The 144,179-nt window shown below is 41.6% G+C and overlaps 1 protein-coding gene across 2 annotated transcripts; it reads left to right on the top strand.

The window, feature by feature from the left end:
- The first annotated feature begins 30,861 nt into the window (after positions 1-30,861).
- Positions 30,862-141,777, top strand: sr (zinc finger domain-containg protein striped). 2 transcript variants are annotated; one of them, XM_072299508.1, is made up of 2 exons: positions 30,862-31,568; positions 133,361-141,777. In XM_072299508.1, exons 1-2 carry the CDS (start codon positions 31,355-31,357, stop codon positions 134,605-134,607), a joined length of 1,461 nt encoding a protein of 486 aa, XP_072155609.1. In that variant the 5' UTR covers positions 30,862-31,354; the 3' UTR covers positions 134,608-141,777. The 2 variants fall into 2 exon arrangements, with proteins under 2 accessions (XP_072155609.1, XP_018907187.2); XM_019051642.2 differs by lacking the exon at positions 30,862-31,568 and adding an exon at positions 117,440-118,250.
- The last annotated feature ends 2,402 nt before the right edge of the window (positions 141,778-144,179 follow it).

Genomic DNA, 144,179 nt, shown 5'->3' with positions numbered 1-144,179 from the left:
AAAATTTAATGCTACGGAGCTGACTTAGGTTCAAAACAAACTAATTGTTCGAACGTTCTTGCTTTCAGGAAATGTAGTTTAAATTGGAACTTGATGGAGTATCAGTGACTTGTATCAATAAAAAGGGACTACGCCAGTGCGTCTGCTTCCTCGAGCGGCGATGACCTGTAATTGCTTTAACGTCTGTAGCTTTTAGAGGAGCTAATTGCCAACTGACCCAGTTAACGCAACATCCATCCCATCGGAGACAATAATCAATCGAACAATATGTGCCGATGAACCCACACCCGTAATTTTTCTCGGGAAAGGCCGCGCAAAAATACTCTGTAAATATACGTTTCACGCGCTGGAACGAGTTGTTTTTTATTCTCTCCGCGCGGATGAGCGTAGGCCGTGCGTCGGCAGAAAGTTACAGGAACATCTTGGGAAATGAGCTATTGTTTCAGCATCTTCAGAGATGCTCGAGATCTTGTTAAAAAGGGTGAAGTTCCTTCGATCAATAAGTTTCTTTAAATGATCCGGTCTAATCCACTCACGGAAAATCCGGTGATTTTGTCCAGGGTCAAATTTTCTGAACACGTCTATGATGAGTAAGGAATAAAGTGTATAATTATCATTTTTTAAAAAAACCGGCGCTCCGCTTCCTCCGCTCCTTCACCCCCCCCCAGGACGCGCGCTTCGCGCGCGCTTTTTAGTTTGAGTGTCCATTCCAGTTGTTCTGTCTTCTTAAGCGACCTGCGCGTCCACCGCGGGAAGAGTGTATTTTCCGAAGGGGGGGGGGGGGAATCAATCTGTAAGGGAATGAATGAATTTCTTGAGCACAAGATAGTAGTTGCGTACGTTGCCAGCGAACGCGCTGCGAAAGGTTGTGACGGTTAAATGGTGAGATTTTGTTCAAGAACAGATCATTTAACCTGACCCATTGTGCGACGAACAATTTGTCCAGAATCTTCCTTCCCCTGACCCACTGTGCGACGAAAAGTTTGTCCAAAAACTTCTCTCCCCTGACCCACTGTGCGACGATCAGCTTGTCCAAAAACTTTCTCCCCGACCCACTGTGCGGCCCTGCTCCGGCCGGCTCCCCTCATGCCGCGCACCCCTCGTCTAAAACTTTCAAAGCTCGCCATTTTTAAACGGCTCGACCGATTTAGCTCAAATTCAATACCAAACCAGTCCTAGGGGAGAACTACCACCCGTAAAAATTTCAGCTCAAAATATTCATTTTCGCTCGAGTTATCGAGTGGACAAGATTTGACCTCCCCCCACTTTCGAGCCCCACCCCTCAAAATCTATTGCCTCAAATTTCAATTTTTTTTCGCAGAATAGTAGTCCGAATGAGTCTCTACAAAATGCAAAAAAATTGGTCAAAATATCTTTCAACACTGTTAAAAATTATTCTGGCCTGAGTGGCCTGAGTGAAATATTATGGAGCTATCCTGCCTGGAGCATCGAGTGACAAAATTTTGCGGTGAGTTAGATAGCTCGCTCTGGCATGGGAAGCTCCTTGTAGCATGTGTCACTCCAGGAAAGACAGCTATATGCTCGGGAGAGATACTTTCCACTCAGATTTAAGATACTTAAGAAGAAACAGAGCTATAATTTTCTGCGCATCATCAACGCGCATTGACCGTTACAATCTTATTCTGGAATTCACGACTGCGACGGCGTCAGTCTCCAGCCAGTGGCTTTTGCGTGAACAGTGATTAGTTGCGACTCGTGAAGGTGTACAGCAAATTAAATTTTGTTTGAAGGCTTTCCAGGATAATACCCCATGGATCCCATACCAAAGTGTTCGCTGAGTTCCTAACACGACGGAAAATAAAAATTCGTCCTAGTAGAATAGCCTACCTCCAGGAATTTTGAAAACGCCGGTAAGGGCAGCAGTTTTATGAAACTAGGTTTAAGAGGAAAAATACATATTTCGTACCATTATACTGCAAAATTGTATCTCTTTCTCTTTTATCGCTTCATTCCTTATCGCTTGTTGATTTGCATGTGCATGGTAGTTTATTTAGATTATTCCCTATTTAAAACCATCATGTTGCTCCCGTGGATGTATTATTTGCTTTTAGTTGTACTTCCTTGTCAAGTATCTGTAGTTTCCTTGGTGAAGGTTCGTTATGCGTCTGGAGATGGCACTGTATGCCGAAAAACCTCAGGTGTATTGAATAAAATTTTGCAGTATAATTCTACGAAATTGTCATTTATTCTTTTTAGCTCGTATGATACTTTTGGGCATCAAAGCCTGATTATATGGGTATGGCGTGGCGTCCAGTAAAGTTAGAATTCTGTTATCGTGTATATTTATTTTTTAAGCTTACACTGAATTTATGTTCACAAAATACTTAATATCTATAAAACTTTTCTTTGTCTAAAAGCGTTTTCGAAATTACTGGAGACAGCTGTTCAGCTATGACAAATATTGATTTTCCGTCGCGTGTTTGCAACTCAAAAAACACTTTGGCTCCGAATTTGTGGGATATTGGCCCGAAAGTTCCTCAAACATGATTTGATTTGCAGTACAACTTCACATCTTTTCAAAAAAAAAAGAACATACATTGCAGTTACAGGTGGAAGGGAAAGGCAGAAGAGGGAGGGAGGAGAGGGAGGGAGGAGAGGGAGGGAGGAGGGGGGGAGGAGAGGGGGGAAACGGATCGGGGTATGAGACGGATGCCAGGGGTAAGGGGAGGGCAGTCGCCAGCGACGCAGCCCGTCCTTATGCCTGAGTTACTTTAGCTCAGCATTTCCATACTTACGTCGGAGGTTTTCAACTCCGTGGAAATTGGCCCTGAGCGATGAGTGACTTCCGAGCGACTTCCTTATATAGGTCGTGCTCTGAGCTAATTTTTTTTAACAGTGAACGTAAGAAAGATATAACCACTCAAAAATCGAAAAATCTTCAAAAGGCGGAAATACATACATACATACATACATACATACATACATACATATATATATACATACATATATAAATACACATGAATTTGAATAGCATATATTTTCGTGATCTACGACCCGTGATCGGTGCTCTTCACAATGTCTCAGGTCTGGGTCCGACATCATGGGAGAATGCAATAGTGTATTTCCTTCGGAAAATACACTAAAATGTTCACTCAAAACTAGAAACTCCTAAATGTGATATAGCACGAAACTGGTTTTTGATCTTTGACAGAGGAAAACAAATTGCACAACGTACGTTACAGATGTGTGAGTAGCATCATCAAAATTGGTGATATCTTCAACTTTACAGGATGTAAAAATGTCTTGCGATGTGAAGCTAGTAGTAAGTGAGCTTTAAGAATCATTATAATTTTGTAAACATTCTTTAACAGTTAGATTGCCGCCTCATTTTTGGTGTTAAATTCCTTAATTTTAAAACGGTTTTATTGCTATTCTCATCCATGCATTGCTAACATCGTATTGCATCTTCCTAATATTACCGTTACCCTACAAGTTAAACTTTCTTTAAATTTTAATTATTGAACATTTCTTTATTAAAATTCTTCATGAAAATTTAAACCACAAAATGGAATTATAAATATGAAAATTATTAGTTTAACTTAACTTAAAATTTTAATAAAATATAAATAAAATCAAATAAGATATTTTCTCTTCATGCAGTCAGGAAGTCTTTCTAACATATGCTATTATGCGTTGAAGCATTGACTTATTTCCTTAGTGAAGGTAGTCCGTTTCAACCATCGAACTTTCACCAGCATATAGGAACCAGCAATTTAGAACTTTTTCTATTTAGAATTTGGGACTGAACATTCCTTTTGGAAGGACCAAGGCTAGGAAAAACCTAATTTCTCTCAAAAAGAGAGACAAATTGTATCGAATCATAACGGAATTGCTCTTCAGTAACAGGCTCAAATTAATCTATGGAAACACTTTCCTAAGAACTCTGGGCTGATTGTGCAAAAAGATACACAAAGCTATAGATAAATAAGACAAAAAGGATAGAGAGGGATCCTGTTGATTGGAAGCGGGTTGTTGCAATAGACAAAGGAGATAGATGATAGACTAACTAACGGCAATCCACGAGAGACTCTGTAGTTAGTCCATCATTTCGTCGCCCTCCTGACATAAGGGCGTAACTACACCCTGCAATGAACCCTGCTGTCTATAGAAGTCAATCACTGGGGGAAAGAAAAACCCATTGAATCTAGAGTCCAGACTCTTAAAAACATCGACAAGAAAAAGTACTCTTGATTCAATCAGAAATCTAGACCAAGCCTCTTAATTTGAGCAGATTTCGTTTTGATTCAAGCAAAAATCCGATTGAATCAAGAGTATTTTTTCTTGTCAATGTTTTCAAGAGTCTGGACTCTAGATCCAACGTGTTTTTTTTTCCAGTGAATGTGTTTGCAGGCTCACCTCAATGTGTAGTTAAGCCCTTATAACAACCAAGCGACGATTTACTCCTCTAGTCAATAAAAAGCACCCATTTCAACCAATCGGATCGCTTCATACTCCCTATTTCTTCTTTGTCTATAGCTTCATCTATCAATTTCAACAGTCAGCCCGCTGCAACATTGCTTGGCGCAGCTGCTCCTAAAGAGCAGAAATCATGGCTACAATGAAAGAGCGAGCGGCACGAGCCAAGCCGGAGGGCCCCTCCAGGTCCATAGGAACCGATCAGACATTCATCGGAAACTCATTTCTGGGCCCTAAAATAAATAATACTCCGATTACGGCGAGTTAACTCCAAGAATGCGGAGTCAGGTGCGGTCCTATTAAGTTTCCCGCGGTTGGCCGCGCGGCCGGGAAAATCACCGGATTCCATCGGTGGACTCGGCGGTTTTCGGGGCTGATGGCAACGGTGGCGCGGCTAAGCGCTTTCGTACCCGCGGGTGAGCGTCGGTAGCGGGAATCCGGGAGATCTATTCCACGTCCAGGACGGACTTCTGGGGAGTGGATTGAGTTGCAGCCGCGGCCGCGGGGTGGCGCACGCCGCCGCGTCGTGATTGATGCTAAATGATCTTCGGCCCGTGAATAGGGCGACGGGCGAATTAAGAGGAATCCTATTCTCATCTGTTCCTTCATCGTGAACGGCATAGAATTATGGCAGCGATGAAAAACTTAGGTCAGCCTATTATGGTCTAGGCCGATGAGAATAAAGGTGTTGGACTCGGAAATGAATTTTAAATGTTCAGGTGCTTCGGGATCATTTAATTTCTTCAGGGACCCTACAAAAACCTCCTTAAGAAGGCTGCCGTTAAAGGTCAAGATCGGTTCTACCCGGGAATACTTCTAAATGTTCAGGTGCTTCGGGATCATTTAATTTCTTCAGGAAGGGGACTAAACCACTGAAAAAAAAAGAATGGTAGAGTTTACCATGTCTTCACGCTGTTATTCACACAGCGTTAATTCAGGGTCAATTCTGCCAGAAGAAAGGTACTGTATACTGGTACAGGTAACCATTCCTCTAGCAGAATCGACTTAAAGATTGGTAGAATTTACCATTCCTTCACGCTGTATGATATATAACGTGAAGGAATGGTAAATTCTACCAATCTTTTTGTTCAGTGACCTCACAAAGATCTCCTTAAGAAGGCTGCCGTTAAAGGTCAAAATCGGTTCTACTCGGTAATAATTCTAAATTTTTAGGTGCTTTGGGATCAATTAATTTCATTTTGGTTAGATATGAAGTGGGGTTACATGCGAATTCGCCCTAATGAACTCCCAGGATCAACTAAAAGTAAGGGGAATAAAATAAAAGGAATTATAGTATGTTGGAATTTTTTAGCCAACGTGCGTGAAAATCAGCATAATGCTCCCGCAAAAAGATACGCTGTTTGGTGGAATACTGGTAACGATCATTCGGGACGACAACTGCAGACGCGTATTGTGCTTGTGTGTGAGCTTTTTCCCGCAGCTGTATTGAGATTTTCAGCTTCATGCTGATTTTTAACGCACGTTGGCTAAAAAATCCCAGCATTCTGTCCACCGCAATCAGTTTGCTTCAAAAGTAATTAGTTCAAACAGATTCTCTAATCCATTCGGTAAGATATATTGTCATAATCAGGTGTAAGAACACCGATTAACTTGAAATAACATGAAAAAAGACCACTCATGGCGTATACCTTTAAAAATAAGTGTTCTTTACCACTGAGGATAGAACCTAGGACCTCAGTGCTAGCGGCGAACAGCACCGAGGCTAATGCTTTGATGGTTTTTGAGAGCCAATTTTCGAAAAAATGCGCCCTCTAAGAGAGATATAGACCAGGACCTCTTGACAGTGCGTGATTAGTAATCTAGTTTCTACGACTATCCGTGAAAAGGGCTTTACAGCTTTAAGTTTCTTAGAGCTCCAAATTCTAGCGAACTGCCATTGAATGCGCAGCTAGTTGAGCGATTCAATGGGCATATCCTTCAAATCTGGCGATGACTGGACTTCTGATTGTGCGGAGCGTGCCATCCTGCCACTCTCATCCCCTTGCAGACTCCGCGCCGACTGCCAAGCCAGGCTAAGGAGCAGCTGCCTCCAATTAGCTTTTTCTCGTGTCGTGCCGCTTCCTCAGTCATATGCTGCGTTGCCAAGGACTTAGGTACTGTCATATGAAGAGTTCCCTGTGACAGTTACATACGGTGCAAAGCAATATTTTTCGAAAGAGCTCATGTTTGCATTCCTTACGCTCTGAGATTGACATGGTTGTTTCATATGTGCTGATGATTTAAAAAAATCCAAAACTAGAACGTTTACAACGCAGAGATTATGATTGCGGCTACTAGTTCCTACAACGTCCGTTATGGTCAAAATTGAGTTAGGAGGAGATTCTTCATCAGCCAGTAGAGGAGAATTGGAAAATAATGTAATTGATTGTGTACCAAGACAGCCAAAATCCTTTTTAATTAACAGTATTTAAAAGGGAGGTCGCACCAAAACGCAGCAAACTCGAAACGGTTTGTTGGGTTTTTGTGACAAGCCACTTTTATGGACATTGCACACTTGGAACAAGTACACTGAAAAAAAAAAAAAGATTGGTAGAATTTACCATTCCAATGGTAAATTCTACCAATCTTCAAGTCGATTCTGTCAGAGGAATGGTTACCTGTACCAGTACATAGTAACGTTTACCCTTCTCCTAACAGAATGGACTCTAAATTGACGCTGTGTGAAATACAGCGTAAAGGAATGGTAAATTCTAGCAATCTTTTTTACAATGTAGCCTCAATCAATTCTTCGATTATCATGCATTTCTACTCTTTTGGCACCATTCATACCGTCATTCGTGAAGATACTTAGGAAAATGTCATCCCTACACCTGATTCTTCGATCTTCGACCCATCTCGACAAAATCACTGTGCGGAAAATTTTGCCTCCGCAGCAGCATGAGGTGGACGGTCACGTTTCGGCGGACATCTACTTCAGCCAGTATTTTGAGGACAGCAAAATGAATCTCGACATTTCTGAGAGGAGATTAACCCTGTAGCCATACAATGATCTCAGAAGTCAGAGGATCCCGCTAAATGCTTGCACACACTGGCAACTCTACTTGCAATTACTGACGACGACTCCCCCCTCCCCCCCCTCCATTTAGTCCTCGGACCATCCCAGGTTCCGGCGTCACGTTCGTGGCTGGATGCTTCTTGTAGCTACTTGCGCTCAAGTGAACTTAATTAGATCGTGGCTAAATTCGTTTTACATCGCTTTGTCTCTGTGATCAGAAGCTCGGGCCATTTGGTTTCGCTGCTGTGCGATCACCGCGTGCGCATGCGCTGGCCCTGTGTTTCCCGAGATTTTCCGGCACGCTCGAGTGATAGAACGCAATCCTGGCACCCCCCCCCCCCCCTCTCGCCAGTTTTCCCGCTTCCTAACGTTCCTTGTACTTCTATATCACTTTCGAGAACGATTTGAGAGTCGATAGATTATATAAGTTGAGAAATTCTAAAGTTTAGTGCCCCGCGTAAATATCGCTAAATAATTGGACTACATTTTGCAATTAGGAACTATAAATTCTAGCGCGGTTTAAAAACAACGTATGTGACATTAGTTTCCCTATGCACATAAGTATTTTTCCAGAGGAGCCAGAATTTATAATTCCAAATTGCAAAATGCAGTCCAATTGTTAGTCGAACAATTTTGTCTCTGAATTTCCAGTATTAAATCGGACGGGGTGTAATTTTGGCTTTATTTCAAAATGTTCCTCGGTCAAACGGCATGACGTGACGTTTGGAGATTTTTGAGAAACATCCCTGAAATGGAGAAATGATCAATTAATCTATTGACTATCGAGTCGTTGTCGGAAAAGCTAAAGATTCAATATCACCAATCCTGGAACTACCCTCCCTTGAGAAAAGAGCTCTTGCATGCCACAGATATTCGCGATTTTAGTACTTTTTCTTGGGTAAAATCGTGTGAGAAACACGGTGGTGCTACAGATTTTTTTTGAAGCAAATTCCTAAGCTCAAACAAGATCTCAAAATAGAATTCAAAATGGAGGAAATTTAGTTACCTTAAGAGTCCGGAGTCTACCTCTAAATCGAATCTACCTCTCCTAGCATACAGTGACGAATACATTAGCAAGTTGCCATTGTTGCAGCCTTGGAGTTTTCCAAAAAAGAAGAATACCAGCATCTGCGACATTTAAAGGACTAACAATCCTAACTTAACTTTTAAGAACTTGCCAAGCAAAGTTCTTACCCTGACATTCATTGGTCATCATTAGACATTTTTTTTAAAGTTTTGCTCAGTATGTTGCTTATCAACCATCATCCGTCGAAAAAGGAGTTGAACTTTGAATTCAACATATTATTCACTCGATTACATTACTTAAATACGCATTACATTTGCATTATTCTTCGCATTTCAACGTATTTGCGCCGATTCAAGGGCGTTCCTAAAATATGTTGTTTCGGGATAGAACTGCGGGCCGAGTATTGAAATTGATAGACAAAGCTATAGACAAAGAAGACAAAAGAGATAAAGAGATAGGGATCCCATTGGTGGAATCGGGTGGTTGCAATGTACAAATGAGGTAGGTCTGGTAGGTAATAGACTAACTAACGACAGCCCACGAGGAACTCGATAGTTACAGTCCATCATTTCCTCCCTTAGTCTATAGGAACCACCCATTTCAACCAATAGGATAGCTCCATACTCCCTATGTCTTCTTTGTCTATCCCCTTGTCTATCAATTTCAATAATCGGCCCGCTGATAGGATGTTGTTAGAAAGAGAGGATTTTGCGCACTCCACGATTTCCAAAGGGACTTAAATAAGGATTCGAGCGCTGAAGCAGCAACGCTGTCGGCCGGGGACCGGTGACCGGGCAGGAAATCACTCCCTGATATTTTCGCGCCATGCCACTGGGATCGGCCCGACTAAAGGTTAGCGGGTATAATTGCACCGATGATTTATCATTCGATGGATAAAAGGTAATTGTGCGGGGCATGTGCTCATCTGCGGAGCGACTTGTCCGCTTGTCTAGGCGCCGTTGCCGGCTAAAAATTAGCAAAGGCTACGAACGAGTTCTCAATCACATCGAGAACATGGGTCCGTGCCGCGCATAGGCAAACGAATGATCAATGTGAAAAAGGGCATGGCTTCAATCCAGTAACTTGGAGTAGCCTTGGGAATCTGCGATAATGGTTGGGAAGATACTGCAAGCTGATTGTTGAAATTGATAGACAAATCTATAGATAAAGAAGACGTAGGGAGTACGGAGCGATTCTATTGGTTGAAATAGTTGGTTTCCATAGACTAAGGGAGAAAATGATGAATTAACTAAAAGGTGTCTCGTGGTTTGCCGTTGGTTAGTCTATTATCTACCTTCTTTCTCCATTGCTACCATTCTCTTCAACCTAATAGGATCTCACCATACCCTTTTTGTCTTCTTTATCTATAGCTTTGTTTATCAATTTCAACAATCAGCCTGCTGGTTGAGTAATTTTCATCGATCATCATAATCGTAACTAGAAATATTTTGTTAACCGCCAGTTTAGACCTCACGAAAGTCTATTGAAATTGAGCGACCACCATAGGCAGATTCAAGGGAGGGGACGTAACCCCCATCCCCCCGTTCGCTTGCAAAAAGGAGAGAGGAATAGGGAATGGAAGAAAGAAGTGGGAAGGACGCTTGTATTTAGTAACTTTTCATGACAAAATTGACTCAAACTGCATCTGAGATGCTTAAAATTTCGAAAATTTTCAGAGGGAAAAATCCCCGGACCCCCCTCCCCAGTTTGAAGTGTCTGGGCCTGCATATCGCGACAAGTTTACGTACGAGGGAATGCACAGTCTTCTGGAGGGGAAGGCGAGGCAAATTAGCTCCCCTAGGACCTCCCTAGCTACGCGCTTGTAAATTGTATGCGTTAAGTAGTACAAAACGTCAAGGATCTCGTTGAATATCTTTGAAATTTCAAAAACTGCATTCAATATTAACCAAGATATCTCGCTTTGAAAAATTCAGTTTGTGACGTCATCCGCCACGGTAGTAACACCATTAGTTTCTTCCACTTCGATTTTATCCAAGTTTCACACTGAGTAACCAAAATGTGTGTCTCCCTTCACTGATGAAACCATGACGGACGAAACAAAAGGTGTGTCACTACCGTGGTGGATGAACTCATAAATAGAGTTTTTCAAAGCGCGATATCTCAGTTAATATTGAACGTAAAAAGCTGCTGTTTGGAAGGATCTTATTATTTTCAGCTAATCTGCAAGAATCAGGCATCAAAACACGATTCTGCTCCCAGCGGAACTGACCCATTCTCTCTCAATAATAATGTTAACTGTGTGGAGCTCTAAAATGAGGAACAAACTGTTTGAAGAGCAACTATGAATAAAACCGATGATTAAACTACGGCATCGTTAAAATTTGACCGGGTCAAATTTGATTTAGGGCCAAAATACAGATTTTTACTTCTACCTGATTATCATCATAGCATGGATTTCATATAAGCCTCGTGACTGCGATCTTCTTTTAAAAGGAGCGTCAGAAAATCGTTGGCTATTTCTAAATGCAGCGCGGCTTTCAAACGGTAAGGAGCGGCCCGAGGCTCGACTCTTGTCAGTGCAGTGCAGAGCCTTCGTGCCGCCGAATACTTAATTTTGCGAAGTAATAACTCTGAACAGAGATGAGGAACGCTTGAGGAATAATTTATAACTAAACGGTTTCAAATAGATCTCCGGATCCGGGGGCACATTCACATTTGGCACCACATGTTGTCAGTTGGGTCCGAAAATCACTTTTTGTTCATGATATGCCTCGTTTTACACCGAGGATCGCATTCGGAGTAGCACTTCAGACATCTAGCACATCCTTCAGGGGGCCCTTTTAGTTTAAGGTGATTCGATGGACGCCATATTTTGTGTCAGAACGGCATGGAATATTGCATCAATTAATTCCATGTTTTCAGCTACTTACCAGTTTTATCGAATTTCGAGATCGCAATTCTGTTGTCACGAGACTAAAGCATTCTCTTACTTTGAGAAACAAATTTAGCGTAATAAAGGCAGCATTTTTTTTACAGTAAAATATATCGCATTCGATGCTAATATCGAAACTGCTCTCCAATGCGGTATTTTTCCTCTAAAAATCACCCTCCCTTTACATACTGTTGTCCACCAAGACTCCCAATTACAAAGTGAACACTTAAAATGGTACTAAGGCCGCAAAAGTCAAAACACAAAAACTAGGACGTTTCGCAGCTGTTACAAGAGCATTTTCAACCGGGGAATGAAAATAAACTAAAATATACTGCAGAGCCTCACCGCTTTTATTGTGAGTTTCTGTTCAATTTTTCCTTTTCCTTCTGGTTGAAAATGCGCTTGTAATATCTGCGAAACATCCCGGTGTTTGTGTTTTATTTTTTGCGGTCACACAAAGATCCATTTTAAGTTGTTTATTTTGACAGTATGTTGGAGTTTTTTTTACCATCATGCGTTAAAATTCAACATAAAGCTGAAAATCTCAATACGGAGGGAAAAGCTTATACATATGAGCACAGTTTTCCCTCAAACAAGAGATATGCTGTTTGGTGCAACACTGCATGGTTACGTCCATTCAGGAAGGCGACTGCAGACGCATTTCGGCCTTGTTGGGCCAATCCTCAGTGCAGTGCAGCCTCCTAAATTGGACGTATTTCTATCAAACGGAACTAAGCGCCAATTTGAGTTCCTTTTGAGGAATTTAGAATGCCGGATAGCGCGTTCTGTCAAACGGACCTAAGCATCATGAAAAAGCATTGCGAGTGTAGGCCGGAATAAGCCGGACGCCCGATTCCGCTACCAATCCAAGCCTCCCTTTACCTTCCTCACCCAATGGCGCTTAGGTCCGTTTGATAGGAATACGTCCAATTATCGTTTATTGTTTATTTTACATTATCGTTTTGGGCCGATTAAGTTGTTTTTCACCCCTCATGGTAGTTCTTGGGTTCAAAAGGACTCAGTCCCTCGGAGTAGGGTTAACCAGCAATTTTGTTTAATTTTTCCCCATGAATACTCGGGGGCTGGGGTAGGTTGCACGATCTGGCAGCGGGGCGCTCGGACGGTGCGGAGTGGTCACTTGTGAGCCGGGATTGGGCCACAAATCACGGGCGATCCGATCGGATGCTCACGCTTGCGGGGATGCGGCGGAATCGAATTTTTCGAAAAACGAATTCTAACTTGTCGTAATAAACGCCACCGAAGAAATTCAGCCTGAAATATGATCCGCCGCCACTTTGCCCTCGCGCTCGCGTGCGTGACGCTCCCGCGGGCTCGCGCTTCTCGGACACGCGGCACGCCGCCCGGCCGCCCGACGCGGTTAACCCGACCGAACCACCCGAAGCCTGGGGTTCACCTGGAAAAGCTCGATTTCACTCAGTGAATGGAGCATAGAATCGTCTTCTGACTTTTGAAACCTAGGCCTGTGTAAATTAGGCCCATTCCAATTGAAGGGAATAGCACCCCCTTTCGCAGGGAATCATTACGCAAACCGTAGAAATGCCAAAATTTCTCACATTTATTTTATTCCTTGAATTTTGAAACGAGCCTCGTGTGTGCTTTTTTCATCTTCTTACTTCTTCTTCCCTTCTTCCTTTTTGTTCCCTCTTTACCACATTTGCGTGAGTGCATTGGGATTGGTCTTCACGATGGCCCTGAAACTGATTTAGCAAAAAATGGTGTACATCTTAATGTCAAGATTCTGCGTTCTATATAAAGTTAAAAATTTCCGCACTCAATGTTACATTTCGTTACTTTTTTGTGTCAGACCGACCCAAGGGACTTTACTGCTAAATAAAATTTTGTGTTTAATCGACCTACTCCGTAAGTTACTCTGAGACATCGAGACATGCAGAAAGTGTCTTTTGGAACTAACTTATGCACATACTCTTGTTATCTTATGTAAGGGACAATTACGTGGTCTTAGCTCTTTTTTCCCCCGAACTTTGGGCTTGCCCCCCCTCGTTCAATCCGCACACGACTAACGGCGCGGAATCTTTCCACAGTTACTTTAATGCCGAGTTTTATAGATCACATCCATGCATTCATACTGTAATCCGTGTTTTAATTGAAATTCAGGCGGAAACGAGAACAAAACTTGTGTCGATATCGCGAAATATGATCAACACTGTTAAGCCTGAAACCATTGACAGAATCAACCGTGCAATCGCAAGCTGGAACATTTACAACACAAGCCAAAAAGAATCCAAGGACCGTTTGAAATACCTAAAAGAAATGGGGTATCTTTATCAAGGGAAGAAAGAGAAAAAAGGTGGGAAAAAGTGAAATTAACTTAACTGACAATTTCAATTGTTTTGAATGTTTTTCTTATGTGTTGTTTACGGGAGGGAGTTGTTTAGATAGTTCCATGGCCCTCTATCCTGCGTAAGTCCTATCAACTGGCCGTGATAGGTGCAGCTCCCTATCCTGTGTTTTTCCTTTCCTATCTCAGGGGTCAGATATAGGAGTTTTTCCATTATTTATTGATACAGTACTTAGATTTGAAATGAATGACAAATTCCTCGGCTACATTTTGGAAGCAATTCATGTTATTAATCAGGGTTTGGGGGGGGGGGGAGGGAAGCTCCCAAATTCGGTTTCTTGAATCAGAAGCCGTGTTTGAGAACTTCCTGTCAACCAAACCCAAAAATCCATCGTACGTCTTCAAAATCTCCGTTTCAACCGGCGACTGGTGAGTTCACATCACAGTGTTGCTTTTTGTTTTACATTAATTACTTAATCGCTCAAAAAATCCGTTCTCATCCCCTTCCAAAAGACACCCATTTCCTCGCCCAAAACGCCCTCTTTTCAGTAGCACTCGCCCAAAACGTCGCCCCCCGGATAACCACCGATGCGATCCGGGTCCGATCCTGGTGGAATTTTTAACGCGGTAACAGCTTTTTAGCACACAGATTTGGGTACTTCAACCCAAAGATTTGGTCGATTTGACACATCAGGGAAATCTAACACCAAAAAAAAATTAACCAACAGCCTGTGATTTTGTGTGTTTCACTTCCACTCTAACACAGATGAACGACACTTTTTCTTACTATGTATGAAGGAAGATACTGTTCTTGCGCACGGTATTCAAGTGTGCTTAGATCTTAGTTTCAGTATAGCGAGTATCTAGTAAAGAATGGTTGCGTATTTCCTCACAAAAAAGTTAAAATCCGGAAAAAATAAGGAATTCCGCCATTACTTTACAGGCATTGATACTGTCATAGGTACCATCGTGGCTGAAAACAATAATTCGCATTGGAATTGGTATAAGCTACTTTCCAATAGACAATACTAGAGAGGGTTAGAACTAAGCGTTGCGAGACATGATATCTCATTAAAAGTTTGTGAAAATAGATTTAATGATATAAAAATTTTTATGATCAATGCATGTGCTTCTATCGAACGAACTGAAAACAAACTGATCGTTTAGAAAAAGGTCAGAGCTGGGTTCACAAAAATCCTCATATGCATATTTCTGAGGCTTAGAGGCGATGGTATTTGTTAAAATTAACACCATCGTTCAGCAATATTAAAAGTTCAACTTCGGATTTCGTAACATCTAGGGATGAATTGCCTTTAGAACAACACTGGTATGATAAGTATAGAAACCCGAATCTGTACTTTTTTTTAATATGAGAATAACTAATATCAAGTTGGAGATCAAGACTCGACACGACGGCTACTTCAATTGTTGAAAACGATAAATCGATTTCGATCGCAAGGCAAGAAGTTGCTTCCATCAAGTTTACTTGCCACGAAAAGTGGTTTCAATGACCTCAAATCGCATCACGTTGCCGCTCGCTGGCCAATCAGAGAGCCGGGAAAAGCGTCGATACCTCCATTTCCATCTCTCATTTGCAGCGTGTGAACTGGGCACAAGGTACAATCGAAACCAGAAACCCGCATTTGCATCATTCGGAGGGACCGCTTTGCCACGAAAAGTGATTTCAATGACCCCACCCCAAATCGCATCATCGTTGCTGCTCGCTGGCCAATCAGAGAGCCGGGAAAAGCGTCGATACCTCCATTTCCGTCTCCCATTCGCAGCATGTGAACTGGGCACAAGGTACAATCAAAACCAGAAACCCGCATTTGCATCATTCGTTTTTCCTTTTTTGGGCACAATTCATTCCGCCGGCCGCTTTTCGGGACCGGAACGAGAGAGCGCGCCCGTCGATTTCGGGCGCGGAGGCCCACGCACCCTCCGACGGGGACCCGGAGCGTCTCCGAAGAGGACCGCACACCAAAGTAGGGCCGGCGCGAGAAAGTTCGATCTGGAATTAATTTTACGATCCCCCGATCGTACGGCTTGGGCTCGACCGCCCGGGCTGCGGCGGTCCCCGAAAATCCTCCTCGGACGAGCCGAGCGTCGGGGCAAGTTTCCATAACGAGCGAACCCGCGATTAACATATAAATTTCAACATAAACGTTTTAACGTGTCAAATTGAATGATTCAGAGAGCGATTATCCGCCGGATCCGACTTATCCGCCCCGATCGGCGCGAGATTCTGCACTCGACCCCTGCCTCATTTCCTCGCCGCAAATCGCTCGAGTATCTCATTATTGAGTGGGGATCTTTCTCGTCAAACTGACAAATCTTCCCATTGAAAACTCACCGGAGTTCTCATGCCCGCCGCCGCCCCACAGTGGATCGAGTCGATAGGAGACGTCGGACAAAATTCGGAAACTTTAAACGCTGGAACTCAATTTATAGCAAACTTTAGAAGTTCTAAAAGTGGTTCCATCGGTTTTCCGTAAAATGTTCATCTTCAAGCACCCCTTATATGGATCGAGTCAATAGGAGACGTCGGAGAAAATTCGAAAACTTTAAACGCTGAGAACTCCATTTATACCAAACTTTGAGGTTATAAAAGTGGTTTAATTGGTTTCCTCGTAAAATTTTCATCTTCAAGCACTCCTTAAATGGATCGAGTCAATAGGAGACGTCCGACAAAATTCGAAAACTTTAAACACTAAGAACTCCATTTATACAAAATTTTGAGGTTCTAAAAATGGTCCCATTGGTTTCCTCGTAAAATTTTCATTCCAGAGCACCCCTCAAAATGTAAAATTTGACGAATTAAACATGAAAATTTGTAGTTTTAGTAAGAAATCCCATGTCCGACGTCTCTAATTGGCTCGATCCAGTGTGCGGCGCGGCAAACCGGGGAGTGACGTGCGCCCTCGGCCATCGGCTCCTTGAGACTCCGGTGGTCTCTTTAAGCTCGGTGAAAGCTTAAGCTAAGTCCTCGGCTTATTTTGATAAAGATCGGAATCCCTCGATCTTGGCATCTCTCTGCTCGATTATAAAATGAGAAGTTGTGGCCAAAAATAATGAGACTCTACATTCCTGCCTCTTAATTACGAGAATGGCCCATCAGGCAGGGTGAAAAATACGCCATAAGGTGATCTCAGGGTGAAAAGATTCGCACATCGCCACTACTTTGATGCGTGACATAATTATGAGTCTCCTCTGGTTTCTTTATTTTAAAAAATCGGATGGAAAAAGGTAGATTTATGCCGACGACGGTCTTACTATCGTCTCAATTTTTCTTTTTTTTTTTTTTTTTTAACACGCATCAGTCAGCGGCATACAATAAATGAAGAACTATAACTATACTATGTATTGAGGAATGAGAAGGGAAAAGCAGGGGTGAATTGGGGACGGGATTTACTGTGAAAATATGTATTTGAAAAGAACATACAAAAACCCCAAACACACAAAAACCCCAAACACACAGAAACACTAAATACACAAGAACAAAAAACACCCAAGAACACGAGACACACAAGAACGCGAAACACACAAGAACGCGAAACACACAAAAACGCGAAACACACAAAAACGCGAAACACACAAAAACGCGAAACACACAAAAACGCGAAACACACAAAAACACGAAACACACAAAAACACAACACTCTCTACGCTTGAATTGAATCAGTCATTGTGTAATTTCAACTTTTCTGGAGGACTGTGTCAGAAGCTGCTGTTATATGAATGCTGCATCACGCGGAGATAATGTATAAAAGCATGTCATGCATAGAATTTTATAACGCAGCTCATCTTCCATTATACTTAATTTTTAAGTCAAAAACCAAACGACGTAATCTATAGTATAAGCTCCGAGACCTCCTAAATTTGCGTAGCTGCAGGTAACGCTCAGTTCCAGCGTTCTACCGGGCCGACTTTTGTGATTTTTGCGGCTATCGACGGGCAATTGTCTCTAGATGAGCTCGCTTTATTCAGATTTTGATAATATGATCCAAGTTTTTTTACATTACGTGGTAAAGTTGCGAATTCTCCCATTTAAACAATGTAATTTTTTATTTTTTGTCAGAGTTCGTCTGAGCGTTCTACTAGGCCGTTTTCCATTATTTTTGCGTGTATCGACAGGTGATTGTCCCTAGATGAGCCCGCTGTAATCAGTATTTGAAAATAGGACCCAGTTTTTTTTATATTAGAAGAGATCAGAAAGCTTAGAAAGGGGGGCAAAATTGAAGTAAGCGGGAAATGTTGCATCTTGGTCTGATAGTAGGGTAAATGATCAAAGGTATGCACCTTCGCTGCAGACTATCCAAAAGCAACGAAACGCTCCGTTCCGTTTCGTTTCAGTCTTGGCGTAAAGTTTGAAATACATGCCAATTTTTTCGTTCGGTTCTTCTTGGTCCAATCGCTCCCGGCCAGAGGGAGATTGGATAAAGGAGAGTAGGGTATGAAAATATTTTCATTTTTTTGTGGTCGTTCTTTTGTCGACGCGGGCCTGAGATAACGCGAAGCGCCCTCTGGGGGTTGGGCCGCGTAGTGGCCAGGGGGCACAGCCCCCTAGTTTCTTACACATTTGTGTAAGTCTTCTCCTACAAATGAAAAATTTATTAAAAACATGATTCAGTTGATGCTTTGTCATAATAAATATCGGACACTGAAATGGTAGCAAACAAATTGAAACTTAATGGTGAAAATAAGTCTTCTTCATTTCTCTATCAACATATTTCCCATCAAAACCCAAAGTCTAAATCAACTTTGGATACTGTGGACTCTCGTTCAGCCTGGCAGCATCGCCTTCAATAAAGTTCAATTGATCCCGCGACATTTGACCCGCGGCGCGCGACCCCACGGGTGAAGTTGCCAGGTAACACAAAACCCTAAAAATATTCCCACACAAAGCGTCAAAATCATCGCGCAATATGGCATCCCCGCGACTGAGTAACGTGGCGGGTCCCATTGTCAACCTGGACTCGCAGACGCACCGAGATGGCACTTTGGCATCGTTGCCAAGCGGGGCGATTTTCGCTAAAATTAGGAGCTAGGCTAGTGAAATTATCCACGAAGAAAGGCAGAAGGGTTTCGTAAAAAGGCCCCCCTCCCGCCGTGTGAAAGGTGCCGGATTACAGCGCGATGTGCGGTCCGGCTCCCTTCCTTGTCCAATTTGACTGTTTAATCAATTAAATTGGTCCCGAGCCCCGGAGTTTGACTGCTATTAATTAATCTCCGGGCCTCGTAATTGTGATGTGATTATTGCCATTACTCTTGCTGACCTTGGTTTTTATGGCGTGACGGGTCATAAATAATCGCCGTCTTGCATGGGTGCAACGCTGGATCAGCCCGGGTCGGTGGAGCCTGCGGAAGCTTTCTACGCGACAGGACACTTGGTGGCTTTTGAAGATCGAGGAAAAGCTTAGAAGAAGCTACACAGATAACGAAAATGGAGCTTTTCGATTAAAAATCTGCGACTTAAGGGGGCAACGCTGGATCAGCCTGAGTCTGTGGTGCTCTCGGAAGCTTTCTGCACGGCAGGACACTTACAAAGTGACTTTTGAGGATGGGGGAAAAGCTGGAAAAAAGCTACACAGATGACGAAAATGGAGCTTTTCAATGAAAAATTTGCGATTTAAGTTTCGCCTTACATAGATTTTCCACAGGGAAAATAAGGTAGGGGTGGTTAAATGATATGAGCATTTCCAATAAATTGTGGTGGTACCGGTGATACCCAATTCATTGTGGAAGTATCCCAATAAATTAGGTTACTTACCCATTTGTTGCGGTACTATCCTAACTTGAGTTGCGGTACTACAACAATAATTAATTAGAAATGCCTAAATCATCCAACATGTTGGGGGTGATACAACAATTTTAGGGGGGAAACCGTTAACACGTTTTTTCCCGTGTCGAGGAACACGATAGAGCCACTGGTTTTCTCTAGAATGAACTTTCTAGCTCAAAGAATGCTTTCAAAGATGAGGCCGTAATGCACAGAGAAAAAAACCTCGTGCGTGGGACCCGAAGTTTAGGTCATATGGATCTCTGAAGTTTTCAGATTGAGCATCTGAACACTTTAGGTCTAGCTATCGAGGTTCGGATCACACATCTGAAACTTCAGTTCTTACGTCTGAAGTACTTCGGATGTGAAAACTGAAGTTTTTCAGATGTGAGAACCGAATGTGTGATCCAAACCTCAGCAGCTGGACCTTAAGTGTTTAGATGCTCGATCCGAAAACTTCAGAGATCCATATGACCTAAACTTCGGGTCCCACGCACGAAGTCTTTTTCTCCGTGTGGAAAGAATCCCTCACATACAGAATCCCAGAATATACCACACCTACGTCCACCACATCACACATACCGTCCGTTCCGGGCTTAGAGGCCGAAACTTCCGGGTGCTAGAGCCGATTCAATTGCTCCAGGTGCTAAGCTCGGAACTTTCAGCTTCTGAGCCCGGAACGCAGACGGTATGTCAGTATAACCCGTAGGTACGGTTTCCAGGCCGGAGTCTAATTTTTTCCAGTGTAAAATCGATATTTTTAATGGATTTAAATGGAGGAAAAACACTGTTACCGACTTGCAAAAGCGCTCTGCTGAGCCGGGGCCGGGCGAGGCTCTTGCAATTAGCGCTGGTCCGAGCGGGCTGCGGGAGCGGGCCGGATGAGCGTGTTGTCAATCGGACGGAAGCAACGACGGCGTGTTACTCTTCGCTCTTCGTATCCGAGCAGCCTCATTTGCATCTCCGGATTCGCCACGGTTATTGCACTCCATTTAGTTCCCACTTTTTTCTTCGCGCCGGCCGACGACGCCACGCCACGGACGCCGGTCTTCGTAAAGAGAAACGCTGTAACACAGAAACAAACCAACATTCAGCTCTTCTTTGGGGCTCGTTGGTCGTGAAAACGTCAAAATCCGGCAAGTCATACTGTCAAAAACTTTTGCAGTTTTACAAAAGCTCGCGAAAAAGCCTTCAGTATATGTGACACGAGAATATTAGATCAAATCAACCAAAGCTTCCGGTCAAAGAGACCGTAACTCTCAAATGGACCGTGTTTAGCTGAAAGGAACCAAGCCACATCAGCTATTGCCAAATTTCTGCGGATTTTTGCGCAAATTTCAATAAATTTTCTACATAGTACGAAGGTAATTCCTTAAAATTTTCAAAGGAATCTGCAAAAACGTTCTTTTGTGAAAAATTAAATTGCCCAGTTCAATTTGGCAATAGCTGATGTGGCTTAGTTTCTTTTTGCTAAGAGTTACGGTCTCCTTGACCGGAAACTTTGATTTGACCAAATATTCTCGTGTCACATAAATTGAAGGCTATTTCGCGAGCTTTTGCAAAACTGCAAACGTTTTTGACAGGATGACTTGCCAGATTTTGATGTTTTCACGATCAGCGAGCCCGGAAGAGGACCTGAAGATGAAATTCTGACGTAGCCGTCGTCACGTAGAAGTTAATAAATCTCAAGAAAATGAGATCGGTATACAAAGGCACACGTACGCTTTACAAAATACCGAAATTTTATCCTGTTTTATGTTGATTTCGCGAGCAACGCAAGCTTTGAATATCCATTAAAGCCTCGTATTGGAAATTCACGTCATTCTACGAATACAGACTAACAAGGTCGTCGATCATTTCTGATATTACGCTCATTTTGCGTTTAACTTGCGCTAAATATTATCAACGAAAAACAGTTTATAAGAACTGGTGGAATATCGAGGGGGAAAAAAAATTGAAGCAGTAGTATTCAGTGGCCTAATATTCTTCTTTTCTTGTTTTTGCAGGATACCGCAAAAAAGTGTGTGTGATAATGCTTTGGCCTGTCCAAACTTCCATTTGTGAGGCAGGTTGGAGAAACGGCAGGGACGATCCTAGGAGTGGAGGCCAACTGAACGGATTTCAGGATCGTGCCACCAACGGGAGTGGCTGCAGGAGGGGGAGGAGGGGTCTGCTTATGCCCTGAAGAATGGCTTCCGTGCTGATTCCATCCTGCGTCCGACTGCGGTTGCTCATTGTTCAGCGCTTAGACGGTGGCTAAGCCAAGATTACGGGCACAAGCACGCCACTGCCTGGCGCACTCCGGCCGCAATGGCACGAGACCCCTCTGATGCCACGCTCTCTACAGGTTAAGCCCATCGTTCTATAAAAATTGGATTTAATTCAACAGACAGGAACCAGCCTACATGAGGTCACTGAAAAAAAGTTCCGGCTCTGAACGGTGTTGTTATGGGCTAAATAGACATACCGTCCGTCGCGGAATCACATGACGAAAGTACTAGAGTACCTATATACGGGAGAGTATTGCCAACTCAATCCTTTCACTACAGAAAAAGTTTGCCGCTCTCTGATTGATCGGCTATCATGGAGCCCCAAGGTTGGACCACTGTAAAAAAGCCCAGTCCATCCTCTCCTAGTTTGACCCTATGTAAACAAACAAGATGGCGAAAAAGTTCTATAAAGTTCTAGGCGTCATTTTTTGTATGATAGACATTTTTTTATATCCAACTTCTGAATTGAGATCGGATCGAACTTTGATGAATATTTTTGCCGAAAATTAAGCTTTGAGTGTGAGTGTCACTCATTTCTCAGCCGATAATATGTGTTCCTCTGGGTCGAGTTTGTTTACACTGGGCCAATTTTGGAGCTCCGTGATAGCTCAAAATTGATGAACCAGTCAGAAAGCGGCACAGAGATGGCAATACTCTCCCGTATACAGGTATTCTAGAAAGTACCGGGTGTAGGAGCTGTAACTTAGACTGCTCCGGGTTTAGTTGCCATAGCAATAGCTCCTACACCTGGAATTTTCGGCCTCTGAGCCCGGAGGCGGGAAAGGAGAGGGGTTGGGCGAGAGATAACTTGTCCTTTTCCGGACGAAGAAATATAACTCTATTCTAAGGTTGCAAATTTCACTCTAACAATTCTTTTTTTTTTACAAAAATGTATCAATGCAGTTTTCGTCCACATTTTAGTCGATATTTGCATGATATCAGAGGAAAAGTCGGGGAAATTTTCATTTAGAAATGCCTCAGATTCTCCTTGTAAAGATAGAATTTTCGAGGGAAAGGGGTTGGCAACACAGAAATATAGTTACGTTCTTTGGCGAGGGAGACGACAAACTGACCCGTAGCTTAGAGGAAATAGTTTTCCATCATTTGGTTCCAAAATTCCAAACATTTGACCCTTCAGCAGCTGACAGTAGTCTTACAGAAGACCGACTGTAGAATCAATGACATTCTCTGAGCATGCGCACACTGTTAACGTACAGTCGAGAACTGTGCGTGTGATAGCAGCGTATGACAGGTAACCAAAGTTTCATAATTTGAAATGGAGAATTTGAGACAGTTTGCCCGCGCTTATCAGACACTCGCTTGAGACATAGACTCGCATTTCACACATGAAATAAATCAATGAATGAAAAAATAAACAATATATAATGGAATTTCTGCATTCTAAAATGAGTTCAGTGCAGGCTGCATACCCACCCCCTCAAAAATTTTAAAAAATTTCATGAAATATATTTCACGGGAATATCCAATCTTTCACACGCTGAAAAAAAAAGTTGCGTGCTATATAGACATACTGCCCGTTCCGAGCTCAGAGGCCGATAATTCCCTGTGCTGGAGTCAGAACTTCGAGTGCTCCGGGTGCTACGCCCGGAACTTTCAGTCTCTGAGCCCGGAACGCGGACGGTATGTCTATATAGCCCGTAAGTACGGCTTCCACGGCCGGAGTTTTTCCTCAGTGCAATTTTGTTCATTTCAAGCCACGTTGCGCGGCCCTCATCCGGCCGGCAGCTCCCTTAATTTTGGCATCAGCGAGGCATACATCACGGAAGATAAGCAGACACTAAGGAGACCGCTTAGCAGGTCGGGAACGGACTCCATTTAATATGGGCAACCGGTGGCAGGGAACACGGGCAGCAGGAAGCTGATCGGACCTTGCACGGGAACGGCCGAAGACAGCTCCGCAATTGATACCGATGTTCGTGCCCCGCCGAGCCTGCCTCTGCCGGCTCCATATTTGAAAACCCGCTTGTTTTTCGCCGTCCTCTCCCAAAGCGCATATCATCAGGAAAATTTCCCAGCGACTTAGGCGGTTTTTGCGCTTTGCAGGGCCTCATTCACAGCCAGTTAGTTCTGGATGTTTTGAGCTCGCCCCGGGGCGTATATTTATTCGATACCAGCAAGTTGATACAAGCCTCGAAACAAATGAAGAGCAGAAATCCGAAACCTGGTAAGCGCCGTCAGATGTTGCTAAGATTGTGCCCAATGATCCTCGCTGTATAATAACTTAAATGCCCTCACTTCCTGTACATTTTAATTGAGAATTTTATCGGAAATTCAGTTTTAATTTTATAACTAGAACTGTTACTTTTAGACCACTAGATTCCTATTTCCTTACGATAGACGGTCGCGCGATCGTAGCAACACCTAATAGCGCTTGCCAGATTTTGAATTTCTACTTTTTAAGTAGAAAAGTCGGGACACTTAAAGCATCTGGGAACATTTTGCAGTAATTTTTTTAGACTCAATTACTAAAATTTATTGCTCGAGCTCTCATGAGGTGGTATAAGATAAGTGGACGGCAGACTCTCAAGTTATGTTCGCCACTGGATCGGTTGAACTGTTTAGAATGATGATAAACTACGGATGATACGGACGATGATACATGACAATGATGCGCGGTGGTGAGAACGCCAATGCCACCGGTTCTATTTATTTGTTTTAATGTTCATGTGTTCTATCAATAGGTGTTATACTAGAAGTAATATATTGGAGGTATAGGTGTTATACTAGAAGTAATATATTGGAGATATACATACAAATTGTATGCTGGAGGGGTGAGGGGGTGTGCAGCAATAATTAAAAGAGAGCAAACTGAAATTACAAAAAATTCAATTGGAATTGTAAGTGCCTTAAACTTAAGCCAGGATCACCAGAGCTAGAGAGGGATTTGCCCAAAGAAGAAAGAGGGAAATAATTTTAAGTGGATAGGAAATATAGACAAAGTCCACTTCTCGAGTACACAAACGCAACTTATCACACATCCGAAATGCCTTTGCATTAACACATTTTTAACGGTTACAGGACGTTTGGTCCAATTTTTTTTGTCCAATAAACTTTTCGTCCCAATTTTAACAAAGTCCAGTTTTTTCTCTAAATAATACTTTCATGTGTACACATTGAGAAAAAAGTAGGACACCGGGGGAGACTTTCGGTAGGGAAACATATCGAAAATTATTCAGTGTGCAATTTATTCAAATTGAAGATTCCTTTTTTTGGCGGGCAGAACTTTTCCTGAATTGAACTTATTTGCGATTCTTTCTGAGAAAATCAGAAAAGGTAGGCGTTGATGTAAGCTATAGCAGCCTTCAACCACCAAGCAGCTTAGAATTATCGTAAAAGCTACTCACCAAGGCTGCCTCAAGACACCCCATGCTCCGTGATGCGTCAGCGCTACAATAAGTGTCAGAGATATATTATCTGTGTAACCAAAAAGTGGAATATCTTCGATATAAATTTTGGCATCTGTGTATAATTGGTAGACGCTGAGGATCAAAAATCAAACCCTGCAGCCATGGGTAACTGAAGAGCATCAATCAGCCTTGAAATAATTCACGAAAGCCCCCAGAGGAAAATACTGTTGATCGGGTGAAATACTCAACAGTTGAGGAGTTAAACACGGGTTAGGCCGATCAGAAAGTTGTGTATGTTCGCACTTATAACCCTGCCAAAATAACGATCAAATAATTTATGGCATTCTCTTTCCATTATAGGACGTTTTGCGAATTGGAAAATCAGCTTGCCTGTAAATATTAGAGGAGCCTTTGCTGTAGCTCATCGGTTCTGCTGCGCTAAAGCGTTAAAAAAAATCAATGATTATTAAATAAATATTTAATTGTACTTGAGAGTTAGATAAACTTTTCTGGGATGTTTTGTGCAGTGTGTTTTAATGAGAAACTACGACACTCGACGGCCGTTTTTAGTTCCGTGTGGAGTTGTGTGACCGACTTCACTGAATTACTGAATTGTGTCACACAAGACAAATTTTCGAGTGGAATTGGTTGACTTTTTAGACCAGGACCATGGCATAAAGATTATACAAAAATTAGCAGTTTTTCGTAATCTTTGATCGGCTCATTCTCAAATTCTTTCCTCCGTTCCTTCTCTCATTCAGTTTGTTCCTTGTCGAACCCGTTATTCCACGGTCCATTCTACATTATAATCTTTGCAATCGGTGAAAATGTAATCTTTTTTCCCATTTGTGCACACTGAAAAAAAATTCTCGGCGTTTTTACCAAGGTAGGTTGGTACCTTTACCATCTCACTTTTTTTTACCAATTATTGGTAATTTCACCAAGACAGACTGGTAAGCTTACCTTAAAACCGGTATTTTTACTGTTTTTTTCAGGTAAGAATACCACTTTCATTGGTAATCAACTCCCGGTAACTTTGTCATTTTATCTCGGTAATTCTACCACAGTCGATAAAAATATTGGCGTTTTTACGAAGGTCCAGTAAAATTACCGAGAACATTCAATAATTTTACCGAGATTTCTCGGTAAAATTACCAATTCCACAAATGGTAATTTTACCAAGAAAAAACTGGGATCAAATAGAACCCTGAATTCTTGGTAATTTTAACCTTTTCTTAGTAAATACACCGAGATTTTTTTTTTCAGTGTGGTTTGATGTATCGAGTACGATTCATTAGTTGAAAATTGGACAATTTAGGGAAAGAGCTAACACTTTCACGAACCACCCCATGTTTCATTTCACGGGAGCCGCCAACTCACACCTGAACCCCGGAGAGTAGGACAGCGGGCTCCAGGTATTTATAGGGCGCTCTCGCCGGGAGCCGGCCCGAGGAGAGGATGGCTCAAAAATAGCGACCCTGGGGACGGAGCTTGATGCGGCGGCGACGGGGGCGGATGTGATCGATCCGACATCGACGAGGGACGACAAATCGTGAGGTCAGATCCCGGCCCAGCTCCGCAGCGTGTCGGAGGCGGCACCGTTTTTAGAGCGCCCACTTAATAATTAATTGCACCCGTGATTAAATCATTTTCCCGAAAGGGAGACTTTTCGGCGAGGGCTGCCCCAACTTCCGAGTACCATGCGAGTAGGCGTCACTTCCAGCCAAATAAAAAAAGTGATGCGGGTGTTTGGAGACACCCCGGAAAAAGCGGGGTTTTTTCCCTTCTTCTCCGCTGAGGATTCGTTGACATTTATTATTGTTTGCTTTTCTTTGTTTGCCTTCTCACTCTCTTGAGTTTTCTCTTTGAGAGGTATGTGAACTTATTCATCATTTTTAGTGTCGTTCAAGTATTATGTCAACCAACGTTCAAGTATTACGCTTGAGCTTGCTTCACTGGGTCTCACAGGTGGGTGGGAGGAAGTCGAGCCGAATCTTACGTAAGCCTCCCCGACTAACGCGCGAATCGATGATAACGCCTGGATGCAGCTATTCGTGGTCGAGGGATGTCCGCGCTGCATACGCAAAAAAATGAAGGCGCGACGTGTTTTTCTTGGTTGCGCGTAGCCATTTTTCGCCATTAGAATGCTACTCAGATGGAAGAGCAAGTAACGCAGGAGAAAAGGGGAAAGGTTAGTACCCCACGGGAAAAAAGAGGTAGGGGTTGAATAACAACTGTTGGATGATATGGACATTCCCAATTAATTGTGGTAATACTCCGATTAATCGTGGTCTTACCCCAATAAATTAGGTTACTAACCCAAATGTTGCGGTGCTACCAAAATTAATGGGAAATGTCCATATCATCCAACAAATTTTGGTAGTACACCAATTTTGGGGGATAGTAACTTCTGTCACTTTTTTTCCGTGCCGAAACCACTACTGGTATAGTTTGATAAGTTAGTTAATTTTTTTATTTTATACTTAAGGTTCTTCCCCCACTTCTTTTTTAAATTCTAAAGAATTTAATATGCATTTGAGTTGATCTCGTCAGGAAACCTTACTGGCGTCCAAAATTTTCTTTCTTCCGTCCCTCCTTTCTTTCTTCTCTTTTTCTTTCTCCTATTTTTTGGGCGAAAGGGGGGAGGGGGTTCTTAGCCCCCTACGCACCTCCAACCTCCTTCCATCCGCCTATGGTGACGCTGGAACGCTCTCTTGTCTATATTTGTTTCAAGTAAAAGGTAAAAATCGATCGAGCACGTGTATTGAGACGCATTTAGAAGATCCGCTGAAACGCACCTTCGTTACTAGTGCCCTATATTAAGAATTTACCGACGCGTATAGAAGGAGGAGGAGGCGATGATCTTCGGATAAGTGCTTGCGAGGGTTAAAGCTCGACACGGGGACTAGTCACCGAATTTGAGGCTGAAAAGCTCAAAGCTCGGACGACCGTGACATTTAGCGCTCAAAATGCGCTTCCTCGACCTTGATGCTCTCAAGATGAAAGATTTCAGGGGTGGGAGGTGAGTTGGAAGAGGGGGTGGAAGAGCGGAGGGTCTTTATTTTGGGGCATGACACTTTATTTGATCATAATGCGCGGAGGTAAAGGGGTGAAAAACACCGGGACATTAGCGGGAGTGAAGCCTACGCTGAGAATGTATTTTTTAGTATGTTTATTCGTACACAATCGGGCGAGACCAACCCCGCCCCCGCCCGCCTAAGGCTCGCGCGCGCCACCCCGTTGAGCGCAGCCACCCCCACCATTGCTGCCGAACTTATCAATCACGACCTAATTTTCATTCTTGATTCGTCTTTCAACTTAGAAGGAAAAGACATCACTCTCTAAAGCTACTTGGTTGAAAAGTTGGTAACGCAACGACTGATTGACGTGCACGCAAAAAATGAATCTTAGCACTTACTGTGTGCATAGTGAAATCAGGGTCCTACCTACCTCTAGAGTCAACTGTGCAATTTCCTTTTAGTAGTAATAATTACTCGATCCCGAAAATAATGCAACATGTTATCTGTATGACCAGATAATTTTTACAAGGTCCGAACTACACCGGGTGATCCAGACCACCCATCCACTATCTCTATCCGGAGAACCACTGAAAATTGAGTCTTGAGAGCCAAGCCCGCCAAAAGGGTGGGGATACTCGGTCCATGGTACCGGAGCCCGGGCCTTTTTTGCGTCATATCTCCAAAAAAATGGTCAGAAATTTCTTGGGGGGGGGGGGGGGGGTTGAAAAATTAGAAATCTCGGTCAATGGCCATGAGCTTATCACATTGTTAGAAATCTTGAAGCGAAATCAGGAGTGCAATCCACTCCGGAGCATATTCTGCATATTAATCCCTTAGAAAACCCAGGTTTTATGCATGAAGAGTAAAGTCCGCTCCGTAAAAACGAAGTATACTTTGTACATAAAGAGTACATAAATTCCGCCCCGCAGTCGCGTGACACGCGAGATTTTTGGAGCAAATGGATTCTGGAATAAAACGCATTACAGGCCTCGCCCCAAGATTTTGAAAACAGTACCCACGAGGAAAGGGGTGAAAAATCGAAAATTGCGTCACGTAACACCCGAACGTCTCCCGGGGGTGCTCAAAAACTTTCACCGAACGCGTTTCCAAATGTCACTCTCATTCAAGCTTACTTTCAAGAAAGGGATGGCAGGCGATGAAGTGGAAGAGAATCCACCTGTGGCCTTACATTCACAACTTTTCTTGAACGGCGGAGCGGCCAGGGGGCGGGGGGCGGAAGGGGTTCCCACCTGTGGCGGCTCGGAGGGGCGCAAGCGTGGGTCCGGGGGTGGCGCATGAATGGAGGGGGTCAGGAGAGGTCAGGGGGTGGCGGCCGAAAGTGAAAAGTGCGTGCGCCTCGCGGCTCCCAGCCGGGGGAGCCGGGCTCCGGAGTGTGGGTGTCCTTTTTGGCGTAGGTATACAGCAGGTGTAAGCGCGGAGCGACCCGGTGGGCGACACGCCGCTCGACCCGGCTTCGGCTCCGATGCAAATCCTCACTCCGATTCCATGCCGGACGCCACGCGCTTACCCGCCGCTCTGCCTTCATAACCTCACTTTTCGACCCCGCCGCATCTACCTCGTTTTTTACACGTTTTTACCGCGTTTTTTTCCCTCGTCCTCCCCCCGCCCCCCACCCGTGCTCAAACACGCAACCCGTGGCTTTTCCGCTTGTTCGGAACACGCATCCGACCGTGATTTTGTGTTAGTGCGTAGTCAATTTTCTACGCTTTTTTGATTTCTCACGCACTGCGGTTTTTTATTTTTTTCTACGCGTTGTTCGAATACACCCCTCCGGCACCCGTGCTCAAGACACGCGACTTGTGTGTCCCGACCGGAGCTTTTCTACATTTTCCCGTGCGGTCTGATACCGGTCTTTTCCCGAATGCGCAAACACACTTCGAGTTGCTCAACACGGACGATTACCGTGATTTCGCGTGCGTTTTGCGTAGCATCATGTGTTTTTCGTCCTCGTTTCCTCTTTGACTAAGTCTACCCTCATTGAAGCTGTGTTTAAATCCCTTGAGATTGCATCAGTCGGTTTCGCCTGACTCTCGAACACGGAAAACACGCTTTAAGGGTCCTTCAACGTGATTTTCCGCGTTTTTTCGCGGAAACGGATGAGTTTTCCCACAATATACTTCAAGAGTACTTTAGCTTTTTCCGAATGCACTTTTCTTGCGCCTCAATCGAAAACGGAACGTGATTCGTCGAACGTGAGTCGTGTTTCGTACGACGCGTTGCCTACCGGGACAGGAGCCGTGTGAGTGTTCATTCACTCGAGGGTCGTTCATTCATTACTAAGTGCGACTGTGGTGGTGTGCGCAACACTCGCGTACGCGCGCGTATGTGTGTGTGAAAGTTCGACGCGCCGTCTCGTGGATTCCGTCGATTTTCGCCGAATCAAGGTCATTGCCACCCGGTAACAGACGTGTGTGCATGCGTGATCCCTCGGTCAAGTTTATGGATACAAACGAAGCCCAACTTGGACCATCGACCTCGCCGAAATCCATTGGAACCAAAAGAGCACCCTGTACAAATGACATGGACGTAGTGCATCCGCAAAATTTTGAAAAATTGAGCGTAAACGTATAAATTTGCTGAATTTTAGCCAGCTTTGTGAGGCAGTAGGATACCTCACTGGCTATAGATTTTTTTCTGTGTGTGGATACCTTCAGCTACCTGATATATTACGAGTGCGCGGACTCAACGGATTCTTTTGAGTTACACTCTTTAATAGTGTTCCATGCCAATATTTTTCCATAAACACTCTATTGAATCTGTCAGAAGGAATCAAGCTTTATGGTAATTCAAAGCATATAGTGTTTTTAGTAAAAATTCGGCATTAAAAGTGGATTTTAGTGCGAAACAACCCCAACGGAAAAAATCTTTTCCCTAGTGCGGAACGGATATAATTTAACATCGAAACTTTCGGGGAGCATCCTGATCCCGAGCATTTTGACAGTCCGCCGTGTTTGTGTGGTGCAAGTTTGAGGATAATTAACGCTCTTTGGAATTCGATCGAATACGGATCGTGATCTCCGCGTACGGATCTCAGTGCCGGAAGCTGCTCGTAGCGCGAGGAAGTGACTCCTGGAAAAGTGTTGTTCGGTGTGATTCGTGATGTGTGTCGGGGGTGTTTGCTGGTGAGCCTGTGAGTCTAGCAATGGGTTGTGTACGGAGGGGTGAGGCAGGTCAAAGGTCACGGCGAAGGGGCAGCGCTAAGGATGTTGAGAGTCGCTATGAGAGAAGACTCGACAAGTGAGGAGGAATACGTGGACGTGCTTCAGATCCAGCAGCTTCTTCTGGACCCGCACCAGCCGCCGCCAGACAGCGCCCCTTTCGCCGCGCCGACCCCCCGCTCCGTCGCCCTCTCCTACAATGTCCACCCTCCGCCCGACGACTGGCTTTCACTTTGGCTCAATCCTGCCAATAACTCAGGTATGTCTTCTGCCTCCTTTCTCCTGGCTCTTAAAGTCTTAGGAACCCAAAACTGGCTGCGAAGTCACAATGAAACAGGGATGCAAAAATTTCTAACCAGGGCCGGATTCACCTACTTGCCGTCCATATTTGGCCGCCCCCTTCTCATTCGTTTTGACTCATCAATAAAAACCATCAAGTGAACGTGCCGGAGGGTAAGGGGTGCATAAGACGCGTTTATTCGTGTTGGATACATTTTTTGCGAAAGCCCTATGTCAACACTACCAGCAAAATTTCGCGGAACTTTGCGCGAAAGTTAAGTTCCGTAAACCTAGCTCTGTGTGGACAAGGCCCTCCATTTATAAGAAATGAACGAAAAAATTATGAAAAAATATGTGGTTTAATAATTTTAACTTCCGCTGCCACGCCGCGCTGACCGCAATGTGTTTGGCGTCATGCGTGAAGTATTTCTACAGTCTTGTAGGCGCTATGCGTTTCACGTCGACCGCTGCTGACCGCACTGTTTTTGACGCAATGCGTGAAGTATTCCTACAGTCCTATAGGGGCTTTGCGTTTCACGTCGAGCGGTGCTGAACGTACTGTGTTTGAAGCAAAGCGAAATTACTGTACTCTCAGGAAATGAGAGATTTTGTCGCCTTTTCTCGTTTGTATTTTTTTCTAAATCCGATTTGCTTTATACCCTATTTTTAAAAAATCGCAAAATTTGCCGCCCCCTAAATTTGCCGCCATGGGCCGCTGCCCATGTGGCCACCCCCTTAATCCGGCCCTGTTTCTAACCCTTCTTTCTTCTCTTTTGAAATCGACCGCATTTTCATAAAAAAAAAAGGAGGGCAGATGAGTGCCATTTTTGAGCCTACCCTGAATTTCCTCAACACTAGGATTTCTTTGCTCATTGAAGGTCTATATTTTACGGAGTGTATCATGATTTGGTCATTTTCTTCTCTTATGGGGTCAAATATTGACCTGTACGTGGGTTTAAGGGCAGATTTTGACGAAAAATGTAAGTTTGCCGTTCAATGCCAAAAAATCCACATTTTTCGTCCAAATCGGCACTCAGATCCATTTGTAGACCAGTATCAAATTTGGAAAGAGACTGAAAATGACCGGATCTTGAGTCATTCCGTAAAATGTATACTGTCATAGGAGAAAATCGTAGAGATGAGAGAAGTTAGCCAGGGCGGGGCTAAAAACGGCCCTCGTCGATACCCCTCCTTTTTAAAAATGACCTCCTTCTGCTCTTTAGGCACGTTCAGCGTGCTACAAGTATCTCATTCGTACGCAACTTTCAATAAGTTGTTTTATTTTTTTTTTTTAAACATAAAAACATGCAATTTTCACCTTGAATTGCGGAATAAAAAACAATATTTCCCTTAGAGCACGCGGCTTTAACCCGTTTTTGGGACCTTTCCATTCCTTCAAACGACCAATTGCGACATGCCGCAGCCGGTCCGTGTGGTCAAGAAGTTTCTGCACCCCTGCAATGAAATACCTAACATCCGACTTAAGCTTCATGAGTAACATGCATAATAAGATTCTTTGGATTTCAAGTATAGTGAGGAAGGCGAGACGGAAACTGATTTTGATTAATGTTTTCTTTCACATCACGTAAAATTTGAGCGGTTACCGGCTTAAGGGGCGCGAATTTAAAACTTCGACGAAGTGCGGCAACCAAAATATGCATCGGCATCCTTTGAGCCTCTTATCTTCTTTTTTCTCTCTTTTTTATTAGAAAAAAAAAAAAAAACATTTTTCCAAGTATAGTTGTCTCGACTGCGGGAACCTTGAAATGCTTAAAAATTGTGAAATCTCAATTTCGAATTAAATTTCAATTTCTTTGGGATGACAATACTCCCTTCATCTGCGAAGGCAGCGAGAAAACAAAAATGTTAGATCCTGGTCAGTGTTTGTCGAGGGTTTAAAACGTGCCTAAGCGAATGAAAAAATTGCTTTTTACATCCTTTTTATCGCAAGAAATGTTAATAATTATTTTTCAGACAAGGAAGGGGAAAAGAAAGAAAATGTAAATTTGTTGTTCGGAAATCTGCTAAGAATCAAGGTGGATAATCCTTCTTTTCTTCTGCTTATTTGCATAAATAAATTTTACAATTTCTCGCCCCTGTGAGATTTAAGTTTTTCATTAGTATAAAACCACGAGTATAATTCATTTTCTTTGACAATAAGTCGGATGGCCGAAGCGGTTTTTTAAGTCTTGTTATGTTGGCACCAAGAAAGTTGTTGAACTACGCCCAAAAAGGCGGTGCTAACATAATATTGAAATGAGGCATCGGGTTTTTAATGCGTGTTATCTCAAATTCACTTTTTTTTTTATTTCTTCTTTTTTCTTTCCCCCATCTGAAAATTGATTGAATGACTAAAAATTGAAACACATACATGATATTATAAAGCCTTGAGCATCCGTAGCAAGAATAACTTCCATTCTTTATCGCCCAAAGCATGGATGAAAACACAACCGTGGGGAAACTTCATCATATTGGAAGAAAACTAATAACATAATTTTCATAGGTTTTTTTTGCCGAAACGTATGGTTTCAGTCAGAACCATAAGAGGGGGCGGAACATTTTCCTTCTCCGAAAAGAAATAAGAAGAAGAAAAATACTCTATTATTGGATCACTAGACGAAGTGTAAATTGAATTCCTGCGTTAGGTATAAAAGGTGCGTTAGGTGTGTTAAAATTCAAAAGTCCACGCAATTGAGCGACTCGTGTAACAAGGAGATTGCAAAATAATTGCGAATTTTCAGATGTGCACTTGACACAGAACAAATGAAACAGAAATCATCAATTTTTGGCATTTGACGAATTATATTTACCTCTTTTCGTTACTTATATCTTCATTGAGGGTTGATATCTGAACTTCCAGCTGTATGTAATATTTTCCGTGAAACATTTTGAATTACGAGAATACAACACCATTTGAAAATCATGAGAAAACAAAGGACATATTGCTGTGGTTTATACCGTGCCTGGTATCTCATTGGTTCAGCTGCTTTAGAGACTTACTCACTCTGTCTAAAAACGCGCTATATTAGATGTCTCATAGCTTGGTCAGCATGAGAGCTTTACTCCAAGTTTCTTAAAGTTCTAGTTGACTTGTAGTTGTTTACACATACTAGAGCTGATCCTGAAATGTACTTACGCCCTTTTTCGTAAAGAGCAAAAAGATAGGGGTCAGGTCTTCAGGTGGCAAAGGTCACGAGATCAGAGCGACAGGCTTTACTTCATTAAGAGCCTCCCAAGAATATCTAGGGAAAGAAAATTTGTTGATCGTATTAAGGAAATCCCGTGAGATGCTTTTAAAGGTTATTTCGTCTCTAAGCGCCATGTTATCCGCGAGTATTTCACGGAGGATCAATCATACGCGATATGGTGAATCGTGGTATAAATTTAGTAAACAATTAATGCATTAGAAATATGATGTGGCGCCGGTTTATTATTGGATTTGTTCGGCAGTCCTCATGGATTTGAAATATCAATGGAAACGTGATAATATCAGGGAAAAAACTGCTCCGGTTCTGAGAGTTGTAATTATCTCTTATATAATATATTTATATTTTAAGTGTTTATTTACACACAGGGGGCCATATACGGCCCGGACGAAAATAATCACACGTTTATAATACAAAGCAACGTCTCAAAGTAAGCTAAGGTTTGGGTTGATTTTAGGTACACAAAATTGTGTTGATTTAGGTACACAAAATTGTGTTGATTTAGGTACACAAAATTGTGTTGATTTAGGTACACAAAATTTTGTTGAGTTATCAAGTCTTTCGGGTTAACCTGACACAAAAAAACACCAAGTAACACTAAGTGGCATTAAACACGAGAATTTTTAACTGCGTATACTTTAAAAAACAAGGAGGAAAGTTCCAAGTGTATATTGCAGAGTAATGAAAATGAATTAGAAATATGATGAAAAGTTCCCGTGAAATTACATTTCAAGAAATGTAAGTGATGTCTAAAAATAATTTCGGGAGTGACAAACTCGATGGTGCCTCAAAATTAATCGGACCAAATTGTGTTGTAAAGTTGCATTATTAACTCCTCTATGTAAAAGTAAAGTAAGTATACTGGCGTTGATTCACGATCTCACGTAAAAGTAGGGTAATGTGATACTTAGCGTGAAATCATCGTGATATGTCTATTTAACCCTGAGTGTCTGAGGTAAAAATGAGCGGGAAAGCTGCCAGACTTGCGATGCTAGAATTTTTACTGGAAGGAGCGGGACAGGGTGTCACCGGTATTAGATGAACCGTGTTAGAAATAAACGTGTGGAAAATTTGTACCAGTTGACACACCATCCGGAGCTGCTGCACAAATTACATGCTCATGATAATAAACGTCAAGTATGGCCCATAGTGGGGTGGTGGTTTTAACGTAATATATTAGGAAAACATAGCCGCAAAAAAAATTTGAGAGTGCAGTATAAATTTCGTTCTATTAATAATCGTTGAAAAATGAATAGAAAATTAAAGCCCAGCATTTAAAGCCACCATGGGAGTTGACAATTATTTACTGCAAGGCAAGATTAGTAGACAAGTAATGAATCCTCGTATGGATAGTTGTTACTGCACAGAATATATTCCATGAACCACAATAATTGAAGTCGAAATGGCATATTCATCCAGCTATTTACCCCTTTACTGCTAATTTTGCATCCCTTTAATTTATCAGGCGAAAAAGCCTGAGGTAATACGGTAACTATACTGTACTACCTCAGGCATTTTCGTCGGTACACGGACTTTATGTCCACTTTTTTATGTCCACAGACTTTTCGTCCACAATTTTTACGTCCACAGTTCTAAAGCCCACACTTTTGTTAAGGCAATCACTTACTTAAACGTCCACTAAGTTAAGTCCACAAATGTAAAGTCCACTAAAATCAGATTCGAGCGTTATATTTTAGTCCGTGTGTAAATTATATTGACAATATCGAAATGAGAAAATTAAGAGAGAATGAGGTGTTTTTATCGTAACTCATATTTTAAATGAAATGTTAATTTCTTCTTTTGATTCATCTTTTCAAATTGTCTTTGGTAAATACTTGGTTTCATTGCTATCCTTGAAATTTCCAATATAAAATATGCCTTAAATGTAATTTTTTTTTTTTTTTTTTTTTTTTTTTTTTTTTTTTTTTTTTTAAATGAAATTGATTACTTCATTTTAAAAACATTTACATTTTCAAAACGTGGTAAATATTTGTAAAACCTTTTCCAACAATGGCATCGATATGAATCTCAATGAGCCGTAGTTGCGATGAAAGAAACTATACATAAATTAATAAAAGAGGAAAAAAACTAAAAAGCACGCAGTTTTTTGTTTTTAACTTATTTGTACATCGAGCTTCTTGAGTCAAATACGTCCAATTTTGAGCGTTTAGTTGCGCTTACACCACGCTGCAGCACGGTAGAAGCCCAAAACATAAAAGAATAAATTTGAATGCTTTGGGAATCATTAAATTTGACACGGAACCACTATTATATTTGCAAAAAACACATTATATTTTCCAGTAGTACATATTTCTTTTTCATCAGTTAAAAAGAGAATATTCAATGCAGAGAGTGCAAACACTTCAAAATCATGAGTTGAAAAACGCTGACTCCGCGAGTTTGAATATTAGAGCCTAACACAGAGCGGAGCGGCGTGTTAGCAGCGCAGAACGCGCACTGGCGCCTACAAACCTAACGGGATACTTCACGCATTGCGCAACGCGTGAAGTATCCCGTTAGGTTTGTAGGCGCCTGTGCGCGTGTCATGCTGGTTGCCTGCCGCGCCGCAAAGCTTTAAGCAACTATTTCGCGTCAGAGGCGTTGCACAGTATCCTACAAGATTTAAAGCGCACGAAATAACTAGTTAAAGAGGATTTTCAATTTTGACTGCATCTGTTACTGAAAAATGTTTAATTTGGTATTGGAGTGTTTCCTAGGCTCCCGCTTTGGTTTTCATCTTATCATATCCGTACATTGTACACATGAACATGTGTTTATCTGGTCTTAGAGTCTGTTTTCTTTCATGACTTGATTCATGAATGAAATGTTTTTAAGAATGAAGGTAGTAGTAGTATGCATTTATTTTTGAAGTGGTTCTTGTCATTTAAATGAGAAGAAAAAAATGTGGACATAACATGTCCACAAGTTGGACAATTGTGGACATATTCATGGTTGGACATTAAATCATGTGGACTTAATAAAGATTGGACTTAACGTTTAGTGGACATAAATAGCGGTGGACATTTATTCAATGGACGAAAGATAGGTGGACATAAAGTCCTGGAAGCTTTTCGTCCAACTAAAGTCCGTAACTTTCATAGTGAGTTTGGGATACAAAATTTTACTTTGAGGGTAATTCATACTTGAATGTACAACAAATCGACGATGTGAGTCCGCAACCACGTATCTCCATTTGCGACGCTGCAGACTTTTTATCACATACTTTATTTTTTAAATTCAAAACTACCCAACGCCAATTATTGAAAAAAACCTTAATTTTTCCTCTCTGTGCGAAGAAAGTTCAGCGAAAACTTAAAGGAATGATGTCCATTTGCTCTCCTTTGAAAAATGAAATAGGGGCGGAGATTTATAAACACAGTAAACAAGATACTTGGTTGCTTGCATACTCCGTCAAAGTTACCTTACCTTTTGATTTGTGATATTTACTTGCTTGGTTTGCCCTCTTAGAGTCTGTTAAAAGTTCAAACCTCATTTCTCAAGTTTATTTTTAAGAGACTTGATTTTTCTGTATAGAACTCATCCTCAATGGTCTTCTGTAATTATGACAGTTCGAGGGATCAAAATTCGGGAAGGAAAAGTCATCCGTCAGTATAACTACTTATTCCGCTGCATTATCGATTTTCCCACACGATCTCCGCGATAATAAAATTGAAGGTGTGTTAGTCTGCGTCTACGGCGCTAGTTCCACCTACTGCTATCATGTTAAGCAACTGGGCTACAACGAACATGAGGTTTCCCGCCCGTCCAATATGACACGTAGATCGAAACGGAAAACATCGGTTGAGTTCATTACTGATCGTTCGGTCGATGCGTCGGAAATGTAGTGAGTTGACTCCACGCCAAGCGACAATTGTCTCGTTAAATCGCCGCAGTAAAAAGAGCCGTGATGTCATGCGGGGCTCCGACGTTCCTCTCGAATCTTGACCCTTGCCAATTTTTCCCGTTGTCATTTTTTCGCCAACTTTATGTTACTCGAGGCATGGGGACGCGGTAAAAATTACACTGGCTGGTCAGCACTCTTCGAGTTATCTCTCGGAAAAATAAATTGAAGCAAAGTGCAAAGAATGATAGGTTCGGAAATCAAGTCCATGAGCGATTAAGGTATTTTAAAATTTGAACTAGTTCGGTATGCTTTAGCGAAAAAGCTACGGTAAGTTGTATTTAATGTGAACGAAGCTCTAGATATAGTGTCATATCCAAAAACATAATCATATCAAAATCACATTCGATATATAAAAAAATATCCTGCGTGCAACGATAACTATCTATTCACAGCGATGAGCAATACATATGCGTAGCTCCCTAAAAAAATCAAAATTTTCGATTAAATCATAATTCCATCTAGGGTTTTTTTTTTAAAAAAAATGTTCATAATGTTAAGATGATATCATTCGTAAGTGCCAGTAAAAAGTAATTAAAAGCAGTAGACCTACTGTACGCAAGAGCTATAATCATTCGTAAGTGCCAGTAAAAAGTAATTAAAAGCAGTAGACCTACTGCACGCAAGAGCTATAGAGGGTAAGTGAATACTCTTCCTACTGGTATAATTGCACGAAAATCACGATGAGCTGATCAAAGACATTTAAAAAACACTACATCTATATCAAACAATTTTCGCCACGGGAAAAAAGTGTCGGTGGTATCCTCTAAAATTGTGGAATTACCCAACCATAATTGGACGTATTTCTACCAAACGGAACTATGTGCATTAGGAAGTGAGCCCTGTTATGCATATATTCTTATGGATCTCAGGGCTCATGTCGTAATTTAGTTAGTTTTGTTCGGTAGAAATACGTCATATTAATTTGGAAACTACCAAAATTAATTGAGGTATACTACCACAAGAAATTGGGGAACTACCACAATCAATCGGAACTATCCATATCATCCAACGAATCTATACCCACTTTTTCCGTGTAGTTTGTGACACACTGGAAAAAAACACATTAGATCTAGAGTCCAGACTCTTGAAAACATCGACAAGAAAAAATACTCTTGATTCAATCAGATTTAAGCTTAAATCAAGAACCAAGCCTCTTAATTTGAGCGGATTTCCTTTTGACTTAAGCTTAAATATGCTTGAATCAAGAGTCCTGCTTTCTCTTGTTAATGTTTTCAAGAGTCTGGACTCTAGGTCCAATGTGTTTTTTTTTCCAGTGCACCTTTTTTTTAAAATTTCCGGCGTCCGTTAAGAGGTTTTTCTTTTCTTTTGGTGGCCGGAAACTAACTTTGCCCTACGATTAAGCCACTTGGGCTACCGCTAGGAGAATAAACGTCAGGTTTGCTCATCTTTCCACCCTTGCTTGGCGAGGAACGTTGAGAGAATATACCATCAGCGAAACAGTAAAGTTAAAAAATCTTAGGGCTAGTCAGACCAGAAAAATAAAAATTCGAATAAAAACGATCAAAATCCACTTAAAATGACAGACCCGACGCAAGGTAGCACAGGCTCAAATAAACATGTTTATCGGAATATTTATACACCGGGGCACCATAAATTCAGCCGTAAAGCGGGGACATTTAGTGGTTGGATTACCTTTCGGGAAAACTCACGCAGAGACCCAGCCTGTAAAGAGAATATTAAGCACAAAAAACGGAGTCCCCGCGTAGCGTCTTTGAGGCAGAGCCCGCTCTTTGAATTCGTCATCGTGGTGCTTTAGGCGGTTTCTTCTGTTTTGGATTCCCTCCTCCATTCTATTATTAGAGATCAATGCAGGATAGAAAACCGTTTTTCAAATATTGGACCATAGACAAGAAACATGGCACCGGAATTTTTCCTCATCTTGCTTGATATTTTTCCTCTTGCCTCGATCGGAGAAGAGGTTAGTGCTTATATTTGGATGCTGCAAGCCTGTTCGCGCATTTTTAGGTCACCTTTTTCACGATTTTACACCTCACGTCTGTTGAAAAATTTAACTTAAGAGTAAAATTTAGAATATGGCTATAAGAATTACAGGAATTTTTCTGTTTTCATAACGAAAAACTCGGAATGGCTATGGTCAAATAAAAAACAAAACAAATGCAAAAAAACGCGTCATGGGTGATTTCACGATAATAGGAATAGTCGTGTCGCCGTGGGTTATGAACGACATAGGGCAAAACGATTGAAAACCAAATTAATTAATCAATAGGAATGATGTCCCTGAACCTATCCATGCTAAAAAATATGATGAATTATTATTATATTTAATAATATGAGACTTTAAAGGCCGAAAATGTCCGGTCGGTTACGCGTCGCCAACCCCGATTTTGAAGCAAAAGAGCAATTTGCGGTAACATATCAGTACTGATCATGAACTCTTTGGCAATATTTGCTGAATAGAGACTCTAGTGTTCAAGAAAATTGCCAGTTTGAACTGAAATGTTTATTATTGAGCGAGAAAAGTCATAAGAAAGAGGTGTCGCCACATTTGGCAACACATTTTTGCAGTTGTATTAAGTGCAGTGTTTATCTCGCCAGATGGAGTCAGGAGTTTCAAAACTGCCATCAAATTGTTCGCTGAAGTCTTCTTGACAAAACCATTACTAATAAGTCAGTTTTTTTTATAATGAAAACTTAAATTATTATGAAAAACCAGTGATTTTTACGTGTGTAGCACTAATTCCTCACTCCGCAAAAACCTCAATTTAATAGTATTAAACTAAAACGAAGTCTCCAAAGTTTAGAAAACTTTTAAGGCAGCATTAATTCCACCTCATAACTCAAGAATTGCCAAGTTTCATCTTTTGTATCAGCTTTAATCTCACATTTTTGAGTGTCGGTTACGCTGTGTCTGTTACGTAACCGACACAATTTGGCAGGGCCGCCATGTTTGCGTGGACTCCAGCAGTCCCGCGGAAAGCGCTGATACCTGATTCAATGGCTTGTTTATCTATCACTTTAACTGTGCACTGAATCAAAATAGAGCGTGCCAAAGCTGGAAAAAGGAAGTTTAATACCTTTAAAATGAGGTAATGAAATCCTGTTAAAATTGGTGCACTTTTATTTCTCAGGTATTTCACATTTTAACTATTCCTGTTATCGTGAAATCACCCTCATGCAGAAGAGGGAAAAATAATAAACCCAACAAAATGCATCTATCTTCCAGGACTTTTTCTGAATGCCACTCCTTGAGCCTTTACTTCATTTCCTCGTTCCCAGCTCATAAACATGGGATTGGTTCAAAAATATTTGAATTTTGACGGAATTTCTATTTGAATCAGTTTCACGTTTACGTATGTGGATTGAAGGTGACCCAGCTAATAATACTGCCGTGCTAAGGAAGAACGCCGCATGAACCTTCAGGCGTTGCCAAATTTCCATTGATAAAACACAAATCTCCCGGTAAACTCATGAATATTTTTTTTTATAATTTCTCAGATGCTTTTGTTCGCAATTTCCATTTCATCGAAGAAAAATTTGGCAACCCTCGAATATTCGTACGGCGTTCTTCCTTAGCACGGCAGCATAGCTTTCTGCTTCAAGCATGTCAGAGCTAGAGTCCCTTTATACTGAGAGTCAAGACAACACCCCCTCGTGGAGTCACAAACGGGAATAAAGATTACAGAAATTGAACGTTTTTTGTAATCTTTGACCGGCCCATTCCCAAATTCCTTTCTCCGATCCTTTTCTCATTCCGTGTGTTCCTTGCCGAACCCGTAATTCCCTGGTCCATTCCAGATTATAATCTTTGCAATCGATGAAAACGTAATCTGTATTCCCGTTTGTGACACTGTGAAGGTCGAAAATACGGGAACCAATCAGGTATGGATTCACATTGTCTTGACTCTCAGCATAAAGGGACTCTAGTCAGAGCCCAAGACGGAATTTTCTTCCGGCAGCCCTTGTTGAAGAATCTACGAGTTTGAGCCCATCCGAGGAGCATCGCACACAGAACGAGGGAGCGGGGGGTGACAGGCGAGGAGCAGGGGGGGGGGCGCCGGGGGTAAGCGTGAGTTATCAAGTCCTGAGTATGTGGGCAGGAGGGGGGCGGCGGTGAACTTGAACCGCGGCGCTTAGGCGTGAAATTGGGGTCTCGAGGTTTTATTGATTTTAGAATTTTCCCGACCAATGGAGCCCCCGCAAAATCCGCCCCTTGCCTGGAAGTCACCTCAACCCCGGCTCTCTCTTGAAAGTGAGAGTCACCCCGACGCAAAGGTCAGCCGGGTTCTTCAATGAAAGTCCCGTGCACACCGGCCCGGTGCCGTTGCGCTCACGGCCTTGAGGTCCCGAAAGTTTTCCTCTTGCGCGCCCCGGCGCCCCTTCGTTGCCGCCGCTCGACTGGATTTTACCTGTTGCGCCCCTCCCCGAGGAAAATCTCAAGTCAACGGAGCGCCCGAATTACCCGCCTCGGTCACGTGGAAATCTGTTTCGTACCAGAAGCTATTCAAAAGAGGGAAAGTCTTCATCGTCACTCTAATTTTCCTGCTCACAAAAATACATTTCTTCCTAAAATACGAATAAAACGTGAAACTTCCACATTCGAATCAATATTGCAAAGCACGTGCCTCGGGAAGAAGCAGGGAGTCTGATATTGTGCGTCAGATGTTGATGATGTTGCGAGGTATAATTAGAGGGAAATAAATGAATAAAATAAAAATAGTATACTCGGAGATCCAGTTGGATGATTGTAAAACCCTCGCTTAAAAATGTTTAGGACTTAATTTGACTTATACGGATAGACTTCGGTGTCGAAACTATTTAATTGATGAACAGAGAATCTAAAATTTCTTCATAAGTTGATCTCGCATATTCGCAACACGTATGCGTGATGCGACAGTAAACATCTGATGAGTATGAGTAAACCAACGTCCATTTTATTAACGTTGACCTTTCGCAGAAAATAGAGTAGGTAATTTAAATTTTGAGTTTTACTCCGAATGAAAAGGAGATGATAAAGTTGCACCTGCCTATAAAGTTCTAACCCTGTTTAACGATCCATTAGACTGCCTGTTGTGCGATTCGTTGACCTTGTGAAGTTGTAAAGGAAAAACATTATTTTTTGTACTACTTGAACATTTTTTCCAAGTCGCGTATTGTAGTGCTTCAGTTCTAACCCTGTTTAGCGATCCATGTGCCGTAGCAGGGAAGAGCAAACTGCAAGCAAGACAGATGACTTACGACGAAGACAGGCTCGTGCTCCTGAATTGAAACTTTAATTGACCTAATCTTTGTTGTTGCCCGTCCCCTGCCCGCGGTCCTCCGGCCCATCCGTGCGCCAGTTAAAACACTGACGGTTTCACAGAGGTCATTCCGTCTTAAACAGTAAACTCTCTCGCTACTTCCGCCCCTGCGACCCTGTGTCCCTCCGGTGACCCCTCCACTGCTGCCATGTGACCGCTCCTTGCTTTCTGAATCCTTCAAGACAACAACGTAAAACAAATATACAGATGCGTTTCCTCACTGAAAATTGGGAGGAAATACATTCGATACGAGAAGAATACGATGGTTATACGTACTTCCACTACTTCAATCCGCGCGGCAAGTAAAAGTAAATCCTCCACGCATCGCGAGGAGACTAGGATAGGGCGCCTAAGTGAGGGTTTTTTTTTTGTTTTTTGTTTTTTTTTGCTGGCTTATTGGCTCTTGTTCCATCAGGGATGTACAGCCATCGAAAGGGTAGATTTTATCCGTAAACGACGGGGCGAAAGGGACCTCCAAGCTCCAGGCTTTTCAAATGTTTAAGGAGTGCGGCCGAGTAGAATCTGTTTCTGCAGATCCACTTTTCAGTTCCGTGAAAATTTGACGCTATACTACCGGGATTCAACTCAGAAATTATTGACCTAGAGTCAGAAGCGATGACCACTGAGCTGACCTGGCCGGCAAGTGCAGTTTTTGCTTCGAGAAATACATGTTTAAAGTTTCAAAATTAGTCTTTCCGCCATGTAAATGGCGGAGACACATTTCAAACTGATCTTGATGCTTCAAAATTGTATTATATCAGTAATTTTTTCACAGATTATATTTGAAGACTATTTTTTGGATAAGATATATGAAAACTGCCTAGTTCACGCATCGCGCAATTCCACAATCCGCGTGTAATATATTATTCAAGACACGTGTCGGCCGTGGATTGAGTGCATTATGCGAGGATCACACTTTTCTCTCTATTGTCGAACTCGTGACGTCATTGGAACATAATCCATTAATTCTCACTGTTTTGACGCATTCCCATTATCGTTGTTGAACGAAGCTGCAGATGACGACAGGTACTTAAAACAGATAGTAATCCTTTGGTCAAGTTTCGCGGAAACAGACTTGAACTGGTTGAAAAAGTGTGAAAGAGGAATCCTCGCGCTTTTGCACGATCTCCTATTTTCTCTTGGATAATTCCACTTAATCAAGTGACGATCAATGAAGAAAACATACTGGACGAGGCTAGTGGAGAAACAGATAATATCTGCTTTTATGTAGTTGTGTGAATATTGCCAAAACCTGTTACCCTTTAATTGCTAGATATAATAATGTCCAAAATCTGAGTTTTAGAACCCTCGGAACCTACGACTAGACCTCAAAACTGTCCAAATCTGGAAACTTCCAGGAAATTTTCTAATTTAATTTCAACAAATGATTAAAATGGGCAATAGCAGTTTTTGGACAAGTCAATTCAACTGTCAGCACGTATATTTATTATGAAAATCTATTAAGATGGTTTGATGGATATGACATGTAAAAATAATTATACAAATAAAAAACCAGAAAGAAACGTTAGTTTCTCCATTAGCACCTTGGCCATTATTGTTACGAGAGAAAATGAATGAAACTTATAAGGAAGTTCCTCAATTTTGTCTCAGAAACTTTCTCAATGAGCATAACATTTACTACTCAAAATGTAGAGTAACGTCCGAAGATGAAATATTTCAAAAATCCGGTTTAAAAAATTGAATGTGGACTGGAACAAAATAGGAGTTTTGGTGGCTTTCTTTTGGTACTTTTTAGTTCACTTACTCTGAAGTGCAGAGAAAATAATGAGTCATTAAGAATTACAGGGGGAGGGGGAAAATGTTGTCGGTTACTACATTCTTGATTTTATATGCGGTCCCTCGAACATCTAGTAGCTAATAGTAGTTCCTGACAGCGCTCTGCGCTCATCACGCAGACAGTAAGCGTTACCGGGTTCATGCTTAAAAATGACATAAATCTTACACTGGTTTGTAGATTTCCTGGGATCGTGTAAAATCAGAAAACTAGTAACATTAACATTATCTTTATCCATAAATACACTGGAAAAAAAAAACACATTGGATGTAAAGTCCAGACTCTTGAAAGCATTGACAAGAAAAAATACTATTGATTCAATCAGATTTTTGCTTAAATCAAAAGGAACTCCGCTCAAATTAAGAGGCTTGGTTCTTGATATAAGCAAAAATCCGATTGAGTCAAGAGTATTTTTTCCTGTCGATGTTTTTAAGAGTCTGGACTCTAGATCCAATGTGTTTTTTTTTTCCAGTGTGTGGCACGCACAGTAATAGAATATGACTCCCCAGACCATCGCTAAACACGCTCCTAATTTCACTGTGGGTTCATTAAACAAAATTCTGAAAGATTACGACCTGAAGAATACGACCTCTCAATAACTTGAGCGCGCACCGTGATATGCGCGCAATGAATGAAGTATCCGGCTGACTTGTAAGGCGCTATACTCTGCGTCGCCCGCACCGTGCGGTACGCGCAATGCATGAAGTATCTTGGGGTCTTATAAGGCGCTACTATGCGTGCCGCGCCGTGCGCGCCAGCCCCGCGCCGGACGCACTGTGTTTGACACGATTATTCAAAACTTGCGGCGTAAGCTGTTTTCATGCTTGTGTCATGTGTCAAGCTAGCCGAACGGATATGATCAAACAGGTACCAGCAACTATTACTGCTCTTTAGACGCTCAAATTGACTGTCGAATTTTTGAAGGCAAACCGGTCTGAGTAAGCGTAAAGGGTCTTATTCATTATGTTTCCATGTTTCTCTCATACCATCACTGGAAAAAAAAACACATTGAATCTAGAGTCCAGACTCTTAAAAACATCAACAAGAAAAAATACTCTTGATTCAATCAGATTTTTGTTTAAATCAAAAGGAAATCCGCTCAAATTAAGAGGCTTGGTTCTTGATTTAAGCAAAAATCCGATTGAATCAAGAGTTTTAATTCTTGTCGATGTTTTTAAGAGTCTGGACTCTAGATCCAATGTGTTTTCTTTCCAGTGTGTGGCAGGCACAGTAATAGAATATGACCCCCCATACCATTGCTAAACACGCTCCTAATTTCACTGTGGGATTTTATTTCATTAAACAAAATTCTGAAAGATGATTTACCTACTCTCTCTTCTTCCTTTTTTCCTTCCTTGCAATGGACCCCTCTTACTCACTGAGCGATTAAAATTTCTCTGAGTCGAAGTAAAGAGAAATCTACGATCCAATTTTCTTGAATGACCGACTGCTCACTCACCAATAGCTCGGTTTCAACGGTCCACTTCCAGGATCTATTAGGGTTCCGATTCCACATTCCAGAACCACACTAATTCTGCATTCCAAAACCACACTGTTGGTACGTATTCTTTGCCGAACGAAAAAAAAATGACGAATGGACACTGTGAAAGCAAAGATGAATGCTCGCTCATGCACCAAGGAAACTTCTGATGCAAAAGAAACGTGGAAAACCCGAACGTGTTGAATGTAACTTTAAGCGCGCCAAAATCTGTGGAGCTTCTGATCTGGCAGCACTGCAACAAACGCAGCGAGGGGATATGACATCGCGAAAGATTTTCTGGAAGATAGTCATTACTAGTGGAGCGGGAAAAGGCGAGTTTATTTTTTAAGATATATACATCGGCGATATATACAAACATATATAGCGCTCCATAAAGCACTCATCTCATCGCAGCCGGTTCGATACAGGGAAAATTTAATTCCTGTTTTGATGTGCGTTTACCGGGTGATGAATGCGCTAATCCCGATTTCCGCCCTTTACCCCCGCCGCGCCGCGCCGCGCTGAGCAGAAAAGACGTACCTGCAACGAGTTCTGTCGTGCTGTGTAAAAACACCGTATGAGCATTCGAATGTTGTCAAATTTCTTCTTTGGAAATATTAATTTTTGAAGAGAGTTATAAATATTTTTCCTTGATATTTTCAGAGTTTTTGGATCAAGATACGAGGAAAATCCTGTGGAAAATCGGAGGAAAATTGCGCACAAATCTGCCTAGAAATTCGTGATTTGTTGAAGAAAATTTGGAAACGGCTGCTGGCTCATACGGCGTTCCTATTTTGCAAGGCAGAGTTCCCATTGATGTTACACGAGCAGAACGCACTGCCGTACTAAGGAAGAACGCCGTATAAACATTCGAGAGTTGCCGAATTTCCCTTGATAAAACACTTTTTTTTACCACATTCATGCGCGTTTTTCTTTGAAATTTTCAGACAGTTTAGATTCAATTGCGTAGAAAATAGTCTGCAAATTTTGGAAAATAATACACTTAAAAAAAAACCTCGGTGTATTTCCTAAGAAAAGGGTAAAATTACCAAGCATTCAGGGTTCTATTTGATCCCACTTTCTTCTTGGTAAAATTACCATTTATGGAATTGGTAATTTTACCGAGACTCCTCGGTAAAATTATTGAACTTTCTCGGTAATTTTACTGGACCTTGGTAAAAACGCCAATACTTACCGAGATAAAGGCAAAGTTACCGGGAATTGATTACCAATAAAAGTGGTATTCTTACCTGCAAAAACAGTACAAATACCGGTTTTTAGGTAAGCTTACTAGTCTGTCTTGGTAAAATTACCAATAATTGGTAAAAAAAAGTGAGATGGTGAAGGTGCCGACGGACCTTGGTAAAAACGCTGAGAATTTTTTTTCAGTGTATTCGCAATTTTTCCAGTGAATTTGGTTTTTATCGGAGGAAATTTGGCAACGTCTGAAGGCTCATACGGCGTTTTTCCTTAGGATGGCAGCGCACCCCTTCGTCCCGCGCGGTACCCTTAGGATCCGCGGCTAATCTTTCGCCTGGCTCATTGAGACCTGGTTTTTTATGCGGGAGATTTTCATCGCTGCATATTTCACGTTTCTACGGTGGACCCATAAAGCGGTCATCGCATTTGAATATTGCCGCGCCGGCTCGGGCAGGGGCAGCCAGTGCCGGTCGTCCAGTAAATCACAATTTCCCCCCTGTTTTGAGTTTCCCTCCTCTGTTTCGGATTTATTCCCCGGGCCCGGGCCCAGCTCCGACCGGTCCTAATGAAACAACGCATTAATCAGATTTTGAATCAGGCATGGTCGTTGTTGAAAACGCTCCAGACCTGCTGCAGAAAAGTTTGTCAGAAGGATGCCACTCCTGATCACTATGGGTTCCCGCCGAGACTGTGTTTCCTATGAACTGCACTTCTTGCAATTTGCACCAGCGAAGCAACCGCAGACGGTATGATGATTTACTGACCTTAAGGAATTTATGAGGAATAAAACCTTAATGGAGAATTTATGAAAATTTTGAAGATTAAATTAAATATTTTATTTTATTTTTTATTTTTTTATTCAGTTTAATAAAAAATTGAAGCAGTAAGAGCGAAAATGCACCAACTCGGAAAAACGAAAGTAATCAGGACGCACCCAAAACTGTACAAGAGATAAAGAAATTAGTCTAAGAAACAGATTTTTGGTGCCGAAATGCAAGCAATTAAGGACAATTTAAAGGTTCAAGTTGGAACAGATGTTCTAACTTCAATGACCTTTATAAAAATTGACAGTCTTTAATGAAAATTGAACATTTTCGAGTTACCGAGTTGGTGCGTTTTCGAACTCACTGATTCAATTATAATACATGCAATAAAATGTGTAGACCAACATAGTGGTCTTTTTACAGTTTATTTTAATATTTAATGTTACTTAACGAGCACTTTTTTGGGAAGAGAAGAAAACTGTTAAAATACAGTAAGTAAAAATAAAAGTGATAGGAGGGGTGGGTGGGTCGAGGGCTCCTCACCAGACGACCGGCTCAACGGCTGCACAGAGATTGATTAGAGTAAATGAAATATCAACGAAAGTTTAGTCTTCGTAATAATAAACGTGAACGCCTCGACAGTCAATTGAGACGAATTTTTATACGAAACATTCGAAATTGTGTCGGCGCAGTAATGGCTGCGACCTACAAATGCATTTCGTAATTTTGCTCTGGTGACAGCATGATAAAATTACCGTGCAGATAATGAAATAACAGGAGCACGGTAATGTTATTGTGCTCATCAACATTACCAAAGTAAATCTTAGTCCCGTGTATTACCATGTGTCAATGTTCCATTACAATAGTGCTTCTGGTAGAAAACGCGTGTTTTTTTCACTCTCTATTCATGAGAATTTGTAGACAGAGTCCACACAAAAAGATTTTTCAAACAGATGACTACTGCTACACGCGTGATGTTTTCGCCTTGTGCTTCGATAATATCATTGGGATCGAAGAAGTAATGCGCGTCATTTCCGTAATAATTATTCGTACCCCTTTCCGTTCCCTCTAAATTTTCAATCATTTAATGCCGCTGGGTATCAAAAGAAAAACCCGTACATCATTAATACTGAAAATCATTGACCAATAAGCGATTAGTTCGTATCAATTAAGTAGTAGATCTGATTTTCAACTTCAGTATCCGAAATCACAGAAACTTCCTTGCAAATATGAAAAATTCCTTCGTATAACGGAGTGTCCGAGTATTTAACGAAAATTAGCTCGACTACATCTGAAGTTTGCTTAATTTTTTCTCATTTTTTGATTTCTTAACATAAAATAAAGCAACATTTTCAAGCAACTTTTTATTTAGCGAGTTTATTTTTTATGACCTAGGGGCATATCACAAAAAGTTTCACGGCGTTATATGGTCTAATTTTCTGCTAAAAAAATTAGACATGAACGGATTTTAAGAATGCGAAATGCGGTGGAGCTGCACTGAAAAAAAATTCTCGGCGTTTTTACCAAGGTCCGTTGGTACCTTTAACATCTCACTTTTTGTTACCAATTATTGGTAATTTTACCAAGACAGACTGGTAGCTTACCTAAAAACCGGTATTTTTACTGTTTTTTTTTTCAGGTAATACCGCTTTCAGAGAATTACGGTGACTATGATCTATTCTACAGCGGCGTGGCCAAAGATCAGCGTGCTTAGCAAGGAGTAGCAATACTCATGCGGAAAAGCCTACGTAAGTTTGTGGGCACCTGGGAGGCCGTCAACCAGCGACTTATCAGAATGAACCTCAACCTATACGGACATAAGATCACGCTGCTCGGAGTTTACGGTGTAAATGATGATGCCACTGTCGCGTGTAAGGACCAATTTTTTGAAGATCTGAATGATGAAATTCTGAACGTTGGTGCTGGCAGGGAGGTCATTCTTATGGGTGATTTGAACAGCAGAACGGGACGAAGAGTCAGCTGTAAAGTTGTCAGACCGTTCGGAGAGGATGCTGTTAATGATAACGGTGATCGGCTCATCTCAATTTGTACTCAAAGTGAGATGAGAATTTTGAATGGCTTTTTCCAACACTAAGACATCCATAAGTATACCTGGGTCCAGCCAACGCTAGGATTGAAATCCATCATCGATTATGTGATTGTAAAGCATTCTGCTAAGCTGAAATTGCAGCAAGTTAGAGTGTGCAGGGGACTGTCTTGTGGCAGTGACCATCATTTCCTCCGAGCAGATATAGCGTTTCCCGTTAAAGGAACTAAGGATGTAGAGCCAGTGCCTGAACAACAGCAGGGACAGGGGATGCAAGAGCAGCGTGAGGTAAGATACAACATCGAAAGTTTGGAGCACCCTAGTGTCAAGGCTCTGTATCGGAAACGCTTGGATGAGAAGTTGGGGGATGGGCTTTCGGGTACCACTGAAGAGCAATATCATTTCATTAAAGATTGTACCCACTCTGCAGCTAAAGAAGCCCTAGGTATTTGCAAAACTAGTAATAAAATCCAGCATCCTTACTGGTGGGATGAAGAAATTGAAGACGAGATAAATCTCAAGAGGCAAAAACATCTTATATTTCTATCGTCTAAAAAGGCTGAAGATAAAGTTGCTTACAGGAAAGCTCAGTCTAAAGTTAGGAGCCTCATAACACGGAAGAAGAATGAAGCTTTGGAAAGCAACTGTTCTAGAATTAACACCTACCTAGGGGGGAGAAAAAGTGCTGAGAGCTGGAAGTTAATTAAAGGTTTACGTAGAGACATGAAGCGCGACATCGTTTCTCCGATATCACTTAAAAAACTGGAGGATCATTTGGACTGCATTTTGAAATTTGGACCTATAAATTCTGGCTCATCTGAAAAAACACTTATGTGCATAGGGAAACTAATGGCACATACGTTGTTTTTAAACCGGGCCGGAATTTATAGGTCCGAATTGCAAAATGCAGTCCATTTTAAAGATCTTTTGACGGAAAGGCGCCCAGAGTTTCGAGACAGCAGCACGGACAACGGAAGAATGAACAACTTGGAGATTCACACTTGTGACATAATTAAAGCGGTTAAAGAGCTAATTAATGACAAGGCACCGGGTCCTGGTGGAATTCCTGTCGAGTTGGTCAAGTACGGGACTGCCAAGCTCTTTGAGTGCCTCAGGAAACTGATGCAACAATGCATCAGGGGTGACGAGGTACCAAGGGAGTGGAAGGAGTTCTGGATCAAGGCCATCTACAAAAAGAAGGGAAGGAAGGACGACTGCAACAACTACCGGGGGCTCTCAGTGACCGGGACAATAAGCAAAGTGTACGGGAAGATACTGAAAGCGAAGATCGAGGACGAATGGCAGGATCACGAAGCAGAGGAGCAGGCTGGTTTTAGAGCTGGCAGGTCTACGATAGATCACCTCTTTGTTTTTGTCCAGGTCATTGAGAAGAAAATGGCCGTAGCTCAGCTGCATTTAATTTTCGTGGATCTCTAGAAAGCGTGTGACAGTGTGCCGTTGGTGAAACTTTGGGAGGCCTTGGAAAAATCGAATTTTAACGGGGAGTTGATTGATGCTGTCAAGCGATTTTATAAAAGGAGTTTTACCACAATTAAGTATCATGGGGGGTTGTCAGCGGGATTTTATGTGACTAAGGGTTTAAAACAGGGATGCTGTTTGTCGCCAACATTATTTAAAATTTACCTCGAATGTGTGCTAAAGGAATGGAAAAGGAAATGTTCTGGTATGGGTGTCCCCTTGGGTGATTTTGAAACTCTGTTCACTCTGTGCTTTGCTGATGACCAGGTTGTGGTTGCTCAAGATCAAGATGACGCGGAGTACATGATGCGCAAGTTAGTAGAAGAATATCGGAAGTGGAGTTTGGAAGTCAGCATATCCAAATCTGAGAAGATGACTTTTGGCGGTGATCAGCAAAGCATTGAGTTGGAGGATGGGCAGCAGATCAAAGGCTGCGAGCACTTTAAGTACTTGGGAGTGCGGTTGACCCAGGATGGAAGGACAGATCAAGCTATCAGGGAAAGGAACACCTTAGCAAGGAATGCTATAGCAATGTTAAATGGAATCCTCTGGGATCAGCGGATTTCCAAAGATAACAAGACGAGGATATACAACGCTGTAGTCAAAAGTATATTAACATACGGATGTGAAATTTGGCAGCTGAAGAAACGGACACAGGATATGCTAAGAGCAACGGAGATGGATTTTTGGAGACGGTCGGCAGGAATTTCTAGGAGAGATCGGGTCCGTAATGATAGAGTGCGTCAGATAATGGAAGTCGAAAATGACATCGTGTTCGACGTCATGACCAGACAGCTTGTCTGGTATGGTCATGTCAATAGGATGACTGAAGAGAGGCTGCCAAAAAAGATGCTTGATTGGGTTCCTCCTGGGAGGAGACGTAGGGGAAGCCCAGTGAGAGGTTGGCGACAGGGGGTGTTGAGTGAGATGAGGGAGTGTCAACTCCCTGATGACCTGTGGGAAGACCGAGCTTTGTGGCGATTGGACGTCGTAGAGCGCCGAAGAGCGCTGTAAAAGCGACTCATATGTATGAATACCGCTTTTATTGGTAATCAATTCCCGGTAACTTTGCCATTTTATATCGGTAATTCTACCACAGTCGATAAAAAATATTGGCGTTTTTACCAAGGTCCAGTAAAATTACCAAGAAAGTTCAATAATTTTACCGAAATTTCTCGGTAAAATTACCAATTCCAGAAATGGTAATTTTACCAAGAAAAAACTGGGATCAAATAGAATCCTGAATTCTTGGTATTTTTACCTTTTTCTTAGTAAAAACACCGAGATTTTTTTTTCAGTGTGGTGCTAGATAAGTGCATCCAACCAACCACCGAAAACCGACAAACCTCAAACGTGAGGTTCGCCAATCCCATTCGAAGACGAAGGTATAATGAAGGCATTTCGTTGCATTCCGCAGCGCAGTTTTATCTCTTTCATCACGGAGTTCCTCTTATTCCACCAAATTGATGTTTCTTCGCACTTTTTCGCGATCGGGTGTCGGATAAAACCAGGAAAGCGCGAGAACCGCAAGCTCCTATGACATCTAGATCTTTTCTGCCACCTCCGTGACGTGTCCAGGATCCTGCTGCGCCGGGTCGAAAACCGTGTAAGCGACACGAAGGTTCGACTCGAGATACGCGGTTTCGCTTTGACCGGTGGTGGGACGCTGCACCTCATGCGTAACTGCATGAAACCCGCGGCTTCGACGCGCACTTTAATGCGAAAACTGAATTAAATCACGATAAATAACGACCCGGTTCCAGATCTCGGCAAATCCACCCAGAACGAGTATCTCTATCAACAACGACCGATTTGAGATTTCTCAGTCGCCGAGTTTCAGGGCATCTGATCGCCGTCATCGATCCAACCGTTGCCGATTCGATGCGAAGTCCACGCTGCTTTATGTGAAAACCTATTTAAAGACGGGGGAACTACATCCATTTTGATTTGGACTTAGAGATCCATAAGAGTACGTGCAAGACAGGGCTCCTGTCACAATGAATATAGTTCTTCTCCATTTAAATACGTCCGATGGAGAATTAGCAGGTGTCTGAAATTTTATGAATTTCATCTTTAAAATGATATTGCTAGGAAAACTGAGTACGCGGATATTATCGGTTTCTAATTTGGACAATTATTGGAGAAAATACGACGAAATAACTTAATCTGCTAAATTACAAGTGTTTGAATGGAAAATGCTGCCAGATGACGTCATGAGGCGGCACATTTTCTCACTTTAAATCTATTTTTCTCCAATTTCCCATGTCAGAAAAAAATTATGAAAAATACTGCGAACTCTGCTCACTAAGCACTCTCAGATGAAGCAATACGATTTTCATGTACAAATTCTCCCTTGTACAAGAGAAAAGCCAGTCTCTGTGAGAAAATCTCTATATTAATATTTCGAGGGGGAGTGGGAAAGGGGCTTGCATCTCCCCCCCCCCCCTGTCCCTTCCCTAATTCGAGGTCGAACCTCGATCAGCGGACGAGTCAGCTCTAAGTTCGACGTGATGGATGAGCGAATCAAAACTTTGAGGTAAAAACCACTAAAATAAAAAGGAGAAGAAGAAGAACTTTGAGGTTGAGCTGTTTTTATCCATCTTTGGGAAAGAGGACCCGAACTGGACTGCATTTTGCAATTTGGAAGTACTATATCTGGCTCAGTTCAGGAACAACGTATGGACCATTAGTTTCCCTATGCGAATGAGTGTTTTTACGGATGGGCTAGAAATTGTTGTTCCAATTGCAAAATGTAGTCTAACTGACGGTCATGAACTTGAACTATAAGGGAGGGTAAAGGCAAAGATCCTCGGGAGGCACTTGAAAAAAAGGCTCCGATTCTTTCCAAAAAAGCGGTCTTCCGGCAAAATACGGTGATTTTTTGGATACCATATTAACCCATATTAAATCTTTTAAATACACATTTACTGCGTATAAACTACAAAATATTCAGAAACCCGGAATTTTCTGTTTTTCAAAAATTGCAGGAGATATGGACAAGTCATTAAAATCCAAAGATTTTTTGACGCATTTAGCGATGTGCCTGACTTGACCATTTGGTTCTCAGTAAAAATGGTGGGTATGTCTGCTCGTTTTCAGCCAAAATGTATCGGTAGCAATTCTACGCACATCTCTGGGTAATCTAACTGATATCAGCAGAAAAATATACTTCTCATATGAATTTACTTTCCTTTTCCCAAAAAGCTATTTTTCATAATGTCAGTCAACAGTCTGATGGCTTTCAATTTATCCTACTCGGTTGATCTATTACTCTCGTCTGTTGATTAAAAATGAGTTTAGAGATTCTACTAATTTCACTAGAAGTTTTACTCGCATTGCACTAAGTAGAAAAAAAAGAAGTCTCTTGGTTCCAGAGTCCAGACTCTTAAAGATTTTACAAGAAAAAATACTTTTGATTCATCCAAAATTTGCTGGCATTGGGAGCCAAGCTTCTTAATAGCGGATTCCCTTTTCGTTCAGGAAAATATCCATTTGAATCATGAGTATTTTTACTTATCAAATTTTTTAAGAGTCAAGACTCAAGATTCAGAGAACTTTTTTCTGGTGTAGTGAAAGTAAAACGTATATTATCAGGGATGCAGCTGATATTAACAGAAATCCTAGTCGCATCAGAGAGATTCCGTACCTGTAATACTCGTCATTATTTTCAGCAAGGACCTGCTACACAAACACCGATATTCCTTAATTTAAAACACGGTTTAGCACAGTAGCACTTGATTGAGTAATCAGATCTAATTGCAGGATGCCGCCTCGCTAAGTAGCAAGTTAAATTGGGTTCGAGTTCGATGTCTCATTCGACGCGCAACGCGCTCTGGCGGCTACTAAACACGCCGATGACGCGATAGGTCGGAAGCGGGGAGCCGCGCGTTGCGCCGCTCCCGACAAGGTAGTTTAATTAGTTTTATGACGGTTCTCGGTTGTTTACGCACTGTTACACTGTATTTACCTTTTAACACTTTTGTCCGGCCGGAATGCGGCTTCCTTTGTGCGCCGCGCTCTTTTCATCGGCCCCTGTCCTGCAAAGGTGTTTGCATTTTTTATTGTCCGCCGGTCTACGATGACAGCCGATAGGAACTCTCTTATTTTCCACGATTTTGTGGCGGAGCGATTTCGCGCTGACAGACGTAGCGTAAACGGCCTCGCGGAGCAGAAACTTGGGAAGCGAGTCCGTCACAAATGACTTGATGCCCAGGGGCGTATCCATTACAGGGGTTTCACAGCTAACAACGCCTTTCCGAGCCTTTTAACCCTGATCTAACAGACTCTGACTCCGTCCTTAAAACGGGACTCTAGGCAAGGTCTGAACTAGAAAACATGTCTTCAAAAAACGATTCACGCAACGGCAAGTTTGGAAACCGACTCCAGAACAAGGACCGTAAGAGAGGCTTTTACAAAACGGAGCCTTAACAGAGTTACTACAAGGAGCCATAAACCGTCGTCGTCGTAAAGATTGCAGAGTTCTTTCGCTTTTTCAGTATCCTTTTGACTAACCCATTTCCGCATTTCTCCGTTAGCTCCTCCCTGAGAAAAAATAATCGTTGCTTTCAAATGGGATGCTCTAGTGGACTTCAGGTCCCTTACCTCGTCTACTTCTCTAGCCATACACGGTCGTGCTTTGGTGGCAACTAACAGTTTGGCTTCACTGACGATACTTTGGTTGGGAAACTATCTAACATCAGAGTTGCCTTGTTACCGGGATCAGTATGATTATGCCACAGAAGACATATTGTAAGTATGACTAGAAAATAGTTAAGACCTGAATCCCTCCAGGAGCATCTTTTGAGCAACGGTTTTTTTCTCTGTTTTTTTTTTTTTTTTTTTTTTTTTTTTTTTTTTTTGATGACCCAAATTTCTTTGATGTATCCTTTTTATGATATTTATGATTGCTGAGAATGTAATCTTTGCCACGGTTTGCGAGTCCATAGGCAATCAGCAATTAATACAACTTGCCTGAACTCTCCCTGCGTGAAGGAACTCCATGAACTTCAAGAAAATTTGATAACATGGAGCCGAATGTTTGCTGATCCGGCCCGAGGGACCATAAAATAGTGTTTGTTTATCCAGCCTGAGGGACCTCGAAGGAAAGGTTCCGGTCGGTGGGCTTTTCCGACGGATGCTACCAAATTCCGAGGGACAACTCACGCCGCATCAAGTTTAAAATTCCATAGGGCTGATTGTTGAAATTGGTAGACAAAGTGATAGTCAAAGAATACAGAAAGGGTGTGGAGAGATCTTAATGGTGGGTGTAAGTGGATGTAAGCAACAAACTATCTAACCCCTGGTAAAAATTGGCGATATGAGCTGCGTTTCAAAATACCATAGGAATTCTTATAGCCGGCTGAAGAAGGCAATAGAAAATCATATAGCTGGCTGTAGAATGCGGAGCAAATCATATAGCCGGGCCATACGAAGCGATAGAAAAGTATGCAGCTGGGCTATAGTTCCTATCGTCGGGCTTTACACTTTATAGCCATCGGCTATAAAAGGATATAAGAAATTGTGTAGAAATTCGTGTGCTTTGGAAATCATTAAGTTTGATACGGAGCCAACATAATATTCACAAAACACACATTATATTTTCCTTTAATACATATTTATTTTCATCCATTAAAAGAAGAATAATCCATACACGATTTGCAAACATTTCAAAATCATGAGTTGAAAAACACTGACTCCGCAAGATTATATTGGAGCATAACACAGAGCGGAGCGGCGTGCTGCCAGCGATAAGCGCGCACCAGCGCCTACAAACCTAACTGGGATACTTCACGCATGCCGCAATGCGTGAAGTATCCCTGTTAGGTTTGTAGGCGCTAAGGCGCTTTTCGCGCTGGCTGCCCGCCCGCCGCGCCGCAGCGTGCCACGGCGCTTGAAGCAACTATTTCACACCAGAGGTATTGCAAAGTATCATACGAAATTGAAGGCGCTCCAACATATTAGGAATGGCAGGCATCCTTCAGAGGTATGGAGCTTTCCGCGAAAAATAAATCAAGATGCTACGGCCCAAACATAGAGCGGTAGTCCAAAAACTTACTAAGTCCTAGCATCCGTAATTAGTAACATGTAGCATACACTATATCGCCTGGCTGTTGCTCAATCGCCATCGGCTATGAAAGGCTATAAGGAATTATGCAACCGGCTATAGAAGCTATTGAAAATCTTACAGCCGGCTTTAGGTCTATGATATTTTGGAGCACAGATTCTACTGCCAATTTTTACCAGGGACGGCAACCCACGAGAGGTCCCCTGGTGAGTCCATCATTTCCTTCCTTAGTCTATAAGAGTCACTCATTCCAACCGATAGGATCGCTCCATACTCCCGATGTCTTCTTCGTCTATCGCTTCAATGGACCAATAGACAAGGGACGAATTTAAGCATTCTAATACATGTTTCTTGACCAGAATTTCACGTAGAACACGATGCGCACAACGAAAATTACCGAAATCAACTCGTTATGAAGATTTTAATGATTCTTGATGCGTGAATTCAAACCACTCGCTCATGAAAACTCAATGCTCTACGTGACTCACATCGCGCGCTGAACGTTATCATGACAGTCTCTGCGACATAAAAATCTGGCAACCTTAATCTTGACGCTTTAGCTCAGCCATTGCAAGTTGTTCATAGTTTGAACAGCACATGGTGGGAAATGAACATCGCTTGATTGAGAAGTTTGCTGAAACCGTTCTAGTGCACGATTTGACTCACGTAGAGCTTTGAGTTTCTTGTGAGCGGGCAGTTCAAATTCCTCGTAACCAATGTGACATATAAACGTTAATATCTTCGTTAGGAGTTGATTTCGGTAATTTTCGTTGCGCGAATCGTGTTCTACGTTAAATTCTGGTCAAGAAACATGTATTAGAATGCTTAAATTCGTACCTTGTCTATTGGTCCATTTCAACAATCAGCACGCACGATTTTAACAGGAACGGAAAATGCTCGGGAAAATCAGGCAATTCGTCTGAATGAGTTGAAAATCAGGAAAATCCTCTCCTGTGATATCACATCTTACTCTATCATATAAAATCATAAAGGTAACGCCTTTCAACCAGTGGGATCGCTCCATACTCTCAGTGTCTCCTTTCTCTATCAATTTCAACAATCAACCCGCAGAAAGATATACTTTTCTCCATGGGTCAAACTGCTTGAATAGATAGTCGGAAATCTTTTGTCTCGAAGCGCATGAGCTGTCCTCCGTTTTGACAAAAAAACTCCATCCGAGCGAGGACCGACTGTTGGTCGAGTGGAGCCTCTCACGGGAAGGAATTCCAAGAGCGCGACGCAAGAGGTGTGAAGATGAATCGTCATTACTATTCATCTCCGACGAGAAAAAAGGAGCTGCCAGGGCTCCTGATTCCTCCGCGGAGCCGCAGCAAAAACCGCCGACGCGCCCGCGGTTCCCGTCGCACTTGAGCGGTTCTTGCCCGGCGCAGCGGCGCGACGGCGGTTTTAAATTACTCGCACGCCTGCTTGGGCAGCCCAGGTATGCGCCACCGTGAAAATCCGACTCTCGCCGGCGCGGGGGGAGGGCGGGGGGCTACTCGCATTGTCTTAATTTATTTGCCTCTGCGGTTATTTATCCGCGTATTTATGTATCCGGTCGGGCGGGCCAATCTGGTCGCGTGGCGGTCGCGAGTTTTCTCCAAATATGGCACCCGTCCGAATCTCGTCTCGTCCGACGCGGACGCGGAGTCGACGAACCGACGGACGCGACGTGGCGGACTCAGAGTCCGGGTTCTTCTTCCTCTTCTTTTGCCTCCTCAGCTTGCGATGCGGGTATGTCGAGACTAGAGTCCCTCATGGATGTCACAAACGGGGCTAAAGATTACACAAATTGGACGTTTTTTGTAATCTTAGATCGACCCATTCCCGAATTCCTACACGGAAAAAAAAAATTTCGGTGTATTTACTGAGAAAAGGGTAAAAATACCAAGAATTCAGGGTTCTATTTGATCCCAGTTTTTTCTTGGTAAAATTACCGTTTATGGAATTGGTAATTTTACCGAGAATCTCAGTAAAATTATTGAACTTTCTCGGTAATTTTACTGGACCTTGGTAAAAACGCCAATATTTTTTATCGACTGTGGTAGAATTACCGAAATAAAATGGCAAAGTTACCGGGAATTTATTACCAATAAAAGTGGTATTCTTACCTGAAAAAAAACATTAAAAAAACCGGTTTTTAGGTAAGCTTACCAGTCTGTCTTGGTAAAATTACCAATAATTGGTAAAAAAAATGAGACGGTAAAGGTACCAACGGACCTTGGTAAAAACGCCGAGAGTTTTTTTTCAGTGTATCTCCGTTCCTTCTCTCATTCCGTTTGTTCCTTGCCGTACCCCCAATCTCCCAGTCCATTCTAGTTTATAATCTTTGCAATTAGTGGAACTGTAATCTTCACTCCCGTTTGTGACACTGTGAAGGCCTAAACTACGAAAAACCAATCAGAAATGGATTCACATTGTCTTTACTCTCAGTACAAAGGGACTCTAGTCGAGACCAGTGGCGTGGCGTGCTTTGCGATATGTAGATTGATCTGCCATTTAAAGATACGGAAAAGTATCGTGAATAGGGTGTTCGCAGCGAACATCATAATAATCGATTATTTTTCACAGCTGCAAATGGGGAAATATCGATGGATTGCAAAGCACGCTACGCCACTGGTCGAGACCGGGCAGAGGAAGTTGCCGCAAAGAAATTAATTGGATACATCTCAACCGAGGTGGCATGACAAATAAGTGAGAAATGGAAGATTGGCAATTTTAGTGAATATTAGGCTATGAAATATTTCATATTTTCCGGAGGCTAAAGTATGCAACCCGCATTCAACACAAAAAAATGGAAGAAAGTAAAAATTTTTACACATTGCGAAACATGAAGAGGAACCAGTATTTGTCAATATCTTTCATGATTTCCTGAATTTCATGAAATATTTCGCGGGATATTTCGAGATTTTATTTTTCATGAAATTATGCCATCCTATACACGGAGAAAAAACTTCGGGCACGGGACCCGAAGTTGAGGTCATATGGATCTCTTAAATTCTCTGATCATGCATCCGAAAACTTGAGGTCAAGCTGCATATGTATCGAAGTACTTCAGATGTCTGACCCGAACTTCGGCAGCTGGGCCTCAAGTTTTTAGATAAGTGATCCGAAATCTTCAGAGATCCATGACTTCAACTTCGGGTCCCACGCACGAAGTTTTTTCCTCCGTGAATCTTAACACCATCGATTGATGCTGAAACCAGACTGGCTCAACAAATTGGATGATGAGTTAATTCATTCACAGCTGTGTCGGTTTAATACTTCATTCATACTGTTTCCAACTTGTTCGGACCAGTTTGCCTTCAATATCTCGATAGGCAATGTGAACGACTTAGGAGCAGTAATAGTTGCTCGCAGCATTTCGGTCACGTTCACTCGGTCTGTTTCCGTAATGTTTACTTGCTCTATTGTGATTTTCCTCATTACCTGCTACCCAAGCAGCACTGATTACAATTAAGAGCAATTGCATTCGAAACCATCGGAGCCAGTTCATCACTGGTAAAAAAAACCTCTTGGACCAACGCCGCGATGCATTGACTTAAGAGTGCAGTTTCTTGTCGCCGGATTTAAGAGTCATGAACTCTTGTTTGAAGCGGATTTTGCATTGAAACAAGAGTCCAGACTCTTAAATCCGGCGACAAGAAACTGCACTCTTGAACCAAGAGGTTTTTTTTACCAGTGTCTCTTTTTATGTCTCGCATGCCCCGTGGATACCTACGAATACCGAAATTCTGGTTCCTGGGAGGGCCCGTCCGTCGCTTTGGAGAATTCAGGCACCCCTCTGACACTATGTTTTAAATTTAAATCTTCTTTAAGGAACCCGCACATACCGCTGAATGTTTTCATTTTGAGACCGTGGCTCCGTTTATTCCATCACATGTCTCTCAGACAGCTTTGATAAAAGGTGCGTTGTCGAAGTAAACTTTCAGTTTGCGTTGGGTGCTCAACGCTAACGGATATCACGTGACCGTTGACATTCCCGTTGGGAAACGCGTTGGCGGTCGTCTCTGTTGACTAAAAACTGTTGTGTTTTGAGTGTGACACCGCGTGCACAATTACATTTATAGGTTAGCTCAACGCTCTCAACTACCTCCTGAGACCGATGCCTTGCTGACTTCCGTTTGGTAAACAGTCCAGGACTACGGGCAATCCAAACGGAGTCGAACAACGCCGAGCGTTTGAAATCGGGTAATTTCGTTGTCCAACGGTCCCAAACAGTTTACTTTACAGACAACGCAGCTGAATCTGGATGTTGTAATTCTGATAGGCCACTCCGTCGCTTGTGAGGCCCAAAGGATACAGCAGACATGACACTTCCAAACATTCTACTTCGTGCGGTCTCCGGGGGCTCCTTTCATCACTTCTGAGGCCCCAGGCACTCCCTGGTCGTCTTCCTCTTCTAAACTTGAGGCTTCTGAGACCCTGTTAGGTCTCTTGCATGCACATTCTAAGAAATTCGGGGTCTCTGAAAGACTAAAGCTGATTAAAAAATGATACAATATTGCTAGGAAATAAGTAATAATGTGGGGGAAATCGCCGCGTGGGCCCTTCGGGAGATTCTGAGGGGGCAATATCGTGTCCTAGCCTCCCTAGCCAGTTGACCCCTGAATAAAACTGCAAAATATTGTATATTTGTAATTTGACCTATTACATGTTTTGCCACGCAATAATTTCAGCTCTCCTGGCACAATATAAAGACTGAGATGGTATTTCTTCAGGAAAGAATTTAGAACAATTGACGATTTTTTCAATTTTGCGCAAAAATTGTAGGACCAAACATAAAAACCTCCAGTCTCCAAATTTCACAAACACGGCGCTTTTTGAACGGTTCCTTCTCTTCATGGGTAAATTTAAAATTATGGTGATCGCTCCTTTTTGACATTATAAATTCAACGGACAATTTGCATACAAATTTTTTATTGCTTCATCTGAGAGTGCTTAGTGAGCTGATTTCAAAGTATTTTTTGTAATTTTTTTTCTGATAGGGGAAATAGTATGAAAATAGATTTAAAAGTGAGAAAATGCACCGCCTAATGACGCCATCTGGCGGCATTCCCCCTTTAAACACACGTATTCCAGCAGATTAAATAATTTTGCCATATCTTCTACAATAATCGTTCAATTCATGAACCAAGGGTATCCTCGTGTTCAGCTCATTCAGTAAATTCCACAGAAACACGAAATTCATCAAATTTCAGGCACCTGCAAATTCTCTATTCAAAAATGAAACAGTAAATTTTGAAAAACTCAAGTAAGAGTGGGAATTTTGAAAGACTATGAAGATAAACGCTTTTTCCAGTTCAACAGTCGAGTTCCTTAGCTCCTCTCGTCGATGGCGGAAAAGGCCGAAGCTGTCTTGCCGGCGTCTTCGTCGGATGGGTGTATCCACATCCACTCGTGACGTCACGGCGCAAGCCGTGCCCTGCTCCATCCACCGGTCTATATATGGTGGAGCACGCACTTAGGACTTATTTTTTGCGCCCACATCCACATCAGCACCACCGGCTCACACCGCTGCCGAGCAGTCGGACGAATACCCGACTCTCCTATCGACGCGAAATTGATGTGGTGAAATTTGGCAACATTACCGCGAGCTTTCATTCGAGTCTCGCGTATTCGAATTTGGGGGAGTGGTCACGGGTTGCCCCGTGCCAGGGAGGGGGAAGGGAGGGCCTGGCCCCCCGCCGCGATTTTCGACTCTGAAAAACCCTGGTTTCCTCGTTTGGACTCTCTTCATTTGGAAACTCGCGGTTCCGGCTCTGCCTAATGTGGCCATGTTGTCAGGTATGGTCTCTGGTTTTGGAAAGTATTTTTGATGAGACGTTGTACGCTCCTCCTCTGCACGCGGGGTTATACCAGAGCACCATTGTAGGAGGAGTATGGTCACGAGAGGATCCCTTTCGTACAGGGTCAGACATCCTAAAACTCTATGATTCTGCGAGAGGGAAAAAATTTTGACTAAAACTGTGAGCGCAACTTATTAAATACTTCCATGAGGAGCAATAAAACCGTGCAAAATAAACATATTGAGTCTCGAGACAATATAAGTAGGGCTTCATTTCTCTATGACGATCATATTTCGAGTTACGATGAACCATTTATGCCACCAATAAGTGCTAATAGTAATTTAGGCTACCATTTTTAAGCAAGGTATCCTTTCGACGAAATAAAACGTTACATGCTTTTTTGGTGGATCATCAAGTTATGCGGAGAATTTCATGGTCCGCGTGTCAATTTAACCCTAGCGAGACTAGAAATATACGTGAGTTACACACTGGAAAAAAAAAAAGAATCTTAAATTTGCCGCCGAGGAAGTATTTCTTCTGAAATCAAGAATTTTGCTGGTCAGCTTAAAGCAAGATAAAGAAAATTCTTGGCGGCAAATTCAAGAATTATCATGCTTGATCCAAGCTACTTTTTTTTTCAGTGCATGCTCTTGGGAATCCCTGGCTAAAATCTACTTTCCTGAAAAAAAAATACACACACACATACACTAATAGGGATAGAGTGCGATTTTTATACATAAGTAGAAATCACTCACACCTAGTTAAGCCACCGGAACGTCCCTTAGAACATTCTCAAAAAGTTTCCCGAGATTCTTCCCCATAGCTTATAGCCACCGGAACGTCCCTAGGAACGTTCTCAAAAAGTTTCCCGAGATTCTTCTCTATAGCTTACAGCCACCGTACCGTCCCTAGAAACATTCTGAGGAAGTTTCCCAGGATTCTTCCCCATAGCCTACAGCCACCGGAACGTCCCTAGGAACATTCTCAGGAAGTTTCCCAGGATTCTTCCCTACAGCTTATTCGAAACTTTCCGGGAAATTCCCATTCTCGTTTCCTCGAACTTTTGAAACTGAGGGTCTTCACTTCTCAGATCCTTAACTGCCCATCTAATTCAAAGCGGGGGATAAATCTCAACCGGACTAAAACGGCAACATTGTAATGGAGTAATGATTGCGGCTGTATAAACATCAATAATCGTCGATAGAGCGAGTACGTTAAGGTTTTTATTATAAAACGCTGCGCGAGGGTCGCGCGTCGGTGACACCGGGCCGATCCGCGGCTGGCGCTGGCCACGCGCGCGTTTTATGGGGTCCGTCCAGCGTCCGTCGAGGGACCCGAGTCCCATGTTCGGAACAGGTATTTATCAGGCATCGCTCCGAACGCAGCGATCACGTAGACGTGTTTCTATCGAACGGAAATATGTGCATTAAGACAAAAACCTTTAGACCCATACGAATACATGCACAACAGGGCTCACGTCATAATGCACAAAGTTCCGTTTGGCAGAAATACGTCCAGACGTTTTATCCAAACGAGATTGACGCCGTGTCCCTGCCATGTCATCCGTCGATTGAGACGCAATGCGCTTCGTCCGCTCGAGCGTTAACCAATCGCGAGGCATGAATGATCGATTATCGATATTTCCTCATTTGAAGCTATGGCGAAGAATCGATAATAAGGTGTCCGTTGCGAACACCCTGTTCATCGATATTTTGCCATTGGTTTAAATGGCGTATCAATCGATTTATCGGAAAGCACGCCACGCCACTGCAACGAAGCCTCCATTTTCCTAGAGATCTTTTACAGAGAGAGTCAAACCAATAGAGGATCCTTCTAATTGGCTCAGTAAGGCTCAGTAAAAACCATAGGAAAAAAAGAAAAAAACAAGCGGGAAAGTTCTAATACTGTCGTATTAGAAAAGCGCTCAGGTGTTAGTAATGTATTTAGTGAAAAAAGGAAGTATAAACTCCGTCGACTTGGCTGGGAGATGGAAATAAAACATCAGCTGATAGCAAACAAAGGTTACCAAGGAAACCGTAAACGCGTATTTTTGTTTCCCGAAAATGAGCTCACCGTTGAGCTCATCAGGCGCGTTTTTTTAGGCTTCATTTGAGTTCATCGATCAATTTCGATAAGAATTACTCTACCGCTAAGAACTTTTCTTATAGACAAACGATCGGAACTACCTGCGCATTACGTTAAAAGCATAATATACAGTTTTCACAGCTTTATTTATTTTAAAAATGGACCCCCCCCCCCCCCCCCCAGAAAAGCCTACACATCGATGAGCTGGTGCGCCATTTAAACGCATTAGCACTAGTATACTAGTACTCAGAGGCAAGTCGAAATCAAAAAGCGCTGCCTATCGGCTGAGCGCTTAAAATGACGGACTCGTGCGGATGATTCTTTGCCTGCTTCCACGCGAACTTTACTCAACTAAAACACCAGCCGCGCTGAAAAAAAAAGTTCGGCCGTCAAAGCCGTGCTCACGGATTATACAGACATACCATCCGCCGTTCTGATATCCACTGTACACCGGGGAAGGTTCGACACCAAGAAAATACGACCTCTCAGAGCGCGCACCGGGATATGCGCGCAATGTATGAAGTATCCAGCTGACTTGTAAGGCGCTACACTCAGCGTCGCCCGCACCGTGCTCAACGCTCAATGCATGAAGTATCTTGCGGTCTTGCAAGGCGCGACTATGCGTTTTGCGCCGTGCGCGCTAGTCCCGCGCCGGACGCACTGTGTTTGACGCGATTATTCAAACTTGCGGCGTAAGCTGTTTTCATGCTAGAGTCATGTTTCAAGCTACACTGAAAAAAAAAAAAAAAAAACACACATTGGATCTAGAGTCCAGACTCTTAAAAACATCGACAAGAAAAAATACTCTTGATTCAATCAGATTTAAGCTTGAATCAAAAACCAAGCCTCTTGATTTGAGCGGATTTCCTTCTAATTTATTTTCTTGTCAATGTTTTCAAGAGTCTGGAATCTAGATCTATTGTGTTTTTTTCCAGTGAATTCAACCCAAGCCTCGGGCAAGGTTGATGACGAGTGCAGTAGGTGATAAACGTTCAAGGTTAGCAACAAACATTCTCACAGCCATTTTTATCCTAGGGGTGTTTTGGGGACCCAGTGTCCATACCCTCCCTACACAGGCACTCTATTTCTACAGAGAAGGACACAGGGCCTGTATAAACTCGGTGGCCATTTACTTACTTTAAAGGTGCTGTACATATTTCGAGTGTGATCTTCCATGAAAAAGGGATGGTAGTCCACAAGAACTCGGAATAAAGGCCGAGTAGAATCTGTTCCTGCGGATCCACTCGCTAGTATCGTGAAAATTTGACTCCACTACCGAGATTCGAACCCGGGGTTTATAGACCTAGAGTCAGACGTGCTGACCACTGGGCCAACCAACCTACACGACTTAGCCAAACGACTTCAGCTCATGGTTTTTCCTACAATCCTTAATTCTTCCCTCTGCACATACAACACCACATGAATTCTCCAAAAAATGCGCAAAACGACACCCTAGAAACAAGCCCTAGCTACATTTTCAGAAATAAACACTATGAGCAATTTCGAATAGATCTAGGAAGATAGAAGGCAGTGACTTACTCATTTTGGTCGTCAATCAACTATTCTGGCAAGTCTCCTATGTTTCGAATTGTCCCTTGCAAGGGAAAAGAATCTATTCTTTTCTTCAAGGACTTACATTTACAAGTCATCGTACTGAAGATGTTCACTGAACTAGCTGCGATCCAAGTTTTGTTTTTGGCCGTACACCTGAGATGGCAGGACAAGTGGATGAACAGCCAAGCTCAGGACATCGGCTGTCTAAACTCGTGCTTGACCAAAAAAGAAACAAAAATTAGAGAAAAAAACACGGTTGCCACGAGCCTCCTACCCACACCTTTGGCATGTTCCTCGTATTTATTGTCATACACATATAACTCCACTCAAAAAGGGGAGAGGTGAGACAGATAAAGTCGTTTACTGTCTCAGCGGTTGGATCTCCACATAAAAAATATCTATATATTAAGTTTTGGAGCGGCACGATGCCTGTATTTTTTAATTCTTTATACTCTCAGTCATCAAAGTATCGAATATTAATGGACTGTAAATGTATCTCTTCAAAGCAATTTAATTTTGGAACTGAAAAAATACAGTCGGATACCAGTTTTTCTTAGCGGCACATCGTTTCCTTTTAAGAAGAAGTATAAAAAAATATGTAGAGGTAGTTCTGGCCGTACTGAGAGTTTCAATGATAAATTAGGTTTTCTGAGTTGAGTAAAACTTTCAAAAATGTTAAAAATAAATTTTCCCTTTCTGTAAGCACATAACTCATACAATGTTTTTAACTATGAAATCTTCAAGAGTAACACAAAAATAGCTTATGATAAAATTTATCGGAATTGATCATTAAGTAAAAATATTAGTGGTAACTTTTTTAAAAGTTGGTAGGGATATTTGGCAACCTCACTTCTCTGCTACAGAAGTACACTTTAAAAAAAAAAACGGCAAGAACGGTGAATGCAGCAGAAAGATAAAAGAACGAAATAATTTCATGCCCCTAATTAAAATTAGAAAGAGAGTTAAAGTGTTTGCTTTCCTCTAATCTGTTATTATCATACTGGGTAGTGTCTTTTCATTTACAAGAATCGAATCGAAAATCTTCGACTTGCCATACATCCCAGCTATCGGCTTTAGATTAAAAATAGCAAATGATTACTATAAAACTATAGAACTATGAAGAGAAACTATAAAACTTTAACATGTATGTATGTTTTTTAAGATTCAATTAAATAGACGGTTAGATTTTTTTTTCATTAACAGCAATGCCATAGGAATGCGTGTCTAAGGGTCGTCGGGAAAAAATAGGACGGGGTTGTTAGATGATATGGACATTTCCAATTAATGTCGGTTTACCCCAATAAATTAAGTTGCTAACCCAAATGTTGCAGTACTGCCACAATTATTTGGAAATGTCCATATCATGCAACAAATTGGGGTAGCACACGATTTTAGGGGATAACCCCTGACAATTTTTTTCCGAGTCTATTTCCATCAATTTATGTACCATATCTTTTGAATTCGTAAATTTTTCAAAACTGCAAATCAAATTTTCTCCACTCCCAAGAAATAAAGTGTCCCTTTCTTACTAAGGCTTTTCAGAGCGATTTCAGTGCTGTTCTTGAGCCCCCAACATGCATACGACCATCAATAATATGAGAAATATAATTTCCCACGCCATGTATCGATTCTGTAATCATTGATGCAAACGCCGGCTTTGATCCCACGCCAATGATATGGATGAGCATTAAAATATTGTAAAACGCTGCCCAGGAGCCGCGGAGATTTCCAAGAAAAAGATGTCGGACAACAATCGACAGCTGACGAAGAAAACCTACCCTAGAGAAAGCGGCATTCCGTCTCAGATGGTCGATTGTTGAATCGTTATCGATCGATAGATATCATGGCTACGAGGGTTAATCTATCAGGGTCATTCGATAAAAATCCAACACTTTATCTTCTACGGCTTCCGCCAACCACCACTTGCTACCAGTCGCGTGGCATGCTTCGCGATATATCGTTTGATCTGCCCTTTAATACTATGGAAAAGGATCGATAAACAAGGTAACCTTGATAATCGATTCTTTACCACAACTTTAAGTGGGGAAATTCCGATAATCGATCATTCACGGCACGCCACTGCTTGCTACGGATGCTCACGCTCACGTGTGCGCGGGGACGGAACGGGCCTGGGTCGCCGTACATGACGCCTTTGACACTTTTGAATCGGATAGCGGTATTCGCGCTATGCACATCGCGATAAGCTGCAAGGTGGAGAGTATCGGTTCCAGCAGCTAATTCACTCGCGACGATGGAGCCATAAAAATAAGAAATGAAGCTTCTGTCCGAGGCGAGGCGCTGCTGACCCGGCACCTGATTAGGTGGTTTTATGTCCAACAGCCAACACAATCGATACATCGATGTGCCTATTGTTGACGGTGTTGCCGGATGTGTGCAGGGACGAAGCTTACTTCTAAAAGGGTTGCATTTTCAACTTCCCTTCAGCGACGTCAAAGGTATTTTAATGGGCCTTCTGCAACAAGGTAATTAACTTCGGCCACAGCAAAAGAGTTGTTCCTTATGGAGATGTCTCAAAATCACGATGAGAACATCGGGAAAGTCTGAAATACGCTCCTAACTTCACAACCTGCGTAAAAAATAAGTGTTTTTAAGCCTCCTGCGTTAAAAACGACACTACGGCACAGGTAAACATTTCGTAAGAAGAGTTGCTCCATCAAACCGCAATACTGAAAATGGCTGACGCTTCCGCGCGCAAAAATCTTATCATCGCATTGAAAATGTAAAAGTGAAATGCTGGTTGATAAAATCTCGTTTCGTCACTTCTGATTTGGCCAGTTGGCAAGGGTTGAATAGAATGACTCCTCTTGCGAATGATTTGCCTGTGCCGCAGTATCGTACTTGACGGAGGAAGTTAACAACGCTTATTTCTTACGCATATTGTGAAGTTAGAAGTGAACGAGTGCACTACTGGAAAAAAAACACATTTGATCTAGAGTTCAGACTCTCAAAGACCAAACCAAGCCTCTTAATTTGAGCGAATTTCCTTTTGATTTAAGCTTAAATCTGATAGAATCAAGAGTCCTTTTTCTTGTCTATGTTTTCATGAGTCTGGACTCTAGATCCAATGTGTTTTTTTTCCAGTGTGTATTTCAGACTTTTTCGATGCACTCATCGTGATTTTTGAGCCATTTTCTTTTATATGATATAACTCGATCACCCATTCTGCTCCATAGTTATTAAAGTTTGCAACACCTATTAGCTTCTCTACGCTTTAAGATTTCCCATGTGTAATTATGCTTTAGGCCAAAGCTCTTTTTACGAATGGACTTTCATATATTCATGCGCGCACCGTCGATGTGGTGGTGAACTGCCGGAACACAGAGCAGAAGTCGCAGAACCAATCTGAAACCTAAAAACGTGCAGTGCAGGGTTAATCCGCTTGCAGTCTCGTGGGAGATTCGGAGGCGAGTGACTTAAAAACTCGAACAATACAGTCTCGGGAAATCAATCAGTTTGCTTGATCTCATTCTCGAAATAGCTTCCCGGAACGTGAGGATCAAGCTCTTCGCGCTTACGATGAATTTGGTTCAGCAAAGGTGAAATTATTCACGGTCTAGCACTATTACAGTAAGGTTCCTGGAATTCTACGGACGTGCTTTCGTAAATAAGTTGACCTTTAATTTCAGAGGTGAGCACGGTTAATTTTAGAACCAAAGATAAAGTCGCATATACCCCGAGCGTATAATCCGAGAAGACAACAACGCGTGTTAATAAAATAATTTTAAAAGTGACTAATTATGGATGTGGCGTTACATAGATTCACTTTAATGCTACATATGATATGCACCCTATATCATCATATTTCGTGGGGAAAAAAATTGAAATTTATTTTCGTAGACACAAGTTTTAATCTTTCTGATAGTTTTCTTACCGCGCAGCGATAACAATAGAGGCAACGGATAGCAACAGTGATTGGTCAGTTACGCGAGTCACAGAATCGTGCTTTAATGATCGAATCCCCATGAATGCACAAAAAATAATAGTTAGCTAGTTGCAGCCCGTTATATGTCAGAAAATACAGAAACTTACTTGCATCCACCACCACCACTCTAAGCTGAACCTTAAAAATAAGATTTTCTTATATAAAACCATGATGAGGCCGGTGTGGGCGTATGCCTGTCAGCTGTATGGGCCTGTTCGGCAAACTCGGACATACGGGTGATAGAAAACATCCGAAGTATTGCGTTAAGGAACATAGTAAAAGCTGGCTGGTATGAGAGAAACGTGGAAACGTATTGAATAAAGCCATTGAAGCTTACTCTGACCGGTTTTCCTTCAAAAATTTGACTATCATTTTGAGCATCTAAGAAGCAATAATAGTTGCTGATACCAGTTTGATCATATTCATTCGGCTCTAGCTTAAAACATGACTCCAGCATGAAAACAGCTTACGCAGCAAGTTTGAATAATCGCGTCAAACACAGTGCGTCCGGCGCGGGGCTGGCGCGCAAGGCAAGGAACGCATGGTAGCGCCTTACAAGACCGCAAGATACTTCATGCATTGCGCTTACAGCACGGTGCGGGCGACGCAGAGTATAGCGCCTCACAAGTCAGCAGGATACTTCAGGCATTGCGCGCATTTCACGGTGCACGCTCAAGCCATTGAGACGTCGTATTTTCTTGGTGTCGAACCTACCCCGGTGTACAGTGGATATCAGAACGGAACTCGGAATAGAAAGCCTGGAGCTTTTTGCCTCTCGTATGTCCAAGAGATACGAGAAGCGTCTGGGGTCCTATACCCCAATCCTGGGGCAATTCAGCTTCTGGACTGGGCCGGGGAGACCAGACGTCTTAAACGCAGGAAGCCCCATGAGCTTCATACATCGGACTTTAAAAAAGTCTAACTGTGACAGATCATATTACTTAGGGACTCTGTTCCCCTCATGGGCACTGCTCCCCCTGTCTATGTCGACAAGGGAGCATCCCGCTGGTTGAATAAAAAAAAAAAACTGTGAAAACAGTTCTGTAGTATATAAAAGTTATACTATTAGGTAGACATTTTAAAACTTTTAGCCCCCTCTTCTCCCAAGTATGACTTTATCAATTTAATCTTCAATTCATACTCAGTTCTCAAACCTCCGTTTTAGTCATAACCCCCCCCCTTCATACCAGTCTGGTCACTCATTATCTTAATCACTTTTTTTTCGATCTCGAATCCATTTTACCTTTTATTTTTACCATTTTTTTTCATTGGCAGGTTTCTTTTTAACTAATAGCATACCTCCCCAAAAGTGTTTGTAGAATTCTAAGATTATGTTAAGAGTAATTGTAAAAAGACTAATATGTAGGACTAATCTATCCATTGTATATACTTTACCTGCATTGTACTAAATAAAAAAGGGGGGAAAACTTGCATCCTGGACTTATAGAGATGACGAGATAATGGCTCTTTTAAGCAACTATTATAAGAACTAAAACTATATACAGTAAAAGACGGCGTGACTCAATACAGTTATAGTTTAACACATTCTCCATAACCGTGATACTCGTTTTGTCTAAGTCTACTAAGTCCTGAATCTCTCATGCTCCTGCCAGGGTGTATCTATATAAAATCATAAGAGTGGTTCGTAACGCAAAACGCCTGAGCAGTCCGCTATTTGGACGGCATTTTGCAATTTGGACCTATAAATTCTGGCTCATCTGAAAAAAAAAACTTATGTGCATAGGGAAACTAATGGTACATACGTTGTTTTTCGCCCGGGCCGGAATTTATAGTTTCTAATTGCAAAATGCAGTCCATTTCTTCCACTCCGCACACTGAAAAAAAAATTTGCTAAAATACGGTGACAAATCACCAAATTAGTAAAATCGACCCGGTGTTCTTAATCTATTTTGATGAGTTGTCACCTTTTTTCACTATTTCATGTGTTGATTTTAGCAGTTTTTTTTTCAGTGCAGCATAAGCCCCACGCTCACCCTCCACCCCTCTAGCTTTCTAGATTCGTTTCATTATTTAATCTTTCAATTTTAACCTCTTACCAGGTACTCACTGCTGTGAATCCACCCACTAAAAGAGCGGGTATCTTGTTCGCGGTTGTGCGTAGTGATAACCGGATCCACGGGGGCGTAGGGGGCCTGCGCCCCCCGTTTGTCCCCCAAAAAGAATGAAGAAAAAGGGAAGAAAAGAAGAAGGCAGGTTTGAAGGAAGCGAAGCCCGTAGCGGCAAAGGCAGGGCAGCCCTAGTAATTGGAAAATGTCTTATTTTCCATATTCATTTACAGGAGATGAAGCCTAAGTTAGACAACTATGGATTCCGGTGCTTGTGCTGTACTATATCTCGAAACTAATCGAATGACTGGTGTGCGCGAGAATAGAGGAAGCTGTTGGTAATATTCGCGGCGATTGTTATACTTTACGAGCAAACGTTGCAGTGGGATCGTTCTTAGCGAAACCTGAAGCCATGCATTTCGCTATTTTAGTTTCTCTCCGCCACAACTTTGAAATATACCCAAGCTCCGGGTCGTATTCAGGCCTATGGCAAGGAGCTTAAACACCCGTTAATAGTCTGACGTCACATTCTCGAAGATACGGGCTTTTGGATATTGCGAAAAGAGCATGCTTATATCCTTCAAATCTTTCCTGTTTTCCTTCATTGGCAACAGAAGATATAGTAATGACGAGAGATTAATGTGCTTACAAAGCATTTTTTAGTGACGTATCTTCGTCGACGTGTATTGAATGAAAATGTGAAGAGTTTGGCAAACAGTAATCGAAAGGGCCGCAGTCTGATGAATTCCATCAAGAAACAATAACCTTATACAAAAACACCAATTTTTAGACGTGCGCCCTTTTTTAGTGATTGAGGGATTTCTAAAAAAAAAAAATTTTTTTTTTGTTTTCAAAATTATTCTTGATTTGGACATGTTGAAGCATATTATGATCAATTTTTTGCCTGAACTTATGTCAAATTTCAAAAGTAAGAAACGTCTTATCTGATGCGCTGCAGAGCACATTCGAAAATAAAACAGCCCTGCGAAACATCACCGCAAGTATAAACAAGCTCAACACTGGCCTCTTGTGAACATGGGCTAAGCAATCAAAGTTGATAGTTCAAACTTTTGGAGCGCAAAAACTTTCAAGTGGTCCTCTGACTGGCGCGCACTGTACTCTATAACCTTTGTAATCGCCTTTATTGAAAACGGGGCTTTCGCTACTCGATCTTTTTTCCTCGCGTGGACATCAGGCTTCCCGACGGAAGATTTCTCGAGCACAAATTAAATGATGACTGAAGAGGCTTTTTATCTTGGAGGTTCTGTGTACCCAAACAAAATCAAGGAATTAAATTTTCTGGATCCCTCTCGAAAACTTTCAAGGGCATCTAAGTCGATGAGTGTCCTCGATACTTTTGAGCATATTACAAGGAACGTTGTCAGACTTCAAAATGCCTAAAAAATTACAGAAGTGATCATAGGTACGGTAGTTTTCTCCTTAGAAAGGGATGGGTATGTGTTTACACTCTACTGATTAAAGTAATGGTAACGGCAATTACAATACGTCCTTTGCTTCTCGGACCAACATCTTGCTTGAAATGTGTGCTGGCATGGCCAGCACATTAGCCTGAGGCAAAGGAAAGAAATTTTATATACATTGAACCGCTTTCACAGCGCAGCCTCGCGCTCTGCGACGCCCAATCGCCACTGCCCCCTGACCTCCCAGAGGGCATCGGGCAATTAGTACCACCTGATCTTCTCGAGTTACTCCTTGTCGCCAACCTTACCAACCTTTCAACCTATCGCAAGGAAAGACATATTGCCTTTAATTATTTCTATGTGCAATATGCATATCTTCAGAGCAGGAACAGTTGCATCTCGGTTTTACCACCATTGAAGAGTAAACACAGAAGTTCTGATGCCAAAAAAATGTTCGAGGGTGCTTACAATTTTCCTGTTCATACTGGTTCATGGACTAATTAGGACCCATGTAAGCAGCAAAGGTCGAAAAATCAGAAGTTATTGATTTACTTCCGTCAGTAGCCCCTCAATTTCCACCGACATCTCGACAATGTAAAAAAAATCTAATGTAATTCTTGATTGGATTGTATTTTGCAAAACGGAACCAGAATTATTGCCATGATGCTAGTGCAAATTCATCCTTTGCAGTAAAATAACTGAAACCATGAAAAAATATGAAATTGTCATGGTAATTTTGTCTTAGATTCACAGTGTTCAGCGAGTAACATAGAAACTGTCAGTGGATAATTTTATTTTTTTCAAAAACAAAAGAAGCTGCACAATCTTAGCAACATTGCGCATTGCTCGTGGTTCCCTTTTGCAAAATGCAATCTAATTCTTCTAGTTTCATAATTAATATCTGCGTCCTAAATTTGACATGGTTCAATTTCATATCAGGAGTTTTTGCTATCCTTTCGTTAACCAGATACTCTATCGCAAATTTTCGACAAAGACGCTTCGAACAGAAAATGTATGACTATTATACTCGCTTCTTTTTGGATAATATAATTTAAACGCAATAGTCTTGTCGGTTAATCTCCTTTTTGCAAAATGCAATCCAATTCTTCTAGTTATATGATTAATATCTGCGTCCTAAAGACATGATACAATTTCACATCAGGAGCTTTAGCTATCCTTTCGTTAACCTGATACTCTATCGTAAATTTTCGACAAGGGCGCTCCGAACGGAAAATGTAGAACTATTATAAGCGCTTCTTCCTGGATGATATAATTTACACGCAATAGTCTTGTCGGATAATCTCCTCGAAGCCGCTGAGACCACTATAAGCGCGTACCTCAAAGCGTCACAGAAACGTCCATCTCAACGTCAAGCTGAGCGACAGACGTCGTGATGAGTCGCACGTCAAAACAGCGGCGCGGGGCCCCTCAAAAGCGCCTTCACGCGGACACCTGTGTGATTCACCGATGCGCGCGCAACCGACTCCCCACCCCCCTCCACCCTTCGCGCGTTGCCCGCGTCCGATATTAAAACGTTTACAAAATATATTAATACGCATCGAGCATTAAAGCGCTTTTGTCGGCACCGAGCGGCCTCGCATTTTAGGCCTAAACATTTCAATTTCAGCCTGATGGACGTTGAATTAATGAACTCTTAAGTACCTCTGACTCCGGTGCCGCCCGGTGTCCGCGCGAGGTACGGCGGCTCGCGTTCGTGGATGTGGAATTTCCTCCACGAAGCGGCAAGGTTGATTGGCGGCGGCGCAGAGGTGGAAGTTTAAGTGGAAATTGCGGGCTCGCCAACAGAGTCCGCTAGTGGTACTGATGAGAGGGGTTGATTTCATCCCCTGCGCACTTTGCGACTCGTGGATGCTTCGCCCTCCGGTGGAGAGAGGGCGCCAGCGGTTCTTCTATTCCTCTATATGAAAGCTACTTCGGGGTGGCGTTTTCCCGAGCGCTTTCGTTTTCGTATGATATTCCTGGGAATTAGCAACAAGTGCCTGACTCGCCATTTACTTGCAGCCGCAGTTTCGTACCACTGAACACTGGAGAAAAAACACATTGGATCTAGAGTCCAGACTCTTGAAAACATTGACAAGAAGAAGGACTCTTGATTCAATCAGATTTAAGCTTAAATCAAAAGGAGATCCTCTCAAATTAAGAGGCTTGGTTCTTGATTTAAGCTTAAATCTGGTTGAATCAAGAGAATTTTTTCTTGTCGATGTTTTTAAGAGTCTGGACTCTAGATCTAGTGTGTTCTTTTTTCCAGGGAGGGTTGTATCCCATAATGTTACCTTTCATACGGTTTTCTTTGTATTTTTAATATACATTCAAAATGCATGTCTGTCTGAAGACTTGGATTTGACGTGAAGACATTTTACGAAAGCGTGTTACTATGATTGCAAAGGGGTTGGAACTAGATGAGCGTCGTATTCCTTTAATTCTTCAGGTTCACCTCATAGAGGACCATCTTACAAATGCTTTTCCAAATGTATCGTATACTACAGTGCCGAGGCGTTTATAACCGGTTTTCGATATTTCTCCATTTGAAGCTGTGGTAAAAAATCGATTATTAAGGTGTTCGCTGCGAATACTCTTGCCAATTTTTTTCTGAAGGTTTAAAGACGGATCAATAGATATATCGCAAAGCACGACACGCCATTGGTATCTTGGTGGCTCCGGATACGTCGTCTGCTCGTGATGCTGCTGTGAAAGCTTAAAATTCGATGACAAATGGACGTATTCCTATCAAACAAAAATATGTGCATTAAGACATGAGCTATGAGACCCATAAGAATATATGTATTACAGGGCTCACGTCACAATGCACATGTTCTGTTTGATAGAAATACGTCCAAATCAGGGCGCCATTCTGTTTCTGCGGTTTGAGCATTGTACATTAAGATGGAAGTGATCTCGCTATCAGTCGTTTTTCTTACGAAGGATAACGTCACTGTAATCGAAGGTTTGCAATTTTGACTCGAACGATCCAATTTTTTACAGAAATGCACCCGGGAAATTTTTGTCCGGAATTTTCCTGATTTTGGCGTGAGATCAGCGGAAAAATCAGGGAAATTTCCTGTAAGAAATGTCGGACATATTCCTCGTTAAATGCAATATGCGAGAGGATTTTTGGCAAAATTGAAATTGAAATACGTTCTTACGTGAGAGGAACGACGTATTCAGGTACACTAATTAAGCACCATGAGAATGTAACCTTAAAATCGGTCAATTGTCGCTCGGCGAGGCAACGCAACGCCCGATGGAAACGGCCGGCAGATCCGAGCTCCTCATCGGCTCATTTACTCTTTGTTTCGAGCGGGAGTTGAACCAGAAACGTCGCATCAAAGTAACCGATCCCTATTGGGCCTAATCTAATTCTAATTTCTTCATTTCATTTTCTCCTTTTCACCCACTGCGCCGCCGCCGCCGCGGTGAGGTGTGAGCGGCACTTTGAGCACCAGCTGGACGCCTGCCGCACACTGGATCGAGTCAAAAGAAGAGGTCGGACAAAATGTGGAAACTTTAAATCCTTATAACTCCGTTCATACAAGCCTTTGAGGTTCTAAAAGTGGGTCCTTTAGTTTCGTCCCGGAATTTTCTTCAATAAACATCCCTTGCAATTTAAAATGTGACGAAATAAACTTTAAAATTTGCAGGTTTAGTAAAAAATGTTGTGTCCGAGCTCTCTAATTGACTGGATCCACCGTGCGCCGCCGACATGTTTATGATGGAAAAGTCGATTAGGGCGCGATCGGAATTTATCTGGATGCTCGCGGGTTTTACGGCGGGTTATTTGTTCTTAAGTGGTCTGTTTGTCCACGCTCCGCGGGCCGCGGAGGTCCCCGGTCTGATTGCTCAGATATTTATGTACTTGTACGAATCGACGGGCCCGATTGGTCGGAATACAAATTGTGCCTTTAGACGCGGGCCACAATGTACGAGACGTCTGTATTGATGAGAGCTCACGGGTCCTCAGGACTCCTCTCCTGTCTTAGGGGAAAAAAACATGTATCTACCGACTGCGAGTTGTCGATTATCGATTTTCCCGCATTTGGAGCTACGGCAAAGAATCGATTATTAAAGTGTTCGTTGCGACGACCCCGTACATTGATCCTTTTTCATGTGTTTAAACGTCAGATCAATCGATGTATCGCAATGCACTCCACGCCACTGGTAGAATATTCGTCCGAGTTAGGTGGTTTCCGTTTATCGGGTACGTGTTCTTTAGTCGCGCTGTGTGAGATCCTGCATGTCACAACATTCATGAGGTCCGGCGACTTTAATTCGAAATTTCGTTGATGTAAACCCGAATTCACTCATTAGATTTTAAAATGTATGCCTTTAGGTTGGTTTGTTCGATAGGACATTCATTGCGCTTCGATTACATTGGCCATTGATCGGGAACGTGTGGTTGAGGCTGATGGGGCTTGGAGGTTTAGACCCCCCATGATCTGAAGCGTAACCTAAAAATGCCTTTCACCCGCGATTTTCAAGAAATTTCTAGCTTCATAATTCTCATGAGAAACTAGTCGAAAAACCAACTTCCCCAAAGTTTCTGGCTTCACCGCATATTACTGCTACTGGTGCATAAAGATGGTGGAAGTCAAGAAGCGTGTATCGCAATTACGACAGTTAAAATCTCCATTCTTATTTTAGTCATTTTTTGGTTGGAGACAAACGAAGAGACTCTCAATCTCCTACGTGTATATTTCAGAAAGTAATTAAAATTGCACTTTAAAAAATTACCTGCAATCGATTCGATATACTATTGAAAATAGTGAGGTCGCGTACACTGAAAAAAATAATCATTTTGCCGCCAAGAAGTATTTCTTCTTAAATCAAGAATTTTTCTGGTTAAAATAAGCTACTTTTTTGCTTAACCCGAACATTATTTTTCTTGTATCAAGAAAAAGTCAACTTAAAGCAAGATGAAAAAAATTATTGGCGGCAAATTCAAGAATCATCATGCTTGATCCAAACTACTTTTATTTTCAGTGATACAGATTTGTGCACTTTTTGAGGCTTTATATGTACCACTTATCTTCATCTATCTTACTCAATATTTTTTAACTATTGACTGGTCTTTCTATTATTTGCGAATAAGTTACTAGTCTCATTATTTCACAGGGGATACAGTTGAGTTATGACCCTCTAAGTCTGAGGCACAGACATATTTTCGTCTTGGACAGCAGCTGGCAGCGCTGGGAGATAGGTGTGCCAACCCCAGCGATGACAGGAGTGCAGAGGTTGCAGAGAGCAGACACGAGTATCAATGGACCCCCCCCCCCCGCCCCCCTTCCCGGCCCCCTCCCCACGTCGTCGCAGCCCCGATCTAAATTATTGATTGTGTTCCTCTTGACACTTGTTCATTGTTTCCTCCAGCCTAATGGTCGCAAGAGATCCCTATCTACACGGCCGCGGTCGAACGAACTTCGATTGATCGATAATAGATTTTTCACTCGTATTTCGTGCGAGGTCGAAACGGAAAGGTGTGGCCAAGTCGATTCATCGTGTTCGAGCCGGTTCGGGATTAACATCTTTGCTTGTTATTAATCCTCTGAAAATAATTTTCAGCCACGGTGAGCACTACAGCACACAGTGAGTACATAACTGGAGAAAACCTGGAACTGAGTTGAACCTAGATTCTATTAGGGTTTCAACTGTAATCTCCTCAAACTGTTCCTTGACAGTAGGTTTCGGGAAAAGGGGTGGATCGAAAAATGACAGATATTTGTCCGGCCAACCTACGTTAAACTAATTTACGGGACAGAAGCTTTCTTCACTTTAAAATTAAGCGCACATGTAAGGCTGCGTAAAGCGCACACATAAGAAGTTCGTTTGCACATCAGAAATTAAAAGGACCAGGTTCATTCAGAAAATACGATGAGAGAAAGTGACGGAAAATACTGCTAACAAATTATTTTTTTTAGTAACCGGCCATTTTTATATTTGGTGTGTATGATTCCATTGCAAGATATGATCTTAATTGGTGTGGTGTAAAAGATTTTAAAATCAAGAGCACCGTAATGAGGAAACATAGTAAGTAAATTCCTCTCAACGTATTCTGCATCAAAAATCATTCAACGGAGAGCCCTTATAGAGCAAAGTTAGAATAAACTACTCAAATTTTTCAGGAATCTGGTGCACATACTAAATTAAATCCACTTTCCCTCAGAATCTTTGAATTTTCAGAGATACATGGCATCGTAACTACTTGAGAGCTGAAAAATGCATAAACGTTTTGCAGATTTAGATGGCCATATTGAAAGTTCTAAAAACAAAACTGAAAAAACATAGATCCCTTCCAATTCCCATGGTTGTGGATTGAGCTGAAATTGTTGAATGGATTGACCCACTGTGAGCCAATCGGCCGCACTGCCGTATCGACACGAAGATCGAGTGACCATCAGCGATAAGGGCCACATCCCAGAGTTTCGGGCCTAAATTAGATTCTTTTTTCTTTTCTTCTTTTTTTACCAGCACAGCATAAAGCAAAAACGGCCGACCCTAGTCTCATTAATGTCATCTCCCAAATGAAACCCGTTCTCGTGCGAGAGTTAGGGCTATTTCTAAATGGTCCTGAGCTTTCAACTATCCAACAATGCATGGGGATCATCGAGGCCATTATACTCCTCTGAACTCATCCATACGCGATCCATGCCGATAACGCACATGTTGCCTTAGGGTGCATGTGTATGTTTTCCTGAACGAAAATAGTCTCGGAATTGAATATTTATCCTCTCAAGAAATAAGGAGATTCATCCTGAGCCTAGATGATGTCGTGCTGGAATAACTCTCGTCACAGTAAACTTTCTTGCAGGCTAAGGTTTACGGTTTAGATACTTATCAGGAAAATCGGGGACTTTTTCCCCGAAATAGTGATAGAAAGGGAGCTAGTTAGGGCGTCAAAAGGCGGATTTTATACGCTAATTTTGCAAGTCATGTTGAACCGATATGGAAACACACAAAAAACCAAGCAACACTTCAGTTTTTTTTATTATTGGTTATACCGCGCCGCCGCGGCTGGCGGGAAAATTTGAAAATGCCGCTGTTTAGGACGATTTTTGTCATTTTTTGGGGACCTAAACAAGAAAATCGGGGACTTTCGGAAATATCAGGGACACCCTTCCAAAATCGGGGATAATCGGGGACCGGTAGACACCCTGATATTGCATACGCTGGAGAATGAAGGCGCAGGATGCGAGCGGCACAGCTGGATAGAACTTCCGCACACCTGCCATGCCCTATGCGGTTCGGTAAGGGCAAGTACAATACTTGCACCTCCGCACCTAACATTGACCGGCCGGCCGTAGCCGAACCCAAGCTCAGGAGTTTTCGGTGGGACGCTGGAGCAGCTGCAGTGGTAATGTCATAATAGACGCGAGAAAGGTCAAGAGCGCGGCGCCGCGACGCGCATGAACGTATCAATCAGAGGCTCCGCGATGCCCGGCCCGACGAACTTGGCCGAGCCGTTATGTCGCAAGCCAGGGATCCATCCCACATGACGTCCCAGCTGAGCCGAGTTGAATGAGACTTGCCCAATCCCACATCCGCAGCCCACGGCCGACACCGATGACGTGGTGACGACGTCGGACACCGGCCGGTCGCCGTCGTCAGCAGGATCGCGAGCCGCGGGAATTCATATCTGGGTCAAATGGACACGGCTCGGCTCGAAGGAACCATGGACATTGGTACCTCCGACAAATAACTTATCTTCGTATTTCTGTTTTTCTCACGAGAGGAAGTAACTACATTCCAATATTCGTCGCTCCTTTGACGTAAGGGCGTATCTCGATTTCAACGTGAGCCCTGTTCTCCATATTACTCCATGCTTTTCAGGTCTCATGAGGAAATTGAGATACGCCCTTACGTCATAAAAGCGACGTATTGTCAAATCCTCGAAAATCGCATTTTTACCGGTAGAATGTAGGGCTTTTTTAACTGAAAACATGGAATTTGTTGGATCAAGAGACAGTCCTCCTTAAACCCTCTGTTAAAGCTAGTTAAGCTTCAACCAGATATGTTTCCGTGGTCTATGAACGGTATGGAGGTACTAGACCACTTGCATAGGTAACCATGTTCATAGAAAATTATTGAACAATAAAATCATCACTCCGAAAATTCGAATTTTCACAAGAACTTTTTAGGTTAACTTCTTTCAGAACAAGTTTCAAGAAGATTTTTCATTGTTGTTTTAATCACGTCGGGGTCACCATTTTGTTGCTTACATTTAGCAACAATCAGGACTATTAAAAAACCATACAACTTTATAATAATAATATTCATAATAATGCTGTGGATATGACTTTATTCACAAGGGTTTGTAGCATTACAATGCGTATGTATATAGAACTCTGTTACCACGGAGACATATCTGGTTGAAGCTTAATTAGCTTTAACACCCTCAGATGGTCAAGCCAAGAAATGAATTCTCCGGTGTGTTCTCCGTTGAGACACTTAGGGTATACTTAAGGCACTTAAAGGTAGTCTCAAATGGTATCGTCCCTAGAAAAAGCGCAGTGAGTTGATTGCAGTGTATTGGATCCTCCTCGCATGCCAGTGGCATGGCGTGGCGTGCTTTGCGATACATCGATTGATGTGTCACATGGAAAAGGATCGATAAACAGGGTGTTCGCAACGAGCACCTTAATAATCGATTCTTCATCATACCTTCAAAGGGGAAATATCGACAATCGATCATTCATACTACGCCACTGATGCAGGGTAAGATAGGGCGGTGTGATGTGTCACTCGAATCGTGAGTGTGCAAAGCATCAAATTTTGACAGGTCTCACTTTAATTTTATAATTGAAAGTTTTGATGTAACATATGCACATCGCAGCGCTTGGGTGGAATACTCAAGTTGGCCCAGCCAGCTCATAGATTGCCTATAGAATGTCTATCTCATAAGTAAGTGTTTTGGCCATCCATCTAAATCCATCCATTGAAATCCATCCTCGTCCAGAAATGAAGGAGGCGAAAACCTTATGCATTTGTATAAAATCTCGCCATAAACATATTTAGTGACGAATTCAAATTTTGGTTTTCATTTGTGTTGTGTTTGTTCTGAAAATCTGATTGGTGACTTCATTCTGTTGCAGGTACTGCCATGGTCTTATCAGAAACGCACAATGAAAAGAAGATTACTCTTTTCCCTCCTCTTAATCCACCTTTCACGTTTGTATATTTGCACTGATCTTTTATCTATAGCTTATATAATATTTTCGAACTTTGGTGTAAAACATGAGCGCATGAGTGTCTTACGTTGAAAAGCAGTCTGTTTAAACTCTCCAATCACAGTAGGTATTGGAAGAGAAGGAGGGAAAAAATCCATGCAAATAAAATTGTATTGGGAGTGGAGCCACCCGTTATTCTGTTTCTTGACGAGACAAATTTCTGAGAAGTCCTTTAATCGTACAGATTAGAGTCTGCCGTTTACTCGGTTTCTGTTATTGATTCAGCCTATACTCCTTCAGTGAGTGGCACATTAACAAAAATAGCCATAGCAGAATTTGTTGTCTCCACTTGAACAATGTATATGTTCACTGAAAAAAGAGATTGGTAGAATTTACCATTTCTTCACGCTATATTTCACATAGCGTCAATTCAGCCAGAAGAAAGGTAAACGTTACTATACACTGGTACAGGTAACCATTGAATCGATTTGAAGATTGGTAGAATTTACCATTCCTTCACGCTGTGTGAAGTACAGCATGAAAGAATACTAAATTTTTCCAATCTTCTTTTTCAGTGACTAAATTCGTCTACCAGAGACGCAAATGGAAATTAGATGCGGAAAATCCTTTAAATAATTTCAAATCATTTTGGAGGATAATAATACGTCCATGCGGTAAACTCATAGGTATTAAGTACAAATTTCACACGGGAAAGTAGTGCTGTTCGGGGAGTCATCATCGCCTACGTTGATCCCCGTCGAAAATCCGGCTCGGAAAATCGAGACATGATGCAAATTGGCGAGCGTCAGTTTCCCCATCCCCGTAGTAAAGGGGCGTTTTGCGCATGCTGCATCCTAGCGGGAATTCATTCACAAGCGCCGGGGTCGGCCGGGATCCCTGCGGAGGCTATGACGTCACGTTCATTCATGGAACCCGGAGTATATCGATCCGCGCGGAGTCCCGCCATTGCCAAGGCCGCGCGCTGACCTTACACGTGCGAGGTCCCTCGTCCCTGCGCCCCTCCCGCAGCAACCCCCCCCCCCCGAATCGCCCGGTGCTCCTGAGCCCCCGGGAAGCTGGGCTGGAATCTCGGGACCTTTAGCGTGAACCTGAACTTGGCCACCCTTCAACCCTTCGCTCGACTCCATCCTGACTCGTATTTTTTTCGCCGCCTACGCCGGATTCACACCTGCCGGGGTAGGTTGGGTTTTCTGCGAACGGTGTTACTTGCCCCTTTAAAATTTTGTTTCACCCTCTTTACATCGTGCTTCGACAGCAAATGTTAGAAAGTTGACGACTTTTTGATGTTTAAAAAATCGGGCGAGTATTTAGTTCCCCCATTCGTCGTTTGATTTTTAACGGATACGGGGAAGGTTTAGTACCCCAATTTGTCGCTTGTCTTTTAACAGATCGGGTTAAGATTCAGTTCCCCGATTCGTTGGATTTTTAACGGATCGGGTGAAGATTTAGTTCCCCGATTCGTCGCTTGAATTTTAACAGATCGGGTTAAGATTCAGTTCTCCAATTCGTTGGATTTTGAACGGATCGAATGAAGATTTAGTTCTCTGATTTGTCGCTTGACTTTTGATAGATCGGGTTAAGATTCAGTTCTCCCATTCGTTGAATTTTGAACAGATCGGGTGAAGATTTAGTTCCCCGATTTGTCGCTTGACTTTTAACAGATAGGGTTAAGATTCAGTTCCCCGATTCGTTGGATTTTTGACGGATTTGGTGACGATTTAGTTCCCCGATTCGGAGTTTCCGAGACGAGAAAGCACTATCAAGAGACTGATAATTTTACTTAAACGCTCCAGTTTCTTTACGAGAAGATAACTGTGCGGTTTCTGTCCGAGATTTGGCTGATTTTTCGCGCCATTACACTGAAAAAATTGTTCTCTTCACAGGGCACCTGCACTTCTTTCGTATCAGTCACAGAAGCTTCCGATATGAGGACAGAGTACTCTGTTCCCACGACCGAACTTCTGTTCTCACAACAGAAAAATTATGTGAGTGTAACAAAGCAACTGCAGGTGCCCTGTGAACAGAAGTTTTTGTTATCAGTACCATCTATTTTTATCTGTGTAGAAGAAAAGTCAGTGCAATTTTTATTTGAAATTGCGCAAAAGTTTCCCAGTGAAAATTTGAGAGTGAAAATTTTGCAATTTCGAAATGAAGTCGAGTTATTTCATTGATGAAACAACGACTGACAGTTAGAACCACCATGAGGTAATGCTTGATTCTTGTAGCTTAACTAAAAATAATAAGTTCTGCCCAAACCGCAACTTTTTACGTTCAATATTACCCGGATTAACGCCATTTGAAAAGTCGGATTGTTGACGTCATCCACCGCGGTAGTGACACCCTTGGTTTCTTACACCTTGCTTTCATCCGAGTTTTATACGTTGAGTAACCAGTGACGTCAAAAACCCGACTTTTTTAAGGGCGATAACACGGTTAATGTTGAACGTAGAAAGTTGCGGTTTGGGCAGATATTATGTTTAGCTATACAAGAATCAAGCATCAAAACGTACTATTCTGTGACCAGCGCGTAAATGATCCATTTATTAATTCATCACGCAACAAATTATTTTGAAACTGCAATATTAGCCTTTAACACTTAAAAGGCTAATAGATCACAGAATATATGAAATATTTTGTCTCCGGGTAAGCAACTTAGGATATTTTTGTTTCATTGAATGATAAACGAATGCAAGAAAAACTTGAACTTTTTACCAGCGACTTCACTCAGAACGTCACAAACCTTCGGCATGAAAGGAAATTACCTCCAGACTGTTAGAATGATGGCGCTTCGAATTCCTCGCGAAAAAATTCGGCAGCAAGGAAACCTGGAAAGCAACGACTGAAACTTGGATCTATTTTGGTTGTGTTCACACGCGCAAAGTCTAAGAATAGCCCTGCAAACAGCCATAAATACCGCTCAGCTAGGTACATTACGTATATTGTTTGGGTCGGTTGATTCTTGACATAAGTCAGCGTTTAATTAAGCTGATGAGAGGAAATACCAGCACTTGGGTCGTAGCTCACAAACAGGCAAATCTTGGAGCCGTGAACTGGCGGAAAATTACAGAGCCGCTCTGGATTTTGAGGCGTTTGTTGCATGAGTCACGCATAGATGATGGGAATTGAGTCCTGGTAGCGCGCCAGAATGTACAACTGAATGTACAGAATGTACACAGAATTGTGCACAAGTGCCTCTCGAGCAACGAAATCAAACCGAAGAAAAGCCATGAACTTTCAACCATCGGATCGGAAAACTGGAGCTTCGGAGCGGAAATTGCGTTTAGAATGAGTGCACATTGCGCATTTCACGTCAAGAGATTTTTTTTTTTTAAATGTTACGAGTAGTTTTATACTTTTCTCCTTCAAAATTGTATGTTTTCACGCCTTTTTAATTATCTTATTGTGTTTTTCGGAATTTCATGGAAAATTTCTCAACATATTTTATATTTTGTCGGTCCATCACTTGACTTTATGTTACGCTGAAATGTTTACGAGACCCTTAATAATGACAAATGAAAAATACAGACATTTAAGCATGTGACGATAATCTTTGAAACATCGGCACAAATTTTGACAGAAGAACAGAAATGCTACTAAATTACTGATGTGTCGTTTGAGTATGTTTTCTTTAAAAATTACCTCAGTGATACTAAAGAGACGAAGCATGTTCCACAACCGATGACGGAAATAACGAATAGCCAGGGTGGAAGGTGGTTGTGACATTGGGGGAATGAGGTCGCAGATTACTGGTATACAATTTACTTTTTTTCAACGATTTATTAAATTTTGGGGGCAGTCTATTGTCCCAAATATTTGCATAAGGAGTGTATGCAGCAAAATCTAGCACTGGAGAAGAATAAATCTTGGACTTTCACACATTTTTATGAAGTCTCGGTGCTATTTACAGGTATACTGGAAATTCTCCACTCCTTCCCTAAAGTCTCTTAGAGCAGCATGTGTTGTACGTTAACGTAGCCATTATTGATTCGTACAATCCGTTTATAATTCGAGCTGTCACTCAAATGACCCTCACCCTTTACATTTGCTACACACCAATTTCGTTGATAGGTTTTGAATACTGTGATTTCTTTGTGAACGGTCGACAACATCAACAATAATTAACTCTAGAAATAAAATAATACAGTTGGAAAGGAGACATTCATATTATCTTTGCCCACATTAGAGCAAGTCCTGTTCATGTATTCATGCGTCATAGGTCACCTCAAAACATTTAGTGTTTCGATTGCCTCTCTTTTTTTATCTTTTTTTTCGGGAAAAAGGAGAGTGAGAATGAGGTAAACCACAAGATCGACATGGAGTTGCCTGGTTATTGCTTCCTCATATTAATCGGGGCGATGTTAATTATTTTTGATGGACGTAACAAGCTAAAACGTTACTTAATGTACGTATCTTCCACAGTCTCCGGAGATTTGGCAGCATAAAGCACTTGCAATTCAAAACTTAATTTTCTGCAGCTTATGTCATAGTCTGTAAATGAATCCCCTCGGTGGCGCTATTTACCCAAGTGCCAAAGTCTCTGAGTCGGAGTCAAAAAATTATTCATGCTCCATTGCTGCCGGTTTCCACGAGAAAATTTCTGTTCGTATATAAGTGGCGCCAACTTTTCCGCTTGAAAGAACAGACTCAACCAAATGTTTTACTTAAACTTAACATGAATAATTAAAAAATTGTTTTCTCTAAAATTTACGAATGCTCGAACAAACAGAGGATCAATAATAGGACGTATTTCTACCAAACGGAACTGTGTGCATTATGACGTGAGCCCTGTTATGCATATATTTTTATGGGTCTCAGGGCTCATGTTTAAATGCACAATGCACATACTTCCGTTTCGCAGAAATACGTCCAATGGTCAATCACACACAGTTTTGGGACACTTTGATTTGTTGAGGTTATTAACTTACTTATTTCACTTTCGTTTCATTGGTTTAGTTGCTTCCACGAGGAGTCAAAAATCCTTAAATTCGTCAGTACATTGCGATCAAAAATTTAAATGTCTCTGTCATCCTACTATCCCCAAAACTTGTGTTCCCTGATATTCCAAAATATACTTCTCTGTCTCCTTTCCCTCCCAATATTTATTTAAACTTTCCTTGACACCTACAAATGTTATGTCCAGACTCACTACAGGTGCTTCATAACCATTAGATGCTTTGGAGCCTATATTATTGATTATTACTTACTGCTAGTTGCTTGATTTGCTGAGACATATTTTATTTTTGGAATTATACTTCACTGCATGCAAAAACCTCGAAGACATGTGGATGATAAACTAATTTTTGGAATTGATGTGGTAGTAATTGAAATTTTTAAGGGTCTCTAAAGCAAATTTACGATTTAAAATTTTACTCGTTAAAATGTCTCATTACAACTAAAAAATCTTGGTCAATCAATTTCGCTGATCAATGATAAATATTTCGTCTGAAAGAATCATATCAAGCTAAATTGAAGAGAAATATATTTTGAGAAACAACAGAGGGAAGGAGTTTTTGATTTGTGCCACTGAACGTATGAAATTGGTAATTTTGCTACTTGATGTAATTGCTATTGACATAAGCAATTCCTTGAAAATTGTACTGCTGAAAGTACAAAATTTTCACAAGGGTTCGTTACTTTTTTTTGGTGACCTTAGTAAATGGGTTACTGGTTTCGCTGCCCACGTACGGGCAACCGTTTTAGCATTTTTTCTATTAATGAAGCCTAATTCAATCCATGCATGGAGTCATTCACCATTTAGTAAAAAACCCGAGATTTGGCGCAACCATAGACTCATTCTTCCTTTTACTTGATCCCTCTGAATTGGCAACCTCAGTGCCGGTTTATTTATTCTCGCCTAAAATTACTCTCGCCTATTTTTAGGAGTCCCATTTTCGTGGGCCGAACCATTCCTAGAACACCCCCCTCCCCGGACTTCGTCTTTTCCTGTTTTCAAATTTTACTCTCCCTTTCTTCCCCTCCCCCCTCCTCAACCTGCCTGCCAGCGGTCTCTGTTTTGCAAGTTTTACCTAAATCGTATGATTTGGCACGCGCATGGCTCCGCTAGTCGAAAACATCTCATCTAATTTCATTCATCTCTCACGGATGTTCTTCGTAATTTTAATCATGTTTCTTTCGAGTCCATGCGGTGTTTATGCCACCCATCGGTAATATTTGCAAAAAAAAATTATATGATCTGCCCGGTAGAAAACATGGAAGTTTTAGGTTTGCATTGATTTAAAATCAGCGAAGGAAAAAACTTCTCAAACACACATTTTCTTAATTCGGTTATTCTGTCGGATTACGTTGACATGTCGCATTAATGAAATTAATTAGGTACTTTAATTGCTAATCACAAGATAAACACGAACTCCTGGTGCAACAGCAAGTGCTTTTGATGATACGTTTACAAAAAAGCAATTACTTTTGCTCCTAAGTCAATCAAATTGCCTCAAACTTTGAATAGTTGAGAATGGATATGTTGCATGTGTGAGGGATTTGCGCTTTGACTGTTGATTCTTGTGTAAAAGTTCGCGAGAAACACGATGGTGCCACTGGTTTTTTCTGAAATTAACTCCCAGGCTCAAAAAAAGCTCTCAAGTTGAGGCCAAAATGGAGGGGATATCCCACCCTACCCTGAGAGTCCACGTCTACATCAAGACAAACTCTCCATGCAAAGATAGCAGGGAGCAAATACATTAGCAGGGTTGCCGTGTTTTCAGTTTTGGATTCCCCGAATAAAGTGGCAGCCCTATCAATGTATTTGCTCCCTATCTTTGCATGGAGAGTTTGTCTTGATGTAGATGTGGACTCTCAGGGTAGGGTGGGATATCCCCTCCATTTTGGCCTCAACTTGAGAGCTTCTTTTGAGCTTGGGAGTTGATTTCAGAGAAAACCAGTGGCACCATCGTACTTCTCGCAAATTTTTACAAAAGAATTAAGAGTCAAGTCGCAAAGTCCTCACAAATACAACATCTCCATTTCAAAGTAAAATGCCAAGTTTATTTTTGGTATTCATATACATCCGCTGTGAAGAAACACACTGGTAAAAAAAACCTCTTGGACCAATGCCGCGGTGCATTGACTTAAAAAGTGCAGTCTCTTGTCGCCGGATTTAAGAGTCTGGACTCTTGTTTCAAGCGGATTTTGAATTGAATCAATGCAAAATCCGCTTGAAATAAGAGTTCAAGACTCTTGAATCCGGCGACAAGAGACTGCACTCTTGAACCAAGAGGTTTTTTTTACCAGTGCACAACTTTAGAATGTTCACACGCCGTGTTTTTTTCCGGGAGGGCAGAGAGCGAGAACGAAGAATCCAAGCTGGCTACGGAGGATAATTTACGGGAAGGGATGCGCGACAGATCAAAATATCGAAATGAATGCACGTCGAAAACGGTCTATTTAGACGGGGCAGGCGGCCAAGGAGTGGAGCCGATGATTAAGAATAGGGCCCCGGTTAAACGGAGCTCCCAGGGTCCCGAGGTCCCCGCGCCCCGATCCCCGGCCGGGGCCATAACAATCACTCGGCCCGATCGCAATCAGGGGACAAATGCGTGTGACGCGGGTAAGGGCCGTCGGGCGAATAAAACTAAATTGTTATTGCCATTATTTAGATCATTAGTTATTTTAGTATTATTGTGGCGGCGGCCATTACTATGCAAACGCGAGAGGTGCGCATCGCCAGTGCAGCCCCGGACTAGATATATTCGACGCAAAGGGCGACTGATATTCTTCGCGCTTGCACCTATACTCAACTTGGTGCGAAGATGCTGCGTTGTCGAGCTTCTTCTAAAACAACTTTCGAGCATTCGTGAATGTTTGTCCGTAATACTGCCGTCATAGCGACACCGAAAAATAAGTTAGGTTGATGTAATATTCTGGATGTAAAAAAATGTGCGAGAACTTATAAAATGCTGAATTAACCATAGCACTAGCAGCAGTTAGTTTTATAACTCGACATTGTTAAAGTAACTGCTGTAGTGGGTAATTCATCATTTAATAAACTCTCGCACATTTATTTTTACATTCAGAATGTTAAATCAACTTCACTTTTTTCCCGGTGGAAGATAACCGTATATCTCAGATTTCTACATCGAGTTTCCTTTCAAATTGGTTTAATCTATTTTAGATGAAATCACTAAAACAGCAAAATTCGTCTTATTTGCATGGAGACAAGACATGAAACTAAAAGTGCGCAAAAAATTACGCAGTCTCAGCCCAAACGGTCGTAAAGAGCATTATTCCTCCGGAGAGCTATAATAAAAACAGTTTCTTTAAAGTAAAATGAATCTGCCAATTTTTAATCTGGAAATGTTTTTATTGGGTGTTCAAAACGCATCCACGAAAGCATGCAGGAGCTAGCACTTACGGCTGGCTTGCCTAACGCTTGCCTAACATGAAAATGAAAAATACCCCTTAATATGTAATTGAAATAAAATTGGTTAATTTGTAATCATCCAAACGACTGCTAAGAGTCTTTCGGATGATTAGGGGCAATTTGACAAAGAACGGAGGCTTCATTCGATAAAATTTTCCGATCAGAAGCTTCTGAGCCCGTTTTCTCAAAACTTCATTTTGCACTCCCTGCTCTCTTCGCTATCACGACAGCATTTTGGTTGTTCACAATGGTCGTTTAATTTCCCGCGATAGAAACCCACAATTGCCAACATTGAAACCATCTGTAAAGAGAAAAAGCGAACAAATGTAGATAACACATATTGATTTCACCTAATACATGAAGACGAGAAAAGACCTTGATGACTTGCAGAGATTAATTACGTAGAATTTCTTGCCTCCAATTATTAAGATGTGGGTAAGTTCCACACCATTGGTTTCTTTGAATGAAAAAATCGCGAAATTTTGATGTAGAATTCTTCCACCGACCTAACGCAAGGAGTGCTCCAACGTTAGTTCAATGCGCAATTGGGCAACATGGAAGAAGACAATCTAGCAAGCTCAACAGTGGCTCCTAGTGAATAAATTTCACAGCATGCGAAAATAATGCCACGATCTGATATTTGCGGCACTATGCTTGCCAGAGCGAGGGGTATAAAAATGTCAAAATCACGACTCAATTTTTTTTATTAATTTGAAAAATGTAGGTTTGCAGCCTTGCCGCAAATGGTCAACCCATGTGCATTTTTACCACCCGCGATTTTCTTTTGTATCATCTGTCGAAGATAATATGGCATACAATACGGTATGTATGAGTTTAAAATAATGAAACGCGGGATGTCACCTGAAGATAATGAAACTGCATGCCATTGAAAACCGGGTATGTCCCATGGAGAATCAAATTCATCAAGATAGAACAAGAGAAAACTCCCTTTCCTGATACTTTCTTTATTTTGCTAAAATAAGTTTTTAAAAACTGCCAACAGTTTTGAGCGAGATTCTTTTAAGCGCTCAGCCGATAGGCAGCGCTTTTTGATTTCGACTTGCCTCTAGAATACTAGTATACTAGTGCTAATTCGTTTAAATGACGCACCAGCTCATCCATGTGTAGGCTTTTTTTTTGGGGGGGGGGGGGGGTCCAGTTTCAAAATAAATAAAGCTGTGATAACCGTATTTTATGCTTTTAACGTAATGCGCGGACAGTTACGATCGTTTGTCTATAAGAAATTTCCTTAGCGGTAGAGTAATTCTTATCGAAATTGATCGTTGAAAATAAAAGAAGCCTAAAAAAAACGCGCCTGATGAGCTCAACGGTGGCTATCATTTTCGGGAAACAAAAAAACGCGTTTACGGTTTCCTTGGTAACCTTTGTTTGCTATCAGCTGATGTTTTATTTCCATTTCCCAGCCAAGTCGACGGAGTTTATACTTCCTTTCTTCACTAAATACATTTACTAACACCTGAGCGCTTTTCTAATACGACAGTATTAGAACTTTCCCGCTTGTTTTAATTTGTTTCCCATATGTGTATACAGCCCATTTTTTCCCCTGGGAAATTGACCTTATTCGATAATAAACTAAATACTCGAAACTTAATTCAAGATGAAGACTGACCAAGTTAGGTTTCATCAAACTTTTACTCACGGCAATTCTACACATCGCTGAAGTGCCGTAATTGATTCTCGACTAAAAAGGGAATATTTTGGCACCGGACCACAAAGGTTGACCGATTCATTTCTCACCGATCAACAGGCTGATGACAACAAAGAAAGCGGATGAAATTAAAAGTTCACTCTGGAAACATGCAGCATTTTCACGTTTGCCTTGAATACGTCTTGATTAATTCCTAGGCTCATTGAGGATTAATCGAGGTCTCCAAGGATCGTCATAGTTATAGTAGCTTTAAATGAATGAGTTGTCCATTCGAGCGTTGCCAAATTGATATTCATATCTTTTTATACATCATGCGCCGTTTTCGCAGGAATAGATTACTCTTTCCTCTCATTTCTAGTACTGCATTGGGAAATATCAGTTTCCAGATGTTCCATATCAAGAATTATGAACATATCCTCCTGATGGATTGTTTTAGGTAGAGTGTATGGTCTTCGCATCACAACTTTCTTAATTATTCCGTGAGAAAAGAGACAATTCAACGTGTGATCTTCCCAAAAGCTCGAAACTCTTCTGAAAAAATTCGATTCTTTCAATTGACAATGCGGAATGTTATCTTACGTTGTGACGTGCGAATGGATGTATAATATAATATCAGTACGAGCAAGACTCTATACATCCCGCTATCATCCAGATAGGAACATGTCAAATCAGTCTCATTCAAGTTTGGTACTTTGCGATGAGGTGATGCAACAAACTAGTTAAAGTACTAATGGTTTGGTTGTATCCAGTTCTACTACCAGAGTATGTTGCCGTCTTGGACCTGAATCGCACACAGCTTGGCCGTTTTTTCTCCCTTTAGATCTTAATTTCAACATTTCAGCGAGAAAAAGAAAACGCGTCGAGACTATTCAAAAATACTGATATTCTCTGCGGCTCCTAGTTTTTACGCAATTAGATCCAAACTAAAATGCACTGAAATGTGCGAAAATCATTTTTTTAAATTTAAAAGTGAGGACAGAAAGTCGCTCCTAAAATGTTAATAAATTAAGCGCTTTTGTGCCCTGATGAGTAACCATGGGCCGTTGGATCATAGAAGTTGGTGCATTACTCGCCAATGCTTGTCTCAATTAATATTGGATACAGGTAGAGCGATAGAATTGGTGGCTTTCAGTGGCGAGGCGTGAATGATTGACTATTGATGTTTCCCCGATTGGACTTATGGTAAAGAATCGATTATTGAGGTGTTCGTTGCGAGCATCCTATTTATCGATCCTTTTCCATAGGTTCAAATGGCAGATCAATCGATATATCGCAAAGCACGCTAAGCCACTGGTAGCTTTCGGTTCTCGGCTTGGCTTACCGGTGTTAAAGAACGAAGGAAACCGCTGGGGCCGGGTTCATGGTCATTACCTAAACAGCGATTTTCCTTCGGAAGACACGTGTGGTTTACATTATTGTAAATCGGGGAGGTTTCAGGATATCGTTAACATAGCATCCTCGGGGCCACTTTTGGAAAATTCAGGAGGGCGATCGTCCCCTTGCCTCTAGGCCAGTCTGACCCCTTTAGAGCTACACCCCGTAAATAGATGATCTGCTACGTCGTTCGATATAATAACGAACCCTTGGTTCAAATGTAAACAAACACAGAACCTTTGTTTCTGATTTGCGCCCTTAGCGCCATGGGGGTAAAATGCGTTCAAGTGCTTCTTACAATCGAAAGTTTTCGTGTGTAATGAGTCTTTATTGATTCATGACCGGGCAACGACTAAATTGTAATAAATTAACTCACGAAGAATTCGTACATGAGGTTATGTTAGTTTGTTTTGGTTTGAACCAAGAGTTCGATATTACATCAAATGACGTAGTCACTAAATCAGTCTATTCCTGATCTCGGGTGTAAATGCTGGAAAAATGGATAGATGAGCCTGCGAAAAAGGAAAAATTAATCGAATTTGACAAAAGTCCGGCAGCGGTGGGTGGCGAGCAGATAGCGGTGCCTACGCAAAACCTAGCCCATTTGTGACGAAACCTCCTGGGATTGGTAATCAGATTAGAAAAAGAAATCGAGAATCAAGATGGAGTGGCTGAAATGATGGCGATGATTAATAAAGCTCTGTAATTTCCTTTTAATAATTGTCTTGGATTGTTTTCTATGAATAAACATATTGTTCTTGCGCATGTGCAAGCGCCGGCCGCGCCGCGGCGGGGCAAGGGGGCGGAGCTCCCACACGCTCGTGCGAATGAGCGAACGGCGTGAACGCGCCAAGGATTAGAACAGTTGTTTGTTTCATTCAAAACGCTTACTCATCAGCGCTTGAGTGCTTTTCACAGTGAGAGGCAAATCGGATTGGTTCCCAGTTGTTGTGTCGGATTAAAAGCTCCGACTCGGCTTGAGGACGCGCCGTGTCGAGAGGACAAAGAAAGTTGACTCGAAGATGCACTTTTGCATCCTGCCCGTGTTTCCTCGACGTGGGCGAGCGGCGAGCCAGTTCGGCTGCATCGTGTCGCTCTTACACAGGGACAGGTCACTGACGAAATTTTCACGTCGCATTAATCTCGCCGCCTCTCAGGTTTTGGTCGCAGTATCTTGCAAGGATGCATCTGTCGCAAGCAAATAGTGGAATCAAATGCCTGGGCAGATACTCAAATTTTCAGAGTTAGCGTGGTTTATTATGTTTTCCCAAAGACCTCTCAAATTTTCAATATTTAGACTAATAACCCGCCCAAGTACAAACTGTCATTGTATTTCCCATCCAAAAATGGCACTCATATTTCTTCCAAATCGTGGAAACTTCTTATTTTATGAAATGCTGCATATTTTGAGATTAATTTGTATACAAAGACTAAAAAAACGTACTTAGGATCGTCTAGAGCAATTATTTACAGAAGATTCCTTCCCACATTATCAGGGAAAAATTTTATCTACTGTCAGCAAAATAATTAGAATTTCAGTCTAAATAAGAATTAAGTGTCAATGATTTACGCTGTTATATCAGCAAAGAGAAAGCAATTAACGTTGAAAAATGGTTACTTTTGGTTACAAAATGGTAGTTCCCAAGAAACTGGCTTTTTGTCAATTCATACGAGCTTTTAAATTTGACTCATTTTCTTCTCTCTCGACAGCATTTCCTCCCAGATAACATATCCTCATTCCTGAATCAAGCCATAAGCACGTGCGGGGAAGGTCTGAACGATTTAAATGCCTTCGTGGTGTTGACACTAACAGGCACGTTTTCACATCGCTATTTTAACCCTGGAGGGATTCTAACGACACGAGAAAAAGTGATGAAAGTGGCATCTCAAAATACACCCGAAGGTGTGAGAAAATTAGACCAAATAGAGGGAGCAGTATCTTAGCCCAATTTAAAGTCCCCGTTTAGACAAAAAAATGGTTTAGTATAAATTGAACACTTATAAGTTTAATACTCCCATTTTTTGAAGCTTTACGTCTCTCTTCCCCCATCCTTCCGGCACAACATCGTCCGCACTTCTGAAGTCTTGAGGTAAATTTTCATATTGCCTAGATCATTATAGAATAAGCGTACGAACATTTTTTATTGCTGCATATATAAGTGCTGACCGAGCTTTTTTCGCAATGTTTTTCATGATTTTTTTTCGATATGGGAAATTTTAGAAAAATGGATTTAAATGTGAGAAAATCTGTCACCTTGTGACGTCACTAAGCCGAATTTCCTATTTAAACGCACGATTTTGCCAAAATAGGTAATTTGAGCATAGCTCATCTGATGATTGCTTACTTTAGAAACCAAGGATACCCTCATGCTCAGATCACTTAGTAGTTTCTTCTCGAACATGAAATTTACAAAATTTCAAACGCCTGCCAATTCTTCATTGCTGAGAATGTTCTCATTAGTATCCTCAGAGCCTGAACACCGAGGAGCCTTAATCAGGAATATATCCTACATGTTCCAGTATACAGGCACTTAAAGTCAAAGTCTGCATAAGTCAATTTTCTGATGTTGGCTAAAAGACATATTTAAAAGCTTCGCAGCTCGAACGATTTGTGTCTCCTTGAGTTAAAGATGGGCACTGAAACGACCGTAAATATGATGCTCACTTACCGTGCGTCAGCGAGGAATATCGTCGCTTCTCTGACGTAAAGCTGTATCTCTATTTCTACATGAGCCCCGAAAAGCATGGAGTTATACGGAGACGAAGGCTCACGTGGTAATTGAGATACGCCCTTACGTCAGAGGAGCGACGATATGAGTCCTGAACCCGATACCTGAAGGAGTTTCTCCAATTTTCCAACGAGCCTAGATTGCTATTCAAAAGTTAGTGTTCGTTTCATGGATGTTTTTAATTTATTTCCTGTTGACCCCCTTCTTATTTGTTTAACCCGGCGTGATTTAGGAGGTGCAACTTGGCCGCGGGTTTTATGGGTCAATAAAATCCAGGTTGTTCCTGCGTTCGGGTAAGTATCAGCAGCGGGATGCAAAACTCCGTTGCAAAATCGAACGATACCCTCGATGACGTTGCTGAAGTTGAAGCCCGCGTTAGAGAAAAGCTGCTGACTGTGAGCGCTGCTTCAAAGTTTTGTGGGTAAATGCCAAGACCGGAAAGGTCAAAAACCTATGCTGTGTAGGAATTTTGGATTCGTTCACGAGACCTCTGATGAGATGGAAGTTCATTACAACAGTGTTTAGAGGATTCTGATTGGTTGAAATAGCCTGGCTACTGAGATTCTCTCTAAAGGTTTCACGCCTGATAGCTAGTATAGTGATAAACAGGTTTTATGAACTTAGAAAAACATTCGCATGGGATCAAAACAGAGAATGTGTGAAGTATTCACAAATTGAAGGCTTTGCTTGAAGGCGACTTCGTTTAAAGCCCTCGCCACCAAACAGGGTCGTCGCCGCATGCTTTAATAATATTTCTCACCTCTATTTTACAGAGCTCTGGAAAATAGCTTCATCCAACAAAATGAATATTCTTTTTGTGCGACGTCTTCTCAATTACTTTTCATCTGCCGGCGAAAGTTATCAATACCTCACTGGAGCGAGACATTTTGGAGCTGAATCTTGAGATGGTTTTGTTGACTTTTTTCTGACGAAAATCTGACGACCTGTCTTCTCAATGCAGGAAACGTCAGCTCTGTCCGCGCTTTTCGGGGAACGTACCTGCGTTTCGGCTAAAATAAACTTTCTCGGAAAACTGTTATTTTCCTCTTCTTCATCCTCCTCTTTCTTCTCCTGATCCCTCTAATTCTCCGTTTCTCTTCCCTTCTTTTTCTCTCCTTCTTCTCCTCTTCATCCTCCTCTTTCTTCTCCTGATCCTTCTAATTCTCCGTTTCTCTTCCCTTCTTTTTCTCTCCTTCTTCTCCTTTTCATCTTCCTCTCTCTTAACCTGATCCTTAAAAATCTCCATCTCTCTTCCTTTTTCTCTTCTTCCTTATTTCATCTTCTACCCTCTTCTTTTGGTCCTTCTCATTCTCCTCCTCTCTTCCCTTTTGTCTCGTCTTCATCTCCTTTTCATCCTCCTCTTTCTTCTCCTGATCCTTTCACAATCATCCTTCTCTCTTCCTTTCTTTACCTCTCCATCCTCTCCTTTCCCCTCTTCCTCTCCTTCTTCATCCGTTTCTTCTTTTCTCCCTCCCCTCCTCTCCTTCCCTTTTTGGCAAGTCGGTTGATGAGGGTGGGATTCGGAGCTGGATACGACGCGGACGTCAACGACCGACCCGGTGCGGGGGCGAGTGTCACCTGACGGCGGCGCGGCAGTCACTCCTGGCCGGGTGACTAATTTGACCAGCCTAAATTAATGATATCGCCCAATCCGCGATGTGGACCCCCGTTCGGAGCCGCCGCCGTTTTCCTGTTTTTACCGGCTATATCGGTCCGCGTCTGCGCTCTCAGCTCTGCATGCGCCACGCCGCGCCGCGCCGGCATACGTAACTAGTTAGCTGACTACACCACTTTTGTTGCCTCTTTATTAATGGAGCTTTAAGAGGCGGCTACCAGGCAACGAGCCGCCGCACCACGTCGCCACATTTATTGGCAACATTTTGCAAGAAAATAACGAAAATCTCAACTTTGGATTTTCCCGTTGATAACCTAGGGACACGAGCGGCTGTCCCTTCAAATAATGGGGCAAGCCACGGGCTCAAATCATGTCGGAAAATTTAAATGATAGCCGAAGATGCTTGAATTTATTAACCTTGCGTTGATCGGATCGGACATTGGCTCCTGGTTGGGGACCATGAACGCATCTGCACTTCGTTCATTCATATTTTTTATTATTTATTTTACCAGAGTGTCACAAACCTCATAATGCAACAAAAAAAATCAAACAACTTGAACGTCACCTGTACGTGCCATTCTTGCAGTGACTCTTCTCACAATTTGCGTTCACAGTAATAATAAGTATTCTGGTTCGAATTTGTGACTATACACATGGAGAAAAAAACTTCCTGCATGGGACCCGAAGTTGAGGTCATGCGGATCTCTGAAGTTTTCAGATCACGTATCTAAAAACTTGAGGTCCAGCTTCCGAAGTTCGGGTCAGACATCTGAAGGACTCCGGTACATACCGAAGTGCCTCGATGTCTGACCCGAACTTCGGCAGCTGGACCTCAAGTTTTTAGATACGTGATCCGAAAACTTCAGAGATCCATATGACCTCAACTTCCGGTCCCACGCAGGAAGTTTTTTTCTCTGTGCAGAACCTCCATCACAAACGACTCAGCAAATCTAATGCCACACTCTGCAATTAGATTATTTTCGTCAAGAAAAAGAGGATTTATCAAGGAAAATATGGCAACTCTCGAATGTTCATACGGCGTTCTTCCTTAGCACAGTAGTATAGATACTCTAGACACAAGGGGAGAGTTTCTATCCGTCTCGGGCGCGATGTGACAGCGGGGCGAGGGCCCACGCGACGGGTGCGCGCGTGGCGTGGGGCCCCGAGCACGTCCACGTCCACGTCCGGCCGCGAAACCGCGGAGCGCCCTGCTTCAGCCAGGCCCAGCCGCTCGAGTCCCTGCTCTTCCATTCATTTCGCTCTCATGTAACATCGTATGTCAATTTCCACATGACCCCTGCTGTAAATATAAGCACATACCTTTTGGGGCTCATGCAGAGATCTAGGTACGCCCTTACGCCAGAGAAGCGACGGTTTCTGCAGCACGATAGCCTGCGCGCTGCGCCGCGGCCGCCGCACCCGGCGAGCCACGCACTCAGGGTCGGGACCTGTACTGCCGTCTTAAGGAAAAACGCCGTATGGGCCTTAAGACGTTGCCAAATTTTTTCTACAAGTATACGAATTCTCAGGGAAATCTGTGAATAAATTGTCTCCGATTTTTCAGAGATTTTTATTCGCAATCGGCTCTAAATTACCAGAAAATACCAAGAGGAAATAATCATCACGCTCCTTAAAAATTAACATTTCGTTGAAGGAAATTTGGCAACTCTCGAATGTTTATACGGCGTTTTTCCGAAGAACGACAATGTACGTCTCTAATGCTGACCTCCACTTCAGGGCAAATGAGGCGCTGTCAAAATGCCGCGCCGGGCGAGGAAATTCTTTGTTATGGTGAATCAGGAGACGCAATATTTCAGGGGCCTCACACTGCCCATGAGTGAGGCGGAAATTGCACGGAATAGAGTGGGAAAATCGACTCGAATGGTCAAAAATGCGCCAGCTGCAATGTGGTAGTTACGCTGACTACCGTGGTACAGGACACGACTACTACGGTGGTTAGCACATCTGTCACGCACTTCTCGGTTTGTTGCAGCAACTACCAGGGTAGGTAATTGAATCAGTGAGAACGAAAACACACCAAATCGAAAAAATGAAAATAATCAAGACAAACACAAAACTGCATATTAGGTGAAGAAGTTAGTCTAAGAAAAAGATTTTTGGTGCCTAAAAGCAAGGACTTAAGGACACTTTAAGTGTCCAAGTTGGAAGAGATACGGTAACTTCAATGACCTTCATGAAAATTGCCTGTCCTCAGTGAAAAGTGAGTATTTTCGAGTTACCAAGTTGGTGTGTTTTCGTTCTCACTGATTCAATTGTGTCCGCAACCCCGATATTAATCGTTACTGCTGCTCGGTAGCGTGGGCATGTTTAACCAGTCGCTGGTTGTAAAGATTTTCTTCTTTTTTTCCATTTTATGATAATAGAGTAGGTAGAACACAAACTAATCTACGTAAACGTGCGAAATTATTTTTTGGTTTTTTCAGCTAAATTGACCAAACACATGGATTAAAAATTAGTAACCTGTTCAACATTTCGGCGAGAATCGACGAATATTCGGTGTCGGTAAAGTGACGAGCGATTCGACGAGAGTACACATCCACACCACTTGCAAAAATCGTAGTTGCCTCGTCAGTTGGCCAGTACCGAATTTTTAGTGAGAAATGGAGGTTGTCCGCCAAGTGATGAGAAAACACTGCACCTCTTCACCTCCTTCCTACTAAACAACACCTGGATAAGGGTCGTGACTTTCACGCGAAGTCTCTTGTGACTTTACAACCACTTAAAGCAAGGACAATGTTTTTCACTTCATTCTGAAGATTCCTGGTGGTGCGAAAACGGCTGCCAGGTTGTGCGCTTCACGCGATATTTCTTATGACTTTAAAAAGACTTAAACCTATGTGTTGTGGTATTGTGTATTTAACATGATTTTGAACATTCCTGGTGGTGCGAAAATGGCTACCTGGTTGTGCAACTCACCCGATATTTATTGTGTCTTTAAAACAACTTCAAGCTAGGACAATATATTTCACGTGATTTTAAAGATTCCTGGGTTGCGCGAAAACGGTAATCCCGTTGTGTGGTACGCGCGATATTTTGTGTGACTCTCCAACGAATCACCTCTAAGACGCTGTGTTTTACGCGATTTTGAAGCTTCTTGGGTTGCGCGAAAACGGTAATCCCGTTGTGTGGTTCGCGCGATGTTTTGTGTGACTTTCGAACGAATCACCTCTAGGAGGCTGTTTTCCACGCGATTTCGAAGCTTCCTGGGTTGCGTGAAAACGGTAATCCCGTTGTGTGGTTCGCGAAATATGTTGTGTGACTCTCGAACGAATCACATCTAGGACGCTGTGTTTTACGGGATTTTGAAGCTTCTTGGGTTGCGCGAAAACGGTAATCCCGTTGTGTGGTTCGCGCGATATTTGGTGTGACTTTCGAACGACTCAACGCTAGGACGCTGCGTCATGGACCAATAGAATAAATAAGGACTCCCAACTCCCTATGCTACCCTGTGTTAAAAACCGTTAACGCGCGCTCGCAGCGAACCTGGCAGAGGGTGCGGTGAACTAACGCCGCAGCGGTCCACGATCGTACCTCTATAGTATGTTATTCCATGCAATGTTCTTTGTTTATCTATGATTTATTTATTTGTGTAGATACTTTAATACATTTTACTTTCGCAAACTAATGAAATTGTATAGATACATCCCTTCGGCAGAGGTCAATGCGAAAGACTTTGATTTGAAGTATCTTATCAAAACACGAGCAAAGATGATTCAGTCAACTTCTGACGCAGAATCAAAGAGACTTGCTAATAATCAAATTAAAGGTAATGCTTGAAGTCAAGTATCTTTGATTTTGTGACACTCAGTTGATTTTTATCAGTACAACACTATTTCTCACTAAAAAGATTTCACTTAACAGAGAGGCGCCTTCGGCTAAAGTACAATCCTGATTCCTGCTGCACACTACATACACACTTCCTTTGGCTTTCTCAACAGCAGTCGCTGCTGAGTAAAACGGTTAGAAATAACACTTCACATTAATACCAGTTTATGTACACGAAGACTGACGAAGATTGAAATGAAAATGGGAAACTTTTCACACTAAACTCTTCAAAACTGCAGGGCGACCACGAGGATACGAGGATCTAGAAACTTCTATGAGCACTACTGAGTGATAAGCCTAAATAGGTGGTGCATGGAAATATAAACAGGAAGACCCAATCATCGGTTTAGTTCACTACACCCTCTGCCAGGGAGCGCTGATGTCAGCGCTAACCGGAGTTGGGGGTCCTTATTTATTCTCTTGGTCCATGGCTGCGTTTTACGCGATTTTGAAGCTACCTGGATTGCGCGAAAACAGTAATCCCGTTGTGTGGTACGCGCGATATTTTGTGTGACTCTCCAACGAATCGCCTCTAAGACGCTGTGTTTTACGCGATTTTGAAGCTTCTTGGGTTGCGCGAAAACGGTAATCCCGTTGTGTGGTTCGCGCGATGTTTTGTGTGACTTTCGAACGACTCAACGCTAGGAGGCTGCGTTTTACGGGATTTTGAAGCTTCTTGGGTTGCGCGAAAACAGTAATCCCGTTGTGTGGTTCGCGCGATATCTCGTGTGACTCTCGAACGAATCACCTCTAGGACGCTGTGTTTTACGCAATCTTGAAGCTTCCTGGATTGCGCGAAAACGATATTCCCGTTGTGTGGTTTGCGCGATATTTTGTGTGACTCTCGAACGAATCACCTCTAAGACGCTGTGTTTTACGCGATTTTGAGGCTTCATGGGTTCCGCGAAAACGGTAATCCAGTTGTGTGGTTCGCGCAATATTTTGTGTGACTCTCGAACGAATCACCTCTAGGACGCTGTGTTTTACGGGATTTTGAAACTTCTTGGGTTGCGCGAAAACGGTAATCCCGTTGTGCGATTCGCGCGATATTTGGTGTGACATTCGAACGACTCAACGCTGGGACGCTGCGTTATACGCGATTTTGAAGCTTCATGGGTTGCGCGAAAACGGTAATCCAGTTGTGTGGTTCGCACGATACTTTGTGTGACTTTAGAACGACTCAACGCTAGGAGGCTGTATTTCACGCGATTTCGAAGCTTCCTGGGTTGCGTGAAAACGGTAATCCCGTTGTGTGGTTCGCGCGATATTTCGTGTGAATTTCGAACGAATTACCTCTAGAACGCTGTGTTTTACGCGATTTTGAAGCTACCCGATATTCGAATCGATGAAGCTCACAAAAATCCAAAATCTACTTGAGTTAAGTCGGGCGTACAACTACTCACTGTTGTATCAGGCGTGCTTTAGTATGTTTAATGATGGAAAAAAAGTCTTTGTGAAATCTATGTTGAAAAGTTTAGAAGTTTGCTTAAGCAAACGAGAGGCCAAATCGAATTGTTGTCCTTGATGGCTTCGACTCACACTGGAAAAACAAGAATCTGAAATTTGCCGCCAAGAAGTATTTCTTCTTAAATCAAGAAATTTGCCGGTTAATATAAGTTACTTCCTTTTGTTTAAACCAAGCATAATGTTTCTTGAATCAAGAAAAAGTCAGCTTAAAGCAAGATAAAGAAAATTCTTGGCGGCAAATTCAAGAATTACTATGCTTGATCCAAGCTATTTTTTTTCAGTGCAAGTGCCGCTTATTTTTTGACTTTGAATTTGATTTGAACAAAATTGGTGGTTACATCATGTTTTCCTACAATTTCACAAGGGATGAAATATTTATTTTAAATTAATTAGTTGATTTTTACGAAAAGTTAAGATTTCAGAATCCTATGGGAGAACGATACTTAATCCGCCCAAATGGGTCGGATGAATATGAAGCTAATCAGTTTGTTAAGGTGGTTAGTGGCTTCATGGGACCTCGGGTTTCAAATTAAGCGATCGATTTTTGATGGAAGCGGAGTGGCATTGGCTATTGATGAACCGCAGTAAAATCAACGTGTGAGAAAATTAACGTGGCGCTTCGCTGCACAAATGCAATAAAGTTAATCTTGCACGATAAAAATGAGGTCTTCAGAATAGATAATCGATGAAAGTATTGATCGTTGTTAGAATAACAAAATATTCCGCAGGGTCTGGATTATGTTGACAATCATCAATGTGTTAGGGTCTTTCCATCAGGCATGCTCTAGTTAAACCGTTTAAGGCGTGTTCCTATGCACTTTTCGCTATATCGACGAAGAAACTGCAAAAAATGCGAATCTCGGTTACCGTGTTCCAAAATCTCCGCTCCTATTTTATTTTTGAAAGGAGACCCAGCCAACATCAAGGCTTGAAGTTTTCCAGAACATTCTTCACATAGAGAAGAAAAGTTTCAACAACTTTCAAAAAATGTTGTTCGAAAGGTTTCCGTTTCAAAAATAGAGCATGACAGGAAGTCTGCAACGCCTCCAACTGAGATACGCATTTCTGCAGTTTCACCATCGATATGAAGTATGGTTGACAATTTCCTAGGACATTTTAGTCGCGTTTCTTTTATTAGAAAAGAACATATTAAATGGAAAACTTTATACAGATAAGGGCACCGAATTGATGCTCCACAAGTACATGGAGAAAAAAACCTCGTGCGTGGGACCCGAAGTTTAGGTCATATGGATCTCTGAAGTTTCCGGATTGACCATCTGAACACTTTAGGTCTAGCTGTCAAGGTTCGGATCACACATCTGAAACTTCAGTTCTTACATTTGAAGTACTTCAGATGTGAGAACCGAAGTTTTTCGGATGTGAAAACCGAAGTACTTCAGATGCAAGAACTGAAATTTCAGATGTGTGATCCAAATCTCAGCTGCTGGACCTAAAGTGTTCAGATGCTTAATTCCGAAAACTTCAGAGATCCATATGACCTAAACTTCGGGTCCCACGCACGAAGTTGTTTTCTCCGTGTACTTTTCGATTTTCACCAGCGGATTTATTCTTCCGATCTTTTCGGCTTCCCCTTGACATATCTTCCCTAAACATATAAAATTAAAAAAAGTGTTTTTTTTTTTTCACCGCTGTACAAAATATAAATCACGTAACTATACTGTAAAATCTTTCCGCAGATCTGCTGTTAGTATTTAGTATGACGATAGAGTGTCCTCTTCTTTCGCCCCTCTGCATTCCAACATATATTCGGGAGAGGAAAAGTTTGAATGAGATGTCGAGTGGTTGTACATGTTTCCAAATGTTGAAAAAGAACAGTCCAATTGACAATGTTGACGGTTCTGTTTTCTGTGCAGTTTGTCAGCGAATCTGGCACACTTGTTTTATCCTTGTTGGTCAATTACGGTGCCGTATTATGGTCATTTACCAAAAGTTCGTTCGTCCATTGATACTGATTCAGATAAAAACTGAGGAAAACACCCTACAAGATATTTCCGGTCGGACCTGCTTCTAAAAACGGTGATAGCAATTTGCGTCGTTTTTTCAGAAGGCATTGAAAACGCTGAGCTTCGGCGTGAAAGCAGCACAGACGACATCAGTTCGATGGAAGACTTGTGGCTACAGGTCGTTTTTACTTAAATCTCATGGGTTTTATCTCAATGCTAATTTTCGTGCAAAAGTTGTTTTTAGTGCGGTTACTTTTTTCTTTGATGGGGGCGAAAACTCATTCCAATTCAACATCGGCCATATTGAGATACTATACAGTCATATTAAAGGCCTGCTGAGTAGAGAAATTGGGGGCTCTTCTTGTAGAAATTTGTTCACAAAAGCCCTGATAGGGCAAACAAAGTTTGCCAAGAGGTGCTCCTGCAGAGTTCTCTGGGCCAGAGCACACTCCCTCCGAGTCAGGCCGGCCCTTGAAGCACGGTATGAAGAATTGGACTCCATTCTGCAATTAGGAAATACAATTAATAGCTCAGTTTAGAAATAGCACATGTGCCATTAGTTTCCCTATACAAATTAGTAGTGTCTTTACCGATGAGCCAGAAATTGTATTTCCTAAGCGCAAAGTTAAGTCGAATTGGTTAAAATAGCGCGTCGTGTAGTTTTCAGTTGAACTACAATTACTGGCTCAGTTTAGAAAAAACGTACGTACCATTAGTTTCCCTGCGTGCAAATAAGTGTCTTTACGGATGTACCAGAAACTGTGGTACCTAATATTGCAAAATGTAGTCCAATCATAAAAATTATTCTCCTAAAAAGGGCCCCTTAGAGCGCTACACGGACCAATTTAACAAGTAGTTCTTGTACCAGAACGTCCTGAATCGTGATGAACCTAGTACACGGACCTATAAAAGGACAAGTAGAGTTTGCTAGAGTTCTCGGCGGCTTGACGGGAGCTTTCCCGAACGTGCAGCTGAGGATAAATTTGAGCGCTTGGTTGGGTCTACAAGGCTAATTGAGCAGGTCAATTTGGAAATGTGTTTGGCTACCCGGACCCAGGTCCCCATAGGTCAACGTTTCTCGTGTCCCGTGTCTCCGTAATTAATATCAATTTGTAACCCCGTGTAAATGATGCACACTGTTTTAATCTTTCGGGTCATTTCCAGAGGCCTCTTAAATGAGTGCCGTCTATCTACTGCACCGTTGCCAATAATTTTTTGAACTTACACACGACTTATCGTCCAGTCTCAGGAGACAATAGAGAATTCGCAGGTGTCTGAAATTTGATGGATTTTGGGTTTAAGTGGAAACTAATGAGTGAACTGAACACGAGAACACCCTTGGTCCATGAATTGATCGATTATTGGAGAAGATATGACAAAATGATCTAACCTGCTAAAATACGTGTGTCTAAATGGGAAATGCCGCCAGACGACGTCACAAGGCGGTGCATTTTCTCACTTTTAATTCTATTTTTATACTATTTCCCATATCAGAAAAAAATTATAAAAAATACTGTGAAATCAGATCTTTAAGCACTTTCAGATGAAGCAATGAAAAATGTGCATGCAAATTCTCCATTGCAGCAATGACCTATGTAAAAAATTATAATCCACTAAAAAAGATAGGTGTTCTAGGGTGTGTGTCCAGACTATATATTTATTTTTTCAAAATTACTTTTTTCGATGGATAAATGAATAATTAGATCATTTGTATGTACCATTGTGAGTATTTGTCTAGGCGGAGCCATGAGGTATTTTTGGCCGTCATAGATGTTATCATATTAAGAATTACCAAATGCAGTTTTTCCGCATAGGTGCACAGATTTCTGTCCTCTTGAAACTATGCGGCCATGACTGATTTGGCAACTAGACGGTGATCCAGGTCGTCGATTTATTGCAACCAATTTTTAGAGACACCGTGTTTTAACTAACAGATAAAGAAATGTAAAAAAATTAATACAAATCGGGGAGTCAAGTACAAGAATTAGCTTCCGACGGACAAGTTTTGCGTCCGAATTCAAAGCCACCTAAACACGTTACTCAGCTAATGAAGGGTCTCAATTCTCCCTTCATGCAAGTCCTAGATTCAACGGTGACTTATGCAAAGTAGGGCTCATCTCATAAGTTAGATACGACTTTTCATCAGGTAGGGACGACTATATAGGCGATCCCAATCGTTCGTTATGGAGGAAGGTGTAAGCAATTTGTTTACAACACCAAGAAGAAGCAGGATCAACGAGAAAAAATACCAAGTTTGCTTAACGAGGCAACTTCCCTGTCAAACGCTTTCGATTGCTGATCGAATGTCGTAGAGTCCAACGATACTTAATCGGCTAGCCGGCAGATGTAATGATGTCTCTTGCTCTTGACGGTTCAAAATTGGTTTAATCTTGGAATTTTTGAGAGAAAAATACAGTATGGAGTTTTATCAGAAACTTTTTTTACTTTTTGTTAATCAGAGAAATTATATTTTGTTTCCTTACTCATCCTTGAAATGAACTCCTTACAGTATGTTGGAATAGAGTGGTGTCTATATTTTTTTGAGGGAAAACAAAAGTCAACAAAAGGAAAATAGAGTCTCAAAACAAAGATTATTTTGTTTGATTATGTCAACAGAATGGCTGAAGTGGGGCTAGTGCAAAAGACGTTTTACACTGAGTATCTCTAACGGTGTGACGAAGAACGAAGAAGAAGCTCAATTAAAAGCTGTAAGCAACAAAGGGTTAAAAGAGAAATGGATGAGAATGCCGCCTCATTGACAGACTTTTAGGAGGCTCGAGAACTAGGGTGGCTTCATGGCTCATTTGAATTTTTTGTAATTACTTGCCTTGAATTTCTACCAGGGATAGTACAGGCTCAGCGGAGTTCTGAAATTCTGTCTGACAGCATTTTTACTAGAATTTTACGTTTTTTGATTATATGAATTTTTTTAATGAACTATAATAAAGCTTAATATCAAAAAATATTAATAATATAATTGAAAAAAAAAAAACAATTCTATTTTGGTCAAGTTTAGGTTTCCTGTTTCTCAAAAAAATTCTAAAGATGAAATAGTGCTTTAAATCTGGTAATCATTAAACGTTTGTTAATATTTTTTTAAATACATTATAAAATAACCATAAAGGAATTATCCAGGAGGAGTTACTCCAGTTCCATTTTGCTCTTTCTGTCAACGCTCTCTCCTTACAGTCGATCAAATTTTGCTGTAATGCCAAAAAACCTATGCTACAAGCGTCGAAATACAAAATTACATCCCTTCGCGCACCCATCCTTTGTGATCTGATAATCCACAAATAAATACTAACATTTTAAAGCTCTTCTAACATATGTATAAATCTTTAAATTTAAGGTAATTGCCTAGTCTTCGGCGCAAATAGCCTAGCTGCTGATCGTCGTAATTGGGATTAACTAATTATTCCACACGGAAAAAAACAACATAGTGCTGAGCCGTAACTGTTCAGATCAGATAAAGCCAGCTGATATGGCACTAGTGCTAAGACCTTCCCAGTCTGTGGGGCTGGACCCTAAAGTTGTAGAGCTCAGCACTAATGCCATATTAGCTGCCTAAATTTGATCTAAACAGTTAGGGCTTAGCACTATGTTGTTTTTTCCGTGTATACTTCATGCAATTTTGAGATATTTCGAGAGATTTTGCAAGATTTAGAATCAGTTAAATTGAGTTTCTTACATCTGTTTTTGCGATATGTGGCGCGAGGCGCTATCGATTCGCGAATTTCCAGTTTCCGCGAGATGGATTGGTGGCGGTTTATCGGGGCTCGAATCTCGCGTCGCAGGAGCCATTCGTTGCCGTCCCAGGGTGATGGATGTTGCGCCTCGGAAGCAATCAAAGCGGACAAGTGCCATCGACAACTGGGAGCTTCTTCTTTTTATTGGCAAGAGAGTTGCCTCCTGATTGGAGTTTTTTTTTGAGTCGCCACGCAGATCCAGAGATCCCAATCGCGATCAAGGGACTTGTTTCTGAGGCTCCAGGCTCGGTTAACGGGTGTTTTGACCACTTTTTGAGCCTTTGACCTTGCATAACACCGAGATATCTTGCTCCTGACGAAGAACATTGCCGGTAGCACATACATGAAACACTGAGGGACACTGCCGTACTGAAGAAGAACGCCGTATGAACCTTTAGGCGTTGCCAAATTTCCTTTGATAAAACACGAATTTCCTAATAAACTTATGAATATTTTTCTTTCAATTTTTCTGAAAATTTTGCTTGGAATTCCACCGAAAAATCCTGACAATTTCAAGGAAAAATATTCACAATTTTCCTCAAAACTGAACATTATATGGAAGGAAATTTAGCGACTCTCGAATGTTCATACGGCGTTCTTCCTAGCACGGTAGAACAGAAGTAATGTTAGAGGCATGCACGGACTACCTGTTTTACTCCTGGAGAGATGATCTGGTTGATAATGTTTGAATTTAATTATCGGTGTCTTGCTCGGGTTCCAATGCATTCGGAAATTAACGCTTCTTGAGGAACAGTGACCATAAAATATGTCTTTTGTTCAATTTTAGGATCTGGTGTAAGAGGGTCATAAAATTGCTACGTCTCTCTATGTAAAAGAGGAGATAATCAAATCGAAATGCTGTATATGCGCCAAAATACTTACTGACCTTATGGTAAAAGTACAGGCACTTTTTGGTCAATATTTTCTTAGTAGTTTCTTGACGGTCAGGGCACCAAATTCATGAAAGATTCCTTGCACTCAAGACTCAGGAGTCGGAGGTTACATCAAATTACATTACATTACACCACTTCATTTCATCCGGATTTTCATTGTGTGCACATATTATACGCTACAATCCGTCACAGTGCTGGCAGTTTTTCTTACAAGAACTTCCACTAGTCTTTCAATTCGACTCGTGCATATCTTTAAATGAACAGGTTATATTTCATTTTCAGACCACCCTATGTGGTCAAATTTTGAAGAAACTGTCGATGATCTCATCGACTGTTCGCATAGCTGTATAAGTGCCAATTATGGTGTTTTAAGTTTTTTGACCCTCTGAAACACTAATCGCATTAGCTTTATGAAAATGAAACTTCCGCTTTTAAAAAAAAATGTTTCACGGTATGAAATTGATATCTGAAAGGATTGTATGGTTTGAGGTTCAAAAGCGGCAGGGGACACCATCAACATTTCCTGATCAAAAGCTATGTAGGACACTGGAAATGCACATTCATACGACCTTACCGGCGATACGTATATCTACTCTATAATACAAAATCATACGATTAACGCCTAAGGCGCGAAGCGCCTTGGGGGGTTGGATCGCGAAACCATGTTGGATCGCGATCTTACCCTCCGGTTTGCATGAATTTTATCCATATTTTGGCACACCTGAGTTTCGCAGCAATCGTTTGATGACAATTCACAAGGTCTCGAACTCTAGCTTGAATCACCATTATTCTTCTCCTCGGGAACGATTCGTCAAAAACTTAAAGGCTCTTTTACTCCGATGCATTTTTAACTTCATTAGAGTAACATATACTGTCAATATCAACAACGCCGACACGTCCTCGTCATTAGGAACTTCCAAGAATAGCTCATTGAAGCAAATTTGTAACTGAAGAACGCAACCAGAGAAACGAGGGCGCGACTTCCTTGTCGCGCTGTTTGCGTCGCAGTCTCTACCCAGGGGATTTGAGGCCACCCGCCGTTGAATGGCGAGACGCAAAAGACAGTCATCATGACGTCACTCCGACAAACACGCCTCTTATGCTGAACATAGATTGTTACAGTGGTGATGAGAGCTAGCAAGAACTTACCGAATCAATCGACCAATTATAATAATTTTGAAATTTTAAAGCATCTTTCTGGAAAATCATTGAAAAAGATAATATATTGTAGTAACTCTGAAACCCCAGATAGATTACCAGTGATCGGACGGAGATATATCTCATCTCGATATGTGACGTGTAAACCTCCTGCCTCCTTTCTTTGAGTAACTGACACTTTTCAATCACTAACTGATTATATTCGGCTTAGGCACTGCTGATAAAATACCAGATCAACTGGAAGTGTGTTTGCATGTATGCATTTGACTCTTATATGTATTTTTAACGCCACAAGTCCACGATATTTTGATAGCTGGGTAGGTGAATTCATTTTTGTAGAGGTTTTGACTATATAAGAAATGAAATAAAATAAACACTTACCCTCGATCGTTTCTATTCTCCACTCATCGGTGGATTTTCGTCAAAATCTGACTACACAATGGACACCAAAATCTGATTACATCATTGTGTAATCAGATTTGGACGAGAATCGACTGATGATTGGAAAGAAGAAGTGATCGAGGGTAAATTGATATTTTGTCATTATTCTTAAACCACTGGATTTTGTTAAAAGGGCTCTAATTGGGCATGGATGATGATACACGTCGCCTAGATTAGGTACAAATTTGAAAGTTATGAGTCGGGACTTCAAAATTTTCGATAGGGTAGCGATCACAACTTTCTTGATTGAAACATTTTAAGCTGTCGTTATAAGACGCAATTAATAAGCCAGTGTCTAATGGAAAACAGCCTTTTGAAATTTCCTGAAATTTCAGACAATGAGGGGCTTAAGTAGTAGTGACATTAATTTCCAGGAAAAATTACATTTCATCACCTTTTTTTTTCTCAACTCTACAACATGTATCTCTGGAAAAAAATCCATCGATAGTATCGAATAATTGAACCCTTCCTTAGGAACAGCCATATACCGATATTAAATTAAAACCTAGAAATTCACCTTAAAGCCATCCATACATTAAATGTGGATGTTATAGACCTCCAAACCCCAACAACGCGCTGGAGCCCAGCGAGGAGGCACCGGCATGTCCAGGTTATGAAAATGATGAAAATAATGATGCTCAAACCGAGGGCATCGGGGAAGGGGGGACACCGGCTCGGTGGGGCAGGGGGGATAGCTGACCGCAGGGGACGGGGGAGGGAAGGTGCATAAGTGAAACACACTTAGGTTGATGGTCTCGAGCGCAGCCTCAACATCTTACCGGAGCAAGTACCGCACCTCAATGTTTTATTATTTTTCTTCTCCCCCTCGCCCCCTTCCCTCCGCGTTTCTCGTCCCCACCCTGTTTTTCTGTCTTCCGCTGATTCTCGCACTCTTGCCAGTTGGGACTCTGGGGAGGGCATTCGTGGAAAATTCCAGGTATTTTGCCGGAAAAGCATTACACGCGTTATTTTACCATTTGATCTGTCACCTATTTTGAAAAAAAGAGAGATAAAGGAAAAAGAAGAAGAAAATAAACTCTTTTTTTTTTTTAAAAAATTATTTCCGAGGGTTACGAGAATTTTTGACGGAGCAAGTTTAGTGGAAGGAAGTCTAGATTTTCTTTTGGGTAGCAAAGCTTAAGACTACCTTTGAAAGTGAAAATGAGTGAAAAAGTGAGCCAATCGTTGAAACCTTGAAGGAGATAAGAGATCCTAAACGCTCAAGGTCCCAAATGACTACTTTTTCATTATTGTATTTACTATTTATGTTTCGTCTTTAAGGTGCAGTCGTGCAGTAAATCCTATTACATGATTAAATCTCTCGTTATTTTAACCACGTTTCATCACCGATGCAAGAGTTTGTTTCTTGCCTGATACGCAATTCTGCGCCGATCTACATTAGACTTTTCAAAGGGCTCATTAATTGCTAATGAAAATGTTGGGGAGTCTTCAAGCTCACGCTAAAAATTATGCAACCTTGTCAACGACTAATGACCGTGCCAATAGGCAGACCAGGGACCGTTCCAAGCAACGCTGAAAAGGTTTCATCAGCAAGGCCTGACGCTAGAAGGGCTGAAGTTGACTATCTTAAAAGAGAGTTAATAGAGAGTTTTCTGAAAGCTCTGAAAATGAGGATGTGAGAAGTCTCATCCTCTACTCTAAAATGCCCTGATTCTACTGCTGCTCGCGTGTTGATCAAAACTTTGAGTTGCCTCTTAATTTTAATCGGCAACGCTCAACAGCTACCATGAACCATTATGATGTGGATACCTTCATTTTGAAAACCCATCCTAAAACTAATAATCAGAAATTGAATCCGATTGTAAAAATGGAAGAACAAAAACTTATTTATGAGCGAAAAACTTTCTCAGCTGTTGAATTATTCTTATTTTTATTTGTTTTTGTTTCAAGCTATGGCAGGAGGAGAGGATGAAGTATTCTTTCACGACTTCTTAAATTTCAATAATGCCAATCAGCTGCAACAGCAGCAGCAGTCACACTCGCTGACAAGGGAGTGGGGGGGGGGGCAGTTAAAGTCGCGTAATCGATGATCATTGCCTAAAACTCCATTCATCATAGTTGATCGAACTACGTAGGGACGAATTTACAAGCCCAATCCAACACTATAACACTTTAGATTCAACTCTTGAATGCAACTTGTCGTAATGAAAAGTTGGATAGTGTGATACAGACGCGAGAAAATGACAATTTGATGGAAAAATGAACGGAAACTTGAATGCGACGTCACATTCAATATTCTTTCAACTTTCCATCAAAACTTTCGTTCAATCAAGTCGGGTAAAAAGTTTGAAACTGTGGATTGGGCTTCAAAACAACTGATGAAAGCCCAACAATATCAAAGACTGGATTTCACTTTCGGGCAGCGATTTAAGCTCCGATCAAAAGTTAAAACTCGGATACGCTGAAAAAGAAGATTGGTAGAATTCACCATTCCTTTACGCTGTGTTCCACACAGCGTCAATTTAGAGTCAATTCTACTCAAAGAGAGAGGTAAACGTTACTATATACTGATACAGGTAACCATTCCTCTGGAAATCGACTTAAAGATTGGTAGAATTTACCATTCCTTCACGCTTTTACCATTCCTCCACGCTACACCGAAAAAAAAGTGAAGTTGATTTAACATTCTGGATGAAAAGTGTGCTGAGAACTTGCAAAATGCTGAATTAACTCCTACAGCAGTAATTTAAGCAGAGTCAAGATGTAAAACTAACTGCCGTAGTGGGTAATTTAGTATTTGTGAGTTCTAGCACACTTTTTTTACATCCAGAATGCTAAATCGACTTCACTTTTTTTTCGGTGTATGTGAAATACAGCGTGAAGGAATGGTAAATTCTACCACTCTTTTTTTTCAGTGTAAAGGCCGGAAAATCTTGGAGTTGCGTTTTCTCGAGGCAGCTAATAATTTGGCACCCGAAGCTTTCGCCGAGAGTTTACCCTGTCTCGGACATCAACAAGTAGCGATGAGCCGGGGCTGGGGCCGGCCGTAGCGTCAAGTTCAAAAATCGATCCTGGAGTGCCGCAGAAGGACGTTGGGGCTCTGGCGCTGCTCGATACTCATATGCCGGTCTACCTGCTCCTACCCCCTACCACCCGAGCCGCCCCCCCCCCCCCCCCGCCGCCGAGTCGAGTCCGGCCGGACGCGGTCCGCGGCGCAGAGCGCAGCATCGATCGCGGGACCGACGACTCCCCGCCCTCCGCGCGCTGCATTACGTCATTTTGACGTCACGGCGGCGCGGCGGGGGGCTCTGGGGGGCGGCGCGCGCTCCCATTGGCTCGGCTCCGACTTCCAAATATGGGACAGATGCTTCATTCATAAAACCAAACCCGCGCGCGCCTCGCGAAACAGTTGCGAGTCGTCCGCGTCAGCTCCCACACGCCGCACCGTGTGGCCGTCGCGCGCCTCCGCGAGTGAGTGAACCGCCACGACATCCACGTCCTCGTCCACCTACCCCCGAATTCGGGAAGTGAACCCGCGTGACCCCGTGACGTCGTCGACGCATCGCCGCCATTACCGAATAGTGTTGATCCCTTCGCTAGAATCCTCGGTGACACACTCGTACTTACAAGTGACTTGGAATACATCGTCTGGATTATCGTTGTGTGTGCCTGGAGTTTGATTTTCGGTGACTGTACGCGCTGGGACTCCGGCGGAACATCGGTCCTCCGGGCCGGTTCTGAGACGTTGGTCCTTCGGGCCGGATTTTCCGTTCGTTTTTTTCGGGAGTGCGAGCCCTGACCGGAGTGTTTCCGTGTCCGCAGGGGCAGCTGCGACCATGATCATGGACGGGCTGGATGCCCTGCCACAGCACTCATCCTTCCTGCTCGCTGAGTCCGCTGCCGCAGCCCATATCGCCGCCGCCGCACACCACTTCAACGTGCTCAGTTTCGACACGTGCCTCTATAAGGGCGCCTCCTCGGATAGCGAGGGGAGCCCGGCGCCCGCCTCCGGGCCCTGCGGCGACCCCCACGGGGAGCCGGCGCCCCCCGAGCCCGCCCCCGGGGATCTCAACACCCCTATCGCTACCTCCGGAAGTATCCCGTCGTTTTTCGGGCCATCCACGGTTGTAGAACCACCCCCTATCACAGGTCAGTCTTGGTCTCTGCCCAGTTATCAATTTCTACCTCACTGCTGAAACCCTTGATTTCTCACGGCTCCCATTTATATATCAGTGAAGACGCATTATGAAGCAGGCACTAAATGTGTTTAGCCTATCGTGGAAAATTTAGGATATTCCGTTGCATTAGTTATCTCGTTTTTAAATTATAATTTTTACATTAATCTAAAAATAATGCTCCGCTAGCCGTTATCATATTGGTTCTTATTTTGGGTCTAAAACGTGTAAAAGGTTTAAGCCCCCGGATAGCGACACTCCTTTAAAATGTCGGAACACTGTAAAGTATTACAAATTCTGGTAATACTAACAAATTCAAATAATCATGGAGGACATTAAGTAAATTTATTATTTCAATTTTGTTAAACCCCAAGCGAGGTATATATTTTAAGCGATCGCTTTCGCTTGCGTGATCTCGGAATTTGGTATTACTTTTCATTCTCCACGACATTTGGTATTTATCCCTGCGCCGTGGATAATTTTATATCTTACTCAAGAAAATGCCTCTGAACTCCGAATTAAATAAATGCTTAAGAAGTCGATTTTTTGACCCGTCGAACGCTCTGCACTCTTTTAATTCTAAGGCTGTCTTCTAATCTGTTTTATTAAACATCATCTACTAATAATCCACATCACACGCACTAAAATAATTTTTAAAAAAAATGAATACAATTTTTACAATTTGAAAGTCAAAACTGTTAGGCGCGTCTGACGTTTAAATGGGTTTGATATTCCTCCATCGCTCTTTCGACGAGTTCATAGTAAATGCATGCTCTCTAACTTGAGCAAAGTGCGAACTATAATTTTTCGAATTAAAATCATTGTAAAACCTAAATTATTCTACTATAATTTATTTTTAGAAAATATACTGAAATCCGTTAGAGGGCTAGGCAATATAAATATACTTTAAAGCAATATTCTTTACGGAAGCAATAGGAAGGAGCCGTTGCTAGATGCGCTCATACTTTAGCTAACGACTAATTCAACGGTGATACGCGACTAGCAAGAAAATAGACCATATTTTAAATTTAAAATTAAATAGTTATTCGCGACATGAATTACTAGACCCACATGATCAGTTTTGATATAAATTACTCACCACTGTGCTCTATCTGTGTAGCCTATTTAACTTCCATTATTCCTTCCTAAGTTCTCTTTCCTCCTTAATCTCCCTTTTCCAATTTCATTACTTTGAAGCATTACCAAAAAATATCCCTTCTCCCACCTCAAGAATGAAAATAAGAAGCAAAACCAACGCACCAAAACTATGTGACGGCATAGGATGTGCGTTTCCTTGAGGTAGGCACAAATTAGTCGAGAATCGATAGCCGATTCGAGGTGCTGATCCCTGAGGATAGCGGCCAAATCCCTCAGGATTTCCGCGGGAGTCGCACGCCGGCTTTGAGTGTACTCCCACGCGCCCCGGCGCTGTTTACTATTCGCCCCCTCTCCCCTTCCCGAAAATTCCCATTTTGACCTTTCGCACCACCCACATTCGGCAGAGCCTACCACCCCTGACCCTGCTGACCGCGGGAAAAACTGGGCCGATGCCTTCCTCGACGGGGCTTCGATCTTGCGCGGTGATTGAACTTGAGATCTTAACTTAAGAACTTAAGACACCTTAAGATCAAATCAGTATTATTTATTATCTTCATTTTAACGTTTTCATCATTATTTTTGGTAGTACTTAATACAGCTAACAAGAATTTGTGAGTGATGCCTCGAAACCCACCCCTTTCTCTCTTCATTACATTTGTGTAGATGTGAATATTTATCGCGCTACGCCTTTTTTATTTAATACAGATCTCTTCTGATTTTAAATTAATGACTATTCAAAACTTATTCGCAAATTTAAAAACAAAGCTCCTTGTAAATGCTCATTTAAGAAATAAAATTCATAATTTTGATAAGAAATCATGACCAATCGCACTAAATGACATTACTGAAACTCATTGAAAGCGAAAACATTTTGGAGTTAGTTTATTTCAATAGCGTTGTCAATCAAAACGACATTTCATTCCATCCTTTGAAATAGATCCAAAGCATAACCGATTAATTCTCAGTCTTAAAATAAAATTATGAGGAATTAGATTTCAATGGTGATAATAACTATTTTTGTCTTAATTTTAGTTTCGAACAAAACTCGAATAGACAAGGAAAGAATAAGTATCAAATCTTCATCTATTCGAATTCGAAATTTAAGTAGAACCACTCTTCAGGGGTACTTTTACATGCATCACTTTCGTAAATGTATTTTTGGTGGCAAAGTGTTTCCCTTCAATTGCGTCCATTAGTTTGGCTATAATATTAGTGCGCTTACATTACTTGACATCAAATAGGTTTCACATATTATTGAAAGACTTAGGAGAAATATTCGCCGTTAAGAGACTTGAACGCATCTTTTAGTAACTATCTACAGTCGCAAAATGAAATGTATTATTTTTCAATACCTACCAAAGCATATCGCATTTATAATGAGTTCTTAAGCCAAAAGAAAACTTCCGAGAAAGTCTAAAAAAAATAAATTCCTTTTTAAACTAACTTACAACGCTCATGCTATTGAATTTAGGACGAAATTATTAAAAAGAGACCAATTTTGAAACCAAAGTATTAGTTTGATGTCATCAATATGTGAATACCGTGCGTTGAAAGGGAATGCTATTCATTTCTTTTTCTGGTCCACTTCTCTCGAAACACTGGTCGTTTAGCGCTTTGTAAATTTACCTGTAACGCCAAAGATTTTTATCCGAATTTTTGGAGGACTGCCCACCGAAGTTCTATTTTAAAACATGATGGATAATGTTTACTACCATAAAAACGTCCGTTTCGACGGCCAGCGACCTAAAACGAACTTGCAAAATTGTGCTGAAGCAAATTAACCACGACACATGAGCACTTAATCAACCCTTCTTACTATAAAATATTTACGGAGATGTGTGTCATAAACGTAGGTGAGACTGTAATGAAAAAATAAAATGTCTCCTTACAGTCTGCATATCTCTGCCCGTCTGCCAGAATACACGACGAATCTACCTGTTTATTTAATTCAAAGGCAAAGATTGGTTTGAAAAGAATAGAAACTTTGAAAAAGTTTAATCAATTTTTCATCTCACAAAAAACCATTACTCGTGAATTTTTGCATTGCATAAGACGGGTTTGTGTGGTTTAATTTGTATAAAAAAAAGAAGAAAAATTATAACAAGATTTAAAATGACCTCTTGTCAAGTGAATCGACATAAAATCGAACTTCAAAGAAAAATCACGCACGATTCATGAACATTCTGCTGATTTTCCATTACTGACTCAATAGTAAAATTGATAAGATTTTCCGAGGGCTTACATGAACGTGCATGGGGTTTTTTGGTGCTGCGCTTGATAACGTTGACAGAGTTCAGAAATGCGTTGAAACTCTCAGCAAGAGCGGCTATCAACGCCTGTCAGCGATCCGCCACACAGTGGATCGAGTTAGTTAGAGAGGTCGGATATGAAATTTTCGTCTAAAACTGCAAATGTTGGTATTTATTTCGTCGCATTTAACATTTCAAGGAATGTTTTCGGTAGAAAATTTTACAAGGAAACTAATGGAACCACTTATAAGACCTTACAGTTCTGTATGAACGGAGTTCTGAGCTTTTAAAGTTTCCAAATGTTGACCTTCCCCATTGACTCGATCCACCGTGCGCCACGCGTGGAAAGCGCATGCCTGAGATTGATTGAAAACATGAGTCCCTTATTTATAGAAACGCGGGTTACAGAAGCTTGAAAACATCTTTTCTGCGGCGTGCTTCTAGAAAACCAATCTTCAAAAAGTCGATTGGGCTTCACGGGCAAGTAATTTCTGTGGGCTCTGATTTTTCACTTAGTTTACTCTCTTATTTTATAACGTCAACTTCGCATTATTTTTGAGGATTTGTGTTGAATCACCCTCTTGCGCCTTGTCCATACAGCACGATTTGAAGAATTTAAAGGTGTGAGGGTTGGTATAAATGACACTCTTTTGAGCATGTATCAAGACTCGAGAGTGGGTTTTGTTCAATATTTTCGTTCTAAAATTTCCTAACATGAAATCAAACCGACTTTATCAGCTAAGAACACAGAATATCACAGATGATGAGACAAATTATGTAAAACATTTACAATAATTGTATATTTAAAGACACTATAGATACAAGCGGGAGGTATCAACAACATATCGGTCAATCCATTACTGGCTGAGAGATGAATAAATGCAGTCAGTTGAATTCTAAATTGTACCAACAGTGACAGCTCGAAAAAGATCTAAAAATTTGATGCGTACCTAAACATTGAGAAGATATATAAATAATATTCTTTCTCACTCAGAGATAAGGTGTCAAAAATAATTATCATGGGTGATTCGTTTTGACTGTTAGGATAGAATAACTGATATTGAGGTACTCAGGAAAAATTAAAAATCAATGAACAATGTTGAACCCAGTCGAGTTTTCATAACTGCCCATGTGTCCTATGAACTTTTCGAAGAAAATCGTCAAGTACCAAGTTGTCTCTAATTTTAAAGCTAAAGTAATGGTAAGCCGTTGATATACTATCGAAATAAGACAACATTACCTCTGGCTAGGGAACAGAAAACTAAAACATTGAAATTATGTCCCATTTTTTTTCATTCCGTCATGTATCCCAGTCTTAAAACTACTCTGTGCTTTAAGACGCCGTCAAGTCTTGAGTCTCTATGCGAGAAAACATTTAGTAAAGAATGCTCAGTCGCGATAACCTGAAGTTTCAATCTACGAGATATTGCCAGTCTACAGGCATATAGTGAACAGACTCCGCGCTCAGTATTGTTTTTCACGTACCGACGCACATTTTTCATTTCTTAAACAGTCCCACACTCAAACTGCGCCCAAGCACGGAGAAATTAGCCAATAGGAAATTCGTAATCAAAGAACTCGACCGGAGAAGAGGTACGCTAATTATAGAGATGGAGGGGAAATAATCAGAAAATAATTTTCCGGCGAGTATATAGTCATTTTCTACTTTTTAAACAAAATAAGGCTAATTGAATAATTCAATAACGGAAATTTTGAAAAAACCGTCTTCTCACACTGAAGATGCTTCGAATCAAATTTTGTACAGAGTGAATCTTGGTAGTTGAGCGCAACTTTATTTTCAGTCATCGTAAAGGTTGAAAATTATTGTTGATTTCCAACTTAATTTTATGCGATAGGAGGCAATTCGTGTGGAATATCCATTACAACAACAGTCATATTTTATAATTTCTCTTTTACATTGAGGTGTGGCTCCAACAAGCCGCATGCAGCATAAAATTTCCATGGCCAAAACCGATGCGGCATTTCAAAAATTTCACAATCGTTCCGCACGTTGCATTTCAACCACGAAAACTCGACAGTGCGCCGAGCCGTTTCAGAAAAAAGGGGGACGAAACCAATCAAAGGTCTCGTTTTCGTGGGGCAATTTCACACTATTTACAGCAAGCACCATCTCATTTGCCCCGGCCGTGTTTCATGGTTAACCGGCATCGTTAAGCGGGGTTGCAAACGCAGGCTCGAGCCAGCGACATCACTCTGTTTTTTCGCCGAGAGCCGACAGCGCTGAACTTAACCACACATTATTTAATTTGGACGTTTTTCAATCAAAAGGAGCTATCTCCGTTATGACTCGAATCCTGTCGAGCATGCGTTTCCATGGGTTTCCAGAGCCCACGTCAAAGTGCAGATAGTTCCTTTTGATTTTGAATACGTCCATTCGGCTGAGCCGCTCACGCTTATTAGCGGAATTGGTGGTGGATGAGACGCGAATTTCTGCAACTGAGGCCGTGGTTTGAGCCAGCACCAATTTGATGGGTTTACGACGCGGCGCGCGCATCCGAGCGCTGGTTTCGTTCCTGGATCGCGACGTCACGTCGTTACAGACGGCAAAGTGATTTGCACTGCGCCGCACTTGGGAGCTTCTAACGGCCAGTCCAACGGCTGCAGAAAACTGGAAATGCACGTGTGGAAACAATGAGCCAGTAATTTTCGAATAATGGATAGGACGCACATGCTACCGTGTAAGGTAAAGGCTTAACTCCGTTCCAATGTTACATTTTCCCTCCACAAATAATGTTTCATTGCAATAAAACCTTATCATCATTCAGACTTAATTCATTTCATTTGGAGTTCCCGATAGTATGTATACAGTTGTAATACATTTAAATAATGTTTTTTTCGGAAAATTGACAATGTCGTGATTAACATCAGTAGTGGTTTACTTCATCGGTGCAATAAGCAACGCTGGAATTAAGTTAAGGAGTAAGAGAAACAATCCAAACTTCAGTCGGTGTCTCAAGCGACGGATACTAAATGAATGTCATTATAACGCTTGAATGCAACTATTCGGGCTCTATGGATGTCCGGGTTGCATACGCACAAAATTGAAGGCGTTTTGACTTCAGACAAAAGCCGCCTTCTCAGCGGCACTCAGTGAAGCGAGTCCGTATGAGAGGAGTCGGGAAAAATATGGAAACATTAAAAACTCATATCAATGTTAATGCGGAACGTAGGAGGTTTTAGAAGTGGTTTCATTGATTTTCTCGTAAAATTTCCCTGAAGAGGCAACCCCATGCAATTTAAAATGTGAAGAATGTAACATCAAAATTTGAAGTTTTGGTCGAAAATTTCATACCCAACTTCTCTGAAAGGCTCGAAGGCACAGAAAAATCGACTACACTGATTGGTGCCATCAACATTTGAATATCAACATGCTTATCTACCTCATAAGGTGCTTATGTTTCTCTATAATTCAACCTCAAAATTTTTAGTACACTCTCAAGACGCACACGTAAAAATCGTGGATCTAGTTTCTGAATAGCAATGAAATGTGTAATTGAAAGCTATACGTTTAAAAATTACGTAAAATTCACCTTAAATACGTGTGAAGCGTGATTCTGTGAGGAGCATCGAAGCTGAATCAATCTACTCGATTACTGTCCAGCCAGAAATCAGGAGCAGCTCCGTTCATTCATGTGCTTCCTTCCTCCCCCTGCCTCGCTCCCAGCTTCCCCTACTACTCGCGAACCATTTCCTACCTTATCACCAATTAAACTGATATCATGTCAGCTGAGCTGAGCCCTTGAAATGATGCGCAACATCATCCTTTCGAACGTATTTAAGATCCGCGCTTAATGACGGTTTTGGGTTAAAATTGATTTTCATCGATAGAGGCATCACTCTCTTTGTAAGGCGTGTTGCTACTTTTAATACATCTGCGAGGCTGGCTTCCAGAGCGGTTATATGCATTTGCAATTTGTGACTGGGCTTAAGTATCATCGTGGAATTACTTTAAAATGAATCGGTTCAACTCGGTAGGATTTAAAGTTCTTTACGTACATTAATCTCGTTGGTGTTCAGTACAATAGATTTGAATGATCTTTGAAAATAGTTGTTGAATGCTCGTCAGTTTTGTCATTTTTGTCTCTGCTTCCAATTTTGTTTCAAGGAACTAGCTCCAAGTAAAAAAAATACGGCAATACGTATTAGATATGCATTAAAACTTCTAGAGAGGAATTTTGGGAAAATATACGGAAGAAGCAACGATTATCGAAGGTGTTATGTAATTATCGAACTTGACTCCATGGACCTCAGAAAGGTAAAATTCTCCGCCTATTCCAATCGTTCTCTCCATTGCCTTCTGATTAGTATGGTATCAAAGAAATATGCAGCTTCGAGGAGTAAATTTGACTATCGGAAAGTTTTGCACTTGTCTCAGCAAATAAGAGCAAATGCGACTCTTGTGCCGTTAAGCAGTGCAGCATCCGGTGAATGCCTACAGTAAGCGAATTTTCCCGGCTGCAAGCGTGAGAGAGCATTCAACCTAATGGCTATGATCAGCACTGTGAAATAGCTCCTTGAGATCTGCTGGTCGGAAAGTTCCTTTAGATGAAAGGCTAGGAATTTTGAAACTACAAGAACAACTTTAAATATTACGAAGAATGAAATGGGGTAAATCATTATGTGTGGAAATATTGTCTTGTATAACACTAGCTTATATGTGAATGGAAAAGACGATTTTTATACATTTCAAAATGTAATTCGTCAATTTTTTATCATTCAAACGATTTCTGAGAATCTTTTGAATGATTTGCGGCAATTTGAGAAAGAGAGGTTGCCTCTCTTGATAAAAGGAGGGATATCGATAAGGGCCGTTTCCGGGCTCACTAGCTGCATTTCCTTAACTCGACGATATTTTGCTCCTTAACGTTTACATCACACAGAATGCATCAAAATTTGGTCAGTTCCAGTTTTATATCAGGCCTAATATTAGCCTGAAGATGGGTTTGAAGGTCAATTTTGGCAAAAAATTCAGATTTTTTAAGATTCGACCGTAAATCCGCATTTTGCGCCAAAATCGACTGTAGCCCATTTTTAAGCCATTATCAGACCCAAAAAGAGACCGAAAATGACCAAATGTTGATGCATTCCGTAAACTATACGAACCTTCAGGGAGCAGAAATTCGTCGAGTTGAGGAAATTCAGGGTGAGCTTCATAACGGTCCTCATAGATACCGCTCTTCTTCCGCTCAAACGTCATTGAACCCACTTTGTGAGAACTTAATTTTTGCACTTGCGACACTGTTGGCTATGACGGCAGTGCAGATGAGACAGACGAGTAGTGGAATGGAAAATCGAGTGAGGACCAGGGAGAGAATGGTTTCTCAGCTTCAGTTCTGCCGTACTGAGGAGAAACGCCGTATGAACATTCGAAAGTTGCCGAATTTCCTCTAAGAAAATAGTTATTTTTTAAAAAAAGTTATGAATATTTCCCCTTAAAATTTTTAGGAACCTTAGGTGAACTTGAGAACAAAATTATCGGCAAAATTAGTGATTTACCGAAGGAAATTCGGCAACGCCTGAGGGTTCATACGGCGTTTTCCCTCTGAGTTCTTGGCCGCGGGTTTCGTTTCCCGAGTGTCTCGAGTCTGGGCTCTTCAAGAGCCGCCGCACGGTGGGATCGAGTAAATAGAAGAGGTCGGACAAAATTTGGAAACTTTAAAAGCTTCTAACTCCGTTCATAAAAAAAAATTTAAGGTTCTAAAATTGGTTCCATTGGTTTCCTCGTGGAATTTTCCTCGCGAAGCACCCCTTGAAATTTAAAATATGGCGAAACGAACAACAAAATATGCAGTTTTAGTCAGGAATTTCATGGTCGACCTCTCTGATCGACTCGATCCACTGTGCGTCAGACTCGGACTGCCCGCGAGCGCCCGGCCAGCACGAGCCTCGACTGCGCCCGCGCTGTGGACGGAATCCATCAAGATCCGGCCGCGATGAAAATAGTACGTTTTCCACAACCTGCATTCTTCGCGTCACTTACATACGACGGACTCGTTCGCTTGAAACTTTTGCCACATTTTAGTCTGATTTTCCACCGTTAAAATTAGACTGATGAACGTCGGAGTGTGAGCAATACAAAAATAAAAGGCAATAAAAAAAATTGAAGGACCACTATATACAATTTTAGGTGAAAAATCTCGTGAGATGGCTACAAAATCTCGATTAAATTATATATTTATAAAAAATTGCCAATCTTTCATAAAGAAAATTTCAAACGAGGGCAAAGTTTTGATAGAGTTTAACCCGCATGCATGTTTAGTTTCGCTGCAAGAAAGCGGAGAGCAACCCTTGCCTGCAAATTTGTAGACAGCTGCATAGCTACGGATCATTAAATCTTAACCTGTATGTTTACAATTATGAACATGAAATTATGAAGATTGGGAGCGTAAAACTCTATCTTGCCATGCTATAAGGAAAAACACCGTATGAACATTCGAGACTCGCCGAATTTCTCTGGATAAAACGTGTATTTTTAAAGGCAAGATATTCATATTCTTCCTTGGAATGTCCAGATATTTTTTATCAAATCGCAAACAAAATTGTCTAAAAAATTTGAGGAAAAATATTGAAAACTTTCCAAATAAAGCCGGTTTTTTTTACGTAAATCTGGCGACGTTTAGCGGCTTATACGGCGTTTTTCCGGAGCAAAGAAGTATTGAGGTCAAGACTTGATTTTTTTTTTAAGGGAGCTATAGATTCGATTTTTCATACGTTTACTCGAGAACCTATAAAAAAAAGACGCGGAGTACTATGTAGATTAAAGTATCACTTATCATGTGATTCACGGGTAATTTGTCTGGCTTTTGACGGAGTCGGTACCACGGAGAGGCGCACAGTGGATCGAGTCGTTTAAAGAGGTCGGACATGAAATTTTTTCCTAAAACTGCTAATTTTGATGTTTATTTCGTCACATTTTAAGTTTCAAGGGGTGTATTTAGAAGAAAATTTTACGAGAAAACAAATGAAACCACTTTCAGAACTTCAAAGTCTTGTTTAAACGGAGTTATAAGTGTTGGAAGTTTCCAAATTTTGTCCGCCTCCTCCTTTTGACTCGATCCACTGTGAGGCGGCCAAGCCCGCGAAGCCAACATTCTGAGCATATACATATAATAGTCCCCCGCACGGACACCGAGCCGCGCCGCGCACCCAGCTCTCAGATGAATCATAACCTAAAACGTCCAGCGGACAATATTTTAGGTGTGTCTGGTTCCTGCGAGTGCCAGCAGCCAGCCTCCGAGGATTATGCGATCAACTATCAACTTCGATGTTACCTTCTTTTTTTTATATATGTATGTGTGATTCTTCTTTTTCCTCCCTTTTATTACTGCAACACTCGGGCGTGTTGCCGCGCCGTGGTCCGTAAAATCCTCCGCAAAAAGACGTTTACGCTCCGTGGTTTGTACGCTAAATGTGAGACTAGTATTTTTGAGGAGACTCACCTGGCTACTCTGCGGCTTTTGTAATGAGTGCCACACGCCCTCCAGACGACTCCTAGATCAGTAGCGCAGCCGGAAATTTTACAGGGGATTCGATCCATGTTTAAACATTCTTTCTGCACAAAGTAAGAGAAAAATACTATTAATGTTTGAGTTGAGGAAAAATACATTTTTGGGAGAGGACAGATGAGCTAACTAGAATTTTTGACCAGGTAGTTCTGGATCATACTCTATTCATTTAACGAAGGAATGAAATTTCAAAGTATTCTAGGCGTAGGGTATCTTTAAGCGTAATTTCACAGAAGTTTTGGAACTTTCAAATATTCAAGTATTCAAGGTATTCTAGGCGTAGGGTATCCTTAAGCGTAATTTCACAGAAGTTAAGGAGGGGAAGCTGAAAGTACTGAACATTAAGCGAGGGGGCTCACACTTGCGAGGACACTCGGTGTTCCAGCGCATACGCATCATGGTTTGTATTGCATTTTGGCAATGATGTCGTGCATCAATGGTATATTCTTAATGTTCTTATTTTCTTTCATACATTGACTATATATTCTCATTAATTTTTTAAATATTGCCCCTAGTAAAGTTGTCTGATACAACCTGCAAGAGCCAGAAAAATCTGGGAAAATGGATGATTTTCCGCAAGACGATGCGTTGCTTTTTCTCTACATGAAAAGTAAATGAGTCGATAAAAAAGTTGTGTGACGCAGATTTTAAAATTTTTCACTGGCCCTCGAACGACCTCAATCTCTAGTTCACAGGTTTGTAAATTGGAAATCAGGTTTGTTTTTAGAGCCTTGAAAACATCGCAAGGTATGGCAAAACTGGAAGAGATCTCGATGCAACTTCCCCGTGCTGCCGCGTCTCTTATCTTCTCTTCGCTGCCCTCTCCTTTAATTTTCGTTCTCTTGTCTTTGTCTTTATTTTTCACTTTTTCGAGTGAGAAGACAAGGAGGAAGATTTAAAGGTTGCCTGGGCACGAGAACACGACGAAATTAAGTTGCGCGCCGTGGTTCGCATCAAGATTTACCGCGCGCCATCAAACATCGACCGATAAAAAGCAGGCTAACCCTCTGGAGCGGCTGGTTCAACCACCCGTGGTTAGGATTGGACTCTCTTGATTAAAAGAGGTGCATGTTCTCCTGGGGACGATGGTCGAAGAGCTGCACTGCCGTGCTAAGGAAGAACGCCGTATGAACATTCAAGAGTTGCCAAATTTCCTCCGATAAAATGTTTATTTTTGAGGAAAATCATGAATAATTTCCCTTGAAATTTGTAGACGTTTTAGATCAATTTACAAACAAAATTATCCGAGAAATTGATAGAAAAATATTCCGAGAATTTCCTAAAAATTGGTGATTTTACAGAGGAAATTTAGCGACGCCTGAAGGCTCATACGGCGTTTTTCCTTAGCACGGCAGTGCAGATCTCGACAATGTTCAAACCTCATTTAAAGTACGTCCCATTTTGCAGCCTCTCTACACCCTCCTGCGCATTGCTATCCTCCTTTTTAGTCCTGGAATTTTCCCAGTTCCTAATTTTATCGATTTGTTGTAGCTAATGATTCATGGAAATTAGGCTGCTTGCAATTATCTGGAGTTCAAATTGGCGGATTACAGAGCTTCGCGCTATTCTCACTCACATAAGGCCAAATTTTGTATCGCAGTTTCGAAATCAAATATTTCGAAACCTACTGGACCTACTATATTCGCGAAATGGTGTGGACCCAGCACAATTTCTCCACCTTGTTACATACAGTTTCGGGCGACTTCTTAGTGTTTAATTTTTCATTGGTGCGCACAGTTCGGCGTTATTTATCTTAGTACTCCTGTAAAAAAAATAAAAACCGAGAGAATATCATAGGCAACGGGAATTGTATTTAGGTTGATTCCGTCCATAGTTGCACAAATGACGTCACATTGACTCTCTCCACACCTCGGGCGTTGAATCCGGCCGCGATCGGACGTGGAAACCCGGGCGGCGCTAACTAACGCTCCAGCGTTATCGTGGGAAAGGCGGCAACAGGCTCGCGGCTGTCGAGTTGAGTGGAGTTATTTTCGACACGGGGTAAAAATAGCCGTGGATTATGGGTATTCATTTCAGTGGCTCCTTTTTTCCGCCAAGCTCCGTTTTGTTTGCCCCCCGCCACCCCCCTTTCCGGCTGCGAGCGCATTCGAACCACCCCTTTCCTCTTTCCCGGCCGACTGCCCTCTCCTCTTGTTTCCCGGTGCATCAGTAGCGTGGCGTGAACGATCGATTATCGATATTTTCCCATTTGAAACTATGGTAAAGAATCGATTATTAAAGTGTTCGTTGCGAGCGCCCTGTTTATCGATATTTTCCGTAGGTTTAAATGGCAGATCGATCGATATATCGCAAAGCACGCCACGCCACCGCGGTGAATGTGCCACCGGAAGATGACCCTGCTTAACCCCGTTAATTCTCTCGTCCACTTCCACAGCAAAAACTCCGTGCGGATACTTCGGCGTTGCAAAACAACCCCTCATAAAATGCGAATTATCTGGAAATTCTCGGAATGTTCTCCGTTCAAATTGTCCGGCGTATTTTCTCGGCAATTTAATCTAGAACAGAAAAGAAATCCCACGGGAAAATATTGAAAACTTGTCACTGAAATTAAGGTTTTATCGGAGGACCACCCTCTCAAACTTTTGGAAACGCATATTGCCTACCCTCTGAAATGAAGGAAAATTGAAAGCAAAGAGCTGCATCGCAAACAAACTGACTTAAGCTTATCATGAACGATACGAATCTGAGGCCTAGAAGACATTTTAAGTCGATATAGTCGTCATACGTCGATAATTTATGTAGGTTGATGCACAATGAAAACCTCGTGTCCACGATCGAGTTTCTATACGTAAATCAATTAAAGTGCCATCGTTCTCTGCCTGTTTAAAAAAACTTCAACTCGGAGGAGGGGTGATCATGATCATCGCTATCCTAAACTCTATTTTTCCATTTGCTTACCATAAACTGCACGGATCCACGGTGGCACATTCTGCTAAACAAGAACAACGTAAATCCAGGGGAAATGTACCGAAGATTCGCCGTTTTTGCACTCGCAAATCTTCAAGTTGTAATTGAATAACCAGGCGCAGCTTCCGGCAGTAGGATTTACGCATCTTTCATTCCACCTGCGAAAATGTAAAGCCAATACTAATAAAATCTCGGAGCACCGATTCAAACCAATCGATAACAGCCTGCAATCGATTAACACTCGCCCATTAACCGTTCATTTGAATTCTCGCGCATGCGCGGCGCGTCCCCCCCCCCCCCCACCCGCGCCTTTTTCCCTACACCGTGGTACACGACTTTCCAATAAATCCAACAGGTGTCAACGCGGTCACTTGCGCATATACCTGGAGCAAGTTCTACATGCACCGGTGGCTTAAGGAAAAAAACCGATTTACGTCGTGATGTTGCACAATTTCTGCCTGTATCTTTTTTCCCCTATGAGGACGGACACAAATGTTCCCCTTTTGACTCCTCAATTGACAAGTGTGCTGGGGCGAATTGGTCTTTTCTTTCTCTTGCCAGTCAAAGGTAGGCCCGCCAGTAAAAGATAAAACGTTCTCTTCGATCAGCGGATCGATTCATCGATTTACCTTCGTGCATACACTTGAGTAAATCGATGAATCGGTGTAATCCACGCTGCCGCGATGAGCCTTTGGGTGCTGGGAGGGAGGAAAAGATGGAAGACCTCTGCTATCGCAGGTCTCGGGGCCGAATCAATTAATTGATTGCGTTTTCAGAGGCGCATCGTAAACTTATTCAAGGCGCATGCGCGAATAAAGATATGAATTAAACTACTGCCGTAGCATCAAGGGACTCAAGCGCTGTGGCGTCTATCTGTAACACAGTGGAGATTTTTATGCTTGCTACTTTTTATGCGCACCCGCTGCCGAGTTGACGAGTCGATATCATGTATTTGATTCACCTGATAATTTTTCAACCGATGAACACTGGTAAAAAAAACCTCTTGGACCAATGCCGCATTGCATTGACTTAAGAGTGCAGTTTCTTGTGGCCAAATTTAAGAGTCTTGAACTCCTGTTTCAAGCGGATTTTGCATTGATTCAAGCGGATTTTGCATTGAAACAAGAGTCCAGACTCTTAAATCCGGCCACAAGAAACTGCACTCTTGAACCAAGAGGTTTTTTTAACCAGTGGATGTTATAATGCTCGTATTCGACTTTATTTTTACCGTAAATTTTCTATAAATAACAGGTTTCTGAGTTTCGATTTGATTTTTGTTGCAGGTTCCTTGGAGGCCGAAGAGCTATCGGAAGACAGCACCCAGATCAAAGAGGAGAGCCCAGTCGAAGAATTCCGGCTGAAAACCGAAGTTGTCCGCGAGAGCCCGCCACCTGGCCGGGCGGAGGAGGAGGAAGCCAGCAGTAGCAGCGTCAGCATGTTCCCTGTAGATCCCTCTCAAAACAAGATCAGCTACCGCGGGATCTTCACCGCCACAAGCTCAGCCTCGATGGAGCCCTCGAGTTCCCTCAGCACGAATCCCTCATCTTCCGGCATCAACCACTGGATCCTGCCCAGCCCAGACAAGAACCTTTTCACGCCCATATTCGGCATCCTGCAGCCCCAGCAGCCGCCCACGCATCAACAGCAGCATCAGCAACAGCAACAACAGCAGCAGCAACAGCAGCAGCAGCAACCGGTCTACGCGTCGCCGAGTCCCCACTACGACGACAGGCACCACGTCGAGTTGCTAGGCTTGAGTATAGATTGCGGGAACCCAGCCTTGAAACAGCCGCACTACTCCGGCTGCGAGGACCTCTACCAGAGGGTGTCGCAGCCGCCCCAGCCAACGGCCAAGTACCAGTGGTTAGACACGTCGGTGGACTACGCCACCGGCTCCAGCGTCGGACCCAGCACTAGCGGGCTGGTGCCGAAGCAAGAGCCGGTCTTCTCCAGCAACCCGGTGGCCTGCAGTTCCTCGGTGGGCGAGGTCCAGTTGGCCGAGTACAACCCTCTGACGAGCAAGGGGCACGAGATCCTGTCGCAGGTGTATCAGCAGTCCTCGCTGCCGCTGAAACTGGTGCCGGTCAAGCCTCGGAAGTACCCGAACCGGCCGAGCAAGACGCCGGTCCACCAGCGGCCGCACGGCTGCCCCGTCGAGAACTGTGATAGGCGGTTTTCCCGCTCGGACGAGCTCACCCGGCACATCCGGATCCACACCGGGCAAAAGCCCTTCCAGTGTCGGATATGCATGCGCTCCTTCTCTCGCTCGGACCACCTCACGACGCACATCCGAACGCACACCGGGGAGAAGCCCTTCTCCTGCGACACTTGCGGGCGGAAGTTCGCCCGGAGCGACGAGAAGAAGCGGCACGCCAAGGTCCACCTCAAGCAGCGGGGGAAGAAGGAGTCCAAGATGGCGGCCATGCTCAACCAGCAACAGCAGCAGCAGCAGCAGCACGGCCACCACAGCCACCACCATCCGCATCACCCGCCCGCCATGCCGCCGGTCGCCGTCACCACTTCGTTATGAGAGTCCGGCGCCGCCGCTCGCTGTTCTTTCGTTCTATCTGTGATTCCGTTTACTCTGCTCACCCTCGACTGCAGGACCGCAGCTAGTTGAAATGATCTCGTACGACCCTCCACTTGCCCCGCGCCTGCCCCTCCGTCGCGTTAGCCCTCGACGCACTACCTTTCCTCCCGGAGGCTCTCTCTTCGCCGCCCATGCTCCTACAATGCATCGAAACCGACCTTCTGTCCAGTGGCGTGGCGTGAATTGCGATATATCGATTGTTATGCCATTTAAACCTATGGTAAAGAATCGATTATTAAGGTGTTCGCTGCGAACACCCTGTTTACCGATCCTTTCTCATAGGTTTAAATGGCATAACAATCGATACATCGCAAAACACGCCACGCCACTGCTTCTGTCTAAATGGCGTGATTTGGGGGTTTCTTATCAAACCTATCAGGAGTTACACTCGGATAGGGGGGTAAGAGGAGCAGCTGCTTTCTTCAATTTAAATTATTTAAAAGATCGCCTCCAGCGGCGAGGCGTGAATGATCGATTATCGATATTGCTCCACTTGAAGCTATGGTGAAGGATCGATTATCAAGGTGCTCGTTGCGAATACCCTGATTATCGATAATTTTCCATGGGAATGAATGGCAGATCAATCGTAATATCGCAAAGTTCGCACCGCTACTGATTGCCGCTTCCTATGTTCTATTCAACCAGAATGCTGTGATTCAATCATTCAGCGATACATTCCCTTACATTTTCTCTTGGTGCATCGATCGTTACAAAACTTGCGTTATAAAGAAGGACCAAAACAATTCTCTACTTATTCAATTCGCCCCTTATTCGAATCATCAAACCCCAAATTACGCCATCCTTCCGCTAAGTGCTGTCCACTCAAAAGTTGAAGAATGTGTATTCTCATCAATTTTTACTTCCTTGTTTTTCTAACTTCTCAGTTTTGGTTTATTTCCTCTCTCCGCACACGAAATACAGGTATAATCCATGATCTGACCGTAAGCGTTTACGGCAACTAACAAATATGACTTGCCTTTAAAACTGGTGAGTTTAGCAATTTATAATTTAGTGAAATTTACCATTTAAACTGTTGAGGTCACCAGTTTTATAGCAAAGTTTGCTGGTTTTTTTTTTTCTTTTTTTTTTTTAAGATCGAAACTTTTCTTTTGGTGGTAAATGTATTTATCATTTGCGTGTAAGAGAGGAAGGCAAGGATGATGTTAAGACCAAGGATCGCGCATTGGTCGTAACGCCGCGTGGGTAATTATGCTGGTTGCCAATTTACGGGAATATTTTCTTCTATTTTCCCGACAAAATGAAACGTATGAAGATAACATCGCACGATTTGGCAGCCCTTTGGTGCGAGGGAGCCGTTCAAATATTGCAACTTCTATGCATGTGTATTGTATTGATCTCAAAATAAATGTCTATTAAGCTTTTAGATATTTCATGTCAGAACTAGACACGGCTGAAGATTTGAAAAATGTAATTTTTCGCGCCAAAAACCGTTTCATTCATCTTCAAGGATCAATAGAACCGTACAAACATTTCATTGTGTGACACATCACCGTGCGCGACATCTTACCGTGGACACTTCTGAACCACCTAAATATTTTGAATATACTTTTGGCTTAATGTTGCTCTGATTTAGAGCTAAAATTTCAAGATGTTGCAAAATACGTAAGCTTCATGTTTTCATTCTACTATCACCACTTCATGCTAAAAAGTTACCTGTAATAAAGAGCTGTATTCGTCTACGGTAAAATGTCTCGTGAGAGGTGATGTCACTTCAAAATAAGTGTAGGAAAGCTGGATCCATCATAAAATGAGGCGCATTTGGAGGAAACTAACAGTATTGACAAATTCAACCCCTCAAGCAATACCTGTTGAGTTTGGAAATTTTTTAACAACGCGTTAGAGTGAACGTTTTCTAATTTTTACACAAATCTAATTTATTTATCTCTTCGAATTTTTTGAGTCTAGTCAATTTTATATAATATGAATAAGCTACTACTGAAACTAATCAAAACTTTATTTTCAATATATTAGTAAATGTGCCCGGTCGCTTCTCATTTCAGTGGCAAGTCTTCAAAAAAGTGAGCGAAATTTGCACGCCCAGTAAATGGAAGCTGCGATACTTGTTTTACATCTATTTACTTGAAATTTGCACTCAGTGAGCCTTCAATGACTACGATCTATGAATAGGATCTTGGTTACTGAAGGATGTAGTCCTTTGAGACTATTCATAGGTGTTGAAACAAATCAAGCTTTCCAGTGGAACTATATTTCGATTTGTTGTTCTGAGAATTGTTGGGTTTTTCGTTCTTTATTTCTTTCATTTTCCTGTGTGTATACTTCTATTCTAGATATTTTTTGTGACATTATCATGCCAAACTGTACATGTTTAAGTTGCCAGAATTTTGGTGCCATTCTTGCATTCAATGTTTGTCAAAGGTTCTCAACATTTTGACTCTTGATGGTAAGAGCTTATGTTAACATACGGGGACGAAGTTCCATGGGTTGCCAGTCTCCGGAGTAGTATTTTTAGTCAAAGAACGAGTAACTCTATTTCCAACGTTCAAATACCCGCATTAATTTTTTTTTATTAAATTATTTTTAGAAATTAATAGAAAAAAAAACATTAACCTTCGAAATTTTCTCTAAGTATTAGTATCATAAAATTGCGACTATAAAAGAAGGAAAATCCAAAAAGTCAGGAATGTTGTGATGGAAATTGTAGTTACTTGTTTTCGACTTAAACCATTGAGATGTTTGGTTCAGGATTCGGAAAATTTTCTTTACGTATAGTTATCGATGGATAAATTGCTCGAGATATTTTATCTTTCAGTAAAAACCTCCTCAAACGAGAGCTATCTATTCTGGCGATTCTTGGAATGAATTCTTACCATATCTACTTAAAGTTAACAAATTATAATTTTGTACATAAATCCTGTTGTGAAACTAGTTTTCAGAATTAGGGCGAATTTTTTGCAACATTCCAATGACTAGTTAAATTTTCTTGTTTTATTCTTCTTTTATTTATTTATGTTTAAAAACTGCACATTTTTAACCAATGCTATAATGAGAATTCCATGACTTTCTCTGGGCACTACATGCTGAAGAGTCTCTCCCACTGGCTGCTCTTTAAGGGAGATTCTAAATCAATCCATAGATTTAAGATGTGGCTGGTCTTATTTGACGAAATAAATAGCAACAATCGTTCTTGCAATGCTTCATCAAACTCCGACGTAGAGTTTCCTTCAGTGGCGTGGCGTGCTTTGCGATGGATCGATTGTTATGCCATGTAAACCTATGGAAAAGGATCGATAAACAGGGTGTTCGCAGCGAACACCTTAATAATCGATTCTTTACCGTAAGTTTAAATGGCAGAACAATCGATACATCGCAATTCACGCCACGCCACCGGTTTCCTTCAGAGCCACTAGGTACGGCTAAACAGTGAAGACAATTATTTCAAGTTGATTACACTTATTGTTAGTTTCGTTCATTTAAATGTATATAAAACAATCTACATGTCTCGCGGCAGATTGCCTCACCTACATTCGATTATTTCAATGGATTTCGATGGAAAAAAGTGTGTTTCGGCTTGCAAGAATAGCTACTGCATATGACAGTCACCCGCTAGGTTTGACAAAGCTTTCCAAATTCTCTCCCAAAATAATATAATCTGGGGTCTTTCCCCGTCCTCTCTGAGCAAAAAAATGTATTAACCTTGCCAAAATAATTTCTCTTGCTGTATGTGTGATATTACTCATTTTACCATGTAAACTAACAGAGTATAAAACACGACCATGAACAAATGCACTCTCAGTGTTCAATGTTTACTCTTTCAAATAATTATTTTTCTTCTTTCTCAATTCGTGAAATAAGGATACGTAAGTGCTACTTCTGAAAAATGTACTAGAATAGGCATTGTTTTACGCGTCTGTGCGTCAACAAAATGATATAACACTTGCGGTCAATGTTTTGAGAGCAAAAATAAAGGGAAAAAAGAAACCTCTGTAAAAGTAGTGAGGTCTGCTGTTGTTTAGTAATGAAAATGAAACACTGTACCAACCGGTTTTAAATTTGAAATTTCCTTGCTATTTTAACTTTTTTTTTTTTTTTTTTTTTGAGAGTACGACGAAATTACCCTGCAGTTTGGGGGAAATCGGAATTCCGCGCAGCATGATAGCACTTTTCATTTTTATCATTGGACATAATACTGTTTAAATGCAACTCCGGAAAAAATGTCATATCAATTACATCACCCTTTCAAAGCTAAAAATGACAAGCAATTTTTTACTGCTCTCTTATTATGTAAATATGTTGTACGACAGTTCCTATTTGTACATTTACTCTCAAGCTATTCCGGCACTTCCTGAAAGTCATTTCATTGATCCCAGGAATTTTCTTTGGATTTACAAGCATGCATACTTTTGCGGTTGCAAGTTTTGATGCATATTTTGTCTGGAGACGTTTGAAAGAGGAAGAGAAAAATATCTTGCTTTAAAATTTGTATCTCGGTGGAGCCTTCCATTCGTGGACAGATATTGCAGAAATTAGAGACAAGTAGTTGAAATTATGACCCTTAAAATAGATACTGAACTAACGGCCAGGATAACAGCGTTGTCCAGCGTGAGTCTAGGGATGAAAATAACTGCAAGCACAAATGCGAAGGGGGTGAAATATGCGGCGATGAACGCCATAGAGGCTGATTTCCATGACGATACCCGTCACATGTATGTCCGCAGTTTCATTCCCTTATGAGTCAACACTTTCCCACTTCAGTTGTGCAAAGAGATTCTTCCTCCCTTCGATTAAGAAGCAAAAATAATGTAATAATGAAAGTGAAAATGAAAATGTAGAAACTCTTCAAAAAAAAAATATGCTGAACCATTAGTTATGACTTGGTGCTCTAGCAACGGTATTTTGTTTTGCCGGCGTTCATGGTGTATACTTTAAAAGTGAAAAAATTGTTATTATAATATTAACTATTGACCCTCTCTTAACCTCCGCCTACTAAAAGTAGGTCGTCGATAACCTAACTTAATATCTAATTCCTTATCTAAATCTAATATTAACTCGAGTAAAATAAAGATACACTTTGTGAATAAATTTACCCGTAGAATGGCAAATGATCAATTCTGACAGTCATCCTAAACTAAGTTTAAAAAGTAAAAAAAAATAATAAAATAAAAAAAACTGGTTAAGGGTGTACGAGTAAAAAGAGGGTTGACTATGTATTCATTGGACGCATACATTTCCCTGCTTTCAAATGAAGCCCTTTCATGGCCTGATTGCTTTAGTTAAACATATGTAACATTAAGTAACTCTTTGTTACATATTGAAATATATTTTCAAGCCTAATCTAAGCTACTCAATTTGATTTGAATATTGAACCGTAATTTATGATCACTTATTTTCACCGAGTGTCCATCTTTAAATCTCTCTTACCCTATAACCATGTTATACCCCTAATTTTATATTTTCTTCAAAACTGATCATGACAAAATCGGATGACTGCATTTGTCGAGGATGAAACCTGTACCTAAATTTAAGTAAAGTGAGATTAAGAACTAAGTGTTGAATATACTGTGATTAATTTCGTATGTTGGGCTCTTTGGAAAAATCGTGAGATAGAGTGGATCTTTACGCAGAGAAAAATTGTGTAACAATTCTCTTCATTTAATCTAATGGAAACGCACCTTGCTTCTTTGATGTGTGTCCTCATCCCAAATTCTTCTCACTGTTTTCCTCAATGTACCTGTCTGCCATAATTAATTATTAAATTGTTCGCATCTTTGAATTGTTCCTTCCTTTTTTACATGTACAAATTGTCAACTTTTATTATCAATGTTAATTAAAAAAAAGAAAGAAAGAAAAAAAAAAATGATCACACGCCGGGCATGTTCGAATTATTTTGAAGATGTGTGTACATTCATGTCAGATTTGCGCAAAGGAAAGACGTTATTTTTTAAAATTACAATTCAATACCTCTTGTGATCTGCATCTCTTTTGTACAGTATTGTGCTTCACTGTGTCTAACTCGTCGGCAAGCGTTTAACCCTTCGAGGGCAAAAATCATCCAACTTATTATAGTTCACATTCTCTACTTTCTGTGCTTCCATCCGATCAACCCGTTACTTTAGGCGCGAATTATCTTCGTCCTAGCGCAGAGTGAAAATTTAGGAAAACTCGATTTTTCCTACATTGTTCACGCTCTTTTGCCCTCGTTTGACTTTAGCCTCTTTTAACATTTTGAGAGCAGTCAGCTGTTATCAAGTTTCTTTGAATGTGCTCAGAAAAGTTGATAAAATCAAGAAAAAGTGCAAGTTCTTGGGTTTTGGCGTGGTCATAATATTTAATTTGCAATTTTAAGTCCATCTGAGGAAACATAGTAAAATCTTCCACCAACGTCTTGCAAGCATATTTTAAAATTCAAAGGGACAACAGACACAAAACTAATCATTTTCTCTCTTCTTTTTCTTTTTTTTTCAAAATTTAAGTTGATTAAGAGTCAAGTTACTTTTTCTCAAAAAAAAAACCGAGTGCTTTTGCGTAGATCAAAGACAGAAGGCGAGTATCTGGGCCGAAAAAAATTAAACTCACAGACTTGACCTTAAACTGAGATTAAAAATAAAAAAAAAGGAGCGATAGTTGCCAAAAAAGTATTCTTAATATTGAAACTACTTCTATGATAAAATATATTTTTAGTAAATTTTAACAATTAATATAGGTACGGAACTGACAACAGTTGACTGACAGAGCTTAACTTATCTTCGCTGTAACTGGATGGTGCATATACTTGAAGTGGGACAAGCCGCTCCTCAAAATGATCCCGCTGAGTTTTCCGGGAATCTATTTTGTTATCTCCTTCATTTTTTACATGTTTCTGTCTATTTTTTACTTTCTCTATTTCATTCCTTCTTCAAACCTTCCTTGTATCTAATCAAAAGTGTTCTCTATTGCTTGGCTTGTTTCACGCAAATTGTCAAACTTTTAATGTATATTAATTGTTTTCAAATATTTAATTCTTACTTTATTTTCTATTCTGTTAAATTGTGTATTAACTCTGTTAATAAGCTCAAACGTTTTTCTTTTCATTCGTACCTCTAAAATTTGTATATTTTTATTTTTAATAAATTGTTAGATCAGAAAAACGAATCGGATGCCTTCTCATTTTTTTATACCCCTTACGCCGGATTTATGCTTTTAGTTTTGTTTCCACGATCAAAAAAAAAGCTGAAAATGAAGCAATATCTCGAAATTTTTGCGATTTGATTGACAAGATTTCGATATATCGCGCAATGCTGAGCATTGATTTTGACTGTGAAGACACGGTTTTTCTTGTCGTCATACTCAAAGTGCTGCACATATTGAATCTAAGTTCAGCAGAGAGGTATCAACCCCAACCATCTTTAAAAAAAGAGAAAGAGAATTACAGTGTTTTCTCATTTTAAGACAGAGATTGGTTTATCATCTAATTTTTATGAACTAAGTATGTTTCATTGTTTATTTAAAAAAAAAAAAATTCTCTCAGGATATACAGTAAGACCAAACGAATAAGATATTTTTCACTATTTTAAAGTCAATTGGTCTGGAATTTGGAATGCCTTCTCTCTGGCGATTTCAGTCTAAATAAGTGTATTATGCACCTAGTCTGCTTTTCCGAATTTCCGATCGAATAAGGTTGCATCAAGAAAATACTAAAAACATTTTAAAGTAATGATTTCAATTTTCTTTTATGAATATAATTTACACTTATAGAAATTACATGACAATCGCCAGACCTACAAAGGTCTTAATGAATTTTTCCTTATCCTAAATAGGTACAGGGTATAAAGATAAACACCGCTTTCCGATCTTAAAATTATTGCAGTACAAGAGAAAATGAGATAAAATATAGATTAATAGAAAGTAACAGAACGAAAAACAATGGCAAAATTGAAAAGAGACATAGAGAGCAAGTGGTATATAGGAATGCCAAAAATTTGAGAGCATCAACGGTGCAGAAACTAAGTAAGTCCAAGCAAAGCCTGGAAGTAAACAAGGCCTGCAGGAGCAGATTATGATTTCATGACTGAGCGTATCATTTGATGAAAAATTCGGTAAATTGACAAATGAAGATTAATCTGATACCCTTTCACCCGAGCGCATGTAGTTAATCTTCTTGAAAAACTCATTACACTATACGTTGCTCTGAAGAGCCAACGATTATTAAATAACGGAAGAAATAAATTGTACCTTCAAAAAAGTGCATATTAAATGGACACATTTTAAATTTTCCAGTCAATGCTAATTTCAATTATTATTGTTAAGTCTCGCCCGTAATAGTAAAATACAAAGAGTGAAAAAGTAGCAGCCTATTAAGAACAGTATGAAACAACTGAAATGTCTCTCGAGAGTAATATTAAAGCACTCAACAATAAATTTTCGACCTGCTGAATTTGAGTGGATTGAGTGGAAGTTAGGGAGAAACAAAACAAACAAAACGTAAGGATTTGCCTCACTAATTTCGGACTGTGAGCTTCGATCCGAAAGCTTTTTTAGTTCGAGGTGTGAAAGTTTCAGCCTAGGGTTAGCATTAGCAGGCTTTCCTGAAGCGCCCAACCTACGCACGAACTAGGGGCTTCGAAAAGGCTCATCGATGAAACTGTTGACTGTAGCATTTTAAAGATCTTCGGCCCGGCGATCTCTGAGGGTAACCGATGTGTTTGGGACACATCGCACGGTAGACCTTGAGATTTTCAAGGGATTTCGTGCAGAAATGGCTCAGAAATTGAAGAATTAGTGCCAGTTTGAGAGTCTCAGTCTGTGCGTGGAACCGACCCTTCAAATTGCGAGGCTATTGTTTCACTCTTTGTATTTTGCTATTACGGTCGAGACTTAACAATACTATTAGAAATTATCATCGACTCAAACATTTAAAATGTGTCAATTTAATATACACTCTTTTTTAAAATACAAATTGTTTCTTCTGTTATTCAAGGGGTGAATCAAGTGGTCCAATAAATTTATAACAATTCTGAAAATGAAATGAAGATCAAAATTAAGAGAACTTCCCAATAAAATACGTTTAAAGAGTGAGGGTACTTGAATTTTTTTGACAGAGCAGGAACATCAACCATAATCTTTGGCACTTGATGACGACGATACTAGGTTTTGAATTTTCATCCTTTAGTTATTAATAAATGCCCCGACCAGATGGCTGATTATTGGAATTGATAGACAAAGCGATGGACAAAGAAGACGAGGAGTATAGTAGTTTCTTGTAGACTAAGGAGGGAAATGATAGACTAACTATACGGTCTCTTTCGGTTGCCGTTAGTTAGTCTATTACTTACCTCCTTTGTCCATTGCAACCACCCGCTTCCACCGATAATCGCTCAATTTTTCCTCGATCTTTCATGTCTATCGCTTTGTCTAACACTTTCAATAATCAGTCCGCAGCGTTGCCAATCATTTCGATTCAAGCACTAAACTTTTAAGGATTATTGAGAAGATTACCTTTCGGAATGGCAACTCCGATCCGATGGTGTGCTTGAACGGTAACGTTCTATCGTTCC

The sequence above is a fragment of the Bemisia tabaci genome, chromosome 4, assembly GCF_918797505.1.
Source record: "Bemisia tabaci chromosome 4, PGI_BMITA_v3".
NCBI classification, from domain to species: domain Eukaryota; kingdom Metazoa; phylum Arthropoda; class Insecta; order Hemiptera; family Aleyrodidae; genus Bemisia; species Bemisia tabaci.
This window is presented reverse-complemented; position numbering and strand designations above follow the sequence as displayed.

What these genes read in the sequence shown, in the direction of transcription:
- sr (XM_019051642.2), top strand. Translation starts at nt 117,938, where the DNA reads ATGATCATGGACGGGCTGGATGCCCTGCCACAGCACTCATCCTTCCTG. An exon ending in AGAACCACCCCCTATCACAG is followed by an intron (nt 118,251 to 133,360) that starts GTCAGTCTTGGT and finishes TTTTTGTTGCAG; the next exon opens with GTTCCTTGGAGGCCGAAGAG.